The sequence below is a fragment of the Manis javanica genome, chromosome 12 (genome assembly GCF_040802235.1).
Source record: "Manis javanica isolate MJ-LG chromosome 12, MJ_LKY, whole genome shotgun sequence".
In the NCBI taxonomy this organism is placed as follows: Eukaryota; Metazoa; Chordata; class Mammalia; order Pholidota; family Manidae; genus Manis; species Manis javanica.
In genome coordinates this window covers 16,171,089-16,315,267 of record NC_133167.1, presented here as the reverse complement: position 1 = coordinate 16,315,267, position 144,179 = coordinate 16,171,089, and the positions used below count along the sequence as shown (strand labels likewise).

At 43.1% G+C, this 144,179-nt stretch overlaps 1 protein-coding gene and 1 long non-coding RNA gene across 5 annotated transcripts; one reads left to right on the top strand and one right to left on the bottom strand.

Annotated features, from left to right (window-relative positions):
* Positions 1-535: 535 nt before the first annotated feature.
* Positions 536-2,151, bottom strand: LOC108392945 (uncharacterized). Its single transcript, XR_001852159.3, has 3 exons — positions 1,766-2,151; positions 1,000-1,068; positions 536-904 (listed from the first exon to the last, which is right to left on the bottom strand). It is a non-coding gene; the product is annotated as an uncharacterized lncRNA (long non-coding RNA).
* A 25,957-nt stretch (positions 2,152-28,108) lies between these two features.
* LOC140844937 (uncharacterized) lies at positions 28,109-139,793 on the top strand. Of its 4 annotated transcripts, none has more exons than XM_073218066.1 (3): positions 28,109-29,342; positions 31,193-31,305; positions 139,547-139,793. In XM_073218066.1, the coding sequence occupies exons 1-3, from the start codon at positions 28,782-28,784 to the stop codon at positions 139,671-139,673; spliced, it is 801 nt and encodes a 266-aa protein (XP_073074167.1). In that variant the 5' UTR covers positions 28,109-28,781; the 3' UTR covers positions 139,674-139,793. The 4 variants fall into 4 exon arrangements, with proteins under 4 accessions (XP_073074167.1, XP_073074169.1, XP_073074168.1 ...); XM_073218068.1 differs by lacking the exon at positions 139,547-139,793 and adding an exon at positions 58,120-58,753; XM_073218067.1 differs by lacking the exon at positions 139,547-139,793 and adding an exon at positions 46,449-48,292.
* The last annotated feature ends 4,386 nt before the right edge of the window (positions 139,794-144,179 follow it).

Genomic DNA, 144,179 nt, shown 5'->3' with positions numbered 1-144,179 from the left:
TTCCATATTTCATAGTTGAGGACCAAGAGAGTTAACTCACCTGCCCAAGGTCACACAGCAGTTGAGTGGCAGAGCCTGGGTTTAGCCTGGATCTGTGTGATGCCAATGCTTTTCCCACTGTCCTCACTACACTTGCTCCTTGAGAATCTTCATCACAGTTGGGCAGCAGGAGCAGGAGATAAGACTGTAAAAATGGGAGAGAACTGAAGACCAAGGCTCCCAGGGCTCTTGCTTCCCTTCCCAGAAAACCCCACCTCAGGTACAGGCTTCAGATCCAGGGCTGGGGCCGCTGCAGGTCCTCTACACTCTAAGGCCCGTTGGGCTCCCCTGGCCACAGGGGACCTTCTGTCTGGCTGTCCTTCCCCTCTGCCGTCTCCATCCCTGTTCTTTGGTTGCCCCTCACATCTTCTAGCAGAGCGTCTGGGTACCTGCCCCCGCATCCCTCCCACACTTGTTTTCCTTTTTCCATTCTCACTGCTGCCATTACCCTTTCTCTCTTCCATCTCAGCCACCCGCAGAGGAAGGAAAGGAGCAGAATTGACCAGACTGCTTGGTGGGTAGTGCACAAGCTCTGGAGGAATGGCCAGGCTGGTCCCATCACTCAGTGAGCTGGGCATCCAGTGACTGAAGATTAACCCTGGTAACCAGGGCTGCTGGGACACATGCTGCTGATTGTGAGCCACGCTTATGACTTAACAAAACAGGTTATCAACAAACAACATTGGGCTAAAAATACCACGTTTATTTTTGAAATAACTTGTTTTGGCAGTTATAAATACTCCATGATGCCAGCTTAAAATGTAGTCTAGCAGTTCTCAGACAACTGAATAATATTTCGGATGCATACTTTATTTTCTATGCAGAATCCAACAGGCAGTTAGTTTCCAGCCAGTTCTTCTCTCGCCTGAGGAATGGAGGAGAGATTGGGTATGGATAAAACCAGCCAAGAGTCAACTTAGCGGAGGGTTACAGGCTAGGTTTCCAAACTGAGAGTCTTACCTTTAGAGTAGATGCTACTGGAAGAAATGTTCAGGGCAGTTTTCTTTGCCTGCCAGGTACTCCTTTGCCCTTGGGAAGCAGAGAATGAAGTGAGCTGTTGTAATTCCCTCCCTCTCCTTCCTTGTCTCTCTGTCTCTTTCTTCTTTCTTCATCCATCCATTCTTCAAACAATTATTGCACCTGACACGTTGCTGGGTGCTGAGGATAGTGATAAACTAAACCAGCTGAGTCTACTTGCCCCTCGTCCCCAACGGGGAGGTTAGGAAGTGATGGTAATTAACAAGTGAAGGTGATTAACAAGGAATAATTGGTTACAAAATGTGACCCATGCTCTTATGTAATAACTAAGAGGGAGGGAGAGAGACTGAGGGGGCATCTCTTTAGGGCAGACAGGCTGCTTCTCTGAGGGGGCACATTTTAGCTGCGTCTGGAGGGATGGAAAACCCATCTAAGGGTGGTTGGGGGCATGTGCTAAGCAGAGGAACCAGCTGCAGGTGGGAAGGTCTGAGAACGTGACTGGTTTGAGAAACTAGCTGGATTCATTTTTTATTTGTAAAATTTCTACAAGAGCCCAAGGTGGTCTGCTTGCCTGGCACTCCGAGAGCTTGGCAATGATCCTTCTGCTCTCCTCTTTCCTCCCCTCTCTCTCCTCTCCCTGTCGGGGGGATCTCTCTCCTCTGCTGAGAACACCGCTCTGACTGTCACCTCCCCTCCCCACTGTCACTGTGCCCACTGTATCTTCCACCCCCTCGCCTCAGACACTCACCTGGTATGATGATGAGAAGGCAGTGCTGGCTTCCCCTCACTCCTCTTTGCAGCCAGCCTGGTGGCTTCCCTGTCAGCACCATGCTCGTCGTGGCTGCAGTGATGCGCAGTCACGGGGCCTGCTGCCAACCTCCCCAGTCATCGTCCGCGTTGTCCCTGTACCCCTCCGGCTGTTCTTGCTCCTCTTCCTCCCCTTTCCTGTCACATGTGACCATTCTCTTCTTTCTCCTCCCACTGGCACTGCAAAGGCACCCCTGCTCTGCCTGGCCCCAGGGGAATCCCCAGACCGAGCAGAGCCTGACCACCCACAGCGTGCTATGGCAAAGGGACACAGACTTTGGAGTCAGACCTGGATTAGCTGAAGGGACTTGGGAAGGTCCCTAACCTCTGGTTTGTATGGCTGGTCCATGATTATTATGAGTATCTCAGAAATAATGCATGTCAACATGTCTGCCACTTACTAGGTGCTTATGAAGGGGCAGTTTCTTCTTCTCTCCTCCTCTATGAACAGTGGTGAGTCACATGCAAGAAGTGAGGCGACACCTTGTTGTCTGTGCCCAACTCAGCTTGCGGCACCTCCACTTCTGAGGGCTTGTTTTGGAAACAACTTGAGGAACCCTCCCGAGTGCTATTTAAAATTTTTTGGTTAAGGATGCTTAATATTTTTTAAAATTACACAAGTGGTACATTAAGATAGTCTTGTAAAAACACAACAGATAAAAGGGAAAATTCTCCCCAACCATTCCCACCCTTTCATTTTCCAATCCCAGTTTCTTCTTTAGTAGTAACGGCTGTTGTCAGGTTAGAGTATAACCTTCAGCGCTTTAAAAAATACATTTACATAGGTGTGCCTGTGGTTTTGTGTTTTTATTCTTTAAATAACTGATACCACAATATAATATGTGTCATAGTGTAACATTATACTACAACCTTGATGTTTCATTTAATATATCCTTTTCTTGACAGTACACAAGAGAACCATATCTTTTGTTTAGAAGTCGATACTTTATTTTTAGTAATTTGTTATGGAAAATTTTAAATACATGCAAAAATAGACAGAATAATATAATGACGTTTTATATACCTGCTACCCAGCCTCAACAATTGAAAACTCATTCAATCTGAAACATTATTTTCTGGAACTTACTTTCTCCTCCTTTATTGTATTAAAGCAAATCCCAGGTTTAGCATGCCAACCGTAAGTATTTCATTATGTATCTCTAAAAGATAGATAATGGCTATTAAAAATCATAAGCACAATATCATTGTCACACTTAAAAAATTAACAATTCCCTTAATATCAAGATTTATCTAGTTTAAAAAATTATTTGTTTGAATCAGGGTCTTATTAAGAGCTACACATTGCGTTTGGTTAATATATCTCCTAAGTCCCTTATACCCTGTAGGTTCCCTCTCTGTTTCTTAATCTCTCTCTCTCCTTGCAATGTATTTGTTGAAAATATCAAACTTCTTACCTGCTATGTAGTATTTCGCAGTAGGGATCTATCATGGTTTACCATTCTCTTATTGATGAGCCTCAAACTTCTATTGTCCCACATATGTTCCAGTGAACATCTTTGTGTAAGATCTTTGTGCAAATGTGCCAATATTTCTCCAGGGGAGCTACAAAGAAGCGGCTATGCAAAGCTGAAGGGTGTGCACTTGTATTAAGCAGAACCATATAACATTTTTATAGGTCTAAGATGATTGAATATTGGCAATTTCATATGGTTTGACCTAATATATTTTAACTGAAATTGGCAAAATGCCTTTCAACACATTGTGTCAATTTACCCTCCTCCTAACAGTTTATAATTTTATCCATTTCCCTATATCCTCTGTTAAAATGGTCAGTGTTTTAAATGTCCTGTGAATCTGATGGGTGAAGAACAGCTTTTACTGTGCTTGTCATTGACTCTTAAGAGCCATGTGGCATATGCAGTCTAAGGATCTTTTTCCTATGGAAGCCAGATTCCCTGGGTACAAACCCACACAAGATGGGTGGTATTGCTGCTGGGCTGTGCCCAGATACAGTGAGTGATCCATTGGGTGGGTGAGATGTAGGCAGAGAGAGGGGGTTGGCTACGTTTTCATGTGGAGTCTCCTGCACTGAACTGTGACCCCCTAAAGGAGGCTTATATCTTGAAATATGAAACCATTCAGTTAAAGCCAGCTGGCTCAAAGCTTGAGGCTACATAGCCCATTAAGGCACTTGCCTCAACTGGTGAAGAGAGGTAATGGGCTGAAGGCTTGAAGTAATATCTGGGCATTGAAAAAGATGGGTTCCTGTTGTACCCCCAGCTCTGCCCATTCAGCTCCCAAAAGGTTTCTGGCACCTGCTTCCCTATTTCAAAGATATAGTGGGGGAGGCAAGGGGGGTTTGCAGGCATGGGTGAGGGAGGATGCTTGCTGGTGGAAGGAATTCTGGACTAAAAGGAGACCCAGGTAGACCATTTGGTTCATTAGAGCACTGTGACTGGGCCATTCTCTTCAGCCTATGTCACAGCTGTCCCTTCTGGAAAATGGCGACATGAGGGCCTGCCATACCTAACTCCATCTCCTCGCAGTGTTATCACAGTGACAAAGTCTGTGAAGGCATCGTGCCCGTGTCTGCAACTCTGTCAGAGCAGCACCCAGTGGGCAAAACCTACAGACTCTGCAAACTAGAGAAACGCCCCCTTCCCTGGTAATTCTTCAGTTATTATTCACATAAGAAGGGTTTCATTGTTATGGCTCATATATCTGTCACAGCTGATGGCCTTTTAATAGTGGCACTGAGTTTGTATACAGAAAGGTTATTCATTTTAAGATTTCTGGGCCTTAATTGTTATTTGTTTTGCTTGGTTCCAGTGCACTATAAATTAGCGATATCCACGGAGCATATTTGTCTTGGCACCACGGCGTATTGTCTGCAGTGAGCGCTGCTTGGCTGGCACCCGCCTGGATTTCCCCATCTGTTTCTCATGTTTACATTGTTAAAGATACAATAGACACATAGGACATGGCCACATGCAGAGAGGGAACTTTTTCCCACTCTAGTGCATCAAACAAGGTCTGAGCCTGTAATAAGCACAGCTCTAAATTACACTTGAGCTTGTGAGAGGCCGGCGCAGCCTGGTGACGGGGGATTGACTGCTGGGGCCTGGGGTATTCGCTCCCAGGAATGCTTCTAGGCATCAAAGACTCAGTCTGCAGAAACCCATCTTCACCTTGTCTTTGAAAGGAAAACCACACAAACTGCTTTCCAAATGGTACTCCTGAGTGGGCTCCCAAAAACCACAGATGGGAAGGATGAGGCGATCAGTCCCAGGAGAATTCCAGTGCCGTGTCCTGGGTGCAAATCTATCCTGGAGGCCAGGGCCCGGCGGAACACTGGTGCTTTGTCAGCTCTGTGGAATGGCTGGTCCCCATCCCCAAGCAGTTCTCCCACCCGGTCACCCCCAGTCTGCTAGAGGGGAGCGGGGACATCTTTTTGGAAGGAGATCTTAAATTTTCCTCACTGTGTGAGAGGCTACAGGAAGGGAAGAGAGGGGGAGAGTGGTGAGGTAGGCTGGGCTGGGAGGGGCATGTGGCGTATGTTGCGAGCTAAGGCTTTGAGGAGGGCGGGGAAGGCAACAGTGCTGTCTTTGAGCTCCCTAAATGAGTGTGTGAGTGGATGGGGTGGGGAGGGACAGTGAGCTCCAGGCCATTGTGGGTACCGGGGCCATTGGTGATGGAGGCGGCTGGCAGCCTTCAGGTGAGCTGCGGGCAAGGCTTTGACATCGGCTGTCACACCATTTTCAGCCTGGAGGTCCGTCCTCTGTACTGACTTCAAGTGTGACCCTTGGCTCAGAGCAAACCTGCCTGCTCCTGCTAAACCATATCCCCTTTCAGTGGCTCGAAAGGAAGGAGCCCAGAGGTTGGCTGAGTTAGTTTTTCCCGTGTATCCACGAGGACACTGAGGTCCTGGGTCTTCGGAACTCAGAGAGGAGAAAATGTCTTCACATCCTCAGCTTCTGTTGGAGTGGAAACCCTATCTCCTTTCCCCCTGGCCTTCCATATTTATCTGCGCCTAGTTTGGGGCGCTATTTGGGTAGCTCTAGCTCCCTGTGGAGGAGAATAGGGTGGCAGATTATGTGGACTGATTTAATGTCACAGGCATGCTCAAATATCTGCTCCCTGCCTACAGAAAGATGCTTCTATTCCCTTAAATCCAGGCCCTCCTTCTCGTGCCAGATGCTCTGTCTCCTAAACAGCCCCATCCCTATTTGATTCCTCTCTCCAATACGTTCTTACTGAAGCCAAGACGGACTTTCTGGAACATTTGTGGGAGGATGATATATTGAGATCTTTGTTGGTGTTCTGTTCCTGCTCTCTCTTCCCCATCACTGTGACTCCCACCTGTGCCTACCTCTGAAGAAGGTCCCCAGGCTCTGCTCAAGCCCAGGTCTGTGTTTCCTGGGCAGGAAGTGGGAGTTACCAGCAGAGAAGCAAACCCTCTTCTGAGATTTGTTTTCCAAAAACTTGAACTTCTTGAGGGGATTATGCCAGGAAGGCTCTTGGGTTGGGGGAGGAGGAGGAGGAGGAAGGGAGGGCCACCAAGGGTCTAGCCTGCTCCCAGCCTCTATACGTTCTGTCCTGCCCTCTCCTCCCCCGGGAAACACTCACCCAACCCCCATCCCCAACATTTTCAAAACTCAGCTCAGGTGTGACCCTGGGGTCTCATCCCTGACTCCTTCCTGGAGTCATCGCACCGGGTTTGAAGTTTCTGTGAATATGCTTCCCCCTCCAGGGCCAGTGACTTATTCATCTTTGATGCACGGCACCTGGTGAGGCACTGGGCACAGGCAGTCGGGCCGTGTTTGCTGAGTGGCCGGGTGCTCTCTGAGGAGCGCTTTCTGAGGTGTCCTCTGGGCCGCCGTTGTGCTCCTGCTCATTTGCTCTGTGGCGTCAGGGAAGATCTCTTCATTGCCCTGTCAAGTGATGGGGTGGGGCTGGGTCATCTCCCAAATCCTCCCAGGGCTGACATCCCCAAGGGAGGAGGAGGGCATGTCAGTGGGATCAGCTAGAGATGGCCACACTAACTTCCTTAACTTCACCCTCCTCCCCACTGCAGCCATGACCTCTGCTGGGGCATACAGTCAAGGAAGGGCATTCAAGGAATGATAACCCAGGGATCCGGAACCTTCCCTTCTTAATTGGGGTTCCTCCAGCACTTTTTTGCTCTCAGTGAATGGTGTTACCATCCATCCTGTTCTGCAAGCCAGAAACCCAAGAGCCATCCAGGGACACCTTGCTTGTCTTCACCAGTGTCCCCTTCTAATCTATTCCCTGGAACTAGATAGCTACAAAATCTCTCTGAAATCCAACTACTTCTCTCTGTTCACCTCCATCCCAGCCTGACCACCAGCACTCTGCCGACATTCTCCCTCCCCTCTCTCTTGCTTCTGTCATCTTACACCTGGGACACTGCGAACATACCTAAAAGGTCTCTGCACATTACCTTGCTTCCACTCTCCCATTTAGACTCCACGCTGCAGCCAGAGCAATCTCAAAATTAACATCTGACCCTGTCACTCTCCCTCTTAAAATGCTTCACTGGTTTCCCATTGTTCTTAGGAGAAAGAACTCCAGTCCTGGCCTACTGACCCTTACCTGCCTCTTCAGCCTCTTCTGATACCAGGTCTCTGCTCAGGCTTATTTTTCTAGTCATTCTAGCTTTTGGTCCTTTAACTGCATGCTCTAGGATATCCCCTGTCACAGGGCCTTTGCACAAACTTATTTTTTATAGTTGTGATTTTACATTTGTGAGTATAGTTATTTGATTAATATCTGTTTCTTTTACACTGTTAGACCAGAAGGCAGGACCATCTCTGTTTTTGTTCACTATTATATTTCTATCTCTAGCATGGTACCTGACAATAAACATTTGTTAAATAAATGAAGGAAGGAGGGTAAGACAGCACAACCTGGTTAGTGTTTCTATACTTACTTTATTAGAACATATCCAGTTTGTCATATTTATTGGATATTTAGTAACTACTAAATTTAATAAAAGGCAGTTTTACTTGGGCATCCCTGTTCTCTGCATTTTATTAATCAAAATCTTAATATTCTAGAGAGAATAAAGATTTGCTCCATTGTAAAAGGTTCCATATGGCCTTAAGAATTAGTTCTAATAAAATGATGAATGGCTCTTCACTCCATTAACAAATAATCATTAATTTTAATTCATATGTCTGACATCTGTTCCTGATCTTTGTCCTTTCAACTGTAATTAAAATAATTGTAAATATGCAACCCATCACTGAAAGTTATAGGTGGTTGTACTATGCTGCATCTATTCTCCAGCCAGTGAGAGTGTATTTCCTTGAGGGTGGGGTCCATTCCAGCTGGGTGCTCAATCAGCATGGGGGAAATGAGTAGTGTTTTAAGGGAGCAGAGATGGAGTTGATCTGTGGGGGAGGCAACCATTTAAAGAGATGGCTTGAAAATGGATTTCTCTCTGCTGTGATTCTGAACCAGTCGTCCAAATAGCAACTCTGCTTCTGTGGTCTTTTTTGCTTTTGGGGCCATGCTTGTTTTACGTATCCACACAGAAAATAGTGAGATTTCAAGGAGTTGGAAAAATCTTCCTTCTCACTCCCTCTCCAAAAAAGTCCAATCATATGCCTGAGATTCCTCTAAGGAACAAAATATTCTTGCTCACAATCAGAAGGGTTGTAAATTAAAATGCTTTGGGAAGAGGAGATGTTTGAATTCCCTCTAAAGTGTGAATGACTGACAGACATGAGGTCATTTCCTGAGAGGAAGTTTTGTTATGGAAAGGGTCCTGAGTGCCTAGAGTAGGAAAAAGAACCCAGAAAGGGGAGGCTTAACAATATTCTGTTGCGTGGACATTTCCAGAACTCTTCAGTTTCATACCTTACTAGGCCTTTATCAGAGTAACAGGGGACCAACACCTGGAGCAGGCAGCATGTGGAAGAGGGGTCAGAAATTTGCACAAGGCTGTCCCTAGGCTTTGTTCTAGGATCAGGATGGGAAACCCCTAAAGGGTAACCTTGTCCAGGTCTGCAGCACTCCCTGGTCCCTGGCATGCGGGGAAAAACTGGCCCCTGTAAACTGAGGCAGAAACCACTGCAAAGTCACTCCCTTATTAAACCTCATATCTCTTTCTGGGAGAAAAGGGCTTTACCGTGGATGAAATAAAAATTTTAATACACTTGGGAAAAACTGTGCCAGTGAAGTGTTTTCCATATACCTGGGTCTAAATCGTTACAGGGAAATTTTATTGTAATAGGGCCCATGATCTCAGAAACCAGGTTTTTATCCGGAGGCTATTCTACTTTTATAACCACATCAAATCGGTGAAACATATGAGCTGATGGCGATTTTGTTTCTTAGATCTGTCATGTTTGTGAAACCAATTTCTGCTCTTGACGCAGGTCAGTCCTGATGTTGTATTTGGGGGACAGAAAACATGCCTTCCTCCTTCCTTTCCCTCTTCCCTTCCTCTCTCTCTCTCTCTCAACTTCTCTCTCTCTGTCTCTCATAAGACCTCTAACCAAAGGAAGGATTTTAGGGTTTTCTGGAAATCTGTTCTTTCCTTTAAACCTAGGACCGTGGGTATGGTGATGCTGATTCTGGGAACAGAGAGGAGAAAACTGAATGTCTATCTCATCTTCCATTCTCCCCAGCTTTTGGAGGGTGGTGGTGGGGGGTAGGTGAGAGAAATTGCTCCCCTGGTTACAACTTACAAGTAAGCAGAGGAGTGGCTGTGATGTTATAATAATCATGGAGGAGGAGGTGGCTTCAAGGATGGGAGATAAGATGGCAGAGCATCTTTTCTGTTTTCTCCTGGGGCTTCCTTCTCTGTTTACTACAGTGAGGCTGGAACTTTCCTTGACTAAAACTAGCTCTTCCCAAGGTAATGCCTTAGTGGTAACATTCTTCCGTGATATGACTTTCTCCATAAATTACCTTGCAAATCTTTAAATGTTTAAAATACTACTTTTGGACCCCAGTAGGCATGCTGCATTTGACAGAAAGGGTCAATTATTTCTGGCCTTAAAATTGGCTGTATCTGAGTGGGTACTGGAATTCTCCTGCAATGCCAACACTTTTTAATATTCTTCTTGACTTTGTTCCTTTGCATGTTATCTTTACATTTTTCAGAAATCATCTCATATTACACAAACTAATGTCTTATTAGCTGCTTGTTTCACTTACCAGCATTCTCTGGATATGTTTCCAAAACGATATATAAAAATCTACAACCCCTATTTTTTTTTAAATTTTGCTATTACTAATGTACAAATTACATGAGCAATATTATGGTTACTAGACTCCCCCTATTATCAAGTCCCCACCACATACCCCATTACAGTCACTGTCCATCAGTGTAGTAAGATGCTATAGAATCACTACTTGTCTTCTCTGTGTTATACTACCTTCCCCATATTTCCTCCCCCTGCTCTCTGCTACATATGTATGCTAATTGTAATATCCCTTTTCCCCCTTCTCCCTCCATTCCCACCCATCTTCCCCAGTTCCTTTTCCTTTGGTAACTGTTAGTCCACTCTTGGGTTCTGTGAGTCTGCTGCTGTTTTGTTCCTTCAGTTTTGCTTTGTTCTTATACTCTACAGATGAGTGAAATCATTTGATAGTTGTCTTTCTCTGCCTGGCTTATTTCATTGAGCATAATACCCTCTAGCTCCATCCATGTTGTTGCAAATGGTAGGATTTGTTTTCTTCTTATGGCTGAAGAATATTCCATTGTGTATATGTACCACATCTTCTTTATCCATTCATCTACTGATGGACACTTAGGTTGCTTCCATTTCTTGGCTATTGTAAATAGTGCTGTGATAAACATAGGGGTGCATATGTCTTTTTCAAACTGGGCTGCTGCATTTGTAGGGTAAATTCCTAGGAGTAGAATTCCTGGGTAAAATGGTATTTCTATTTTGAGTTTTTTGAGGAACCTCCATACTGCTTTCCACAATGGTTGAACTAGTTTACATTCCCACGAGCAGTGTAGGAGGGTTCCCCTTTCTCCACATCCTCTCCAACATTTATTGTTGTTTGTCTTTTGGATGGCAGCCATCCTAACTGGTGTGAGGTGATATCTCATTGTAGTTTTAATTTGCATTTCTCTGAATGACTAGCAACGTGGAGCATCTTTTCATGTGCCTGTTGGCATGTGAATTTCTTCTTTGGAGAAGTGTCTGTTCAGATCCTCTGCTCATTTTTTAATTGGATTATTTGCTTTCTGATTGTTGAGGTGTGTGAGCTCTTTATGTAATATGGATGTCAACCCTTTATTTGATATGTCATTTGTGAATATATTCTCCCATACTGTAGGATGCCTTTTTGTTCTATTGATGGTGTCCTTTGCTGTACAGAAGCTTTTTAGTTTGATATAGTCCTACTTGTTTATTTTTGCTTTTGTTTCCCTTGCCTGGGGAGATATGTTCATGAAGAAGTTGCTCATATTTATGTCCAAGAGATTTTTGCCTATGTTTTTTTCTAAGAGTTTTATGGTTTCATGACTTACATTCAGGTTTTTGATCCCTTTTGAGTTTACTTTTTTGTATGGGGTTAGACAATAATCCAGTTTCATTCTCTTACATGTAGCTGTCCAGTTTTGCCAATGCTAGCTGTTGAAGAGGCTGTCATTTCCCCATTATATATCCATGGCTCCTTTATTGTATATTAATTGACCATATATGCTTGGGTTTATATCTGGGCTCTCTATTCTGTTCCACTGGTCTATGGGTCTGTTCTTGTGCCAGTACCAAATTGTCTTGATTACTGTGGCTTTGTAGTAGAGCTTGAAGTTGGGAAGCGAGAGCCCTCTTGCTTTATTCTTCCTTTCAGGATTGCTTTGGCTATTTGGGGTCTTTTGTCATTCCATATGAATTTTAGAACTATTTGCTCTAGTTCATTGAAGAATGCCGTTGGTATTTTGATAGGGATTGCATTGAATCTGTAGATTGCTTTAGGCAGGATGGCCATTTTGACAATATTAATTCTTCCTCGCCAAGAGCATGCGATGAATTTCCATTTATTAGTGTCCTACATCCCCCATTTTTTAAATGGCTACATGATGTTTAGTTGTTTGGATGCGCACTAATTACTTAACGTGTTCTCTATGGAGGCACATTGAGGTTGTTTCCTATTTTTTGGTGTTATTAGTAACTCAGGGCTAAACATCATCTTTACATCTTTTAAATATTTGGCTGGTTTTCATGGGATGGATCTTAGTATCTGGGTCAAAGATCTCCACCTGGAAACATGAATATATGCCTATAATAAAAATGAGAATAAAATGCTCCTCCAGCCCCAGGCTTCCTCCTCATAGTGTGATATATTTGCATGTGTTTTGTTAGGCTGTGGTTTACTAAAGATCAGTGAAATGCAGGGAGGGTAACTTCCCATTAAAAAATAGCAACTACGAACTCCTATTTGTGTTTTTTCTTCTGATTCCTCTTCTTCTGCTTCCCCACTCCTTCCCTCTGGTGTTACTTGCCACTCCCGTCAGCCTACTTTACCCCAATTTATGGTGCAGAGAATATTTTTTCCTCCATTTGGAATGTAAGTACCAACCTGTCCTTCAATTATTCAACAAATACTCATGAAGTACTGCCCAAGACCTGTCTTGTTCTGAGCCTTGGGTGTTCAGAAGGCAGCCAAAGAGACGTCATACTCCTCTAAAGCCATCCAGAGAGAGAGGAGAGGCAGAGAGAAGAAACCAGCTATGTGAACAAAGTAGATATTGAGATTTATTTGTTTATTCTGGGACCTCTGCTACACTGTTTTGCTTAGTGTAGCTTTAGAGTATGTTTTAGTGTGGGTGGCACATGACCCTTAGTACTGTTTTTAAGGGGATCAGTTAAAGAGAGATACAGGGCAAACATGAAGGGAAAAGGGGAACCTGGAGGGGCTAGGAAGCCCCCTTGTGATTGGTAAAGATTTTGTTGCCCAGGGAATTTTTCCAACTTCCTGGAGGGAGCTATCCTGACTGCACATATAGGAAACCTGAGGATTTCCTAAAGCAATTTGGGGTTAGTCCTGAAGTTCAGTCCCAGCAATGTGCTCTCCTCTCATGTCTAAAAAGAACTGGTTGACAACAGCAATGTCCATATGACTGAAAAAAGTCCCTGGAATGGAGCAATGACTTTAGCCAGGGTACTAATCAAATTGGGTGTAGCATCCTCAGTGCAATCCACTGATGCAGAGTTGATCACGCAAAGGAAAAAATCATCAAATTGCTCAGGCCCTCGCTAACCTGCTTTCCTTGAATGTAACCCAAGTATGAAATACTCACATTTCTTAAGCAGCCTTTTATTTTGTTTCCTAACAAGTTCTATTTCCTCTTAAAATTGATATAAATATTGACTTTTCATTGTTGTTGATGAATAATTTGTGATGTGGAGTCTTCCCATTTTTGAGTTTGAACCTACTACTGTACTTCCTAGCCTAAGTGGAAATTGATTTTGGGAAGTGAAAGGATATAATTCTGTTGAACGGTTTTCATTTTACAATGATAGCATGGTAGTAAATGAGGACATTAGAATAAACATCATGAGGTCCTGGCTGTGAGCATCAATAGTGTTTTTTTAATAGCTCTTAGGGTTATTGAGTTTTCCATTTTATAATACCATTTGTGATTATGTTGAAATGAACATAAAAGAGGAGGCACTGGTAATATGGATTATTTCTTGATGCATTAAGGAGGCATATTTGATTCAGAATCCAAGATTTTGGTTTTAGATCTACCCCAACTAGCTGTGTTCCTCAGTATGCCGTTCCTCTTCCGCAAGTCTCAGTAGTATTGTCTATAAAATAAGGAAAAGAAGACTTGCTTTACTCATATTTCAGGTTGTTGGATGGACTGAAAAAGATAATGCATGGAAGCCACTTACTAAAAGGGAAAGCATAATCGACCTTAAGATACTGCTTAGGGGTTTATTTCTATAAAATGCCAAGCAATTACCTAAAGGACACAAAACATTGGTCAAATTCCCTGTGAGTGGTATTTTGTAAATAACTTATTAAACGTATTAAATTCATTTTCAGAACTGACTAAAAGAGTCCAAATCATTCTATTTTATCATTTGTAGTAATGGTCACGTCATGAGCAAACCCAGGCTCTTCTCTGGGTTTGTTTGTTTTTCCCAGCAACAACCAATTGCCCTTAGGTACCTGGGCATGGAGGGCCTGATAGCACAGATGAGTGGTTCCAAAACCTGAATCTGCATCCAACTCATAGGGTATTTTTAGAAAATGCTGATCCAGAGTTCTTACTCCAGACCTATTGAATCGGAATCCTCAGAGGCTGGGGCCCCCAAATCTGTTTCTACTCAGCTCCCCAGTGCTTCAGATGCATAGCTAGATTTAGGGCTAAGCCTGATATAGGAACCACAAGATTCTAGTGAGTCTCTTTGGTCCTCACTTTGATCATAAATAAAATGTCTGTGTTTTTAAACTGCGATCAAAATCAAGAGCAGAGAAGCTCCAGATACTTCAGATCTGTAAACAATGAAGCATTTCAAGCCAATCCTAAGATTTCCACTATCCCGAGAACTCCTCACTGCTTTTGTTTGATATTCAGGATTCTGAAAGCTTTCGTCTGAAATGACTTCCATAGTTACAGGAGTTTGGAACCCACTAAGAATCTATAACCTCTACACTGCCTTCTAGCTCTGACAATCTTTGGTGATATAGCCACAGTTAAATTTTCTCAGAGAAGGTGGTATAAAACCTCTTCCTTTTGTTTCATGTTCTGGTTATTAAAAGTCAGCACAAATCTCCTTCTACTTTGAGAGACCCGCTTTGAGTATAATTTGGATCTTCAAAGAACACTCCTCTGTCTCCTTGAAAAAGTTGTGTTAAAGCAATTAAATGTTATTTGTTAGAAAGAAAAAGCGCAGGCTGACTACTGAATAACAGGAATAGTGTTAAAAAAACAAAACAGTCCTCACCCTGGGATCAAAGCCAGGGAGAGGCAGTGATCATATGCAGGGGATGAAGGGGGAGGGGAAGAAAGGGAGGCATTAGAATGGCTTCGGCTCAATTAAAGATGCGATGTGCAATTTGAGGATAGTCGTCTGAATTCAGAACAATAGCTGGCAACAAAAACATGAATGGCCCCATGAGAACTCACAGAGCGAGAAACACTGGATTATGCATCTCTCTTCAGACAAGGGGCAAAATAAAGGAACAAAACAAACAAGTGGACATAATTGTTTGCCATTCAAGACAGACACAGACTGCTCGGCATATGGCGTGTGGAGATTCTGGAATGCACGGGAGATCTCATTTGGAACGACTATTTTTGTTCCAGAGACCTGGGAGCCAGATGAGAATGGGTCTGACTGAAAGATGAGGTGAATTATCCTCTCCATTTTTTGATGCAGAACAGTATTTCTCAGCTTCATCACTCAAGTTATTCCCCAGACTTGGCTGCAGTAGACATTTATTGTTTCCAAAACTCAACTCTCTCCCACAAAGGACCAAGATTTGCCATTACTGAAGGTATTTTGAAAATACACTATAGACAGGAGAGAATCCCCAAAAAGGAGATGCTGAAATCTTTGAAGTAACACTGGGAATGAGAGCATGGACTCCTTACGTACAAGTGGTGGGTGTGTGATGCCTTGTGCTTTTGCTGGCCTGTTTGTAGAGCTTTCAGACAATGGGGAGAATTGAGCTGTGCACATGGGCCTGTGAGAGGGAGCCTCATCATAGCCTGTAGGACTTTCTGGCTTAGATACAAAAATTCACAGAGCACCACATTCTCTGGGTGCAGGGAGGAGAAACAGGACATAGACCTTAGCAAACCTAACTCTCCAAGTCTGTGTGTTTTGAGGGAGTTAGTTCATTGGGTTTGGGCCATGTTGCAAGGGGCAGACAGAGAAGTTCTTTAGGCCAAATACATCTGGGAAATAGCTGAAATAAAACAGGCTCTTTCTTTCTTTTTTTTTAATTGCAGGACTTTTCATAACCTTTGGTCTTTTAGGAAAGGGATATTGTATGCAGCATTTTCCAAGTGTTCTTGCTCATGGAAACATTTGTTTGCATGGTATCTCGTGGGACTAATGTTCTGTGGAATATACAACACAAAGAAAAGAAACTGGGCCAAAGAATCTTAGGGACCTTAGTGTCTGTTTCCGCTTCTTAAAAATAAGATTATAGATCCTGGGAGAGAAAAGGATTTTCCCAGGACTATACAGATAGTTTTTGGCTCATGTTGGATTAGAAATCAGGATATCATGTAGAAAAGAACAGGTCTTAGGAATTCAGATAGATCTTTCTGCTGTGTCGCAGTGTACTGTCATTGCCCCTTTGTATAAAGGTTCAATGCTATTCTATAGTAAAGCTGAGATTAGGAAGGGCAGGTAATCAGGGGCCATCTTCTGGAGGGCTTTGAATGCCAGATACTTTTGGATTTCACCTTGTCATGTTATGTTTTCATCTTGGCACTTATCATACCACATCATCCTTGTCTCCAGTGATGGATTATATTATTTTGTTGACACTTCTTGCTTCTTTTCCCACCTTTGCTATGGTGAGTGTAATCTACTTCCCTGTCCTATTGATGTTGGGCTTGGCCATGTGTTGTGGACTGAATTGTCTCTTTCTAAAATTCATATACCACAGGACCTCAGAATGTGACTCTATTTGGCACTAGGGTCTTTAAAGAGGTAATTTAAGTTAAAATGATGTCATTAAGGTAGGTACTAATCCAGTATGGTTGGTGTCCTTATAAGAAGAGGAGATCTGGACACAGACATGCACAGAAGGAAGACCATGTGAAGACACAGGGAGAAGGCGGCCATCTATAAGCCGAGGAGGGAGGCCTCAGGAGAAACAGCAACTCTGTCTATACCTTGATCTTGGACTTCTAGCCTCCAGAACTGTGAGACAATAGATTGCTGTTGTCTAAGCCACCCATTTTGTGGTACTTTGTCATAGCCCCCCTTGTAAACAAATACAATGTTTGTCTGAGACAGTGTTCCTGATTGGTAGGTGGCTGTCGTTCAAGGAGTCATCAGGAGTCCAGGCCTTTCCCATCTTGTGGCTCTTTCATCTTCAATACATGGCTTCCAATGTCACTGTGCTTGTCTACAGGAAGGTAGTAGGGAAGAGCATGGAGGAACACACTTTATTATGGGCTACATTTGGAAGCAGCATACACCACTAAGACTCACATCCCATTGATTAGAACAGTCACATGGGCCCACCGAACACTAAGGATGCTGGGAACTGTAGTCTGGCTATGCACCAGGAAGAAGAGGAAATAGATTTGGAGATTACTCAGCCAGTCTCAGCCCTATCTCTTAACCATCCCATGTAATAGGTTGGATGAGAAAATGGAAATAATATGTCTTAGATCATACAACTAGAAAGTTGGCTTATACTTTATACTTTTATAAAAGAAACTTGTGCTTGTAAAAAAAAAAACATATAGAAGTGTGAATGTAAGAAGTAACAACTCCATATATTCCTCCTCTCTCAAAGCCAGGCCTCAGAGGGGACCAGAGCTCCAGCCCCATGGCCGCATGTGCAGTACCGTCCCATGTGCCAAGGTGGTGTGGCTGAGCTGAGTGAGGTGAGGCTTCCTGCTGGCACTCAGATGAACAAGGGCACAGAGAGGGCGTCTCCTTCCTAATACAAAAGTCACTTTCCCTGCCCTATGGGGGCCCAGGTTGGGACATCGCACTGGTTTCTACACACAGACAACCTAATGAGTCTTCCATTTTTGACCAGTATTTATTTGACTCGATAAGTCAGAAAAGCACGAGATCTTTCTGGCTGAAATGATATTAGCTGGAGGAAAAACTAGACACACACTCAGAAACAGTGATTACTATTATTTTTAATGTTAGTGGCCTGGTTTAATTTTCTTTGCAAAATAAAAACATGATTTTGATAGTAGCTCCAACTTTGATATGACAGTGGTTTTTGACTCCTTTACTTTTCTCATACTGGAAAATGTTGATTCTAACTCAGCCCTGGGGCAGTCTGGGGCAGCTTAAGGTTTTATTTTCTCATTTTAGTCAAAGAAGTGAATTTAGATGGATTATCATCAAGTCATCTCTTATGGGGAGCATTTGTTCTAAGCACAGGAACACCCCTCTGGTTTTGCTCTCTCTGACATTTGGAACACTCACCTTTGTTTTTTTGCTGTTTGATTCTCCTGGGTGTCTCTTATCTCCCAGGAACACTTGCCTTGCTCAAGTGCTGTTGCATTGTTAGAAAATAGGTTTTAATTCTCTTAAGGTGAAACACTTCCCTCATTTACTTTTCATTCATTCAACCAACATTTATCATAGGCCTTATAGTGCCAGGTCCCCAGAGTGCCAACATGAATAGGACAGTCCCTGCCTTCCAAAACCCAATGTTTAGTAGGGTTGGTCCCATTGTCAGAGGAACTTGTATTGTGTATTGTGGGAAGCCTGGTTATCTTATCCTATGCTTCAGGGGCAGTTTAATGCATTGAATGAAAAGACTGAACATAATCTTGATATTCTTAAAATTCTGAAACATGTCTTCCTGGACATATACATAAATATAAATAATTTCCCTTATTATTGTAAAGGAGTTGGACAAGATGTAAAGATGATATTTCTGGAAAACAGAACATTACTCAAAGATGACATGGAGTGAATCATTGACTTTTACTTTATTAGATAGCAGCTCTCCATTAAATAAATTACTGAATATGTCAGGGAAGTGCCTGATGGGAAATAGACTATTTTCTGCCTTTTCCTTCTGTCCTTCCTTCCTTGCTCCCACCCTCCCTCCCTTCCTTTCTTTTTTCTTTAATTTAATATTTTTTGAAAACTTGGTGATTCTAGGTCCAGTATTTTCCAGTATAGACCCCACTTCACATAATTTTATTCTTTTAAAATAATATGCTTTATTTAATATTTAACTAAATTGATTTGATTTCTATATCCTTGTTAAACTTTTCACAAAAAAGAACCCACAACATAGAAAGAAGTAATTCTTGGTAGGCCTTGGGCTTCTCTTTTTGGCTTGGATAATATGGCCCCTGGCTGTGTTTAAGGTTCAGGGAAAGGCCACTATGGGATGGTTTAGGGACACACAGGTGAAATAGGGCTCAGTTTTTGTTATAATCGAACAGGACAGGTAAGGTGGCAATCTAAATCTTCGTCACAAAGGCACAATTTGGTGAGTGCATGTCACATCCCTCATCAACTTGAGCCAATCTTTCAGGAAATATGTAAATAGTGAGAACTTACTTCATCCTCCTGATTTTATCCCTGCAATTTATATTCAAAACAACCCCTCTACACAATATTTCCCAAGAACTGGCTTTTTGTTGATTTGATAAAATCCAAGTCACTCAACTCACTGGAGTTTCTGACTTCCTCTGTTGTATATTGTGGGGGTCAGGAAACTATGGCCACCTACTTTTTAGGGCTCAAGGGCTAAGAATGGATTTTACATTTTTAAATGGTTGAAAAAAATATCAAAAGAAGAATATTTCATGACTTGAGAAAATTACATGAAACTCAAATTTCTGTGTCCATAAATAAAGTTTTATTGGAACATAGCCATGCTCATTAATTTATGTACCATTCATGCCTGCTTTTGCTACAATGGCAGAGTTGAGTATTTGTGATAGAGGCCATATGGCCCAGAAATAAAGCTGGAAATATTTATTATCTGGTCCTTTAAGGCAGCTTGCTAACCCCATGATCTGTTGTTTGATGTGCTAGTGGAGAAAAATTTTAGGAAGGCATATGAACACCTGGCTCTGAAATCTCTCCTAAAGAAGGAATTGTCTTTGGAAAAGTCTTCCAATGAACCGTCACCCCAGGGTAGGTTGGGATAGTACCCAGCTACTTTGCATAAAAATGGAGGAACATCTGCTAGTGGGAATGTAAACTAGTTCAATCATTGTGGAAAGCAGTATGGAGGTTCCTCAAAAAACTCAAAATAGAAATACCATTTGACCCAGTAATTCCACTCCTAGGAATTAACCCTAAGAATGCAGCAGCCCAGTTTGAAAAAGACATATGCACCCCTATGTTTATCACAGCACTATTTACAATAGCCAAGAAATGGAATCAACCTAAGTGTCCATCAGTAGATGAATGGATAAAGAAGGTGTGGTACATATACACAATGGAGTATTATTCAGCCATAAGAAGGAAACAAATCCTACCATTTGCAACAACATGGATGGAGCTAGAGGGTATTATGCTCAGTGAAATAAGCCAGGTGGAGAAAGACAACTATCAAATGATTTCACTCTTCTGTGGAGTATAAGAACAAAGCAAAAACTGAAGGAACAAAACAACAGCAGACTCACAGAACCCAAGAATGGACTAACAGTTGCCAAAGGGAAAGGGACTGGGGGGTCGGGTGGGAAGGGAGGGATAAGGGGAATAAGGGACATTATGATTAGCACACATAAGGTAGCGGGGGGCGGCACGGGGAAGGCTGTACAACACAGAGAAGACAAGTGGTGATTCTATAGCATCTTACTATGCTGATGGACAGTGACTGTAATGGGGGTGGGGGGCCTTGATAATGGGGGGAATCTAGTAATCACAATGTTGCTCATGTAATTGTATATTAAGATACCAAAAAAAAAAGGACTTCCTACTCAAAATGGAGGAACATGCCCCTGTCCATATACCTCCTTGTCCAGCTAGAAATAAGATGGTCCTTGCAAAGTGTATTCAGGTTTAAATCCCAGCTCTCTGTAACTTTGGGCTATTCACTTAACCCTCCTGAGCTTCAGGTTCTTTATTTATAATAGTGGAACAATCATCAAATTTGCCTCTCAGGTTTGTGTGAGGATACAACGAATTAATGTATGTAAAGCACTTAACATATAGCCAGGCACATAGCGAGATTGTAATTTCTTCTAGAGATAATTTAGGATGATTGTTATGTTCGTAGGACATAGGAAAACCAAATGAAATAATGTATGTGAAGTGCCAGGGAAACCCCTTTTACAGTCTAATGGAAGACATGATGTTCAATCCTTCTTGGACGGAGGTCTGTAATCCAGTCTGATCTACAATGTCAGAGATTTGCAGATGTACGTCTGAAGCCAGAGCTGGCAACCAAGCTCCCTGAAGGGACTCAGGTAGTGTGGCACTTGGATGGGAAGGGTGAGCATGCTTAATAACAGGTTTCAGCACAAGCTGTGACCTTACACAGAGCTGGCAGCGATTAGTGGAGAGGGATCCTGGCTCCTCAGATGTTTGGACAGGAAGAAATGACTTAATGGTGCCATGTGAGGTATATTTAGAAAGAATCTAGTGATAGTGATGGCTGTTTGATTGATTCTGAGAAAATAAGCAATTCCCAGGAGATGAGACTATTTAGCCTCACATAGCAGAAGCCAGGGAACACTAAGGGATGTTTTTTGATGATGATGAGTAGTTTTGACCTTTTATCCTTAGCAAAGGTTGTCCACTGATTATTAATTTATAACAAACACTATTGATGGCCTCCAAGCTGCTTTTGAGTCCCTTGTTAAATGAGTGTGCACCATTATGCATATGAGGAATTGTTCTGAGCTTGGGCTAGAACCAGAATGATATGCCAGATTCAAACCTTGGCTCTGCCATTTATTAACCATGACCCTGGTCAAGTGACTTCACCTGTCTGTGTGTTAATTGAGTCTTCTGTAAATCAGAGATCATAACACCTATTTGTGGTAGCAGCTGGCCCCAGTGATCCCACCCACTGGCACTCACACCCTTGCACAGACCTCTCTAACGCTGAACCAGGGTTGTCGTGTGGCCAGGAGAATACACCAGCAGCAACAGTGTAGCTTTGACATAGGTTAGAAAAGACATTGTAGCTTCAACCTTATTCCCTGTCTTTCTTCTCTGTCTCCACCTCTCTATGCCTCTCCTTTTCTTGGATTACTTGCTGGGTGAAGTAAGCCAGATGCCATGACATCTGTAGAGAGGCCCATGTGGGGGGAAACTGAGGCTGGCCAATACCCAGTTGAGTGAATTTGGAAGTGGATCCTCTGGCCCCAGATGATGGCAGCTCTGGCCAATGGTTCAGTCCTTGTGAGAGACCCTGAACCACAATACCTGCCACACAGTAAACACCACGTAAGTGTCTGTCAAATACATAAATTTACTCATAAAATACATCCCAAACTGGGGGATTAGGGTCAGGGAAGTACCCTTCTGGTTGGCCAAAACCCAGATAGTCAAGTCTTGGCTGTTTCAAAATCAAAGGCTCTGCTTTCTTTAAGGCAATCTTGCCTGTTTTTATAACTATCTGAAATAAGGAGGAGACCCTGATTTATATTTCCCACAGAAGAGAAGAGAGATTGAAATGGTAAGTGCCAAAGAAATTAAAAGTCATTTCGGTTTTTCAATTCATTACTTCTGGAAAGAAACCTCGAGCCCAGCTTCATTACTAGTGCTCCATTTTAGTGCTGATGATAATTGCAAAGGCAGTATTTTAAATTAGAATGTATAAGACCACATGTAATTAACCTGTACAGAAGGGCTGAGACTTCATATTAGACTATTAAATCTATCCCAGCAGAATCACTAATGCTGAGCAATTGATGTGAAAATACTGTATGGGCAGAGTAAAGAAGCTGGATGCTAATTACCATCCACGAAAATTTAGCACACTCCTCGGATGTAGTTAAGAGTGGCAGACTGTTTCCTCTGGCCCTTAACCCACTCAAAGCTGAGAATGCAAATCAGCTCAGATTGAATATTTTACACAACTTGGAGTTTCAGGCAAGAGGGGGTTCTTCTGCCACTGTGTGAAGATCAGGGGACCCTCAGACTGTTTGGGTGCTGTGACGGTTGGTAGGTATAGCTTGTGAGCATGTTTGGGGGGCCTGAACACCCCAGGAAAAGCCTGGTCATACCACCTCCTAACACAGTGGGCATGTGCTGCTCCTCTACAGCTTGCATTTTGGGTACCATCCTTTTACACATTCTTCTCTCAGCTCATCTCTATTTTTACTTCTTCTTGCTTTTGCCCTGCAGTGTCCATTTTCTTTCCCCTTTTCACTGAGACATTCAAGTGGCCCGCAAACACCTACCCGTTTACACAACAAAAAGTAACAAAAAATTGTTAGCAATGAGTTACGTTTATTTATTCTCTGGGGCTGAGAAGGCAAGCTGGTGATCAGAATCCAATCTCTGCTTAGGGTAATGTGGGTGTAACCAGACACAAGGCTAAATTACATTTCCCAGACTCCCTTGCAGTGAGTTATGGCCAAGTCCCTCCACAGCACTGTGAGGGGAAGTGATGTGTGCTGCTTCCAGGCTGAGCCCTTTAAAAGAACAGGTGTGTAACCTTCCCGACCACCCTCCTCCCTTTGCTGGCTGAATACAGATGATGATATGGCCCTAGATCCACAAAATGGCATGAGTCTGGGTCCCTGAATCACCATGAAAAGGCCAAGGCCGGTCAGGTTCATACTCCCGGATCTCTCATGTGAACAAGAAATATTTTATGTTCGAAGCATTTTAAGTTCTATTTGTTGTATCCATTTAGCTTACCCCTACCAATTTTTACATGCATTATCTCATGTAATTCCCTTTACAGCTTTACTAAGGTTATTATTCACTTTACAGAAGAAGAAACAAGTGCTCAGAAATTAAACAATTTGTCCAAGGACACCAGGATAGTAAATGATAGACCCGGGATTATTTCAACTGGACACTGGGGAATTGATAAAAAAGTTTAAGATGTTGCCTCTGAGTTCTAGTAACCTTCTTGTTATAGAGGCCATGTTCTTTGTGACTAAGAGGAATCAGAGAACCATGGGATTCTTATAGTTTATAGCTGCCATCCATTCCAATTGGTTGTTTACAGCTGCCATCCATTCCAATTGGTTGTTTATAGCTGCCATCCATTCCAGTTGGTTGTTTACAGCTGCCATCCATTCCAACTGGTTGTTTACAGCTGCCATCCATTCCAGTTGGTTGTTTACAGCTGCCATCCATTCCAATTGGTTGTTTACAGCTGCCATCCATTCCAGTTGGTTGTTTACAGCTGCCATCCATTCCAATTGGTTGTTTACTCTCTTGTGGCTATTGAGATTCTTTGGGGCCCCAGAAGTGAAGAGGACCCTAACTGTGAAAAGCTATTCTAGTTCTTTCAATGTGCATAATGGGACTGGACCAACGCTTGTGGGCGTTTTTGTTGCAGTGAAGCAAATTTGAGTCTTGTTTTTTTTTTGGGGGATGAGGTGAAGGTGGAAGTAGAGGGGATAGTCAGGGTCAGCCTCATGTTGCTTGATTTAAGGTATTTTGGTCTAACTTGGTTAAAATCAAACTGAGAAATGAATATTGGCACTTTCTTCAGGTCTCAGGTTGGGTTCCTTCATGTGTGTTTGTATGAAGTAACTTATTAAGGATGTTCTCCCAGGCAGACAAGTAAGGGAGTGGGGGAAGCAGGATAGGGGAGGAGAGGAAGCTAAGCAGGGGGTGAGATTTCAGGTGATGTTCTAGCCTGAGCCTAGCCTGGGAGGGGGACCTGGTGGCCAGTCACCCCCCAGAATTCACCCTCAGTGCAGGAGCACTGGGCTCTCCTACGTCTTCCCTGGGCAGGCCTTGGCTCCCCTGGAAACTCCCAGGCACTTCCTGGCCTCCAGGCGTGTGGCCCATGTAGCTGTAGTTTCCTGTCCTCTGCATGTGGCCAAGCAAAGCACGGGGTGGGGAGGCTCACACAGAACCTAAGAAGGATCTGAGGGGATGTGGGTGGACATTGGCAGGAGCTGCTGCACCTCAGGAGAGGGCCCTTGTACTCGTGGCCCGCCGCACTCCTCTTTCTTGCCTAGACTTCCCCTCCTCCCTGTGCTAGTCTGTGCCTCCAGCAAAAGGCCCCTCTCTGCCATTGCTTGACTCTGTCTTCCTTTCCATGCTGTTATACCTTCCTTCCCTTGGCTGGGAACAACTCCTCTCTCCTCTCAGTAACTCGAATGGAAGGCACTCCCAGTGCCCATTCAGAGGCCGCCTCGCATGCAGCCTTTCCTCAGCTCTTCAGTCTGAGGCATCTGCCCACGTGCCTCTGCCAGCACTTTGTACATTCTGGTGGCATCAGTGCTGGCTGCAGAGGGGCGGTCACACACTCTCCATCCTTCCTCTCACCATTCACACAGCAGTAAGTTTGACAGGAAGTGAGGAATCAGAGAGCGTATGCCAGTGGGAGCTAGGAAAGAGATGAGCACCTCGGGCCGCTAGTCTAAGCAGCACCTGGCGCCAATCAGGTAAAACAGCCTCTCTGGGTGGACACAGCCCGAGCAATGTACGTGACTAGGCAATGGTGCACACCTTGGCTCGTCCCTCTCTGCTGAGTACAGCTCACATGCTCTTTCCTATGTTGGGCCCTGAGGGGGGTGGTTAGGGATATAATTGGTTGAATCATAGGGGAAAGGAACTGTTGTCTGGATTCTCAGAGGACAGCCAGGAAATTGTTAGGCAGCGTAGCATATACGAGGAAGGATGGCATTGCTTGAGGGAGATGTGGCCTAGGCCAGCTCTGCCCTTGGCATGGGACAGTCACTTCTGACGGTACTGTGGCAGGTTTAAAAACTTGCCACAAATTCCTTGATGCAATTGAGAGGTGGAACAAATTCCCTGTGGATCTTAGTGCCCTCAGTGACCCACCTGCAACCAGGAGAATGCAATGGAAATGACACTGCATGACTTCCGGCGCCAGGTGAGAAGAAGCTGTGTACTTTCTACTTTTGTGTCTGGAACCCTTACGTTGGATGTTCTGTCTCAGAACCCCGCTGCCATGCTGTGCGAAGTCCGAATACATGGAGCAGCCACGTGGAGGCGCTTCCTTCAAGGAATTGCCCCGCTGAGCTCCAGCTCATAAGAGTGTCAACTGCCAGTCACTGTGGACGTCCAGCCCGTTGGGCCTTCAGATGACAGCAGCCCCAGCTCCTACCTGAGTGCACCTGCATGAGAGGCCACCCAGTTACTTCTTTTCCCAATTCCCGACCCACTAAATCATGAACAAAATAAAATGGCTCTTTCTAACCACTAAAAATTGTTTTAGGGTGATTTGTTTGCAGAGTAGGGGCATAAGATTGCTTCTACATCCCCTCGTGTCAGTAAGTTAAAATCTGAGCCTTGGTTGAAGATTTTAGAGGGGATACAGAGAATCCTTTTTGATTGGAGGTTACTAAGCTCCAATCAAATTAGTTTAATTAGTTTAGAAAATGATGGCCCCACATGTGGAGTTTAGGGTCACAGACTTTGTGTTGAGGTCTGGGTGGAGAGAATAGACATTTTTAGTGGAACTCCCTGGAGTTGCCTCACTGATTACCCTGTGTTTTAGCTCATATTTTTGGTGATATTTCACACATATCTGAGGCTGGGAAGGCTCAGATGTCAATGGGATAAGTTCAGAGGCTGCTGTTGCTTGCGTTGTCAGTAAGGAAAGCAGAGCTCTACTAGTAAGATTTAAAACGCGTTTTAGTTTTTTGCAGTTGGTTAGATCCACCTGAGGAATGTTGTATACCTATGCACATTAAAGGAGAAAAAGTGAGAACAGAGAAGGAAAAAAATCCCTAAACTCTTTAGGAGAGTCTGACATTACTGTTTTTAAAAATTCTTAGCCAACACTCCACTGAGTTGTGCTCTACGGAGTCTGTGCCATATTTGGTTTATCTTCCAGAAACCTTTCAGGGAGCTTGGAAATGTGGAGGAAGACAAATGAGAATCCCACGTGAAACCTTCAGTGAGCCCAAAGTTGCCAAGATATTTGGGGTTCAAAGTTGCATAATTTCCTTTTCTTCTTTCATTTGTCTGGGATTGAAAAAATAAAAATGGGATTTAGGGATTCAAAGAGATTATCACATGAACGGAATTTATGTTCAGTTTTGTATAAACAAGCACACTTCAGGAAATTAATGAAACCCATTGAGCTTTAATATTCTATGGGCCCAAACTTAATGTACTTTATTTGACATTTATTTGGAATGGTTCTCATGTTGGAGGCGTAGTTATTCCTATGTCCTAACTGGCTGCTCAGTTAGATAGCCAGGTCATGGTTGGCTGATTTAACAGTGTCCTCTGAGGGGAAGGGTCACTGCAGATCTAGTATTCGGGCTTAGTCCATGACTTGGGGGTTGTCTCAGATTGATTTATTGAGCTCTGTTCTTCAATTTCCAGGTTACACTGTGGTCCTAAAACACCAATCTTCCAGCATATTAGTCCAAGTGGGGGACAAAAGCAGGGCATGTGTGAATGGAGCAGTGCAGTGGGGAGGGGAATGCAGAGCTCCAGTTTTACTGTTGTTCCTTAGCTCCCCAGGGCAGCAGGGGATACAGGAACCATCCTGGGCAGCGGGCAAATTCAGTCAAGTTTGTCTTCTAACCACTTCAAGAAATTATTGCTGTTTTTTTTCTTCCAATCTTTCATGTTTTCTTTCCTTCTTCCTGTCCCTCTGGGTTTGTCTAACAGAGGTCTGGCATTAAGAATGGACGCTTAAGATACTTCTGGTGCAAATTACACTTTTACAGCTTTGAGTTTAAGTGATAGAGGTCGCAGCAAAAGACATGAGCTGAAATCAGGTTGTACTCCGGCATGAGAGAGGAGCTCGGATGGTGGCTATGGTGACCAGCCTGCTCAGGTGGACATCCTACAAATTGTCAGAAGCCCTGAAACTGAACTTTCATAGATTCCTAGGCTCTCATCCATATTTTCTAGAATTCATAGAATTTCCCCTGAAACTCCAGGCTTATGATTTGGTTGCAACAATTGCCATTAATAAACTATGCTACCTGGGATTTATGATTATGGTTTTGGGTACAAGGTCATACCATATTAAGAGTGCCATATTTTGGCATTAACCACAGGCTATGTTATAAATAGGAATCAAATGTTTGGTCTATGGGCATGCTCATTTACTTGACATAAAGCCAGGATTAAACCCAGCATGCCTGTCTTACTATGCTGATGGACAGTGACTTCAATGGGGTATGGGGGGGACTCGATAAAATGGGTGAATGTAGTAACCACAATGTTTTTCATGTGAAACCTTCATAAGAGTGTATATCAGTGATAACTTAATAAAAAAAATGAAAAGACTATATAAAAAAAACCCCAAAAACCCAGCATGCCTGTTGGTAAGACAGCACACTGCCTAACCTCCTAACTCTGGTCAATACCTCTAAAGAAGAGTCTATTGGTTAATGAAGGAGTGAATGAATTTGACAATTGTGGATAAAGTGAAGGTTGCTGTGGCCAGGATTCTCACCTGGCCCTGGTTGGCTGGCTCACTACACACGTGCGCGAAACACATTGTTATTGACGCTATATAAAGAGCTCCGCCCAGTGCTCTGGGTTGCTGCACAGCTGCAGGAGAGCAGACGCTGGCGTGGTGGCAGCACTGAGGACAGTGACTGAGACGGCTGTGAGTAGAGAGCTGGGGGCAGAGAGGCCCAGAGGCAGAGACCAGCTTGCTGCAGGCCGACTCACTCTGAAAGGATGGGATTCTAGTGCTTGACCTGCCCCTGTGGGAATAAAGTTGGGTATAAACCTTTTTACCCCAAGACTGTACCATTGTCATTCCTTGGTCTCATTAAATCCATAGTGAACTTGCCTGGGGGCTGCAACCCATTGGCAAGACAATTGGTGACAGTCAGCAGGGTTCATTGTTGACCAAGGAAAAGAACAGGCTGCCCTCATGGGAGGGGTGCTTCAGCGGGCTGCCCCTATGGACGGGGAGATATTCAGCGTTCCCTAGTGGACGTGTGGTCTGCCATGGCTCGCCTCCCAGAGGACTGGGCCCCACCCCAGGACGGGGAAGGGGTGGAGGCAACATGTGAGGCAGTAAAGTTGGCCCTCGGCAAAACAGGGAATTTGTTAGAGAAACAGAGTGCCCGTGGGGCTGCAGGAATGGTGGGGAGCTTTTTCCTCACAATATTGAGAAAAGCCGAAAGGGAGAAAGAGACCCTCCTGCAGGAAGCACAAGAAGAGGCAGCCCAGGAACGTGAGCTGTGAGGTGCTGTTGAGGTAAAGAATTTGTTGGTGACTGAAATGGCGTCACTACGAGGTGCTGTGGAAATGGTAAAGGATGTCACGGTGGCCCGAGAGGAAGCAGCACGAGAAGCAGCAGCACAAGAGCGCAGGCTGCCAGGTGTCCTGGGGCAGGTGAAGGATGTAGTGGTGCCGTCAGCCCCAGGAATGGAGGAGTGGAGGGCCTGTGGTGCTGGAGGCATCAGCTCCTCCTCTGCTGAAAGCTGGTGGAGAGCCCAAAAGAAAATAAAGATCTGGCAACTGCGGATTCCTCCAGGAGAGGTGCAGCCCCCTCCCCAGGTCGTGGAGCACTCTATGCTCTGCTCCCATCCTCAGGCTCAAGCATTGGAAGCACAAATGGAAATAGCAGTCTGCTATTTGAAGCAAGAATTTAAAGTGCCCCGTGAAGGTCACGAGAACCCAGAGTGGGTTGATTTGATAAACGCAGGAGAGGACGGAAAGTCAAACAGAATCTTACTGGAGCAGTGGTTCTGGCCACTGGGGACGAAGCAGAAGCCAGAGACAAAGCAACACGATCAGCCTGTGTATCTGCAAGACTTTCTGCTGGAGAGGCTGGAGAAGGTGGGTATTGTAAGGCCCACCCATGGTCCTTTAAGTTAACTCCTTTGAGTAGAACTGGTTTGAATACAGCCAGGATGACCACTTGGTGGCAGTGGATCTTCTCAGGCTTGAGGGTTATTATAATTTGTTGTAATTTTGGTTATTTGTATATTGTCATAGCCTCTTGTTATGTTATGGAATTTGGTTACAGTGTTCCAGTTTCCTTGCACAGGGACCATTGCAGAAGATTAAGGGCACAAAGATTGAGAGGCGAGAATCCTGGAGGGGTGGAGTGTGGAAAAAGTGGGGGTTCCTATGGCCAGGATTCTCACCTGGCCCTGGTTGGCTTGCTCACTACACACGTGTGGGAAATATGTTGTTATTGACTCTATGTAGAGCTCTGCCCTGTGCTCTGGGTGACATGGTGGCATGGACCCCCTATGGCTGCAGGGCTGCAAGACTGCAGGAGAGCAGAGGCTAGAGTGGTGGCAGCGCCGAGGACAGGGACTGAGATGGCTGTGGAGGCAGAGAGGCCCACAGGCAGAGACGGGCTTGAGGGATGCAGACTTGTTCTGAGTGGATGGGATTCTAGTTATTGTGCAGCCACAGTGGGAATAAAGTTGGGTAAACCCTTTCACCCTAAGAATGTTCCATTGTTACTCCTTGGTCTCACTGAATCATAGTGAACTTGCCTGGGGCTGAAACCCACTGCCAGGACAAAAATATTCGTAAAGAACCTGTTAAGGCCCAGGCACTATGCTAGGCATGGGCATAGGTCAGATGAACAAATGAGCCTCTTTCCTCAGGGAGTTTAGAGTTGAATGGGGGAGATAGAAACTCACTCGAGACATAACCCCAGCACAGAAGGGGGTCATGAAGGACATACACAGGGAACCATGATCACCACACCCAGGAGGGACAGGTCAGGGTGGCTAGGGAAGGCCTCTCTGAGGGGGTGGCATTTTCCTCATCCTGAAGGATAAGAAGGTACTATCCTTGAGAAAGAGTAGTCAAGGGAGTGGGGGAAAGGGGCTGACGATCTCAGTGAGGAGAGGTTTGCACTTCCCAGGGAATGTTTTGAGGGTGATTTATTCCAGCCCTCTGATGTATTGACTATCTGAGCCTCAGCTCTCGTGGGGAATTTCCCTACTCAGTGGATGGGGTGAAGGTATTTATTCGGGAGCTGAGGGCCCTTGCTGGCCACACCTGCTTTCACCTTTACTGGCAGGTTTAACTTAAAGGGATCTCCTGGGAGTTCTTGGATGTAGCCTAGGCCCTGCCCCCAGCTCACTCCCACTCCCCTCTTGAAGGCTGTTTCCTGCTCTTTGGATAAAGGCATCAAGAAGCGTTGGGGGTAGAGGGTCTGTGCACGACACCATTTTTCCAGGCCAAAGTGGGAGGGGGCTGGGCCTGGGCTATTCACCCGGCCCAGAGCTTGGGGGAAGTGGCCTCGGCCCCCAAGTGTGTGCAGAAAAGCTGGGGAAGCAGTGCTCAACTGCCCCGTGGGCTCTGGCCCCACTGAAATCACTCCTCTTTCTTGGGTCACACACCTAAAGGTGGGGCAATTCCATGCACCACCGAAGAGGCGTGACCCACTCGCACATACATGTATGACGAAGTCACGCACATGTGCGAGCACATCATTCTAGCGGAGATGGGGCAGAGTTTCCACAGGTTTTCCAAGCTCATTAAAAATTTTAAGAAAATGTCTCAAAGCCTCCATTTACCTTTTAGAAGGTCAGTTTCTTTCAGAGGCCTTCTACATCAAGGTTATTTACATAGATTTTGCTGGAGGGAAGGGTATTGCTTATCCAACAGAAAGTAAATCCACTTTTCTCCTGGTTTTTTTTTTCTTCTTCATTTCTTAAGAGAGTTTGAGTTACTCAGCATCCGTCTTTCTGGAATCCGACTCAGACCCAGTGCTTCATGTCCCTGATCACATGGCCTCTAACCTGTGGCTCACCCAAATCCCTCACGTCTCGAGGTAAGCACGTTTTCACTTGTTAGTGTATCTGTGGGAGACTCATAGGGCATTTTATTGTACGTAACGTCAGATGAGATTTAGGGAGAGTTTCGCCAACCGTAAATCAATGCCTTGAGGCTTTGGGAGTATCCCTTCTTGTCTTTTCTTTTGGAATTATGCAGTTTAGTCCTTCTGGATATAGTTTAGCAAAATCTCAAACTGGAAACTAATTGAAAGTAATCCCCAATACAACTCCAAACTTTTCTTGAGCCTCTCTGTCAGCAAAAAGAATGAAGTCCACTTTTCTCCCTACCAATAAATGCACATCCCTCCGGTTCATCTTCGCCTGCCCTGATTTGGGGGACAATGCAGTGTTACAACCCTAGGTCGGGGTCAGCTCAATGTGTCTCTAAAATGTCCCTAAGTCATCACTGAATGCCCAGAACTGAAGTGCCTGCTGTGCCATGGCCTGTGCTTGGTGCTGGTGATGTAATGCTGTTCTGGAGACAGCCTCCACCTTGGGGAAAGTTAGGCCTGCCCCAGGAGAGGGACAGAGAATTAACCATAGAATGAAATGACAAGGACCATATATATATATATATATATATATATATATAGTATGTGTGTGTGTGTATATACACATAGACACACATAATATGATTCAGAGGTGGAAAAGAAAATCCTTCTGCAGTGGAGTGGAGGAGGCAGTGGGGTGATTTGTGCCCTGGGGAGATTTGACAATGTCTGGAGACATTTTTAATTGTCCAGATTGGGTATTGGGGTTGCCACTGATGCCTAGTTGGTAAAGGCCAGGGATGCTGCTAAACACCCTGTGCTGTGCAGGACAGCCTGATGCATGAAGGAATTATCTGACCCCAGACATCAAAGAGTGTCAAAGGTGAGAAACAATCTGATAGGATGGTTGAGCCGGGCCTTAAAAGATGACTGGAGCCTACTAGAAAGCCACTAGGGAAGGCCATTCTGCTCAAAGCCTTCACTCTACCACTAGCTCTGGGGACCCGAGAAGGGGCAGGATGGACAAGAGATGAGGCTCTGGGTTTGGCGGGGGGCTGGAGGGGGGTGTTCTGAGTGAGTTCAGATCTGATTCTAGGTGGTTCCTGTAACCACTGTGATGCAAGTCAGGGGTGGTGGGCAGGAGAATGATTTTGCCTTTTGATGTCAGCTTAAAAGGGAGAATTGAGGAATTTGTCCTTTTGGCCCCAAAAGGGTGGGTATCCAGTTCGCTAGGAAAGATACACGGGAGAAAGCAAGAGCAGGAAGACACCTCTACGATAAATGATAACTTGGGCCTGTGGTTTGCAACAGTAGGTGAGGCCGCCAGTCCATTGCACGTGAACACTTAGAGCAAGAGACTTAGGTGCTGTTAAACTGGCCGTACCTCGTAATCTGGATGAAGGACTGAGCTGTACCATTGACTCTGGGAAGTGTCTTTGGATTGATGCCAGAAAGATGTTAAATGAAGTGAAACAGTATTGTCTGAATGGACCCCCCTGGAAACTCGGCAAGGCTGGCCAAAAAAGGTAGTAAAATATTAAGTATAATAATACAATGAAAGAAATTGAGACTTGGAGCAGTTTGAGTTGCTGCTTTGCCTGGAGTGCTGCTGACTGGGAAAGTGGGGAGTCCAGGGTCTGGTCTGGCTGGTAGACCAAGGCTGAGCTGTTTGCTGGAATTTTCCATAGTCCTTGAATTGCTCTACCGTTTATCCATCTGACTTGGGCTGTTGCCTGTGCTAGCCTTTGCTTGTTCTGTTTCCCCCACCACAATAAGAACATTCCAAGATATAGGGAGAATGGGATCTTCCACAGTACCTCACCCTAAGATAATTGGTTTTGTTTCCTGTCATTATCCATAAGTTGCAAAAATAATATAATTGCTATTAAGTTCTTTTGGACATATAGTGTGTTCATGTTCTCATATAGTCCATGAATCATTTTAATGAACCCAGGTTATTCCATCAAGGTAAAGTACTATCATTTACCTGTCAGCTTCTGTTTTTGGTCATTTCAGAGACTTTCAGAGTTTCAGTATCACAAATAATATCGTAGTATCTTTGTGTAAACAGATCTTTTGCGTCCTTTCAGAGATTTCTTTAGGATACATTTCCAGCAGTTGGATTAATGTGTCACAGGGTATGAATATCTTCATGGATCCTGATATATATTGTCCATTTACTTTCTAGAAGTTTAGCAATTTATATACCTGACATGAATAACTCAATATAGCAGGTTGGAAAAATAGTGCCAGCTTTGAATATTATTATTTTATTTTCATACTTTTTGCTGGTTTAATAAATGTAAAAGGATCCCATCTGAATTTATGTGATATGCCTAGCATTGTGCTTGGCACATGGTAGTTGTTTTTGCTAATGTTTCCTTGAAGGTTATGATGCCTGCTTTGCTCCTTGGACTATAGCCTTGACCTTAGGTCTGTCCTATACATCCTTTTGCCTGAGCTTGGCTGCTATCAATCTCCAGCAAGAGTCTGGCCTTGGCATGGCCCAGATTCACATAAATGTCAGCCATTAATGATCACACTGAGCATCTCTATTGAGCCTACACGTAACAGTGGTTAAAAGACTGCTCGCATCCATCTCTTGACTCCTCAGTTTGTCACCTCTGCCTTTGATAAGTCACCTAATGTCTCTAAGCCCAAGGTTGAGATAATGTACATTAAGCATGCAACACTATGCCTGATGTAGAGAAAGTAAGGGTTAATAATAATCATAATCTATTTTAATAGATCATGTCAATCTTCAGGATAGGTGACATTATTCTCATTTTAAAGATAAGATATTGAGGCTCTGTGTGCTTCGAGTACTTTGTCCAGTATGGGCAGCCTAATGCAGTGTGACCTGTGGCCCTTCCCCTTTGTGGCATGGGGAGTGGGCTTGGTGTGGGGGAGGAGTGTTCATGAAAGCCTTTCTATCCAGGACAGCCAGCACTAACTTACCTGTGCATGGAGCCCTCCAAACCCCAACTAAATGAATCACACACTGCCCTTTGGATACCAAAAATACCAGTGGCCTCTCCAGTGTTACCAAATCTGAGGGGAAGTATGGTGGAGGAAAAGCTAGAAAGGAAAGCGCTATTAATTGTAACCAATTGTTAAAATGTCTTCTGAAAAATTTACAGCAATGTATGACCATGTGAATTTATCTCTTGGGGCCTTGGAAAGGGCCAGGCTACGTGAGGGGTCCTGAAGCTAAAGCCTCATTAGCTTCATGGTAAATCGGCCACTGGCCCGATTTCTTGACTAACAGTTAAGCAGGAATAGTATGGGCTAGTTACTTTTGATGGCTTGTCCCGTTTCTCTGAATTAAAACTGTCATTAGCATAGTTTCAGTCTGAGAGTTACTGCCAGGGTGGAATTAGTCTAATTAAGAGGAAAAGAAAAATATGTTGCTAGTCATTAATTTTTCTTGCTTAGAAGGTGGCCCAGTTTGAGGTTAAGCGAGGAGGACTGAGGTAGTAATTTAGCACTCGGGGGGGTTTGTGGAGGTTCTTGTGAGCTGGAGAAGCAACAGCGGGATCTAAGACTGCCTTCTGATTCGAATTCAAAGCTCCTTGTAAATAGATGTGCAAGAGACCTTCAGGAATGGCATGCTAATTTTTAGAATTAACAACAGCAGGAATAGGGTTGGAGGCATAGGTTTGTACACTGAGTGCTACTGATGGTGCATCTATGTCCTAAATAAGTGTTCAGAAGCTTTTTCTGTATTAAATATTAAAATATTTTCATATTTTCTTGATTTGGGGATCCAGCCCTTGACCTGTCAAATTCTGGAATAGCAGGAAACTGCTGTTAGCATATGCCCATGACAATGAATATACGTTAGAATATTTCAGCTCTCTGGCTTAATAAAGTGCACAGAGTTTTGAGGTTTCTGTGGTGAGAGCAAAGCATCACTGAGGGCAAAGAGCACGGACCTGGAGCAGGAGGCCCAGGTGCGAGTTCTGCTTGTGCCATTCACTAGCCCTGTGACTCAAAAAGTTAATCTTTTTGAATTCTCTGAATTTACCTCTGCATTTACAAACCTAGTTTGAGGAATCAAGTGAGATAATTAAACATAAGGGATAACAGTGTGAAGTACAATTGCTGTGATGGTCTCACTGAGTCCTCAGATCACTGACAAGTTGGGACTTCAAAGAGACATCTTTGGGAAGGAGAGAGAAGCTTCCGAGTTACATTTTAAGGGTGGAACTGTAGGAGTTAGAAGAGGTGGAAGCTTTGAGAAAAGGCTGCCTAGGTCCCCGGGGACTGCACACCTTCCCTTTTCATCTGCCAAGGCTCCCTTGGTTCTGGAGAGAGTGCACATTTTGGAAAGATGTAACTTTATAATTTTTTTATGGTTTATGGCCAAGCTTAGAGAAGGGGTGGCAGCTTGTGAAGTTTTTATTTATGACGTGGTTTTCAGAATGCAGTGTTTGCAAATACTGGCAAGGCTGAATTTATGAAAGTGGAGGCTATTTTAATACATTATCCACGCAGTTTAAAATGCCGCCTCTGTTGGAGACGTTAGAATTTGGCTGCAGTGAATGGCATCCTGGGAGCTGCTGGTCCTCAATTGGCACCTTCCTGAAATTGTTACGACTTGCAGTTGAAAAGCTAAATGCCATGAATTCAACTTGTAACTCACATATAAATTTCAGTTTCACTGAAGAAAGTTTTGTTTTCCTGGGTCTTCTTAATTAGTAATTCGATTCAGGTTTAATTAACTTTGCCTTGTGATTGTTTTTGCCTCCTTAGCATTCTTTAACCTATTAAGCTTTGAAATTTGAAGTAGCTGTCTCAAGTGGATAAAGAATAATCTCTTCTCCTAAAGACAATTTCTTGCATGGGGAAGATGATAATTCACAGTTATTTGCAATTGGTATCAACTGCTGGAACAGGGACCGGGGGTTGGAGCAGAAGCTGTGGGGGTGGGGGTAGAGGTGCATCTGCACGAGTCCCCTGAGACCTCTGCCTACTGGTGTAAATGCAGCATTGGACTGACTCATAGAGCAAAGTCTTGATCTAGTGGGTGAACATAAACATGTTCCTGGCATATTTTTAAACTTGAGCTGCCCTGTGCAAAGGAGGTCTTCCATTTATTTTTTTAAGGGAAAGGCTGAGTATTCGAGGAATGGAATGATGGATCATTTCAGAGAGATTCTGTGTGACGAGAGAAAAAAACAGTAATAAATTTAGCTGCAGTTTTTTAAAGCTTTCCAGTATGTGTAGAGAAACCCAAGGATAGAAACAATCAATAGTTCCTAGAATGGGAACTGGTGTTCTTGAAAATGGAGAGTATTCAAGAACAGGAACCTCGGAAAAAAATTCATTAGCTTGATTGTGAATTTCCCAAAATATGACCCATAGTCTAGCAAGGGTGTTGGAGGAAAAGCAATTCTTAAGTTGAAGCTAACAGGCTGTCCCAGTTGTCCAAAGCCTCTTAGGGGACATCTCAGAGGCCTTTCTTCAGGAAGCAAAGGACAATATGTTCTTGAACCTGGACCCAACAAGATGCTTCATCAGTGATCGTCTGTGTTCTGGTCGGTCTGATAATTTAGTGAAGAGCTCAGGTCTGGTAGAATCCTGGCTTCACCACCTCCTAATCATAGGATCTTGGATATGTCGCTTAACCTCTCTAAATCTGTAAAATGGGGATAACAATCATGCATAACTAAGTGGTTGTGAGGATTAAATGACTGAATGCATGTTAAATGCACCAGACTGTAGCCTTTGATTTCCTCCTACTACCTTCAGCCACCTGGAGCACAAGCCAACCTGTTTTAGAGAAGAGAGGTCATTCTCAAGAAAGAGGATAAATCAGCCTGTCTGGAAGAACCCCATTGTTACCTTGAAGACGTTTGTCCTGGAAAGGCTGCTCTGTTTTCCTTTCAGCAGAGCATGGCATCTTGTGACTCTAAAGAGAGGCTTGGGCTTTGTGTACTGACTTGGCCTCTCCCCCATGTGTGGCAGACAAATACTCATGGTTCCCTAGGGCCGAGGAGACAAACTGAGGAAGGGGAAATGCTGAGACTGGAAGGGCACAGTGGCAGGCAGGGTTGCAGAGCAGCTCTCTGTGTTAGGGACGTAACCTGGCTTCATCTGGGTTCTGCTTCTGCACCGGAGCCAGGTGGAGGGCATTCCGTGTCTCACTGAGCTATTCATCTCGTTTCCCCATTCTGATGCAGGGATCAGGGGCCGCCTTTCCAAGGCTTCAGAACTCTCCCTGTGGAGGCTGATCGATTTGTCCTAGCCTACCGGCACTGTAGGGGGTGGTGGGTGCTGCGTCTTGCCTTGTAGTGGGTAACACGACAGCCATTGAGGTGCTAAGGCATGAGCAGCAAAGAAAAAGAGTCAGAGATTTAAAGGCTTAATTTTAAATCATTTTTAAAGGCAAGAATAGATGATTATATGTGTACCCTTGAGTTCTGGTTTGATTTCCTTCTGTGCTCTTTGTTCTTCTGTAAGTGGGGGCAATGTTTTGAGGCCCTTTCCGCTTTTTTCTGATTTCATCTCCCTATGTGTTTAGTGTTCTTTCTGATGTTCCCTCAGTTTCACAGTTCAGGATTTCCCTTGCAAATCCTCACATGTCTGAGGTGGGGTATGGTCAGATGGTGTGTGTTTGGGGTTCTATATGTGCCTTTCCTTCCCCACAAAATGGGTGAAAATAATCCTGTACCCAGGTTTTATTATAAACACCAGGAATGGCAAACAGAAGGAAAGACCAAAAGCTTGGTCATCATGTTCTTACCTTTCTACCTTTGCTAAAAAACTTAGTTTTGTCCTTTGAGAGTGGGAAGTGGCTTCAAGAGAAATCACATTTTTGCCAGGGTCAGACTGGAGAGCCTGCAGTCTTAACAAAACTTTAGAATTTTAGAGTTGAATGGATTTGCCTAGTTTCATTTTTCAAAGGAGTGGGAGCCCGGGGAAATTCATGTCTTCCTTCATGTCCTGCAGCACCTACCTTGTGCTAATCTGCCTTTGAGGGACTGGAGATACAGTGAGGATATGACGTGTGAATGCAAAGAATTCAAAGCAGGCAGGCCCAGAATGAGAACTCATTGTTCCTTTTACAAGGAGGTGATTATTATTATTTTACTTACATGTCATCTTACTTGTGGGAAAAGATTTTAGAAACTAAGTTTGATCATTTGCTGAATATTCATTACGTAATTAGTGGAGAAGATCAATACGTGTGTGATAGACACTCAGGGGCTGTGCATGGGGAAGGGTGAATGGGGCTGGGAATGGGGAATGGGGAATGGGGAAGGGTCGGAAGCCCAGGTGGAGTTTCGGATGTGGGGTTAGGCAGACGTGCTTGCTTCTTGGTCTCTAAACCCTCATTTGTACTATGAAGGGTTGGACTGGATCATTTCTAAATTATATTTTAACACTAAAGTTCTGGAACTTTAAGAGTGTACAAGCACTATTAGTTAAGGACATAGTTTCCGCTGAGTATAAAAGAAATAAAAAATAACATTAATTTACACAAGATAGACCTGTTTGTATTTCTCAGGTAAATGGTGGAAGGAAGAGGAGGGTGAGAGTCCCTTCCTTTCATGAGTATTTCTCACAAGTTGCTCTTAGCCCTCAAAGCCCGTTGGCCAGAACTTAGTCAAACGGCCATACCCAGATGCCAGGGAGGCTAAGACATGTCATCTTTATTCTGGCTGGCCATCTGCCTAAACACAAGTTCCAATTTTACAGGAGAAGCAGCAGCAGCTATTGGGCTAGCTCAGTCTTTGTCATGTGAGCCGTGCTTGAGATGCTATAGAACGCAGGATCGGTTGCTGCCTCCCTCACTGCTCAGTGCCAGGAGAGGGTGGTGTCTGGTAGCTATGACAGAAGGCCAACTCGGAGTAATAACGGTGGGTTGCAGAGAACCTGCTGCTGAACTTACTATTCAAATAAGTAGGTAATGGTTGGAAACTCCGTTTAGGGAGTCTGCCCCATTTGCTGTTCCCCTTTCTCTAAGCTTTACTTCTTGTTTTCCCACATGGAGGGTGAGGGCAGCCTTGTTTGTACCAAATGTTGTCCTGCCCATCAGTGGCCACAGACTGAAACAGGTATGCCTGACCTGTGTGGGGCCATCCTCATGTCTGGGGTCCTGGGTATTCAGACCTGTGGCTAAGAGAGTCACATTAATTTGGGGCTGTTTGCTTGAACTTGAGTGTTTTATAAGTCAAAAATGGTTGTATAACTCAAAGTGTTTTATAGCTCAAAAGTGGTGGGCTGACATATTCTGTCATGAGCGTGGGGAATCAGAGAAAGCTAGTCCTTAGACACAGAAGGATGAAGCAGGTGTTCAGAGAGAGCAACCCTCACTGTGGGGCCTGAGAGAGAAACTGGGAGGGGGCTGCTGGTTCCTGATGGCTCTACAGACAGGTATGCAGCTTGCATAAGGCCGAGATGCATTCATTCCTGTTAAATTGATTAAAACCCTTTTAAAATATATATAATGTATATATGTAGAGAGAGCTTTTTTAAAAAGAATTTCTAATTAACCAGTTGTTTTTCTTTTTCTTTTTTAAACAAATCTTAAAATTTCATGTACCATCTTAACAACTAATGGCTTGTAAATTTCAATTTTCTGCTTGTTACTAAGAGAGGCAATTCAGAGGAGCCTACACAAATTGATTGACCTAGCCAAACTTATTCAAAGTGGGGAAGCTAAATAGATCAGTCAGTGGAAACCAAAACCACAACGTCTTTCCCCAAATAAAACAGCAAGAAACCCACATAGGCAGGCATAAAATGCAATGCAATTGTTCAGAAGCGAGATTGAAAACAGCTCATCTTTATTTTTAAATATCTTCCTCTGACTTCAAAGAATATGTGAATTTGAAAAAGATCCTAAGTTGGTATTAGAGGGTAGAACTCACTACACATTTATAACTTCAAAGGAAAAAAAATAGACAAGTCATCAACTTGCTTAAATAAAATTTAAGAGTGGATATTCTGTTGAGAAATAGTCTATGCTGTGAAAGTCCCCATATGAAATATGAAATCCATTTAAATATATTGGAGGAAGACTTCAGTTAAGTGGAACCTAATTAATCAGAGCTTTCAATTATTATTTTAAACTACCTAAATCAGAGACATAATAAAAAAATCAAATTGTTAGGAGTTTCCAGCTTTAGGCTTAAATTTTTTTAAAATTTAATTTTCTAACCTCTAATACTTATCTAGAGCCATAGAATTGGTCAAATAACTGGGTTTTAGAGCTAATTAAGACCTTAAAGGCCATCAAGTGCATTGATTTTCAACCTTAGCTGCACATTGTAATCACCTGGGGAACTTTAAAACATCCTAATGCCCAGACTCTGCCCCATACCAATTATACTAGAATCTCTGGGCTGTTTTTTCAGATGATCCCAATGTGTAGTCATGTTGGAAGACCAGGGATCTGCTTCTATAGCTGTCCCAAGAAGTGAAGTGACTGACTGGCCAATGGGTTTCAGCCTGGGACAAGTTCACTATGGATTCAATGAGACCAAAGAATGACAATGGAACATTCTTGGGGTTTATATCCAACTTTATTCCCATGGTGGCAGGTTAATCACTAGAATCCTGTTCACTCAGAGTGAGTCTGCATGCAGCAAGCCGGTCTCTGCTTCTGGGCCTCTGTCCCTGCAGCTGTCTCAGTCTTTGTCCTCGGTGCTGCCACCACTCCAGTCCCATCTCTGCTCTCCTGCTGCCTTGCAGTCCTACCACTGTGTCACCCAGAGCACTGGGTGGAACTCTTTAGATAGTTAATAACGATGTATTGCCCACATGTATGTAGTGAGCAAGCTGACTAGGACCAGGTGAGAATCCTGGCCATAGGAACCTTCACTTTATCCACACTGACCCAAATTGCCAGCGGGTATAAAGACCAAGACTGTAATCTCGGACTTTCCAAACTATTCATCCTCTGTCCCCTTATGCTGTCCAGGCTCGCAGCTCACAGGGCCACTCTGTGCCACCCCATGCCAACCACTAAGCTAGCGTTCCTCCAGTTTCGATGTGCTTCCCAGTCACCAGGAGATGTTATTAAATGCAGCTGCTGATGAATAGGTCTTGGGTGGGGCTGAGAACCTGCATTTCTACCACGTTCCAGGTGGTGCTGGTGCTCTGGGCACTTTGAGAACTGCTCTGCAAGCTACTGTAGAACATCCCCTTCACCCACAAGCACACCTGCTGTGTGCCCACGTGATAGATTTGAACTTTTCTCATTCTTGTTCCAAGACACGGCTGCTGCATGTGTTGGTATCTCCTTGTTTCTCCAAAAGCATATGAAGCTCTTCTGTTCACTCAGAACATAAGAACCATCCACAGATGAAGTGTCTTCATGGCAAGGGAGTCTGCAGCCATTATTCTTGCTTGGATTGCAATATTTGGCTGCATCATTCCAGGGCAGGTTTTTTTTTTTTTTTTTTTAAAGCTTATCCCTGAGAGAGAGAAAGATGTGCTTCATAATGGGCAACACCAAGGAGGTTAAAGTTCATTGACAAGGACCATTCGTTAGGCAGGATGAGTGTCTGAGCTCTGCTTATCAGCGTGCACATGTGGCCAGAGAGGAAAAAACTGACAGGCAGTAGAATGAGGCGGGCACCTGCGGAAATCCAGGCCTAATCCCTTCCCATAAAACAAAGTAGAAGATAAGTGAAAACGGTTGAAACCTGAACACAGATGGCTGAGTTTTTCCACATTGGACTGTAAAGGGGGACCTTCACGACAGAGTATTTATGGGTTTACAGAAACCTGACAAGGTGTTGCTGTAAATGCCAAGAAATACACAGAGCAGAGATTTTGTTATTTGAATACATCTCCTGATGACTGCAGCTTAGTGAGGCTGGGGAAAGATGGTTGCTCGTATGTGTGTGCGCGAGTGTACGTACACAAGTGTGCTTTAGGTTAGCTTACACTGCTCTGAGCAAGACCAACCTGGTGGCTGGGGAAGAGGGCTGCCTGCAAACGCTCAGTCAGGGACAAGCTGACCATTTGGTCACAGAGGGGCTCTATATGGGGATTTGGGAATGGGGCTAAGGAGTTTGGGCTCATAGATTTAGTGTTCTCCTTAAAGAGATGCCCCAAACAAAACTGGGTCAAAAGCCACTGACTAAAGCAGATATATCCTTGGCCATCCCTGTTCCAGGCCATTCCACTAGTCACGATCACTTGCATTATGCGTCTTGTTTCAGTTCTTAGTGCAATGCTGCCTTCTCTGCACAGGTATCAAGTATCTCACTGGTCAGAGGATTATTCCTAGCTTCTGTCTTTGCTTGTGGCCTGATTCATAGAATACTTCTGATAGATAAAAAGAATTCCTTAACATGCAAAGGAGTAGCTAACCAGAACCTTGAAAGCTTTCTCTCCAAGAAAAAGTACATGTATTATTTAGAAATTCATTTTTAAAGTCTAAAGAGCCCTTGCAAATTGCAGCCCTAAAACAATCCCGCAGAACTGTGTGTTTGGAGGGAGCCGGTGGCCCTTTTGTTTCCAGTTCTGAAGGACACGTGCTCTCTGTTTCAGAGCGGGTGAATCAAGTAGGAAGATTTTCAATTGTAGTTTAAAACCAAGTAGACTCTTCGGATTTTCCTGGAGCTTGTTGGAATTCTATTTCTGGGAAACTGCATTGTGGTAGAGAGGGACAAGGAGGGGGAGAGAGGAATCAGAATGAGAAGCATGCAAAGGGAAACCAGATGTCTTGAAGTCGCATGCAGGACCCCTCATCTGCAGCGTTCTGGTAAACAGGGCCGTCTGGAGAAGGTAACAGTAAACGTAAAATAGAAGGAGCCAGTGACCTTCGAGCCATACAGTGGGGCTGTTCCACACCAGCCAAATCCGAGGCTTGAGACAGCAACTGAAAGGTTGCCCTCCTGAAGGAAAGGAGTGAAGGCCCCTCACTTCCCACCGTGTTCTTTCTGCCCTCCAGGGTTTGCTGGCCTGGGCTGGTCCTCCAGTGGACCAGGCCACTGCTGGGAAAGGCACCTCCCCACAGGCTACCTTTCCTGTTTCCACTGTGGAAATTTGCAGCTTCTGTGCACTATCCCTTCAAGGTCTACTCCGTGCCGAAAACCAGAAGCCAGTTCAGTGAAACTAGTGGTGTCTCAGTGCAGGCCAGTGGTTCTCAGCAAGTGGTCACTGGGCCAGGAGCACAGCATTATCTGGGAACTTGTAGAAATGCAAATTCCTGGGTGCCCGTCCCAGATCTGCTGAGTCAGACACTGGGGGTGTGTGTGGGGAGGGCTCATTATCTCAGGCCCTCCAGATGATTCATACAGAAGCTTAGGAACCACTGACACAGTCTTTGAAGAGCAGTAGTTGGCATCAGAGCAGGGATCATCTGTGGATAAAGCTGAATTTCCTGGTGTGAATTTGGGGTCACTGTGGCAAGTCGGAGGAGGTAAAATTTAGGGAGCAGAGGCTCCTTTTTAGGCCTCTAGATGACTCCCCGTTTTGGCCATGTGTGAGATGCACCCTGGAGTCATTTTAGTTAAGTTGGCCTTGTGTAGGTGATGTCGCCATTGAGAACACGGTTATTATTATTTCCTTGAGAAGGTCCCTGAAGGAGCAGGTTTACAGCCACTGCTAACACCCCCTTCCTATCATTCCTCTTTTTTTCTCTAGCACTGTTTGAATACATCTTCTCTTCTTTAGAGTTATTTGCACTCCTCCCCCATATGCCCCCCAAATCATAAACACACACACACCCAAGTCAAGGACACAGAGGGCATCCCTGAATGCTTTTCCTTTCTTCTCTCCTGGGAAATGAGCCCAAGAGAGGCAGGCAGCAGAGTTTCTTTGATGAAAACTGTAAAATATTGCTTACAGAGCTGCTTTCCACATGTTTTGGCTGTAGAATTTCCAATTGTGGATTACATAGTGCATGTGTCTACTTAAATTAACTCCTCCTTGCCCTCAGTCCTGAGTCGACAGTACTGTGTCACTGACCCCCTTGCTTGCTGTCTGAATGCTGATGCTGAGTTAGGGCATGTTCAGCCGAGTCTCTGGCTGGAACTGTCCAGCCCAGGTGATCTCTCCCTCCCTGGGACCCAGGATTGGAGTTTGGCTTTTGGTTCCAAGGGCCAAACTTCTCTTGGGTCATCCACACATTCTAGACCTTCTTATGAATATGACTAGAGGATGCTGACGACACCTTCTCCATCCCCAGTCCCTCTCCCTGGCAAGAAAACAAAATTTAATCCTGACCTTTCTGGAATGATCTATCATGGTAACCAAGGGGCAACTATTGAAAGCAAAGACTCTTTTTCTCTTGATTTTGGCTCCCAAGATGGAGCTGTGAAGAAGCCATGCTACATTTCTCTTTGGATGATGCTGGAAAAAGATTGTTATTAAGAACTGTCACTGGTCTTCTATGTTATCATTCCCTTTCGCAATTTTTCCAGCTCTTCGGTAAAGAACTCCTAAATACCTGCCCAAGCTGGTGTAGAAGTTTTTGGGAGACCAGATGGACAGAGTGTAAAGGGCTGGGGGGCTGCCCCACTCCACCTCCTTGGGGACTTCAGTGGGCATCTTAATGTTGAGTGGTTGAGTGACTTACATTTAGCTGCTCAGTTGGTGGCTCACTGAGTTCCTGGGAGGAATTGAAGAAAGACAATACAGGTGGGGAGGACAGCTGGGTGGGAAGCTCAAGAAAAGCAGTCAAGGTGGCTTATGTATCCTGGACATCTTGATACTTAAGGGAACAATTGCATAGGAATCCAGACATAGCCAGAAAGTCAGCCTCAAGAAGAGCAGGCTGGAGACTGGACTGGGAGCACCAAAGCCAACTTAAACAAAAAAGTTTATGACCTTGGCAATGGATGGAACCATGCTTTGTCATTTCAGGGCCTCTGCTCCCCCCTGCTTGCTACTCCTTTAGTTGTTTTCTCTACTGACCTTTTCCCCACCATCCATTCTGGATAGCTTCCAGATCTGCCTTTCACCCTTCTCTACCCTGCTTTGTGCCCTGGGAGGCTGAACTGTGTAAAACAAAGACCATTAATGCTAAAACATAGAAACTGTTTATTAACTTGCCAGGCAAATGAACACGTACCAGTGAATAAATCCCCTAAGTTGCTCTTGGAGCAGGAAAAGTCAGGGTTCTTGAAAAAAGACTTAACAGGGTTTCTGGATGGTAGTGCTGATTGAGGATTGAAAGCACTCCCTGCAGATCTGAGTCCAACTGGATGAATCAAGTCTCATCGTTCACTGGTGAGGCAGGAGCCTGCAGTAAGAGCCCAGGGAGGGCCTGACCTTCCTGAGTCACTAATTCACAGTTGGTCAAGAATTCCAGCTTGTCAGAACCAGCTGTGACACAATACACATTTAGTTTTGGTATCTTTTGGGGCAAAGTTTGTTGCAAGGAGAAACTTTCTCTCTGTACCTATATGGATTGCCCACTGGCTGTGGTTTGGTTTGGCCAATTGAGGCAGTGCAGGAGAAGAGAGGGCAGGAAGAGGGTGAAGTTGAGATTTATTACCCCAGCTCCTTTCCTTCCAGTGGCTGTGGGCTGGCTGCAACCTCTGCTCAAGGCAGCCTCCTCAGTCAGCTACCCTCTCCTGGCCTGATGACATAGGGCCTTGGAGTACTTAACAGCCCCCACTGCTGGTGGCTCTTAGGTACTGCATCATCCTGTGTTAATTTCCCTAAACTCTGTCCCCAACTTTGAGTATAGTCTCTTTACATATAACCTTTCTCAAATTACTCAGTTTGAGGGTACAGTGCTTTTCCTGCCCAGCACCTTATAGGTAGATTGACAGAACCTGTACTGCCTAATTTTTTTCTTGCCTTCTTACTCATAGCTTGTATGACCTCCCAGTTTTAGCTTGCACATGGTCTATCTTGGTGCTATTCTCTACGTTACAGCTTTTCAGCTTTAGCTCCCACTGGTAAGGGCTTCCGTTGGCTAACATTTCTGAGCAAGTTTCAGATGGGCTCAGAGACTGTTCTTATACCTGGGCCACATCATATGTGCCTGGAACACCTATAAATCGGTTCGCTTGTTCAAATACTCGGTGCCATTTCCCATGGCTAAGGGCGGCGGGACCCACATAGTAGTACAAAGTGCGCAGGGTGGGGGCCGGTGGGGGTGCTCCCTTAGCAGATGCTGTAATTGACATGTAACTTTTAATCCCCTTCTGTCTCTTCTCCTTCCTTCCTTGTAGGCTCCTTGGGGGCCAGGATCATGTCTTAACTGCCCTGTATCTGCCCCAGTGTCCAGCCCAGCCCTTTGCTGTGCCTGCTCTGTGAGTCTGGATGAGGGAGGAGCTTCCAGAGACCCTTCACTTCCTGAGAATCAGCAGACTGTCCAGTTCAGTTATAAGAGACGAGGAATGGCTTTGAAAACTGCCGATTCACATTACCTTTCCAGTGTCTGAAATGCCTCCATCACGTTTCCTGGGGTTGGATCCAATTTCTCCACCCCCCCCCGATTCTTTCCCTGCTCAGCCCTGTGGTGGCAGGCAGGTGCGCTGCCAGGGCTAGAGTGCGCTGGGCAGCTTTTCTTCCTCACTGTGTCCAGGTGCCCTCCTGCCAGACTTGACAGGGTTGGGGATAGGGTTCATGATTTCTCTGTGCCAGGCTCAGTCCCCTGCCAAAGACTTCCTCATGAAAAGAGGGAAGTAGCTGGCATTTACTCAGTACCTAATTGGTTTTATGCACTTTCCTAGCAGTTCACATGTTTTTTGTTTACTCTTCTGCAAAACCCTATGATATAGGTATTTTTCTCCCCATTTTACAGAGGGGGAAACTGAGGCTTATATAAATTCCTTGCTCAAATTCAGTGGCACAGCCAGGACTTGTACCTTCATTTCTGGACTTGGACTCTAAACCTTTTCCATTTCCGCTCAGCCACGTTTACAAACACTTGAGGTGTGAATGGTAACATAGGCTTGCCGATGATTCTCCTCCTATAAAGGGGTTACCAGCTGTCTCTCCTTCACCGGGAGGCTGGGTAGTGTGGAGCAATGTGAGGGAGGGACCTGTCTTAGGCATTCTTTTCTCCTACTTACTCTGCAGTGCTTAACACATAGTAGGCTCTCATAAACCCACAATAAATTGAGTTGAAAATGATTAGGTAATTTCTTTGATTAGGTAAGGTCTTTTCAAGGGGGGGCCAGGGTGGAAGAGAATTGGCTATAAAATAATTTACCCTGGCTGTCATCCCCACATTGGTTTCTCCCTTCTCATCTCTTTGTTGAGACCTTGTATGAGTAGACATTTGTTGGCCCCATAGGTTAGAGCCCAATCAAAGCACCACAAAACTCAGCCCTTTGATATCCTCTCTCAGCAGACTATAATTTTGAGAATTGCTTTCTTGATTGGCTATAGTAGATAGGTAAGGAGAGGCTGGTGCTCAGGTAGGGTGGTAGAAATGCTGCTGAAATTCCAATGGAGGTCTGCCTTGGATGCTTTCTACTTATTCATGAAAACTCTGCACAGAATCACACTTCCCTCACAGATGAAAATATTTATATGATGGTATTCATGCAATTTGAAAAAAAATTGCAGCCTACAATGCTTCCGTTTCCTCTGTGCCCCAGCATCTCAGAGTATTTTCTTTCCTCCCCCAAAAATTAATGAAAAAGAAATCAAACTTTTGCAGGCTTCACTTAGTTCCTGACTTTCAATCAGATAAATCTGTGACCTGAATATTTCCTCCTCCTCTTTCAGTATTCACGAAGGATCACTTGTGGCTGGGCTGGTGGATTTAAGCATTTGTCTTGTTCAGGAAAGACAGATTTATTCCTCGGGAGCTGTACTGTAACTTACAACCTACATATTTCTTGCCCCTCCCCTCCTTTGCCTGTCCTTTTTTCTGTTTTTAAATTTAGAGGACATCATTTTTTTTTCTCCTGGTTTATTGTTAGTGTGAAGTTAAGGAGTTTGGGCTTAAAATATTGATCTAGCTTCTCCCACAGAGACCTTGGTCTCTGACGTTTTTGCAGCTTGGTATGCCTGATTGAAAGTGGTCTGGGCTGAATTTGCTTAATAGGACATTACATTTCTCTTCTGGGTCAATTTTTATCCACTTTATCAAGTTACTTATTGATTACAACTCTTGTCACATGCACATTAGTTTGCTGAGAAACTTAAAGATATATTTTGTTTCTCGCTTACAGTGGGCTTGGAATGTTGTGGACTCTAGTTCACTACGGACCCCAGATACCCTTTATTTTTAAAACTGGCACCATTCTCAGGTACTCAGTTTAGCTTATGAAAATGATGTTGGTTGTCTAGAATAGCAAAACAAGACAAATCAGAAGCCCCTCCAACTCATCCCCCTTCCCCCTCCCCCTCTCTGTTTTCTTCTCTGGGAATACATAGAGGCAATCTCATTGTGAATAAAGGGAATAAAAGAAAATACTGGGATGGAAACTTAAGATTGGAGGGGAGGAGTAGAACAGATGCAAGTCAAGCTAACTGCTCAAGTCCAAGAGAGGATGGGCCGGATATTTTCATGCCTAAGAAAAAATGATTTGGGAAAAGGAAAGAGAACATGCTTTATGCTTCTGTTCCTTGAACCTGGCCAGCTTTTCAATATATTTGCTTCCTTTAATTTGCAGTCAGATTTAGAAAAGTTCGTCATGAAGACAACTCTAATGAGCTTGATTCTGAAGATTTGGAACCCCTCAGCAGGTCATAGATTACCCCAATTACTGGGATTATAGCTGCCAGGGGAACAAAGAACACCTATGAACACACTTAAAAATGGAAACATTAATATTTCTATTGATCTCAGCTATATATGTGCAAATGGTCATTTCTAGGGCTAAGCCCAAGTGGAATTGTGAAACTGTCTTCAGTGCCAACTACTTCTATTTTTTAACAACCTAACTCAAAGTAGTGAATTATGTAACCCAGAACAGCTAGAATTTGACACTTATTTAAATTAAACTGAGGTAAGATTATTTAATATGTTACTTGTATTTTCTTTATCAAAGTGCCAACAACCTAGAAGGCAGGCTTTGTGCCTAGGAGGTGTTTGCAGTGGACATTAACAGTTGTGGGCTGCTTAGTCTTTTAACACCTTTCCTTGGTTTTGAGAAGCCCAAATATGGTAGCCAGCAATCCCTGCTTCCCGTCATCATGCCCTGTGTCATCCCCTCCCACATTGTATTCGAGTTGGTCTGTGTGACCACCAGCATACAGCACATGTGATTATGATGCTGGGTCATAAAACACGTGGCAGATTCTGCTTTGCTCTCCCTTGGAGCCTTTGCTTTGGGGGAAGCTGGCTGCCATGTTATGAGCATACTCAAGCAGCTTGATGGGGAGGTCTATGTGGTGAGGAACTGGCCTTCCAGAAACTTCCAATAACTAGCGCTGTGTGAGCGAGCCACTTTGAAAGTGCATCCTTCAGCTTGTCATTCTTCTATACCATAACCCTGGGCAACATCTTATCTGCAACTCTCAGAAACTGTGTAAGGTAACACATATTTATTGTTTCAAGCTGCCAAGTTGTGGGATGGTTTGTTACACAGCAGTAGATAACTAGTACACAAAAATGTCCCATTTCTCACAATGGAAGTCAGAGTGGGGCCAAAATTTCCTCCCCAGATTCTTGGCAGTATGTGCTTGAGCATGTGACCTCAGCTGAGACAATCCCATGCTTATCTGTAGGCTTGGAACCTACCCTGGGTCAATCAGAAAGATGCTTGTATCTAAGACCTTGAATACAAAGAGAGTTACAATAAAGCAGAGTTCATTCTGGAATTCCTTTAACAGCAGCAATAGCAGCAAATGGTATCTTTTGTTGATAACAATGAGAATAAGCAGTATGCTTCTGTAACTTGGGCCTGGCCAACTTGGTGAGCCACATTCAGGGATGGGTTGGCCACTCTTGGGAGGATATGTAGTGTTTGTAGCTTGATTTTTGCTGACATGATTTTGGATGTCATTCTGCCTGCCTGTACTTGACTGGTTTCTTCCTGTTTTCAAAGCTGCACTCTCTAGTCTTCTTAGTAATTCCTCCAATCTGATATTCTTCCAATGAACTCTTTTTCTATTCTAGTTAAACTAAATTAGTTTATATTTTGTGCAGCCAGGAACCCTGACTAGAACAGCACTCAAATACATTTTTATAATGATGGTGGTCTCTTCATTTCAAATATGTCTGTTACTTTGAGTATTGGCCAAATACAAAGCAGGTGATGAGTAGATCTTCCTGGATTGGAGAACTAATTAGTGAACATCTTTTCTGATATGGCTCTATGCTCTATTCGCAGCTCTGTGGAAATGGCAGTGTTAGGGGTAGTACCTGTCATCAAGGAGTTTATAATCTGGACTAGAGGCAAACCATCCCCCCTTTGCACCCCTGTAGCTGTCATATCCAGTAATATCAGATGGGAAGAGGTTTAAGGCTGAACCACTCCACCTGTTAGTCATGTAACCTAGGACAGTTTTTTGAAATTGTGTTGGAAGCTTATTTATCTCAGTGATAAAATCACAGCCCTACTCTCCTGAATTGCTGTGAGGTTAGACTGATAGCATGTGAAAAGAGGTCATCACATGTGGGGGCATCGGAAGATCACTACTGAGCACTCAACTGCTCAAGCTCTGGCTCAGGGCTGCTGGGTGGCTCAGTTCTGACTGGCAAACTGGGGGGATCTTGGCCAGTCACTCACCTTTACTTTGTCTTGGTTTCTTCATCTGAAAAATGGGTAGGTTGGATTAGAGATGCGAATTTCAAACCTTTTTTTTCTTCTTCTGGAAATCTAAAAAATATAATCACACATAGACTTCAACATAAAATCAATAGTGTTTTATGAGCATGGATTTATTTTATAGATTTGCCTATTATAAACTCAGTTATTGATGGAGCTATTCTGATGAATAGAAACATTTGAAATCAGGGTTATAGGTAATATTTGCCATCCAAGTTTAAATATCAAATTTAATTCATATGATTTTCAGTGTACATATACATAAGTAATTGCAAATGGTAATTGGTCTTGGTAGTGTATCTTGCAGTCTCAGATTTTTAGTTAAACAGAGAAGCTTTGGTGTGAGGACTGCATGAACACGAGCTCCTTGAAGTACAAGTTAAGGTGCAATGAGTTTAAATGCAGCTTCTGTCACATTTGGGGGTACCTGAGGAACTCCATGGAAAGCAAACTATAGACTCCCCAAGTAGATGATGCTATGGTTCCTTTTAGCTCACATGTTCAGCGGCTCTATGGATTCACACAGGGGTAATGTCTGCATAACATTAATCCATTTGCAAAAGTGATACAGGAACATATGCCCCGTGTAAAAAATTCAAACAACCTGGAAGCCTGCAGAATGAAAAGTAGGAGTTGCCATTCAGCCGTCTCTCCTTAGGGCTGTTTTCCCCTTCCTTTCTCCTGGGGGACCACCATCAGCACTTGAGTCTTTCCTGTTGCTCTGCATTTACGTATATCCACATGTAGGTCACTTCTGTTTTCACGTAAATGAGGTCACCCTGTACGCATCATTCTGTGACTTTCTTTCTCGTTGTGCCTTAACATATCTTGATAGGCTTTCTCTAAGTATACAGCTCTACCTTATCCTTTTAAACTCTTAATATTTTATGTCATAACTATCCATAATTCATTAACTTTTCCTCTACTTAATGAACCGTTATTCTATCTCCGTGTTTTCCATTATTACAAACAGTGTTATAATGATCACTCTTATACAGGTACCGTTGCTGGCCTTTTAGCAGGATAGGTCCTGAGAATTGAAATCGCCTCATCAAAGTGGTAACTATTGATAGATACTGCCCAATTGCCCTTTCAGAACTCTAAGCCAGTTTATACCCCACCAATGATATTTATTATTTTAATTTACACTTCTCTGTTACTACTGAGGTTGAGCATCTTTGCATGCTTATAGGCCACTTCTTTTTATATTTTGATACATCGCCCCTATTCCCATTCTTTGCATTGGGTTATAATCCTTTTTTTTCTTTCCTAACTGGTGTCTCACATCTTTCAAGCAGTATTGGATATGAAACCATTCCAGAGTGCCAACAAACCCAAATGGATTTCTTGGAACTTGTTGCAATAGCAATGATTCATACAAGTAAATGTTTCTGTCCATTTATTCATTTACTCAATAAGCATTCAAAAAGTATGATTATGTGTCAGGTATTAGAAGTACAAAAATACATAAGACATGCTCCTTATACTCAAGGTGCCCAGAAATTACTTGGGAAAACATACATAAACAGTTATAGTACTCAGTGATAAGTGCTCTAAGATGGGACCTGGTGAGAGCAACAGGTCTACCAGGTATGGGTTTTATCTACAGGGTATGCTTGTCAGGAGCGTCCTACCCTATTGACTTTGAAACTGAGTGGTGGAGGTAATCAGGACTACATTTTAGAAAGCTGGAATTTCAAGAGGTGTTTGAAAAACTAGAGGGGATTACCAAGTTTAGGACAAAAAAGGAAAATGGCATCAGAGAAAGCTTTGAGTCTATGATGGGGAAATTACTTGAGTAAGGGAGTGAGTAGGAGAGATTAGGATGAAGGAGTAAAGGACAAGGAGAGACAAGAAGCGTAGTGCTTGAAGTTAAGAGTATTTTAAATTAGACATCCGTGGAGTTTGGGGACAAGGAATCATAATGTCAAACAAGTCAGGAAAGACTCCACTTTCACTTAAGATTTGCTAATATAGCTTTTGTAGGAGGAGGATGAGACCCTGAAGGGAATTAGATGAGCTCTCTTGGGAGCTAATCAAGAACTTGGCTCAAGAATTGGGTTTCAGAGTGAGGGAGAAATAAATGCATGCACGTGTGCACACACACACATTTTTTTGAGGTGAGGCAGGGCAACATTTGCTGTTGGAAGGTGGTAGAAAAGCATTAAGGTAGGAGTCAAGATAATGGAAGTCTCAGTCTAGAGTTCTCTAGAGTTTTCTAGAATTCTCTAGAAAGCAGAACCTTAGACAAGGGTTAAAGTGCTGACACTATCTGGAGGTGTGACCTTGGAGCAATGAGAGTGAGGAAAAGTGGAAGTGAGGCAAAGAAATATGTGAAACACTGGAATGCAGTGTGTGATCACACTGGTCGTCACGTCCCAGTGGGAACCTGAATGGAACACAGCAGGTGTCTCAGCAGGTGCGTTTGCTTGGCATGTGGGACTTCCTAGGAAGGACTGGAAAGAAACACCACACCTCAGAATTGTCCACAGAAGAGGTAATGGATGAGAATTTAATGCCAGTCCCCATCTTTCTCCCATGTTTCACTGGTCAAATTTCACTCCTTGGGGAGCTGCCTGACCTGCACTCCCTTCTGCTGAGAAGAGGCAGCTTCCTTTGTGCGCAGTGAAGGATCCTGACTGACCTCTGCTGGGAGACCCACAGAGTCCCTGTCTCCTGGCTTGCCTCTCGCCACACTTGACTCGACCTGTGGTTGCTGGGATGATGGTGTCCTTAGGAAATTCACTCAGCTCTGGTGATTCACCATCAGCTTGTCACTCTTCCAGCCACTTGCCTTCTGAGCACAGGCTCTGCTTCTGGTAACTTCATTTTTATCTCTCTTACCAAGTCTCCATCCTGTATCCCACGGCAGTAACTGCTTCTGTGTCTTCATCCCTATACGTCCTTCCTTATAACCTGGGTGGGATTTACAAGGAAGTAGATTTGAAATTAATATAATTGTAATTCAACCCCAAACTGGGCCTCATATGGCCCAGCCTTGGCAGAGAATTGTACTCTGAGGAATACAGTCCAGCAACCAAAAGCAATAAAATTAAATTAAAATTTTACCTGTATCTCTGGGAAGAACGTCAAGGGAAGTAAGTATATTTTTAATGTACAGAAGACGTTGAACTTTTTCCCATCTCTGGTATTCTCTGTATCATCTGCTCTCTGCCCCACCCAACTCCTCTTTCCTTCACTTGGATTCTAAACCAAGGCTTTTCCTCATCACCTGCCTTGGTGAGTTCCTTATCTTCTTCTTCTTTGCCTTTTCCTTCTGCCTCTAATGCTTCTGTGCCAGTTTTGGACACATAGATCCCATTTTGGCATTTCCAGTTCTGTCTGTCTTTTTCTCCCAGTTGCCCCAGAAGTGAGCTTGCAGACAGAATTGTCCTTAATAAAAATAAGGGAGGAGGACATTCTCACATGAATCATTCCAATTTTCATCATTTGAGAAGGGATTTGCTAATAATCAGAGCTGTTCAGGGAGGGAATAGACTGCTTCACGAGGCAGTGATTCTCCTGTCACAGGGGTAATTCAAACAAAGGCTGGATAATCAATGCTCAGGGGTAGTGGGAGGGAGTTCTGGTTCTGGGCGGTGTTGGGCCAGATGATTTGTAAGCTTCCACCATGTCTAGGATCCTAGGTTTAGATTTGCATCCCCTGAACTCTGCCATAATACCAGGGTTGAATCCTGTTAGCTTTTTCCCCTCTTTAAAAATCACTATACCAGGATGGGACCCCTTGGACCCTGAGTTTGATCTAACTCTTGTCTTGGTTTTAATTTCTTTGAGACCACCTGTCTAAATCATTATTTCAGCATCTCGGCCTTTCCTGCTACAGTCAACGAGGCTAATTATGTATACTCTCAAATGGCTCAGATTTCCTACTAATGTGTCAACTGTACAGTTGAACTGTGCCAGGCCCTTGCGTGATGTCTATTTGTTTTGCTCTGTAACAGCCTTTACAGGGGATGAGTGGGCACAACAGATGTGGGGTTGGTGGGAAGCAGCTGCCAGGAGTGCCGGTTTCCTTGGTAAGGGAGTGGGGTCAGGATGGCTGGCTCGCCAGGCCCTCCATGTTCTAGGGAAGCAGTGTGGTATGGGGGGAGGCATGCACTTTGCGGGTAGATGGCCTGGTCTGAATCACTTGCCCACACACCAGAAATGTTATTATGGACTCATTGAGTTGTAAGTGACAATTCAAACTGGCTTGAGAATCTAAAAAGGGTGGTGGGGGTGGGAGCTACTGGCTCCCCAAACTGCATGTGTAGCTCCAGCTGTACCAACAGCTCCAGAGACGGGTGAAGACTTGCCTCTTACTCAGTCTCTGCTTCCCCACCCTTAGATCCTCCTTTTTCTATGTTACTTCATTTTCTACCTCGGTGGAAAAAAAATCCTCTTTCTGAATATTTTGAACTGAATTCTCAGAGTTGAAGCTATTTGGCCTGGATGGGATTGTGTTTGCCTCTGAGTTAGTCTTGGTGGCCAAGGGGTAGAGTATACTAATTGCTGGGAGAGTGTTTTCCCAAAGAGAGAGTGAGGCTTAGGTATCAAGGAAGAGGCTATGGATGCCAGCCCCCAGAAGCAGCTCACATCCACTGTAATACCACTGTAGCAGGGACATTATTTCTCTGAGCCCAGTTTCTTCAAGTGCAAAATTCCTACTCCATAGAGCTATTGTGAAGACTGTAAGTAATAAATGCATAGCACCTGTCACATAGCAGGCCTTCAATAATTGGTATTAATAATAATTAGAATTAATTCAATAATTCTTGTTAGGTCCAGTGAGTCAGTTGGTGAGAGGGAGGAGTCTGCCCACGGGCGTAGGCCAGGGGTGTGTGTGTGTGCACGCGTTCCTGTACTGGCGGTCAGGGGGGCCCGGGCTAGTGACACTTGGTTCCTTTCTCTCCTTTTCTTCCCTCTTTGCTCTCTGACTCACTCTTTGTTTTTCCATACTTCTTCCTTTCCCTTCTCTCCTCCTCTCACTGGCCACATATATGCATATATTATAAAAATGCAGTATTTTCTTACCAGTTGTGACATGAATTGAATGTACGTATGTGTTTTTTTTACATTCTGACTTAAAAAAATGATTTGAGATACCTCACCTAAGTACATGCCACAGAATAATATGAGGAAATTTGAGTGGAGGGAATAAAGAGAAACAATCAAATTTGACGAAGCCTCCATTATCTGACCTAATTGCTAGAGGTGGGATCTACCTTCTGAAAATAAAGTTTTACATTCCCTATTTATAGTTTAAAAACCAAGCAAGTCAAAAGTTTTCTTTTCCCCCAAATCAGCCAAACAGTGAAGTTAGCCAAACATGATTGTTATGTGTGGTCCTTGATCTCATCCATGGAGTGGTGGCTTTTGATAGTGAAAAGTTTCACCCTTTCATAGGGACCAGAGAGGGTATTAAAGACAAACTGGGGCGGGGGGCTGACAGGCCACCCAGTGGATAGGAGAAGGGGGAGAGCAAATCTCTCCTCCAAGGTCCATCAGTACAGTGGAGACTCACCCTTTCTGGAATGAAAGTGTAAATAAAGATGAAATGGAAAATCTGCCTTGTTAAAATGCAGCCCCTCAAATAATTAGACTCATAGGTTTGCCTCTGTGCTGGGACCATGTGTAGCCACCAGGTTGGGCAGTTTCTGGCTGATCCTTTTTGGGAATGTGATTGTTGCTGAGAAAGGTGGTTGCCTGTCAGAGCAGTCAACGGGAGTGGCTGTCTGGACAACTTGATAGAAACCATTGTACTGCTTTAATGCCACCTACAAATATGACTACATGTCATTTCTTGTTCAAAGGGTCACCAGCAAAACTGGAAGATGAGAATAGGAAAAGTCATTGAGGGAGAGATGGGGAATTTTGCCTTGCTTCATGCATCAAGTGGAAAAGGGCAGGTGATACTAGTTGAGAAAGTTGCACGTGAACTGTGGTATTGTCTCACGGGGAGGACACAAACAGATGGGAGATGTGGGCGTACAGAGCTGTAAAGTTTTCAGATTGCAAGTCACCTTAGCCTCACTCTGGAGATGGTGCCCGAGTTGAGAGTACACGAGGATGTGTTACGTGTACATGAGGATGTGTGGACACGAGGATTGTGACGTGTACATGAGGATGTGTGACGTGTACACGAGGATGTGTGATGTGTACATGAGGATGTGTGGCATGTACACGAGGATGTGTGGACAGGATTGTGACGTGTACATGAGGATGTGTGACGTGTACACGAGGATGTGTGATGTGTACATGAGGATATGTGACGTGTACATGAGATGTGCTGTTATCCGTGATGTCTCATCACAGAGGACAAAGGAGCTCATCCGACCCCTCCCTCCTGGCTGACTCTGAGGGGACCATGGGCTTTGCCCCCCTCTTCTGAGTGGAAACGCTAGTCCTTGCCTCATGTCCTTCCTGGGCCCATTGCAGGGATTCCCTCATTGGAAAGAATTGAACTGAGCTCCGGACCACACATTCAGCTTCGGGTTGGACACTTGGGGGAATAGGGAGCAAGGTTAATTCTCAGCTTATCCTAAAAGAGCTAACAGATGTGAAAAGCTTTATGAGCCATAAGGGGGCTTTGTTGATGAGTTAGGCAGCCTGTCCGGCCAGGCCTTGAGCTTAGTCCTGCTCTGCCCTTCCTGACTGGGATGGGGTACTCCTCATCCGGGCCTCACCTACAAAATGAGGGGTGGGAGTAGGTGCCATAGGGGATCTCTTCTGCTCTGGCTCACATGAATCTCCTGCTCACTCAGATGTTTTGCTTGTGAGGCCCAGGGTGGGAACCAGGGAGGATGCACAGGAGGAGCCAGGTTTTTACTTACGGCAAAGCCAGATTGTCTCCCCAGCGCCCATGTTCGGCAGAGAATAGATATGAGTGGGTAGAGGGAGAATAAAGGCCAGCAAAGCCCCCTAAAAGGGACTGAAGGAGTTAACCAGATAAAACTAGAGAGCCAGAAAGGACTCAGAGTTAATGAGTTGGAGCTCCAAAGGTCAGGAGCAACTCTGAATGTCGGGATAATCCCCAGATAAAGAGAAGTATCTGGGCACAGCCCATGTTTTCATTGTATCAATTAGATCATGCCATTGTAAAATTTATGTCAGCCTGCTCAAAGGACCAGCTTATTCTTTAATTTAACCTTTATGCTGTTTTTACCTCCAGCCCCTAATCAGTAACTTTGTAACCAGGACAGAAGACAGACCTCGAAGTGTAAATAAACCCATGTGGACAAAGAATGCTGAAGTCCCAAACCAACATAATCACCTAAATAATCCTACTCTTAAAACAAGACTGCAACGGAATTATGAATCACCTGTATACTCACGCCTCATGCTGACCCTTACCGAAAAAAGCACTGTAAAGTCCCAAACCCTTAATGCTCCTCCTTTCTGAAGTTGCCCACACTCGCCTTTCTTTGAGTGTCTCCCTCTCTGTCCTACTTCAGATAACTAGCGAGGGGCTACCGACAGCTCTGATTTGGGCCTGCAGGTTCCTGCTCCCTGGGTGACCTGGATGGAACTGCAGCTCCTTAGTAACCTGTCTGAAAATCTCCCTTCTTTGCCTTTGAGAAGTTCTCAGAACAGAATCTCCCTCCATCCAGTGCTCTGTGGCTCCTCCAAATCCTGGGGTGGTGGGGGCTTAGTTCCTATGCCATGTAGATCCAAGTGGACCCTGGATGCCAGGTCACCCTGGCTTTAGGAGTTGGCAAGGGATTTTGCCCTATGCTGAGCAACAGTTCCATGAGCTTCCCTTTCCTCCCTCTGTTTTTCCTTCCTCTCTGCTTTATTCAAGTAAGCCTGCCTTTGTCTACCTTGTCTCTGGCCCTCTCCTCCCTTGGGGTGCATTTGCATAAAACTACTGCTTCACTATTGTGTCTCTGCCCTTCAGTTCTTTGTTGCTGCAGGGATAAGAACTAAGGAAAAGAAACTCAACCCCACAGCACCTAGAGAAACAGTTCTGCAAAGAGCCATGACCTTCCAAGTTTGAGCTGCAAGAAAGAAGCCAGGTCATTCTGAGCAGGGGTCATGTGCCTGGGAGGGCGCTGGGTCCACGGGCCTGCCCTGGTAGGTGAGAGGTGTAGCCCAGCCTCCTGGCTTTGCTGCAGGACAGGCGAGCTGGTTAGTGTTCCTCCCTCGTCATGGGGAAGGGGTGTCTCCATGGGTACATATGCCCTCTGTATGGACACAGACTTCATTTTTTTTTCTCTTTAAGTGTCCTATCAAGGCAGTTTTAGACTCTCAGAGCTTTTCCATGGCCAAATGGTTTTCTTGTTCTCTTGGCTAGACCCCTGATGCTGTCATTCTTAGTTGCCTTGGGCAGGCTCATATTTTAGGAGCATTCTGTTAACTGTGTGTCTTCTCCAAAGGCCTTCTGAGTGGATGGTCAAGGCCGTTTGGCAAACTGGAGTTCACATTGCCGCTGATCCACAAGCCAGAGGCAAATTCCTGCACCTAGCCTTCTGACAACTTTTGCAGTCTGGCTAAAACATAATATCCCCATGCTTCCCCATTTTAAGACAGTGTAAAGAAAACCAGGTGCCCACTGGTCTAGTCACATTCCCTATAAAACAGCTGGAGTCTCTACATTTTGTGAGAAAATAGCAGAGGGGGTTGGACTAATTAGTTTCCTCCCAGGAATCTGATTATAGGAAGGCTGAGCAGTGTGGGAAAGAAAACTGTACCGCCATCTAGAACTGTCCCCAGTGACTGCCTAGCCATTTGTAAGCTGAATAGGCTGCCTGGAGGCAGAGGGAGCTTCATGGCTCAGGAGGTGTTCAGTCGGGCGCTGGTGGCCATTCTGCAGAAGGACGTCCATGAAGATGACTGATGACCTTGGCGGAGGTTGGTGTAGAGGATCCTGACAGTTTGGGGCGACTGGAAAATGGCCTTGTAAAGCTGAAATACAGGAGAGGACATCATTAAGTGCCTCTACTCCATTTATATTTTTTTGGACATTTAAAAAATTGTGATAAAATACACATAACATACATTTTGCTATTTTAATCATTTTAAAGTGTATAGTGGCACTAAGTATATTCACATTGATGAGCAACCATCACCACCGTCCATCTGCAGAACTTCTTTATCTTCCCAAATGGAACCTCTACACCCATTAAGCAGTGACTCCACATTCCCTCTCTCCCAGCCCCTGGAAACCATCATTCTCCTTCTCTATGAATTTGACTATTGCATGAATCATACACTATTTGTCCTTTTGTGACTGGCTTGTTTCCCTTAGCAGTATCTTCAAGGTTCATCCATTTTGTAGCATGTGTCAGAATTTCTTTCCTTTTTAAGGCTAATATGCCATCGTATGTATATAATACATTGTGATTATCCATTCCTCCATCGATGGAAATTTGGGTGGTTTTTACCTTTTGGCTGTTGCAAATAATGGTGCCATGAACATGGGTGTAGAAATGTCTTTTGGAGTCCCACTTTTAATTCTTTTGAATTTATACCTGAAATTCAAATTGCTGGATCGTGTGGTAATTCTGTGTTTGGTTTTGAGGTTACCATGAGGTTACCATGAGGTTGTACCATTTTATATTCTCACCAGCAATGCACGAGAGTTCCATACCTCTGCTCTTCAGGAGTCATTTCATTTCGGTCTCCGAGCACCCAGAGGAAGTGTGGGCAGGAGAAGTGCCACTGTGCCCACCGGCCTGAGCTATCAGTGAGGAAAGGAGGTCAGGAAGCCAGGAATGGCAATAACCCCGGCAGCTGCCAATTCTAAGTAGCTAGACTGAATCAAGTATTTAATGAGAAGGATCCAGGCACCATTACGAAGGCAGAAGAGTGGAGATGTGGATCGTTGTTCCTGTTTTAAATATAAAGATTGAAGGAATGTTGGCAATTTGAGGCAACGTTTATTCATTTCACTAATCTCTCTGGAGCAGGTTGTATTTCTCTCTTCTCTCTTCCAGGCCCTAAGAGCCAATTGCATCCTCTGGACCCAACACACTCACTACATGCCCCATGTTACCAACTTTCTGTTCATTTGCTGATTAGTCTTCAAGTCCATTACCTTCTGGGATGCTTATGTCCTGAGAATCACCAAATTCAAAAACGACCACTGTAGTTTACCTCCCTCCTCCACAAAGTGCGGCAGAGCAGACCCAAATTTCGAGTGAGCACTAGGGCCTTTAATGAGAGTTTCTGGGAAGGAGCTAATAGGGGAACAATAAATTTCTGTGAAGAGTTGGAGGCTGAGCCTAGGTTCTGTGTGACCTAGGCTCTGTGCCTTTTATTTTTCTGCTTAACGAATCTTCACTGATTACCTTGCTTCTGCAGCGACTCAAGGCTATGTCATCGGTCCTTTCCTAGCCTGGGTGTCTGCCTGATTGTTGACTCAAGACAAAGGTGTAAGCAGTGAGTTTATTCTCATTCCCCTCTGAGTGAGGAAGGGGCCCTGAAGGGAGGAGGGTCTCTGGTGTCTGGACAGACACACCCACACCTGGCACCCACGTGGCTTAGTGGGTGTGTTCCCATGTTCTTGCTTCCTTGTCAGCCCTCACCTCCATCCTTTCTTTGACTAGGTCTCCCAAGGGCCCCTGAAACCTAGCCACTGAAACATCTTGCCCTGCTCCATGCCCATGGCTATCAGGGCATCCTGGCCTCCCAAGCATTCAACCCTGGAGTCACCTTTGACTGCTTTCTCTCTTGCTCTCTGCCTCTGGCAATTCTCTCTCTGGGATCTGACCTTCTCCAGACATTGACACAGAAGAGCCTCCCTGGGCTCCAGGCTCTGACAGCCTCACATGCTGATTTCTGCCATAGCCTCCTCCTTAGCGGGCCTTTTCCACCTGCAGCCTCACCCCTCCCAGTACATTCTATACCTGACAGCTAGGCTAATTTTCTCAGAGGCTATTTTGATTTTGTCACTTGTCCATTCAGAAGTCGGCAGGAGCTCCCATTTGCTTCCCACCTTTAATCTAAACTTCCCGGCATGTGTTTTAAGACCTTTGCAAACTCACACTTAACTGCTCTTGTCTCCTGCAACCCCCTGACTTCTCATCTTTCCTCTGGCCTGACACAGCCCACATAAATCATTAGCTTTGGGACATGGCTCTGCCCTTGCTCTTCAGATTCCTGCCTGTTCCTACTAAGGCACAACAAAGATGGATGAGAAGGGCCTCCCCAGGCTTTGTTGACATTATAGCTCTACTTCCTGTGCTATGCCTGTCGCAGAGTAGGTGCTCAATAAATATCAGTAAATATTTGCTGAATGAATGAATGTCAAAGACTTCTCTTCTTGAATAACACGACTTGGGTTTATCAGCACACATATAAAGGACTTTGTGCTGTGTGTTTAGGACACAAAATGAGTGAGTTTCTGCTTTAGGGACTCAGTCTAGTCTAGACCTATAAACAAAAACCACATTTCCTTGATTATATGATAGACTGTAAGATGCAATGTTAACTTAAAAACAGCTTTTGGGTATAAAAGAAATGTGACCCCATTAATTATACACAATGTGCATTGAGGTTTAACTTTAGAAACTTGGAAATGTGAAAAAATGAAGAAAATAAAGTATTGCAACGGGTGTTAGGTGTTGTAGTAGAGGGATGTACAAAATGTAATGGAAGCATGTTAGTGACTGTCTGAGCTGAGTCCTGATTAGTTTTCCAGGTAGGGAGGTAAATATCAGTTGACTTTGAAAACTGACATGTCTGGTCCTTCAAACTGTGGTTGCCACAAATGACTTAATCTCCTTCAGCCAAGTTTCGCCTCTGAAACAGAGATGACAACAGGCCAGACCTAGTCATTTGGAGACCATGTACTAAGTATTTACTAGGTACTCAGCCTGGACGAAGTGTTAAAAATACATTATTTAATCTTCAGCTGTAGGTGTTGTTAATCCAATCCTAGGTACATAGTAAACACTCAACAAATGCATTTATTTGGTGGGTACCAGTTGTGGTGGTGGTTGATGTAGCGTCTGCTTGTTCAGCGCTCACTTGGGTAGCAGCACTCAGAATTCCCCCCGGGGCACATCTCTCCCCTTCTCAGTCTATATTGGTGCACCTGCTCTGTCTGCCCCCACCCTTGGGACCCTGGGGTAGGCATATGGCCCAGGCTTCACAAATGAGACCACTAAGTCCCCTGGTGGTTGTGACTGGTTCAGAGGTGGCACCTGACCCCAGCCTGCTGGAACTATGAAGAGAACCCCTCCCTCTGCTGGGGCTGCTAGATGGCTGGGATGTGGGCTTGCAACAGCAAGTGGGTGTCTTGCTGAAGCGTCCTGAGCACCTATCTGGGAGCAGGGCCAGCAGGGGGAAGACAGACCCTGTTCACCCCAAGGCTTTTCAGCACTGCCAAACATTTCAGTTACTGGAGCCAAGACATTCCCTTAAAAATTTTTTTTGGCCTAAGCTGGATTTGGTTGGAATTCTGCATTTTGCAGTGAAAAGTCTTCTCTGACTCAAACAGAAGTTGTGATTATAATGATCCTTAGTGTGTCCTAGGATGGTGAGAAAGAAGCTCAGTGTAGATGGAGGCAAAAGGGTATGTGTGTGTGTAGTTGAGCCCACATCAGGCACTTGGATATCTAACTGCATGAGACTGAAAACACATGTTAAAATAGTGGGGCATGGAAGGTGCTGGAGGACTTCATTGGAGGGAGGGAGCTTGTTGGGTGTGGCTTGAGGGCTTAAGCCTGCTGGGGAGACTGGCCAGCATGGAGGAGGCGGATGGTGCTGTGATAATGTGCACAGAGGCCAGCGCAAAGTGTAAGCAGGACAAAGGGAATAGATCAGTCTGGCTGCTTCACTGAGGAAGAGAGAACTCAGAACAGACAAACTGGCCTGGGAGCTGATACCAAGGGCTTTCGGTTCCAGACCCAGAGGGTGGGGTCAGTACCTTCATCCCCACCAGCCCATTACTGAAGCACCACATGTCACTCTGTGGAGTAGGAGTCCCAAGCAGCTGTGTATATGTTTCCTTAGGTCTTCCAATGTGTCCTTCACTTTGCTTCATTAGAACGTGAACGCCTTCCTGGCAGGAAGCAGTCTTGTGCCATTTTAGCTTGGTGGTTACATGCTCAGCCTGTGGGCAGTCTGCCTAGGTTTGAATCCTGGCCCAGCACTTACCATCCATGACCCCTTGGGCAAATCACTCAGTCTCTTCGGGTCTCAGTTTGCTCATATGTAAAATGGGAATAATAGTGGTATCTACCTCAGAGGGCTGCTGGGAAGGAGAAGCCGGTCAGTGATTGTACAGTGATGAGAAGAGTGCCTGACACCGAGTAAGTGTAAGGAACTTATTATCATTATTGTCATTCGCCCCTCTCCAGTGCTTCTTTAATGGCAAGTGCGGCCCAGAGTGGGTACACGGTGGCTAGTTTTCAACATGAATGAGGCCAGGCCCACTGTGGTGTGTCGTGCCTCAGGCCTGAACTGACTGGCATGTGGTAGCGGCTGCAGGGGACCCTCAGCAGCTCTAACCAACCCAGCTTGCGGGTATGTTGGGATTTAGTTGTTTTTTCTTCACCCTCCTGCCCATGTGCTCTTTTGGGGGTTTTATCACTGGCCTCATCTCTCTTGGGGCCTCTTCCCTGGCAGAGGCCCTGACTGGCGTAGCCATGAAATTCCTCACTGGCGTGGCCTTGTCTTGAGTTTTCTTTGTTACTCAGGCTGCTTTTATTTTGATTCCAGGAGCATCTGCTTGCAGGATTTCTGACTCTCCTGGGCTCTCAGAGCTATGGGGTCTTGCTAGCGTAGGGTCCCTCTGTTACTACATCGAAAGACGATTTACCTAACAGATGGGATCTTTTGAATATTTATGTCTGGACACATCTGTTCTGGACTTGAAAGTATAATAAAGCTTTTCATTTTCTGAAGCGCTGGTGAAACCTGTCTGTGGTAAGCTGACAGCCCCGTGGGGTCAGCTCTTCAGCAGTGACTCTGGGGCACGGGGGTATGGCTCGGGACACCCCATTTGGCAGGCAGCCACGCTCTGCAAATCCCTCTTCCCCCTTCCTGCTGCACCAAAGAGAATGGCCAAGGGGCCAGGGGCAGGCGGCGGGGTGCTAATTGGATATATTTACAGAGAGGAAAGTAGCAATAATTATTTGCAGAGGGGAAAAATGTTTTATCATTCTTCCTTGGGGAAGATGGGTACCCTGATTTGGGAAGGATGCAGCAGCCTGGCCTTGTCTGGGTCTTTGCCCCCACAGCACAATGGGGCTCTTGGGGGAGTCTAGAGGGATGTGTAGGAGGGGGCGTCAACAACAGTATTTTCAAAGCTGGGCATGGGGGGAGTTTGTCTTGAACACCTTCAGCATCTCAGTTCTTGTTGCCCATTCCCTCCTCTTTTGACTTTGGTGGCATTCCATAATGCCCACCCCCTTAGGCTCTGTTCCAGTCCAAACAGGTTCCCAAGAAAGAATTAACGGCAGTAACAGTAACATGCAGTGCAGACATGCATTGAGTCTCCACATGTGCCAAGCTCCGTACATGTGTTGCACCTGTTGGCTTTGTAGCCATGCCTGATTATCCCCACAAGTTAGGAACTCTTATTACCACCATTTTATAGATAAAGAAACTGAGGTTCAGAAAGTTTAATTGACTTTGGCAACACTGCACAATTACTAATCAGGGAGCCAGGATTAGGACCCAGTCCATCTTACCACCTGAGCCCAAGCTATCAATGCTCTATTGCCTTCTGATTGGAATCTGTTGGCCAGTGACGTGCAATGATCAAATAACTCCAGATGCAGTTCCCACAGGCTAATTTAAGATATGCTGCAACTTCTTAAAGGCTTTGAGGAATCCTCAGTGAAGAAACTTTGTGTAAGTCTGTGCGTACCACATTTCTTTAAAAACAACAACAAAAACCTCCTTTTCTTTTATACCAATTAACAACCATCTCATAGATCTGATATACTGCAAGCCACTTTGGGAAACACTATTAAAAATGAGTGTGGGCTTAAAATATTGCCTCTCCCAGAAATACTTGCATGTTTAACAAAGTTCAAAGTTTTAAGTCTCAGTCAGAAGAGGGTGGGGATGGGTAGAAACCATACTGATGGGATTATAGGCATCATTAGGTAGAGAGGGCTTTCTTAAGGGGGAACTTCAAAAAGCACTTGATTACTGGCTGTATGAATTTTCTAAAAACTATTTTATTTTAAAACTGTTTCAAATGTACAGACATTTGTAAAAATAGTACAAAGAACTGTATACCTTTTAGCCTGAGATCTCACTCAGGTTTTGCCGGTGTTCCCATAACATCCTTTACAGTGCTGGATCCAATCCAGGGTCACATGGAACACCCGCTTGTCATGTTCCTCTTGGTTCTTTCAGTTAGAATAGTTCCTCCTTTTTTCTTTGATTTTCATGACTTGGAAAATTTTGAAGTGTATAGGTCAGTTATTTTGTAGAATGTCCCTCAATTTGTGTTTGTCCACTTTTTCCTCCCTGTTAGACCCAGGTTATGTATTTTTAGCCAGAATATCATAAATGCTGTGTTCTTTTCATGAGAACCTATTGGGTAGTAGATGCATTATGTCTGTTTGTCTTGTTACTGGTGGTTGTAACTTTAATCACTTTCCACTGAAAGTGATCGTATCTCTATGTATTTAATAAATGTTTGGTGGGTGGGGGGATCTCTGACACTGTGTAAAATCCCATTCCTTACTCCATCTTCACCCATTAGTAGCATTTTTTGGTGTTTTGCACCTGTATTAATTATTACTATGGTGTTGCCAAATGGTGAATCCCTAACACCATGACTCTCTGTTTAGTAGTTGCCTTTCAGCTGTAAGGAAGAAAGCTTTTCTTTTCTCCACTTATTTGCCCGTTTAAAATTTTGTATCTGTGTGTAGATTTATGGGTTCCTATTTTATTCAGTGGCTATACTCTGTTCCTGTCATAGTTTATTTTGATGCTCTGATTTTTTCCAGATTTGACCAGTGTGAACCCATTCAAGCTGGCTTCTATATCTTTTTGACATATTTCCATTATTCTTTAAGCACTTTCTTCCTTTTGGCAGCACAAGGCGTTCCAGGCACATCTTCTCTTTCCCCTGCTCTTGCCCTAGAGAACCAGCCATTTCTCCAAGAAGCTCTGGTTCCTTTTAGTGGAAAATAGTATTTCAAAACCAAGTTTTGGGCAATAGGGGTGTACTCAGTGCTAATGGGATGTCGCTGCTCTCAGGCTCTTACAATGGACAGAGCTAGGAAATTGCATATTACATAATACACACACATTTACATGTATATTTATTGAAGGCTATGAATTTATAGCGACGCCTGTAATTCTGATTCAGCATCACATAGTATATTTTAGATCTTTCCCTTTCCATATTTGCACCTCCCTTTTGATTGTGAAAAACGTGACTTCTACCTCAGTCCCCCTCTATATAGTCGCTCTCTGGCCCTCTGACTTCTGTTTTTTGCGTGTGTACCTTGACATCAGCTTGGGCCTGCCTCCCCCAGGTCTCCTGTGTCACTTGGGCCTCCCTAATGGTATTTTGGTGAAGGAAGTCAAAAGGAAGGAGGGTGGGAGGGAGGCAGGGAAAGAGGAAAGGAGGAAGAAGCCAATAAATATTTTTTAAAGCAGGGCGAGAAAGGGAAAGGGATAGGGAAGGCCATATGGATTTTGCAACTTTTAAAAAAATACTCCAGCAGAAAAATATTTGGGCTTGTGGTAAACTCAGTATCATTTGATCCTCTGAGATATTTCTTTTATTTTTGGTTTTAAAGAATATGGTGGCAGATTTCAGCTCACTATAAAATCTTTTTCTCCAGTCAGAGATGCTCGACATAGAATGGTCTTGGTTGCCAAGGAGTGAGCTCCCTGTCAATAGGGGAGTTTGTTTAGACTGTAGGAACACTAGTTGAGTGACAGTGAAAAGATTTCTTGAATTGGAGAAATGGGGTGAAATGCCTGCAGAGTTTATCACTGACTTGGTGGTAGTGGCCTAGCTAGAGGCCAGAATTCGATCATGCTTCTCAAGGAGCAGTGACACCAAATTCCCCCATCCGTGGCTGCAGAGGCAGGCAGGGCTCCAGAGGAGACTTTTCCCTTTTTCCTGCTGGAGTGAGCAGCAGGAAGTGTCTCCGGACGTCTGTGAGGATGGAGCTCTGGAGCCGTGTAGCACAGAGCCGCACCAGCGTGAGAGAGCTCTAGGTGTATTTGCATGACTAATTTGCATCTCAAGATAAAACATAGCTCCAGATTGAGACAGCCTCTCGTTCCAGTGCCAGCGATTGAATGTTGGCTTCAAAGGAGAAACTAAAAATGTTCTTCTTGGAACTGATTCTGGCCCTTGTAGTTCCTTTATTGTTCCCAAACAGACCACATACTGGAGAGCTTTTGTGATTGCCCTAACAGCAGTTACCTGTCAAACACAAGCCAAATCCTAATCCTAAAAGTGTTTCTTCTCGAGAAGGAGCAAATTTGAATGTCAGATGTTTCCATACTCCGATCTCTTAATTTTTTCAGCCTCTACCCAACCAATCTACCTATAGCTCTACCATAAAGAAACTTGAGTTTTACCATCTTTTTACATGTTGAAACAAACTTAAGACTTAAAATGATACAGAATACCACCAAGCTTGCCTCCAATTGCCTGGGGCTGGCATCAGTTCAACAAATATTAGTTGACTGCTTCTTTGTGTCAGCAACTGTGCTAGCTCTGAACCCCACCACCACTAGACAAGGTTTCCAGGATCCCGTTTCACAGACGAGAAGACTGAGGCAGAGTAGGTCAAAAACTTTATCATGAGCAATGACAACCTTCAGTGTCAAGCTCTATCTTCCCTTCCTGCTTCCCAGGGCAAAGGGGCTACCTTGTTACTAGGGAGGAATGGAGAGGAGCTCACCCACCTTCCCCTAAGCAAATGGCAGCGTTCATGACTGTTTTGTTTTCCTAACGAAGGTGCTATAAATCAGAACCATTTGGGGCTAGGGGTCAAATCCTGATGGGTTCTGCATCTGGACATCTCTTTAACATGTTCACAAAAACCTGATGCTTGCTAGTTGGTTTGCATTCTGTGTAAATGCTTATATGTACAGGTATATTTTTTAACACGGTGTATCTGTACTTTGGGTGTGTCTTTGGTAGGTGGCCACCCACTCTGGTGGCTGTGAATCCTGAAGAATGAGCTGTTCCACCAGGGAAGAATGATAATAGTGACTGTTAAGAGACCAGATTGCCTATGTGCTGGGCCTATATGCATATCAGCTCCTTAGAGCTTTCCAACAGCAGAGTGAGGGAAATCAATTTACAGAGAGCACAGGGAGGCGCAGAAGGTTGTCACGTGTTCCATCCAAAGCCCTGTAGCTAGAAAGTGGGAGAGTCACGTTTTCAACTGAGACTTGTCTGGCTCCAGAGGGGCAATGCCTTCCATGCCACAATTCCCTCCATAGAGCATTGCCCCCAGGCCAGGTGGGCAAACATTCGTGGCATTATGACAGGTGGCAATGGGCCATAAAGGGGCTAGAAGAAATAGGTTATATAAGGGTTACAAAAAATCCTACCAGGGAGGTTTTTCATGTGTCTTTTGCAAAGGCCAGAATTTAGATTTATAATAGTATATTCATTAGTTGCTGCAGTGTATCGTACTAGGGAGAAAAGTTTCTTGTGACAGAAATTAACCTTAAGGCAAGAGTTTCTCTTCTGAATTAAGCTTTATATATGACAGATGTAATCAAGGCAATCATACAACCCCCTTGGGAGACTGTGGATTTACTTCTTAAAATGGTATTTAATGATTTGGAACATGGCCACGTCTATTTTTATCCATCCATCTATCCGTCCGTCCGTCCGTCCGTCTGTCCATCCATCCATCCATCCATCTATCCATCCATCCTTTATCTGCTATTTTTATAAACCTATTGGGGGCCTGTAGTGGTGTACCGAACCAAAACCAAACCAAATCCTCATAAGTGACTTTCAGCCAAGCTGTGGATAGATAAATGCGTGCAAGAATAGATAGACGATAGGGCAGGCGTCTGAGTATCAAAATGGTAGTCCAGATCCTGGTGTTTTCCAGGCACCTAAAAGAGGGAGGTCTTTGGAGATGTGGTATGGCTGTTCTGGCCATTTTGGTTGCCTTCAGGGACCACTGTGGCACCCACAAGACTGCCAGGAGTCCAGTTAGTTCTGGTCTTAATACAGGCTGAGCTGAAAAATTGGATATATGGTCTACCCACCGCTGAGATACAGTTTGGGTCTCTTTAACTCTCTGTTTGAAAGTGAGATGCCACCTTTAATCTTAAATACCAGTGTGATGTTCCTGCAGGCTTGAAAGAAGATGAGACAAGCAGCGATTCATTTGAGGAAGGATGGTTCCTCTTTACTCCCCAGCTTCACTGTTAAAATATGATGAGAGTTTGTTTGTATGTCCAAAGCCAGAAAAACCATCTACAAAACCAGCTCTCCAGCAGCAGACTGCTCTGTTTTTTTATGACCTCAAGGGCTGCAAGGCTGACAGTAGGGGACCCAGACAGCTGAAGGGGCCTTGAATGTGAGGTGCAGACATTTGTGACATAATTAGGTAGTCTTTCTGAGGAGAGCAGAGAGAAGTCATTAGGACTGCTGTTTAACAAAGGGAGACTTCCTGCTCCTACCCCTCTATTAAAGAACTGCTTTTCAACTGTGTTGCACTTCTTTGATCCCTGAAGGCCCCTGATGTTTCATTCACATCCTGTCATGAGATTTAATGATGCCTCACATGTGCACCAGGAGTGCGGCCCAACTTAGCATCGTTTGGGAAAAGGCACTGTAGCATGACACGTTTTTGATGTGGTTCCTTGCATGGCAAGGTTAGCGAGGCAGCTATGTGGCTGCAAGTGGGGGCCCTCATTCCGCTGGGCAGTGGAAGCGCTTGAAAGGAATGATCAAGAGACAAAATATTGCCAAGTTCTTTTGCAGAGACTTTGTTTATTTTGGGGTCTGTAATATCAGCTGGTGCAATGCTCCGGAGAGGAAAGAAGAATTTGGTCTTGGACGGTCTTCTTTCAAAAGGCTGGGGAATGTGTTCGAGGGATGGATCTTCTTCCAACCTATGGTTCCCTGTGATCACACATCCCAGCAGCTGCTGCGAGGAAGATTAATAGGCCCTTAGGGACCATCCAGCTATACCACATATATGAATCCTTCTACAAAAATTCCTGGTAGGCAGTTTTCCCCTGTCTGCCTAAATGTTCCTGGAGATGAGGACCTGTCTGTCTCTGGGCAGCCCTGTGCACTGTGCTGCTACTATTTCTATCCCAGTTCTGCTACTATTCCTCCTCTAGGCCCTCATTTTCATACCCTCATATCTGATGGTCCTTTTTGGAATGTTCTGGCAGGACACATTACCAGCCTTGGTTGCAAAATGCTGACTATGTTTGCATTGGCTTCTTAGTAGTTGTCCAAGTCTCTGAAATGGAGCCATAATCTCAACATACCAGGGCCATAATTGGGGTTTCCCATGACATTCTTAAATGGGTCCCAGTTCATATTCCAAATGTTGGCTGCCCACCCTGGCTATCTGGAGTAAAATTATGTCATGAGCCTACTGCTTGGGTCTTTCTCTGTGGTGATTTTACCCAGAGGACCATCTGCATGTTCCACACATGGATGCCAGTGGGATTGCAGGGAACCATTCCCTGCTGCCTCTTAGTGGAGATGCCTCTTGATCCATGTTCTTCTGTCCATTTGCATTGCCACCACCCTGTCCAAGCCCTGTCATTTCCCTCCTGGTTTATAGCCACAGCCTCCAAATGATATCCCTTCATTTAGTCCTATCCCTATAAACACCAATTGCTAAAAACTTTCAGCAGCTTTCCACTGCACATTAAAAAAAACCCCAGACATGTATCATGACCGTCAAAGCCCTCCAAGGTCTGACTACTGACTGCTTCTCCAGGATTATCTTGTACTTCTCTTCCCTCCCAACCCGATGCTCCATCTATACTGGCCACCTTTCAGTTCCTTGGACACATTGGCTTCTTTCATCCACCCAGGGTTTTTATGTGTGGTTTCCTCTGCCTAGAATGCCCTTCTGCCTTGTTCTTTGCTTGGCAGGCTCCTTTCTATCTTAAGATCTTAACTATTATAGGCTTATAGTATTTCCTAAATATTGTATCTTTAACATCTTAAATATTATACTACCTCCATGGGGAGCACTTGCATATCTCAGATTCCATTACCACTGTCTGATCCTACACTACTTACTTTATAGAACTTATCACAATTTGCAATTATATATTTGTTTACTTGCTTATGTCTGTCTCCCCTTGCCTCCCCACCTCCTGGTCCTCCATCAGGCCAGGTCTTATCTTCTCTCTTCTCCAAATATATCCTCAGCCCCAAGCTTAGGTCTGGTGCATGATGAGGGTTGGACATGTACTTGTTGAATGAATAAGGGAATGGATGAATGAATGCAGTGACATATTTGTCTCGAGCTGTCCATCAATTTGAATACAGGATTCATTCTTGAATTATAACCTTCAAGTTTCAGGAGAAACTTTTGAAGATAGGACATCTTGCTGAAGCAAGCATCCCTTTCGCTGGCTTTATTCTCCATGTCCCAACAAGGAGAAGCTTCTAGAATCTCATCACAATGTAAATACAGGCCCCGATTGTCCTGGTCAAATTATAGATCCTCCACTTAGATTTCTATTGCTTTTATTTTTGACAGGCTGAGAATATTTTTAAAATAGCCCTTTCTTACATGTTTCAGTGCCTTATCTAGATGAACAAAGGAAAGAAAAAGAATTTGAAATTTTGAGCACCATTCCCTACTCTCACCTCAAAACAGAGGATTCATATATTTTCATATGTTGATGTAAATTTAATTTCCCTGCAACTAACCTCAAATCATGGAATAGAGAGGGCAGATTCTAATCGCACCAATGCTTTCAGGTGTAAACTCTTAACTGAAAAATCTGTATTAGTTTCTTAGGGCTTCCATAATAAAGTACCAAAGACTGGTAGCTTAAAACAATAGAAATTTATTTTCTCACAGTGTTGGAGGCTGGAAACCTGAAATCAAGGTGTTGGCAGTGTTGATTCCTTCTAGAGGCTCTGAGGGAGAATCTGTGCCTTGCCACCGTCCCAGCTCTGGAGGCTCCTGGCAGTCCTTGGTGTTCCCGGTTGGAAAATGCATCACTCCTGTCTCTGCCTGTCTTCACATAGCTTTCTTCTCTCTGTGTCTCTGTATCCATGCCTCGTCTCCTTCTCCTTTCCCTGAGAAGGATGCCAGACATTGGACTTAGGGCATTCTAAGTCCAGGATGAGCTCACCCTGAGAGCCTTGATTACATCTACAAAGACTGCATTGCCAAATATGGTCACATCCCCAGGTATCAGGGATTAGGACTGGGACATATCTTTTACAGGACACAAGACTGGGCAGTTAGGTCCAGGGAGGCAAGGTGACTTGCCGCAGACATACAGCTACTGGTTGATGAAATCAGAACTACAACTCAGATCTTTTGGCCCTACACAAATGCTCTTTGCACTCTGCTCTACTGTCTCTCAAAAGAATGGACTCTTAGCTTCTAAGGCATCGGTTACAATGACCTTTTTTTCTGTATTAGAGCCCCTTTTATGACTTGACAGTTGACTATGCAGGCTTCCACTAGCTCAAACCATATTCATTCAGTCCAGTCCAAATAATTATCACACTGATTTGTGCAGGTGATGCGTGTTTCAGTTTGGAAAAGAAGATAAAGGGTTGCAAAATATATATTATTATGTATCTGCAAAATAAAATTATATGTATCTGGCATAACTGTGTTTGTTGATGTTCAGTGGCAGCCATTCAAGCTATAATAAATTAAAATAATTTCCCCAACTTTGTCTTTAGCTGCTTGGGCTAAAAGCCTTTGGTGGAGCTCAGTGGGTAGCTGTCCAGGTCAGAATGGTCAGTTGACCACAGGCCATAGCAGTGATCTTTGCTCACATTCTGCCTTGACAGATACCTGAGATTATGGTCATATGCGGGGTCATATGCCAGTGAGTACACCTAGGTTTTAACAGAATCCAAACCATAACACAATTAGCACCACAATGATTTCCTTTCTCTCATTTTCTTTTCTTTTTGTGGGGGAGGGGCATGAGGGAACTTGATATTCATGAAAGCGTTTTACAAGCATGTGAGTAATAAAATCCATCTTTTAAAGATGTAATGCATTTTACAGGCTTTCTTAATCTATCCTTGTCTTCCTTCTTCCTTATAAAAAATTTAGCAATGATTAAATTAAAAAGAAAACGGAAGTCGTAATAAAATAAAAACTCCAAAGCACCATGGTAATTTGTAATTGCTCCAAGTGTTAATGGTACATCCCTGAGACTTGCTACCCCTTGGCCTAGATAGGACAGGGTGTGAGTATCTGCAAGTTCCTTTTATCTAGCTGCTATACCATCCCTTCTCTACTCAAGAGCGCATTTGGAAGGCAGGTGACTGGGTAGATTAACTACATGAAATCCGTTCTTGAACTATAAAGCTAAAGCTCATAATTATATGACTTTGAACCCAACTTGAAATTCCTCTAATACTAAGGATTCACCAACCTTGGCACATTAACTTGGTCCTCAGACCAGTGTCCCTCATGGCCGTAAGATGGCTGCTGTAGCTCTGTGCGTGGAGCATCTGGGCATGAGGCTGTCCAGCAGGGGAAGAAAAATCTTGTGCCTTTATTTCCTAAAGTAAAAAGACCCCAAAAGACCTTTCTTCCCCTTTGATTGGCAAATTTAGGTCCCAGGTGCACCCTCACCCAGTCCCTGGTAAAGAAATGTGACAACCACTATTAGTTTCGCTAATCACGTAGCTTTAGTAGGAGTATATATTACCCAAACAAAATTGGGATTTCTGTGCTAAAGGAACAATGGGGTATAATAGGATGATTTTCATTTATAAGTGTCAGGACATCCAAATAAATATGGCCTAAACAATAATGAAAATTTCATGAGTGTAACAAGACCAGTAGTAAGTAGTTCCTGAGTTGGTGAATTCAGCAGCTCAGGGGTGTTGGTCTCTCCGTGATTCTCTTGGCTTTATCGATATGATTGGCTGCAGAGTGGCTGCCACAGCTCAAAGCACTGCCCGTATCCAAGTGCAGGAAGAGGGTAAAGTCCCTGGCTAATGTCCCTCCCCATCACCCGGCCCCCCCACTCCCCACAAATGTTCTCAGCATTTCTTCTTTGGGCCAGGAGCAGGGGAATGGGAATCCTTTAGGAAACTAAGAGTTACTGAGGTGAGCTGCTAGTGAGCGCTCCCTGGTGGAACACAGGTGTCCTCCTCCAGCCTAGCTCCCTGATTTCCAGGAAGGAAGGGAGACTCATTCTTACACCCCCATGCTGCCAGTACAGAGGCCTTTCCTCTCCTGTTCCCTCTCAGTTGTCCAGAAATGGGACCTACAGGTCTTCTCCCTTCTTCATTTTTCCATAAGACACCACTGAAAAGTAGCCAGGGAAAGATATTGTTGCTAATATCTTTAAATCAGAATATCAAAGACAGTTGTATACTTTCTCTCTTCCTGGGCTCAAATCTTGAAGGCACAATGAATGTCCATTCATCCATCAAATTTGACTCAATCTCAGCTCCTAGATTTTTACCTTCAGCAGTCAGACCTGGCTTAGCTCCCCAGCCTTGTCACTGGCTGCCCTGCATGCAGAAGTAGGGCAAAGCTTTGTCACTGAGGAGTGGCAGGGTCCTGAGTAAGTCTTCTTATAATTATGAGGCCTAGCATCTTCACTTCTAAAATTGGATAATTATTCTCACCTTAAAAGAGCAGCATGCTCTATACAATGGAAGGCATCTTGCTGTGCAAGAGTCTCCTTTTCCTTTCCTTCCTCTGAAACTCTGCTCTTTCTTCTTTGTATTTTATAATTTGCTTGTTTGTTTGTTTATTCATGGTAGTGAAAGCTGGGCCCCTTTACCTGATGGCTGGGGTTCAAAAACAACTCCTCTGGACTCATCCTTCATTAATATTCACCCAGTGTCATGCAGATGGCTCTGGAGGCCTCTCCTTCATGGGATGCTTTAATGTGGCAGTTATGAAAGCAGCTCAGACCCAGCTCGATTAGCATAATAATGAAGATTCGGCTGCAGTGTTATCATCCTCAAAGGAAATAGCTCGAGTGGTCACAGAGCCTTTAACAAGTACTGCTTTAGGATGAAAAAGGACAGGGTGGGAAATGATAGATGGCCACTGTGGAATATTGGAGGGGAGACCAGCAGGGGTGGAAGCCAGGGGGCAAAGCGGGAAGGGAGCTTGTGTATGGTTCTTCATCTTGTTCTGAAGAGGCATCCTCTGCAGCTACAAACTTCCTTGGGTAGGGGCCCTTTAGAAGTTCACTGATATTTTTGTTTCCAGAAAAATTTAACAGTAGTGTCTCTTCTGGCTACAGGAGGAAAAAACACCCCAATCCACAATGGTAGCTACCTCTTTCAGATATTTGATAACCCCTGAAAAAATAGTGTGGGTGGGCATATCATCTCCCTTCCACAGTGACTGCCCCTCCATCCGTCTGTCCATCTACCTGTCCACCATCTTCTCTCTTGCCCCCGATGTGATTTAAGGCAGTTGCTTGATGAAGTCTTCGAAGTTCCATGCTAGGAAGAGGCAGCCTGCAGGTTTGAACTCAGATCTGCTGTCACGCTGTGCTCCAGACAATCATTCTCTGCAATCACTTAACAGTTCAAACCAAGGACAATGTGTTCTACTCCTGCAAGTAATTGTCAAGGAACAGCTTTAGCTAGATTTTTGTGTACAGGATCTTTGTGATCCACATTTACTCCACTGAGGGATCTGCAGTGTGTGCCTATAGAGCCACTGACCCAACGTAATAACTTTAATTTGCACATTTACATGATTAACTATTTTGGTGGATTTTTTTAAAAAAACAGGGATCAGCTGTTCCTTCATTACACAGACATGGAAAACTGAAGCACACCCAGGCTTTCTCTAGCCATGGAATGTCAAGCACTAAGGGGAAGGAACAGTTTGGATAATTCTAGAAAAATCTCCTCAGGTCCTTTCTTCTCCTTCACTAGCATATAGAGCAGGAAAAAAGAAAATCTCTATTGAAAATGAGAACCAGCCACAACTGCTTGGCCATCCTAAGCCAGTGGCATATTTCACATTAGGAGAGATGGGCCTTTGTTCAGAAAACTACCCTAATGGCCTCTGTGCTGGGAAAGGTGAAGCCTCCCTGGCCTCCCCAGAGGAGGATTTAGAGAGGAGATACAAAAGGAGCTCAGAATTACTGTGCCTAATAAGGTGAGAGAACACAGTAAAGTGAAAGAATAGGGGAAGGGATGCAGAGGCAGGAGCCATTGGGTGGGCAGGGTGTGAGACGCTGAGGAAGACATCTGTCTAGCAAGGGAGACCCTGGGATGGAAATGGCCCAGGAGTTCTAGTTTCAATGTTTGTGATGCTGTGATATAATGCCCTCTGGAATCCCCACCCTTTAGTTAAAAAAAGAAGTCCATTTGCAACATGCAGCAACTTTAGTGTGGGTGGTGCTTTAGCGATTTAGCAGGAGAAGGACTGTGCCTCCCATCTGTCCTGGTGCTGGACAGAAAAGGAGAGTGTCCACAGAAGAGGGGACGTGACAGTTTGAGAGCTCACTGGGAGCAGGGGGACCTGTGTGAGGGGTGCCTGCAAGACCCCTGGGAGTCAACTGAAAGTCTTTTGATGCGTAGAATGGGGCTAAAGTCAGATTTTCTCCCAGATTTAAAAGAAGCAGAGCTCAGATATTTACCTAGGCAGAATGTATTTGCTCCATTTTCTTGAAGTTTTGATGGAAGTCTGAATGAGCAATTCAGCGATTACGATTATTGCTTCAGATCTCTACATCTTTTTGCAGAGTTTGCCACCCAAGATCAATTGCTGGAGATGTCACACTCACATAATTCTTTATAGTTGATAAGCACTTTGCAGTATTTCACTTAATTTTCGTAACTGCTGTGGGAGGGAAGCTGAAAGCCCACATTGCCCTGGGAGCATTGATCTATTGCCATTAACTTTTTGTTTGCTCTTACAAAATAACTAAACTAGTTATATTTGCAAACACAATACTCGGCCAGGTGTCTGTATAGGGAAGAACACACGAGCATTGCCGGGCTTTTAGCTGGTGGAGGTGGGGATAAGGGGTAGAGTGTGTAGCTAGAGAGCAGTTTTTCTTCCAGTTGCTTTTTAAGTTTTAAGGTCAAGCTAAGAAGGATTAGCACACGCATTCCTACTGAAGATGTGACCACATGTGGTCCAGTCTCAGAGTCATAGTCGAAGACATAGTCCAGGAACCAAAAAGGCAATCTTGTAGTATCTCTAATTTTTCTAATTTTTTAACCATCATGAATTTGATACAAAGTTCACAGCAATATTTCTTAAAATTTGCCTTTTCTATTTGATTAATTCTCTTATAATCCCCTGATTATCCAGAGTGGTTCTCCTCTCCTCTAAACTTTCTGAAAAATCACTCCTTTCAGGTCTAGCCTTTGTGGTGTGCCTGTTCCTTCTATCCCTTGTTATCCACCATCTCCCCTATCCCTAACGCCCCTCTCTCCCCAATTCTGCTTCACAAAAGTTTCATAGAACAAACCTGGCAATGGTAGAGCCCTCCTCGAAAGGAGAGGAGGGGAAGAAACTAAATTGGGGAAGCTGGAGTATGTTTTTGTGGTAGGGGGAGAAAAAGGCTAAAAATACATTTGCATAAACATTTCAGGGTTGCAACAAATACATGTTAAAAGTTAATCTGGCAAAATGCATGATTATTGTTTTGCTGTATATTAATTAGGCAATAAATGGTTATGGTTTATGCAAATGAGTGCTTATTATTTATTTTTAACTTAGAAACTGTATTTCTATAGTTGTTGTTATTTGGCTTTGAAAGTTCTTCAGTGTTTTTAAATAATGGCTATCCTGTTGTCTCTTTGCCTGACACCATGGATATAGTTTCATTCTCATTGGAGGGACCCCAAATCAAACATCACTCACTGACACAGACTTGTCAGAAGACAGATACTTAAATCTGATGCCTTAGAAATACTGGTTCCAATAATTTTTCTCTTAATCCCTTATGGCTTAAGGCTGTAGATTCTTGAGCAAACGTTTTTTTTTTCCCGGAGTATCTTAAAATAATTAAAGCTGGCTTGTCTTCAAGATCAGCCTGATGGTGACCCGCAAGCGTAATGTGATTTTGGGGGCAAAAAGAAGGTCCTCCTGTTGCCTGCATCATTACTCCCTATTTGCTAAAATTCACTATTAGCTAAAATTATTTTGCTATTCTGAGCATTCCATTTGCTGAGCTCAAGGAGAGAGAGCACTTTGAAGGCATTGTCACATCTCCAAATAGAAGCTGAGTGGGGAGGTGTTTTAGTGCTAAAGGGCTGAGAAGGATGCTCCTGCTTTCTAGGAACCAGAATCCAAGCTTTTGCTGGTTCTGGAAAATAGGCATGAAAGGACCTGCCACACTGGGCTGTGTCCATGGTTGGCTCAAGGTGGGCAGTGAAGGGGAGCAGAATATGCACCCCAGAACATGCCTCTTTGGCATAAGGATTACCGTGAGCTAGTTATTTTTAAGAAATGGACACAGGAGAAGCTCTGAAAACCTAATAGATGTTACCCCTTTGTAAGAGATACTTAGATTTACAAGGGAAAATCTCCATTCGTAAAGGTGTCTCCCTTGCTTGACCTGGAAGATGACTAATCTCTAGAAATGCTCATCAAAGGAGACAGCAACTAAGGAAATCTGAATAACAGCCATACCCTTGTTTACTGTGCTTTGTCTGATAACCTCCCAAAACTGGCAACTCTCTCTTCTGACCTCCTGACCCCCAACACCCTTTTTTTTTTTTTTTTAGCTGGAGTTGGTATTGAAGGTGGTGGCTTGGGACATTTCAGACAGTTGCTCAGCTTTCCTGGGTCTCTCCTAAGTATACAGGAGGTATACATGTTATTAAACTTCTGTTTATTTTTCTCCTCTTAATCTGTCTGTTTTATTACAAGGGGGTTTCAACCAAAAACCTAGAAGAGGGAAAATTATTTTTCTTCCCTTACAGCAGGTCAGGGGAGGGAATTTGGGTCGTGTTTTCTATAGCTTGTAAGAGACTCTGCCAAGGCATTCAGAGGCTGACTGCGGGGTCTCGCAGGCCTCGATGACCGCTCTTTTCCAGAGCTGTAGGAGGAGAGCTTGCAGTCTCCTCCCAGGAAAGAGGTGTTACCATTTACCATGATATTGTGGGGCTTTGCATCCCATAATTTTCCACTGCCTGAAGACAAAAGAGAAGGACAAGTTGAAATCGTACCCAAGACCCTGACTGTGATTTTCTTCTTTTCTTTTCTATCTTTAGCTCTTCTTTCTTCTCTGCAGGTAATCCAAGGCTGACTTTTCTCCCCATATCTTCCTCTCGCACGTTGTTATTTACAGTCCAAGGGCTTCCGGACACCTCCTCTCTGCCTCGGAGCTGAAGGGAAGGCAGGCAGGGGTCATGGGGCGGGTGCTCACTGTCATTCTTTCCGACAAGGTGGGGCAGGTGCTCTCCTTGCAATCCTCAGAGCTGGCACTGAGAAGCAGCGGCGCCAACTGCTTTCTGTCAGAATGGCCATGGTCCTCTCTGGAGTGAAACACCTGCCCCTTTGTGGGCAGCAAGCAGAGGAGGAATGGGACGGGGAAGCTGCTGCAGGTTGCACTAGTCAATTAATTAACACCATGTAGCCAAGGAGAGGAGGCGTTCTTGAACTTGATGTGCAAACTCATGCAAAATCATATGTAAATTACACTGGGTTTAGAATTAAGAGTTCCGGAGGTCTGGCATTTTTCTTAAATAGGAATCAGTACTGCTAAATCATATGGAGAATAAGAAACAGAAGTATTTTGAGTTAAACAGATGAGTCCTTCATAATTTGCTTCTATGATAATAACCACCATTTACAATTAGTTGAATATAGGTAAATTTTACTCCACCTACCTGTTCAGCTGTATCACTCTATTTTCCAGAAGTTTTGATCCTGAGGGCTCCAACTGACTCATCAAGGCTGGACCAGTACATTCAGTGGACCCTGTTCATTCACATGCATGTCCATCTCTGAGTTTGGCTTAAACTTTTATGATGTATCAAATAGCTATGCAATGTGCTAAGGGGATGTGGGTTTCAGAGCTTGACTTAGGTTTGAATTCTGACTCTGTGCAACATTACAAAACCTTAATGAACTTAGGTTTCTACTCCTGCAAAATGGAGACAATAAACTGAGTGCATTGTGGCTTTTGGGACTATTAAATGAGATATTGTATTTGAATCACATAGCATGTTGTGCGTAGTGAGCTCTGATTATTATCCAAATTTGATGCAAATTTTAAGGCCCAGCTTGAGACCTGCTTCCTTCATGAAAGTTTTCATTTCCACCACAGCTTGAAGTAATCCCTATGTACTCTTGAGATATTTATTAGCTGTGCAATTCATATGGAAATTAAAAATGCATTGCTTCATGACTTGTCCTTTGTTGTTATTTCATTAATTAACCTGTGTGGTTATTTAATTAACTGTTCATATCTTTATTTTTTGTCTTCCCAACTTGACTTTAAGGTCTTTGAGGATAGAAGCTATGTCTTATGTATTATAGCCTCCTGAGATGTCTGGAATAGTGTTTCACAACAAATGCTTGAGCATTTTCCTCTCCATAGATTAAGAACCAGGAATAAAACACATCATTAAGTACTCATAAGGGTTCCCCTGGACCAGGAAATGTGTTTCTTCCCACAAGGAGCTTATTCTCTAACAAAATAAGCCCTGTTGTACTCATATGTTTTCTATCTTGCATGCTGTCTCACGAGAGGTTTCCAGCTCTGGGTAAGTTCACTCTGGATTCGATGAGACCAAATAACGACAATGGAATGTTGCGGGTAAAAGGGTTTATACCAGGCTTTATTCTCATGGTAGCAGGTTGAGCACTAGAATCATGTTTACATCTGGCAAGTCTGCAATCCTTCTTCATCTCTGCCTTCAGGCAGAACTCTTTATATGGTGATACTGACAATAATGGCTCACTGCCAAAAGGTGTGTAAGTATTAGCCTAGCAGTAGGCCAATTACATCATTGCACGTGCACAATGGGAAAGTAGATTAGGGTCAGGTGAGTATCCTGGTCATGGAAACTTCCATTTTCCCTCTACATAATCTTTCTATTTTAATGAGGGACAGTAAAGCCCAATGTTACCCCATAGTTCTTAGCAGAAGTTAATAGCAGTAGACACAAAACTTTTGGAAAAACAGATGAAGAGGTGGAAGGTGTCCTTAATTAGATTCTGCTTGTTGAAAAGAGTGGCATTGGAAGTAGGACTTAGCACACCTTACACCTCTTCACTTCATCTTATCAAGCCTTGAGAAAACCAGCTGTGACTTCACTTACTGTAGCCACATTCTTAGCTCCAGTCTCCTATGCTTTGGTGTTGGAGCACACTGTCTTACAGAATTCTTACTTTTTCCTGGACCTAACTACTGTGTTGCCAATGGGTTTCAGCCCCAGGCAAGTTTGCTATGGATTCAATGTGACCAAAGAAATTGACAGCAAAACATTCTTGGGGTGAAAGGGTTATACCCAACTGTATTTCCAGGTGGCAGGTCAGTCACTGGAATCCCATTCACTCAGAGTGAGTCTGCATGCAGCAAGCTGGTCTCTGCTTCTGGGCTCCTCTGTCTGCACAGCTGTCCTCTGGGCCCCTCTGTCTTTGGTGCTGCTGCCCCTCCAGCCTCTCCTCTGCTCTGCTCTCCTGCAGCCTTGCAGCACTGCCATTTGTGTTGTGCCCAGACCACTGGGTGGAGCTCTTTATATAGTGTGAACAACCATGTGTTGCCCACAGGTGTGCAGTGAGCTAGTCAACCAGGGCCAGGTGAGAATCCTGGCCACAGGAACTCCCATTTTATCCACACTACCTTATTTTGATGGTGAAGATAACAAAGTCATTTATCCAGGGAAGTACCTTGATATTCTGCTTAGAGCTCTGCAGAAATCTTATGAAACAGATGAGAAGGTCATTCAGTGTTTTAAAATACACAAACACACAGAGACAGACACAGACGTACACACACACAACTTTCCCCTTTAGCCACACTATAATAAACAGGGTTATCTTGTGGATAAAGCAATACACTCTACATTTGGGGTCTTATTTATTGGATAGGGTCTTTTATTTTCCATACAAGTTCCAGCGTGTTTTCAGAAAAGGTGAACAATTATGAGTTTCATATTTCTCCTAGGGTCATTGTGAGGGTGGGTAAAATCTGCCAGAACTTTAGTTTTATATTCTTGGTGAAACACAAAAATTGCTGAATGCAAAAATATGTTCAGAAAACATTGGGTTTTCCTTTCAAGTGGCATTACTACTAAATACTCCATGCATATTTGTTGTATTTGTATATAAATATGGGTTTGTCTGAGGTTTTGGGTACTCACAAGAATCCTGACCAAATCCCAGTCATGTGGATAAACCTGTGTCTTCTCTACCTCGTCCCTGGGTGAGCTGGGCTGTGTCCTTCCCTCCCCCTTTGGGCAGGTCATTGGCTGCTTCTCAGGTTGCTGCCCAATGGGTTTGTTTTCTCTCTTTGCTCCTTTTACTCTTTTTTACTCCTTTTACTCTCTCTCTTTGTCTATTTCATCTTTTTCCCTCCAGCAATTTTTATGTCTCTTCCTTCCTTGACCTTTTTTTCCCTCATTAAAACACCATTAAGTTATATATTAAATAAGTGATACCTGTCAGGCTCCATGTTATTAAAAAGAACTCCCCGAGTTTAAATAAATAGGTTTCAAATAGAACAGAGTTCTTGTTAAAAAATTAAAGTGAAAACAACCATGACATCGAGAAACAAACTACACACACATTTCTCCTTGAGTAGAATTGTGAAAAGGAGTATGTTTTGGAGGGATCAAAGCTGTATGGTGGGCAGTCTAAGACTTTCACATAGGGCAGGTAGGGAAGGCACTGATTCAGTTTTTTGACCTTTTCTGATGGCTGAACTCAGGGAAGAGCTGAGGAAGAGGAAACATTGGGTCTGGGTTCTGCAGAAGATGTCAAAGATCCGTGGGGTCTTTTTCCTGTTGTGCAAGTGGATGGTTCAGTTTTTCTGATTAATCATGGTGAAAATGTTGGTCTGAAACAACCTAGCTTGTCATTTTCAGAAATGGAGCTCTAATATGCATATGCTGTTACCTCAGTTATCCCTCACAACGCTACAAGGAAGTAGTAGAAGCTTCTTTCTACAGGTGAGGATGAGGACAGTGCTCAGGGAGGGCCAGGTAAATTGCTACAGTTGCTTAATTAGGAAGTGGCCGGGCTGGGAGTTGAACTTGGGTAGACCGACTTGAGAACCCCTTCTTAACTTGTTAAAAACACACTGCCACTGAACAGAGTAATAACAAAGTTTATTTATTTCACCTGCTTTAATATTCACTTTTTCCCCTTATCAATACCAATATTATCCTATCCATGATGTCTGAATTGTGTTTATTGTTCAGGACTAAACCAAGGCCAGATACAATTTTTAATAATCAGACTTTCTTTTTCAATGTGTTCTTTTCTTCCTCCCTTCTTTCTTTCCTTTCTTCCTCCCTCCCTTCTTCCCTCCTTTCTTTCCAAGATTCAGTTGTTTCGGTTATGGGGGTATAAATCAGATATATCTAGTTTTGGGGGCTAGCTTTATTTAAAATAGGAAAACATTGTTCCAGGCCTCCTTCCCAGTTTCTCATGGAAGTCTGGATCCCTACCCCGTATTTCTGCAAATTCCCAAAAGGTTTTATGTTCCTGTGGTTGCCTCTCCCTCTGATTTCCTATTCCTGCTGAAAATCTTGCTCTGATGCATGTCTCTTTCCTGTATCTCTTTTCTCTGTCCTACATCATCTTGAATACTGTATGTAGCCCCCACTCCTTTTCCCAAAGTTCCTCCGACCCGAGGCTCTTGTATAGCAGATAGTACCAAAGGTTCAGGATCACATTCAGAACTGCAGATGTCTTACTGAGTACATCCCTGTCCCCAAATTTCCGGGTCCTTTCGAAAATGGGAATTTCTCTCTAACCTTCCTCCTTAGATTCCAGGACTCCCTCATTCAATTGGTGACCCCTCCTCTCAAGTTTTTTCTCCTTTTCATGTTCCCCAAATCTCTTTCTTCAGTTACCAGTAAGCAGTCTTCAATAAACTCTCAATTCCTGTTACTTAACAAGCTAGAACAATTTCCCTTCTCTTTGTTTAAACCTTTTCCAGGGGCCCCGTCTTCCATAATCAAACATTTTAATGTTTTTCTACCCAAAAGAAAAGTTTTCTAAAAAAAATTCTGAATTCCTTCTCAGTTTCCTGACTCAAAATGCACTGTGCTTGTAATAATGGCACTTTTCTTCTTTCCTGTTCCATCATCTCTGGCCAACCCATGTCCATGTTGTGTTTTTATTGTGTTTTCTGTTGGTTTCTGGAAATCTGGTGATTTAATGGTATACAATTCTCATTTCTATTCAATTGGCATTTAACCTTTATTTGTGCATTATTGTGTTTTTCTTTTAAAAATCAAATGAACTGTTGTACCTTTAACAGGATAAGTGCATACAGTCACTTTTCTCTTGATATTAGGTTAACATTCATACCATCTACTTTAAAGATAACTCCAAGAAGAAACTATGAACTGAAATGATCAGGTTTCATAGCCCTTTTATTTATTTACAGCCCTATATTATGCTTCTCCAAGTGTGGAAGAGATAGCAGATAATTAGTCAATATTATCTGATTCTGAACCCACATGGTGCCTAGAACCTGGGGTACAACATCTCTTTCACCATCAGTTGGATTTTTATTTCATATGGCTTTGTCTTAGATGAACACTTGATGTCTCCTCTCTCTCTAGTCTCCCTGCCTTTCCTTCCTATTTCCCTCATGCCCACTCCCAGGTTCTCTCCCACCCTAGGGTCTTGGTGTCATCTGGGCTTACCAGGCAAACTTCAGGCCTTCGAGGCGCTGTTCCTGGCTGCATCCTGGTGGTTGTGGCTCCCTACAGTCTACCAGGAGGAGGAGAGGAAAGAAGCAAGTCAGTGAAAGGGACAGAAAACCTCCTCCAGGCATGCATTCACGCGTGAGTCATGCGAGTCATTGGTGGGTTCCCACCGGCTTAGAGAAGAGGTGATAAGAAAGCCAAGGTGTGGCCTTCCAGAGACCATATCCTCAGGAGAAGCTCTGAATCTGGTAGGTATTGAGAGCATTTATTTAGGAGATGTGGGGAGTAGTGAACCTGGGCATTTTTTGGGGTATTTGTGTTCATCAAACTCTCCAATTTTTGTAATATCCTAACACATTTCCTCTCTCTTGTTGGTACTTACTGCTTAGGGTTCTAATTTTCCTCAGTGTCCAGACTGGCTTCTCCCCTTGGGCAGTGTCTGTGTTTGCTATTATTGGATGACGCTACACAACCCACTGCTGTTGCCAGATTTCATTATGACCTGGCATCTTTTGTATTAATTTCCCCACTTTGGAGCTGTTTTGAAGCAAGTGAGGCCAATTTCCTTTTCAATAGCACAAATCTGGAGATCCAATTCGAGCTGTGAGCTAAGTGGGTGCATTTGTGCAGCTCTGATTGACTGACAGTGCACTCTTTGTTTCTTTTCTTTTTTTTTTTAATGACAGCTTGATCCTGAGAGGCAGCTGGCATTCACTGGAAGCCAGAGGACCCATCCTTGGAAAACCAAACAATATATTTAAGCAGCTGGTTTTACCCAGAATTGTTTTTAGCTGGGGAATGAGATGCAGGCCTGCAGTTCTCAGACGTAGTGTGCTGCTTTGCGGTGGTCACCCCAGCTGACCCAGGAGACTTCACAGTCTGGTCCTCGAGGAATTTGGAGTTAGAAGGGTGTAGAGGGGTGTCTTGCCACAGGGTTTTAGCCCCAGGCAAGTTCATTCTGGATTTGGTGAGACTGAATAACAATGGAACATTAGGGGTAAAGGGGTTTGTACCAAGCTTCATTCTCATGGTGGCAGGTTGAATGCTAGAATCACATCTGCCTCTGGAGTGTTCATAATTCATCTTCATCTCTCCCTCTAGGCAGAGCACTAGGTGGGGCTCTTTATATAGTAGCACTGACAATGTTGGTTCATTGCCAATGAGTATGTAAGCATGCACCTATGCAGTAGGCCAATTACATCATCAAGTAGTTATGGTCAGGTGAGGATAATGGCCATAGGAACTTCCATTTTCCCTATATTCCACCCCTCCAGGATTCTTGCCTCACAGTCTCTACACCCTCAGTCTTCTGCGATGCTTCATGCTGGAGAAAGCTGGAGCATTGTAACCAGATCCCCCAACAGCAGCAGAAGCTACAACAATACACAGATAACAACAAAATTATGATAATCCTCAAGCCGGAGGAGATTGATTGCCACCAAGTGGTTATTCCAGCTGTATTCAAACCAGTTCCAGCTCACGATTTGCACTTTACATGGGAGGCCAGTAGGGGAACCAGTAGGGAGCTCTGTACATACCCAGTTAGCAGCAGTTTTTGCTAGGGTGTGTGCCCAATCCATGAAGACTCTAGAGGAGGTTGACCTTACAGGTAATAAGACACATGTTTTAATGACAAGAACATTAGAAAATCTTGTCCATCAGGTAGGATGCATACAAGAGAGTTGTCCTGTGATAGGACCCTGGCAGGAAGAGAGTCCTGTCTGGGTCTAGTATACCATACCTTTACCCCTCTTCCTGTGGGGGTTGCCGAGGGTTCTATGTATAGTGCTACAGGAGCTGCATGCACTGGCCATAAAGATAAATCTCCCTGGTAAGATGTTCCTATATTCTGTCTGTTTAGGGTACAGTACTGTGATCTGTGGGGGGCCACTCTGTCATTACTCCAGGAGGCTAGCCTCCGAGCCTTGTCCCCACCAGGTGTCAGGAGGGCCAGTCACCACTGGTCCATGTGTCAAAATGTCCAAGGCCACATCCACTGAACAGAGTCTCTGGGGTTTATTGTAGTTGGGGCTGGCAGTAAGATATTATTCTGGTCGCCAAACCCTGGCTTCAATAATTTCTCCTTGGTTTGTACATGTAGTTGTGTAGGGGAGGTCCCATGTTGCTGTGGGACTTGATGTGAGTCCCTTTTAGAGCACACAGTACACTCCTGCCAGGGTCTGCTGACTTCTTCAAAGGTCAAAGGCAGGCCCCACTGATGGGCTACAGCCCACATTGTCTTCCGCCTCACATGCCAAGATACCTGGGCCAAATCATCTATGTCATCATTTCCTGGGGATGCTAGTGGTAAATGGCCTGTCACATGGACACTATAGCTATTTTAGTATGACCAGAGGCCCTTAAGTCTTGCCACAACTCTTGCCCCCCAAAAGGGTTAGTGGTCAACCAATCAGTTGGCATGGTAGTCATGCCCCAATAATGGACTCCATAACCAGCAGGGTGTGGTATACAGCAGCCAACTGTTTATCTATTAAGGTGTACCATACCTCTGTTCCTTTCCAAAATCCAGTAGGTTGGCAAGTTTGTTCAAGCCACTGCTAGAGGCACCAGGCATAACCATCTTTGGTAATATGAATATCCAGCTCGCAGGGCCTTGACAGGTCAATCACACTCAAGGCCTGCACAGCCTTGATTGTCCGCTTTGCAGTAGCAAAGGCAAATGCACATATTTTATCCCAGTCCCACCTGGCACCCTTTTATACCAAATGATATAAGGGGTTCAGAATTTGTGCCAAGTGCAGGATAAACACTCTCCAATAGCTTAAAAGGACCCAAAAACTCTTGCAATAGTGTTACAGTTGTCTATAAGAGAATCAGAAATAAACATGACATCATATGCAGTATTAGATGCCCTATTCCCAATGGGATTCAGGCTTGTTTCACTCTGATAGCCTTACCCCTGTATCCATCTATAACAGTGGGGGTCCCAGGAAACTTCTCAGGGTTACCATAAAACAGTGAACATTCAGCTGTTATGTCTACCAGAGCCAGGACATGCCGTACTTCACTGGGGACCAACAGATTGATAATTCAACGTGTGGCCTTCAGTCCCCACCTTGTCCCTTAGGGTGGGTACCTTGACGCTCCCCTCGGTCAAACTGTATAGCCCAAATGTCTTCCTGTGCAGGTTCAGGCAAGACTGGTTCACTCTCCGGTGCAAAGTGTTGCAGGTGCACAGGCCAGACTTGTGGCTTTGTCTCTGGCTTCTGTTTCTCGATCCTCAGTGGCTACAAGTGCTGTTCTGGCTTCAACTGTTGCCACAGCTCTGGTTAGATTCTATTTGACTTCCTATTCAGTTTCTCTGTCTGCTCCTGCCCCTATCAAATCAGCCCACATCTGGGTCCTTGTGACCTTCGCAAGGCTCTTTAAATCTTTCCTCCCAGTAGTGGACCACCCTCCCTTCCATGCCCACATCACTTCAGCCTCACCCAAATCTGCTACAGCATAGGTAACCTCATTCATGGGTTGCCTTACGGCAGGGGAAAGAATGGAAAGTAAAGGCCCAGAGAGGGACAAGAGAGCCTTTTGTAGCACTGTGTCCCTCATCCCTGCAGTAAACAGTTCCTTGTTCAGGTTGTATGGGGTTATAAATGGCGTTTTTCACATGCAACTCCTGTAACACCTGTTGGGGCTTGACATACATCTGCTATCTAGTGGGGGAAGATGGTAAGTCGCCGTTACTGGGCCATACGGTGCAAAGGCTGACCATCAGTCATTCCAGAAGGGAATGGGTCCCAGGGATCTGGTGTGCATTCTGCAGTTGCTGCCACAAGGCAGGATGAGTTGCCAGGGAAGACAGCTTTCCCATCTCTGATCCAGATAGAATGATCCCAACCACTCCTACATCCTAAAGGCACAAGAGCCAGGCTGATATGGACTCTAAGGGTTTCTGCTGACACCAGGAGCCCCAGTCCACCAGCCCCGCCTGTGTATAAGGGTGGAACAAAGAGTGCTTCATGACCTGGGGAGGGGGCTGCACCTCTCCTGGAGGAACCCGAGGTTGCTGCGTCTTCATTTCCTTCACTACAGCTGGGCTGGATTTCAGTAGAGGAGGGGCTGGTGCCTCTGGCTCTACCTCCACCTCCCTCCTCTCTGGCTCCTCCAGCATTTCCAGGGCTGATGGTCGCGCTCTCATTCTACAGATTGCCTCCTCTGCTACAGAATCCTCCACAGTACCTCACAGCGACACTGCCCCAGTCCTCAACAACTCTCTCTACGGTCTCAGTACCTCACAGCTGGCATTCTCATGCTGCCTCTTCTCATTCTTCTCACAGGTGTACATCCTTCTCCTTCATGGCCTTTCCCTCTCCCACAGTGCCTTGCAGTGCTGCCATCTCATTCTGAAAATAATTTTTTACCTCCTCCATGGTGCCTCACAACCTGGGCTATTGTGCTGTCTCTTCTTGTGTGTTACCATTACATCCTTTACCATCTCCATGGCACCTCACAGCTATGCCATCTCAATAATCAATGAATGTTTTCCTCCTTCATGACCTTTACCTCTTCTTGGGCTTCTTGTAGGAGCACATTCTTCTCCTTTATGGACCTTCTTAATGCTGTGAGGAATGGCTAGCCCATGGTTCTCACTGCCATGTGGGCACTCTGTTTCTCTATTTTGCAGGATCTTGTCTATTGTCTCAGGCATCACTTCCACCTCCCACCTCCCACCAGTCCTGGGGAGGGGCCCATTCCTCTAGGAGGATTGCCACCTTGGACCATATGCTCTTTGGGGGATACTTGGGTATGTCCCCATCCATAGGGGCAGCCCACCAAAGTACCCTTCCCATGAGGGTGGCTAATTCCATTTTTGGTCTGCAGCAAATCCTCCTGACTATGCCAGATGTCTCGCTGGAGGGTTTCAGCCCCAGGGAAGGTCACTCTGGACTCAGTGAGACCAAATAGCAACAGCAGAACATTGGGGGCAAAAGTGTTTCTACCACGCTTTATTCTCATGGTGGCAGGTCTGGTTGAGTGCTAGAATCACATCTGCTTCTGGCAAGTCCACAATCTGTCTCTGCCTCCAGGCAGAGTACTGAGCAGAGCTCTTTATATAGTAACACTGACAATAATGGCTCATTGCCAACAGGTGTGTAAGCATTGGCCTGTGCAGGTCAATACGTCATCAAGTAGATTAGGGTCAGGTGAGGATCCTGGCCATAGGCACTTCCATTTTCCCTATAGGAGGCATGTGAATAGATTTGCCAGATAAAATACAAGATGCCCAGTTAAATCTGACTTCCAAATAAAAACAAATTATTTCTAGCATAAGTATGTCTCTTTCAATTTCTGGGAAATATTGCATGGAACATACTTATACTAAAGCACATGTCATTGTTTACTTGAAATTCAAATTTAACTGAGCATCCTGTATTTTTTTTTGCCATGTCTGGCAACCTTAGGTAGGTATGAAAAGGTAAATGTGGTCGTGTCTTGCCAGTGGGTTTCAGCCTTGGGCAAATTCACTATGGATTCAATGAGACCGAAAAGTGACAATGGAATGTTCTTGGGGTGAAAGGGTTTATATACAACTTTATTCCCATGGCGGAAGCTCGATCACTAGAATCCCATCCACTCAGAGCAAGTCTGCATGCAGCAAGCTGATCTCTGCCTCTGGGCCTCTCTGCCCCTGCAGCCATCTCAGTCTCTATCCTTGGTATTGCCACCAGTCCAGTCTCAGCTCTTCTGCAGGCATGCAGCAGCCCAGAGACTGGACAAAGCTCTTTATATAGAGTCCGTAACAATGTATTGCCCACACATGTGTAATGAGCTAGCTGACCAGGGCCAGGTGAGAATCCTGGACATAGGAACCTTCACTTTCTCCACAGGGAGATAGGTAAAAGTGCCTTAGAATTTTGTTGCCTTTCTTGAGTTTATTATCCCTTTTAAGATTTACTAAATTTTCTCATTTGGGTGTGACTTTTGGACCTTTAAAAATGTTCCAGTGTCCTGATGCTTAGTGAAAGTGGGATCTGGGGTGTGCCCTGGTGGCAGTAAGGCAGGCTGTGAGAGCAAAGATTTCTTTTGGGCAGGTACAAGAAATGACCAGGCTGTCACTCCTGGTTGGGAGGCCTGTTCCATCTGTAAAAGGGAGACAGTCTTAATCAGAAAGGTGACTGCTTCTGTTCCTACATTTGTCTCCCTGCCTGTTTTGGCTATTTGCTGGTTTGGAAAGAGAACTGACGATGTGGATTCTATAGATCACCATGGGATGCATCCACAGGCCCCAAGAGGCCCCCTTTCTTTTCTATTTTCTGTACAGTCAGAGCTCAGCGAGGAGCCTGGATCCAGCTCTAGGTTCTGCAGCTAACAAGGCCATGTGCAACTTGGACAAGGTCAGAAAAAAAGCCCTAGAGAAGGCTAAAGCATCAGAAATTGAATTTCTGACAAAAGACCAATCTAACTTGGACTATTTCCTCTGGAGAAGAAAAACCTTCAAGGGCTGTTCTGCAGAAGGCTGTGGGTAATCGTTCTGTCTCTGGTGGAGAAACATTTAAGCAGCTACATGGTGAATTTGATTTTCAGAGAAAGAAGAATTTCCTGATACTGAACATAGTCCATCATCGGAAGAGTCTCTGTTAATGTCGCCCCAGCCCCATCCCTGGCACTTCCTGCCCGGGCTGCAGTGATGCTCGTGGATGACCTCCGTCCCCTGGCTGGGGCGTCAGGAGTGGTGCCCCAAGATGTGGAGGAAGGCGTAGTGTCATTCTGGTCAGAGAAAAGGGGCCAGAAGGCATGCCTGTGCTGTCATACTGCTGGCTTATGCCCGGTTCCTACTCCCAACCCGTGGAGTCCTCCCTCTTGCCATTGATCTTAGTTACTCAGGTTTCTTACTTGAAAATACTAAGTTAGCTTAAGCGGGAAAGGAATTGATTAAAAGATCTTAAGCAGTGGGGAGCTGGAGCCGGCTCATAATGGTTCCCAGGAGCCATCTGTTACATTTTCAGGAACCTTGTGAGCGGGTCCACTGTCACATTGGTGGCTTGAAATATGGCGTAGTAGGAGTATTTACACCGCAGAGACTGGCAAACAATACAGTTCAGAGGCCCTGGTCTCATCTTCCCCCTGGAGAGTCAGCTATGCATTTACCAGCACCTGGCTGGATGTTAGGTAGCTTAGCAAATACTTTCTGCACTCGTGTCTCATCTCTTTGGTCCACCTCAGATTTCAGCTATGGCTGTGGCAGCTGGTTCCATGGCACAAAGATTGCATCCCACATCAGTTGTCCTCTGTGTCTCTCCTTTTTTCTGAATCAAGGCTTGCCACAGAGTTCACCCTGCTCTTTCATAGGACAGCCTGGAGGAATGGGAGAATCAGTGCTTCCAGGTGCAACCTCGGTAGATGGGGAAGCTGGGTGCCTCAGACACTCAGCCTTTGAGGAGAGAAAGAACTCTGCAGCACATCTGTTTGACTGCTCAGTGGGTCCCAAGTAGGGGTGAGCCCCAATTACTCATACTGCCTCCTTCTCTGTCTTACTATCCCCTCTCCTTCGCTTCTGATTCTGGGATCAACTCCAAAATTAACTACTTGTACCCATATCCTTGCTTTAGGCTCTGCTTTTGAGGGAACTCAAATAAAGACAGGCAGCTCAGAGTCCCCAGTAGAGTAAGAGAGCCAGGCTGGGAGGCCACAGCCAGAGATGAGATGATGCCTCGAGTCCTCCACGGAGCTGGGTCATTGGCAGTACCACAGCTGCCTCCTCTGGGCCACAGAAATGTCACTGCTGATCCTGGGCACTGGATGTTACTGCTACAAGCTCTGCCAGTACCCCTTGGAAACCAGACATAGTTGCCTCTGCTCGTAACGGAATGCTTCTTCAGATCGCTAACTTCTGAGCAATGCCTGGGGTGAGTGTGTATGTCTCATTGGTGGATCCTAGACCCCATGTTTTCTTTCTAATTGTAAGGAATGTTGGAAAATAAGTGTTTCAGTTACTTACTGCAGTGTAACAAACTAACTCAAAACCTAGTGGCTTAAAACAACTATTTTATTTGCTCATGAGTGTAAACTAGCATATTGGATTGGGCTTCCTTACATTTTTTTTTTTTTTTTAAACCATTCTTGCCCATGATCACTCATGTGGCTTTTCCATCTGACCACTTCCCTGGGCCTGGGTGGTCTGTGATGGATTCACCTGCATTACTGGTGGCCGGGCCTGCTGGCTGGGCGTCTCTTCCTTCTGCATGTTCTTTCACCCTCGAGGAGGCTCTGCCATCCTCATGTGGCAGTATGTGTTCAAGAAGGTGGCAGTGAAATTGCAAGGGTTCTAGAGGAAGAGGCTCCAAAGTGCCGAACATCACTTACATCACATATGCCCAGACTCAAGAGATGGGGAATCAGATTCCAATTCCTATGAGAGGAGCAGCAAAATCACATTGCGAAGGGAAGGGCATACAGGCAATGAGAGCATTGTTGTGGCCCTTTTGCTAACAAGCTGACTCAGAAACTATCTGACTTCTGTAGTAGGAGATGGAGTTTGTTAGGTGGGATATTCCTCAGGGACTGAAGAGGTGTTCAGAGGTGCTCAGTGGCTCAAAGAGTCACAAAATGTTCACTCCAACTGGCTTATTCCTGAGTTGGGTGACTGTGGCCCCCATTTCTATGCCCAGGCACTTCCGGGGCTATTGACCTCCTAGGAGGACTCCTTTCTGTTTCCAGTCTCATGGGTTCATGGCCAGGAGGGGACCGAGCCTGGCCTTGTGACCAAAGTGGCCCTGACTGGAGACACCACAGATACTAGCCAGGACTGAAGTCTGATGCCAGATTTAATTACTGAATAATTAACATGAGGGTTCTTAATAAGGCATTGTTGAGAAGAAATGCACTGATTTGTATAAACATGTCCTGTCTATTAGCATTCATTAATTCAACAAAATTTGGAGTACTGTATAGAATGTGATAAAGGCCTGAACCAGTAATTATTCTTGCTTCAATTATTGATTTTCCTCAAAGGAGAGGATGGGATTAGACAGGAAGAAGAAAGGAAATGAGGGGAGCAGAGGCTCATACTTTTTGAGAAAGTATACAACTAACAAAGACTAAATGAGTGTTTACCTCCAAAACTTCTGATTTTTGTGTCTACTGTGCTTTCCATGCACTAAATATTTTAAAAATTTCAGGGTCTGCCAAAAATTCCCCAAAAGGGTGGTATCGAACACTTATCTGCTTGTGGTTCAAAGCCTTGTGCCATGGGGTCAGAATAGACCTGGCTTTTTGAATCCTGATTCTGCTACTTAGAAACTCTGATCAAAACTAAGGTATTTTACTTTTATTCAACATAGTACTGGAGGTCCTAGCCATGGCAGTCAGACAAAACAAAGAAATAAAAGGCATCCAGATTGGCAAGAAAGAAGTCAAACTGTCCCTGTTTGCAGATGACATGATATTATACATAAAAAACCCTAAAGAATTCACTCCAAAACTACTACATCTAATATCTGAATTCAGCAAAGTTGCGGGATAAAAAATTAATATACAGAAATCTGTTGCATTCCTATCCACTAACGATGAACTAGCAGAAAGAGAAATCAGGAAAACAATTCCATTCACAATTGCATCAAAAAGAATAAAATACCTAGGAATAAACCTAAACAAGGAAGTGAAAGACCTATACCCTGAAAACTACAAGACACTCATGAGAGAAATTAAAGAGGACACTAATAAATGGAAATTCATCCCATACTCTTGGGTAGGAAGAATTAATATTGTCAAAATGGCCATCCTGCATAAAGCAATCTTCAGATTCAATGCAATCCCTATCAAAATACCTACAGCATTCTCCAATGAACTAGAGCAAATAGTTCTAAAATTCATATGACCCCAAATAGCCAAACTAATTCTGAGAAGGAAGAATAAAGCAGGGAGAATTACGCTCCCTGACTTCAAGCTCTACTACAAAGCCACAGTAATCAAGACAATTTGGTACTGGCATAAGAATAGACCCATAGACCAGTGGAACAGGCTATAGAGCCCAGATATAAACCCAAGCTTATATGGTCAGTTAATACACGATAAAGAAGCCATGGATATACAATGGGGAAATGACAGCCTCTTCAACATCTGGTGTTGGCAAAACTGGACAGCTACATGTAAGAGAATAAAACTGGATCATTGTCTAACCCCATATACAAAAGTAAACTCAAAATGGATCAAAGACCTGAATGTAAGTTATGAAACCATAAAACTCTTAGAAGAAAACATAGGCAAAACTCTCTTGAATATAAACACAAACAACTTCTTCATGAACATATCTCCCTGGGCAAGGGAAACAAAAGCAAAAATGAACAAGTGGGACTATATCAAACTAAAAAACTTCTGTACAGCAAAGGACACTATCAGTAGAACAAAAAGACATCTTACAGTATAGGAGAATATATTTATAAATTACATATCTGATAAGGGGTTGACATCCAAATTATATAAAGAGCTCACGTACCTCAATAAACAAAAAGCAAATAAGCCAATAAAAAAATGGGCAGAGGATCTGAACAGGCACTTCTCCAAAGAAGAAATTCACATAGCCAACAGGCACATGAAAAGATGCTCCACATCTCTAGTCATCAGAGAAATGCAAATCAAAACCACAACAAGATATCACTTCAGACCAGTTAGGATGACCAACATCCAAAAGACAAACAACAACAAATGCTGGCGAGGATGTGGAGAAAGGGGAACCCTCCTACACTGCTGGTGGGAATGTAAACTAGTTCAGCCATTGTAGAAAGCAGTATGGAGGTTTCTTACAAAAGTCAAAATAGAAATACCATTTGACCCAGGAATTCCACTCCTAGGAATTAACCCTAAGAATGCAGCAGCCCAGTTTCAAAAAAGACATATGCACCCCTATGTTTATCGCAGCACTATTTACAATAGCCAAGAAATGGAAGCAACCTAAGTGTCCATCAGTAGATGAATGGATAAAGAAGATGTGATACATATACACAATGGAATATTATTCACCCATAAGAAGAAAACAGATCTTGCCATTTGCAACAACATGAATGGAGCTAGAGGGTATTATGCTCAGTGAAGTAAGCCAGGCAGAGAAAGACAAGTACCAAGTGATTTCACTCATATGTGGAGTATTAGAACAAAGAAAAAACTGAAGGAACATTACAGCAGCAGACTCACAGAACCCAAGAATGGACTAAAAGTTACCAAAGGGAAAGGGACTGGGGAGGATGGGTGGGAAGGGAGGGATAAGGGGGAAAATAGGGCATTATGATTAGCACTCATAATGTAGTGAGGGGTGCGGGGGGACACAGGAAAGGCAGTATATACAGAGAAGACAAGTAGTGATTCTATAGCATCTTACTACGCTCATGGACAGTGACTGTAATGGGGTATATGGGGGGATTTGATAATAGGGGGAGTCTAGTAACCACAATGTTCAAGTAATTGTACATTAATGATATAAAAAACACATACACAAAAAAACTAAGGTATTTTATGTCTTAGTTCTCAGTTTTCTCATCTGTAAAATGGGGATAGTAATAGTAACTCTCCAATGTTAATAATATAACTTGTAAATTAAGTACTAATACCAAATTCTTATTGTTAATATCTTCTAGCAATTTGTTTTTATTAGAGAATATGTTTTTTGCTCTGTATTGCTTGGTCAAACTGAGAAAATACTGTGGATTTACTTTTTGGTGTAATTGTAAGTCCTGCTTATGGTACAGTTGATGGGATTACTGCATAGATAGTCTGATTTGATTACTAGGTGCTTAGATTCTTGTTGAAATAAATTGTAAAAAAGCTGAAAGCACTGTTTCAGCTGTTTAATGATATGTTTAGTAGAGAAGTGATAATGACTGAATTGGATTAATTATGGGGTCCTTCAATGGATTGTTTAGTAGTACATTTGCAGATATCTTTATACATAAGTTCCTGTGTTAGATGAATGGTTTGAATTTCAAGTTTACCTGTAGCAGCATGAGGGATGGAACAGGTCATTCTTAAAGAGGGACTATAAAAACAAGTATCTTAGGTCTTGCTACCTACTAAAACTGCAAAGAAAAGAGAAGGGGGAGGGGTCATGCATCACTGATGGACATTTATTTCTGTGTTTGCAAAACTCACACAGGGTCTGTGTGAAAGTGTTATGCTTGATCATAATCGCCAACATCTATTTAACACTTGCTGGTTTCTAGGCACCACGCTAAGTACTTTACATGCATTTTTAAATTTATTCTGTATACTAAACCTATGCTATTAGATATTATTGGTTTACCCATTTCTATACACTAGGAAACTGAGGCTCAGAGAGGCTAAGCAATTTGTTCAAGGACACACAACTGGAAAAGTGACAGGATATATATATAAGCCCAGGTAAACTGACTGTAGAGCCATCCCTCTTAGCCTAACCAAAACTTGTGAATAAAATCCCTGTTGGCAATGAGATTCCTGGTGGCTCTGGAGTATAGAAAGCTATTCAGTGTGCATCAAGCATAATTTAACGTCTACACTTCAAAGTGACTCTTTGCTTCCTTGCTCCTAAGAGAGAAGTGGGAAGCCAGACTCTCTGCTGGATATGAACAAGGAGGCATGTAGCCTGATTGCTTTTGGCAGCCATCCACAAAGTGGAGGAGAGCTGGCCTTAGGCTGAAGTCAATACTATGAATGGTAGACTGGTGAGATGGGAAATTCCTGGGTCTTTGATGACATCACTAGATTGACTAGAAGCCTGCTGTGCTTCTGGACTTTGGCTAATGTAATTGATTTCCTTATCGACTGTGGCAGAAACAGCTAGTTGCCTGCCAATACCATGCTTTCCTGTTTCCTTACTAACCAAACCCCAGTTTTGTTCAGGGTGGTCATTGTCAGTTAAAAACCTGTACTTCTGAGTCTCTCTTGTATGGGGTGGCCATGCATTTTAGTTCTAGCCAATAAGATATAAACAGAGAACCATGCCAGGAATCTCTAGAAAAGTTTTGCTTTTCTGATAAAGGAACCATCCCTTCTTCCTGACACCTGGAATGCTGGTAGCTGGAGCTGCAACACACCCTGGTTGCATAAGAGAAAGACCAAGAAATTTGTGGAGCTCTGGGCTCTGAGCTACTGAAGTAATGCTGGGAGAACTTCCCTCGTTATGTGAGAGAAAACAAAACCCTAATATTCTTAAAGCAGTGTTTCCCAGTCTGTTATTTGCATACAAATGCAATTCCCAACTCAGAAATTGAAATCTTACATTGACATGGATCATTTCTTGGCGTTCTTGTTATCTGTTGCTGCATAACAAGCTATCCCCAAATTTGGTGACTTACAATAACAATTATTATATTTTCTATGTCTGTGGGGCAGTGATTGGGGAGGGCACAGCAGACACAGCTCATCTCTGCTTCAGGATGTTTGGGGCCTCAGATGGGATGACTTGCATGAATGGAGGCTGGGACATCCAAGATGGTTTCTTGACACTTCTAGCTAGCATGTTAGTGATGTCCCCATGAGGCTGCTCTCTCCAGAAGCATGATCTGGTTTTATGCAGTGGCTCAGGGCTCCAAGGGGGAGAAAGCAGAAATTGCCAGCTCTTTAAAAGGCTGTGCCCAGAGCTGATCCACTATAGCTTTTCTCTTGTTCCTTTGGTCAGAGCTGCCCAGACTGAAGGGAGGAGATGTATAGACCCCACTTCCTGATCGGAGGCTGGAAGAATTGATGATGGCCTCCTTTGGAGACATGCTATCATGCCTGGTAAATTGGGAAGGATTTGCGCATTCGTAGGCAACCGCTCCTCTTTTGAAATAAGGGATAGTCTTTGAATTTACCTTGTATCTGAAAAGTGCTTGGTACTTAAATGTGGGTTGTACTCTGTTGTATGGGCTTTTTACATTTTTCATCATCTGGCACAGTTGAAAAATTGCTATTGTATACCTTTGTAAAGTTGGAGAGAAGACTATCATGTGGGAAGGTGGAAGAATGCCAGTGGTGTGTATTGATTAGGGGATGAGGACGGTGGTGAGTGAAGGCAGCTTTTTGCTAAGAAGAAGAGAGATCATTTAGGATCGAGAGTGCTGGAGTGAATTAATGAAGAAAGAACCTACTCATTGGTACTTGAGCTCAGAAATAATGTGGACTTGATTGCCATGTGAGAGATGTCGAATGTAGGAATGTTTACTGGTCACCTACCACCAGCCAGGTACTGTGTCGCTGTGAACAAAGCAACTGTGAGTCCCTTTGCAGGTTCAGTTAAGATGTTTGAGAGGTCAGGGCTTCTTCAAGTAATGGGGATTCTGATATAGTAGAAAATTAAGCAGAGCCAAGACAGAGTTATAAAAGACGTAGCACATTCAATGTTTGCGTTTAACAAATTAATACTTTTTAATATAAAACCCCTTAAAAGAGCCAATAAACTCAAACCAAACTAAGCCAGTGATAGTATGTAGTCATTCCTCATGTGAAGGAAGGATCAAAGTTCCTTTTGGAGGCCCCTGTGATAGGCCTCACATATTCTAGTGGTGTAACTCTCAGGACATAGACAAAGGGATGATGGAACTTCTTTAAAGATTGACTCTGGAACCCAAAGGACATGTAGTGGTAGAAGAAGGCATGGCAGAGGAATGGAGTTGACAAGGATTAGGACATGACCACATTGGCCAGGGAGCAGCCCGGACTCCTTACTCCCATCCCAACCTCCCAATGGGGCTTGGTTGAAATTGATGCAGATGTTACCATCGGCTGAGCATGGGAGACCCTGTGGCAGCCCTGGAGATGACCCTTGTGATTGGGACTGAGTTCCTCTTTATGCTATCTGCCTGTAAAAATTTGATTGCTGCTGCTAGGCACTGGGCAGGAGCCTTTTCCAGCCCATGGTTTAGAGAAGACACTGGGGGTGGGAACCTCTATTAGTTCCTTTGCTGTTAATCAACTCTAAAGGAGAGATTTATTTGCTAGTTTGTTTGCTTATTGGCGGGGGTCTGTTAATGGCATCACCAGTTCTTCAGGTTTAAACTGGAAATGCTAGGCTCATCCACAATACTTCCCTCTTTTCTAATTTTTAATTTTTACAGTCCTCTTAAAGGGAGCAAATGGAGAGATTAATTAATGGGAAGATGCCTGGATGGGTACAGATTGGTCTCTTCCTGGTTGGATGAAGATGCTAGGCTGAGGGTGTAGGCAGATAAATTGATATTAGAGCTACCAGGAAGGATCTGTGCTTCTAAAAGATGGGTCCTGCCTCCATGCCCCAAATCCTTTTGTTAGCTGTGTGTTTTGATCATGTTGAGGCCTGAAGACAACTGACAGGTTCAAACCAAAACAGAGGAGATGGCTGCTGATATTCGTGTCATGAGGAGATGATCTTGAGGCAGTCTCTGCCAGCTTCCGTCTTGCTACCCACTCCAGAGAAGATTGCCATTTACCTAGTAAAAGATGCACAGTATTCTTTTCATATTAAAATTAACCCACATGTAGTTAGGACACAACACACAAAATGTGCATGAGTGCTTAAGATCCGTTTGTGAAGAACCCAGAACACCGGGGATCAAGGTCAGCCTCCTCTGTGGTGAGGGGTATGTATGAACAGGCTTATGTCATTATGAGCTATAATGTTTTGAATTAGTCCTCTCCTGAGAGCAGGGTTTTGTGGAACCTTCCGCAGGCCATGATGGCAGTGGGGCTGTCAGACTGAGAGTTGCCTAGGTGGGAGGAGGATTCTTCCTTTTCCTTTCTTTTGGCATCTGTGGGAAATTTCACTGGCTTCCTTATGATGAGTCCAGACTAGGAACACAGGCTGGTTTTCAAAAACCCAATTCCTGGCAATAACCACTAAATACGTAGATGTACAGTTTGCCTTTTGGTTGGTTCACTACCTTGCTTTTTGTCTTTTCCCTTTAGAATTTCAGGTTGCATTGACCACAGGCCTCCCTTTCCCAGTCTCTTTTTGTGGACTTGGACTCTGGGGCCACTACCTGGGTGTCTGAACTGGACTCATTGGTTCTGGTGTTCGGCACCTCATTGATGCTAATTGTAGGCACTGCTAGAGCCTTGGTTCTGTTTGTTCCACTTTGCTTTTTTAGCTGAAACCTCAGGAGGGCTGATTTTGTCACATTGCTCATTTCCATTTTTCCCTGCTTTTCATTATTTCTGTGGTAGATGCAGAGGCAGGCTGAAAAAAACATGTATTGCTATTTTTAACACAATCTAGGAAATCCAGAAGAAGAGTAGAAGTAAGCATAATTTTTACTGAGACCTATATCATTCTTCACCTACCCTATGGTATTTTTTTTTTTTTAAACAAAGCCTTTGGAGAGTCTTCAAAAATTTAAAAACAAAATGGCCACACCTGCTCAGATATTCTCAGCAAAAGGTGTGAAAACAAAGCAAAGCAGTCACTTATTCCAGCAGATTTCCATACCTTCCTAGACACCATAACTATGTTGCTACAAATATGACTACAGGGAAGAGAGGGGACTTGGGAGCCTTTATGCAAAACAGCAATAAACAATCAGAAACAACTTGACTGGTTGATGAGATGGAAGGTGGAACATTCTAGAATGGAAGTCTGGAGATAGGATGAAATAGGGCAGAGCCATAATGGGCAGTGGCTTCCAGGTTTTGCGAGTTTTCAAGTTATTCCTCTGTTTTTGTGAAGTGCTGTGAAAGGGGAATGCGGGATGCTAACAGCTGGAGAGCATAACCAGAGGTGTTGGTCGGAGGTGACAGTGCGAGGGGAGGGTATAGTTACTCTACCCAGAGATGGCCAGGGCTGCGTGGTGACAGCGTCTGTCACAAGCAAGGACCTTTGTGGTGACCCTGCAGGGGAGCTGAGAATAAACACTTGTTCCCTTTCCCCCTCTTATTTCCTCCCATTGCTGCCTGTATTAGGGTTCTTCAGAGAAACAGAATCCATGGGCTGTGTATATACATACATGCATGTACACAGAGAGAGAGAGAGAGATTTGGAAGAATTGGCCACATGATTGTAGAGACCTGGCAAGTCCTGAATCCTGATGAGGCCAGCAGGCAGAAATTATAGTTTGGGTCGTAAGTAGTCTGCTGACAGAATTCTTTCTTGCTGGGGATGAGGGGGGTAATTAGTCTTTGTGCTATCCAAGCCTTCAACTGATTGGATAAGGCCCACCCACATTATGTAGGGTAAACCGCTTAACTCAAAGTCCACTGTTATTTGATGATGTCATTGGATTGACTAGAAGCCTGCTCTGCTTCTGGACTTTGGATAATGTAATTGATTTCCTTATCGACTGTGGCGGAAACAGCTAGTTGCCATGCCAATATCATGCTTTCCTGTTTCCTTACTAACCAAACTCCAGTTTTGTTCAGGGTGGCCATCGCCAGTTAAAAACCCATACTTCACAGTCCCCCTTGCATGGGGTGGCCATGCATTTTAGCTCTAGCCAATAAGATATAAACAGAGATCCATGCCAGGAAGCCCTAGAAAAGTTTTGCTTTTCTGATGAAGGAACCATCCCTTCTTCCTGACACTTGGAATCCTGGTAGCTGGAGCTGAAATGTCCAAATAAACACCTTCACAGAAATATCTAGAATACTGTTTGACAAAATATCTAGGCACCACGGGCAGCCAAGTTGACACATAAAATTAATTACCACATAGCCAACTGGTCCATCTCCATCAGAAGCCAGAGTTGTGGGAACCTATTGGTGCTGCACAGATGAGTCGGCCTCCCAGGCACACAGTCCGGTGGAGGTTGGGCCTGGTGGGGGCAAACCAGTTACCCCAGTGTGAGGTGGCAAAAAATAAGGTCAGCATTTTGCTTTTACACTTTCACTATTCTGTTTGGATTGAGGTGGGCAGGTCTTTCTGAACTTTAACTATTTCCAGAGACCCTGTATAAGAGAATACCTTCTCCTGGCCCCCAGCAAATGGATACAAGCATCAAGTAGAAATGAAATCTCTTAAAATGCTGCTGGTTTTCCTTTATTCTTTTATTTAATTTTTTTCTTTAAACTATAAGAATAGCAGTATAAACCATGTGTGATTTCAAACAGCAAACACCTGGACAGTCTGGAGAATCAGAAAACTTTAATATCTGTGTTCCTATTTCACTACAGTACTACTCCCGCCCCCCAGCCCCCGCTCACTGGCTGTTCTGTATTTCCAGAGGATGGCACAGAAGGACTTAAGTGAGCTCCAGAGAAATTTAGGTTAGATCTAATAAAAAGCTTCATTATGGAGGCTGTGAATTACCAGGAGGGGTTTCTCTGTTAGGTGGTTCTGAATTTTGGACAGTATTGAAAAGTAAATACACCAGAGTCAAATTTATTTCAAAATAACAAATGTAAAATGCAGACTTGATGAGTTACCTAGCTATTCAAGTAAGAAATGGATCCTAAAAAACTGATAATTGCCTCAGTTCTTCATTTTGTGTGATGCAGTGTGTCTGCTGAGTTCTGAAATGGTGTTCTGCAGGAAGTGACAAGAATCTGAATGTTGTCACGAACAAACAGAAGACAGAGTGCTGTGCTGGAGATACCATAAGGTCTGAATTCATGTGACTTAAGGGTTGGCTTCTAGAAGCAGAAAAACTGTGACAAGCCTCAGTCCTGGTTAGTGGGAATGCAATTGCTGCTTTACTTGGATGAGTCTGTTTCTCTTTCTGGGGTCTTCCTCCCTGAAACAGAGCTGTGTTTCAGTACTGGAGTTACAGATGGGAGCATGCATCACCTCTGTCAGATAACGTAGCTTCTTTCCTGCATCATGTGTGGCTCAGGTCATGAAACAAACTTTTATTGTGGCTACAGCTGATTGGATGAGCAGTGTGCTGAAACCACAGGTAGCCAGGTCTATGTTTGACACAAGAGATGTTGGAAGACTCTGAGGTGCCTGGTAGAAGTCTGCTTAATCAAGGTGCTCATCTGACTGGTGGAAATCTAGCCAAATCAAGTTGTCTTATCTTCAGAGTGAATCCTAAGAAACTAGGTCACTTGAATTTGGTGCCAAAGATGCTGAGTTGGCTCTGAGTCTCCACGAGGTTGCTGTATGTCTCAGAACTGGGAGGCAAAGTTGACGAGGCAACTTCCTGTAACTCTCAATTTTCGCTTATAGCCTTGCAATGACTCCATCCCCACCATCCATGGTGATCTGTGTGCCTCTTCCTTGTCTGCTTAACTAGTCTGATCTGCTTAACTAGTACAATCCCATGTAGGTCAAAGAGTGTCAGATTCCAATTCTGTGAAGCCATATATTGCCAGGAGGCAGGGAATGCAGGGGCCAGGCAATTGGGCTCTGGGGTCAGGTTCCTGGGTGCAGTTTGAGCTCCACCACTGTTAGGTAGGATATGGCTTCAGTTCCTATAACAAAGGGCAAAGTAACAGAGCTTTCAACAAGGAAGGTGGAAGTTTAGTTCATGTTCCATGACAGTGTAGGTGTCAGCAGTTCAGGTCTGGTAAGGCAACCCTGAAATTTGAAGGATCCAGATGCCTCTTATTTCGTTGCTCTTGTCCTTGTGCTTTGAGATGGCTCATCACAACATCTATACTCCAGCCTGAAGGAAGAGGGAAAGGGAGAGGGGTTGGGGAATCAAAGGGAAATTGCTCACATCACTTCAGCTACTGGCTAGAACTTAGTCACATGCCAACACCCAGCTACAAATGAGTTTGGGAAATGTGATCTGTATTAGTTTTCTATTGCTGTGGACACATTACCACAAATGTGATGGCTTGAACAACACAAATTTATGATTTCACAGTTTCTGTGGGTCAGCAGTGCTGGCATCAGTTAGCTGAGCCCTTTGCTCAGGGTCTCATCAGGCTGAACTCACAGTGTCAGCCAGGACTGTGATCTCATCTGAGGCTCAGGGTGCTTTCCTCAGCTCACTGGTTGTTGGCAGAACTCAGTTCCTTGTGGTTGTAGGACTGAGGTCTCACTCTCTTGCTGGTTGTCAGCAGGGCTGTATTCTTAGCTCCTTAGTATCCTTGCCATGTGGTCATTTCCACAACATGGTTTGTCCAAGACCAAATGTCCAAGGAGCATTTCTCAGACTTTAATCCTTCACTTCAGCAAAGGCCTGTCCATTTTAAGCACTCATCTCATTAGGCCAGTCCCACCCAGGATAATCTCCCTTTTGACTGACTCAAGGTCAACTGATTTTGGACTTCTGTTACATCTATAAAACCCCTTTATTCTTGTTGTATAATGTAACCTAATTCAGGGAGCCACCATTCCATCATATTCACAGATCCCACTTACACTTGAGAGAAGATTGTATGGGGCATGTCCACCCAGAGGTGGGAAGCTTGGGGACAATCTTAGAATTTTGCCTACCCTAAATCTTTATTTTGGTGGCATATACAGAGCCAATAGTAATCAATACAACTCTGATTTCTACAGTTCTATGACTAGAGAAGAATGGGAAAAAACATTTTGGGGTTAACTAGCTGTCTCTTCCATAGTAACTTACTAACCATGCTATCTCAGTAAATTAATGTCTCTGTGTGTCAGCTTCTCTTATAAAACAGGGGTCATAATGGTACTTTGCTTCTATTGTTGCAAGGGTTCAAGTCAGTTGCATGCAAAACAGTGACTGGCACATATTAAACTACTCATTAATGGTTAGCAAGTCTTCTTCAAAATCAGGGTTGAAACACAGAAATAAAACATGGGAAAAATTCAAGAGCTATCAAAACATGTAGCCAAATCATTAATGACTAATGAATACAAAAAGAATTTGTTGAAGTCTTTCTAGTTTTTACCTTTTTAAGACAACTGTTAGGACAGAAACCTGCAGTATATTCCTAGCACCTCAGTCTCGCCAGTGCAGAATGATTGCCATCACATAGTAGGGATGCACCTGGGTTACACTGCATCCTTCAAGGAGGAGCTCTTTGGCAAAACCTTGGAACTTGATGTGCATTTTGTCAGGGAAACCAGAGTTGCATGATTTCTACGAACTTGACAGTTAATTGTGCTCAGTATGGACATGAAGTGTGTGTGTGTTTGTGCATATGTGTGTGGTGTGCCTGTGTGTGAAATTAGCCACATACTGATGAAACTCTCCTATATGCTTAAGGGATGGGAACTTTTTGGGAGCCATTGGAGGAAACAAAATGAACTTACCATGTTGCTCGACTCAACAAACTCTGGGATTTAGAAACTAAATCTGAGCCATTAGTGTGGGGCTTTACTTTTTTAATAGGAAAACGTTCCACACAGGTTGAGCAATGTTTGTGTTAGGGTTGTTTAACGCTTTCGTATGCTTCTGAGATATCTAACATGGAGTTTCCTTGAGGAACAAAAAATACAAACAATTACTTCAGACATTTCAGAAATGAAGTGCTACCAGCTTCATTGTGTTCCTCTACTCTGGTGAGTAATGAAAGACATATTCTTAATGTGAAACAAAAGAGGATTGTGAATATTAAAAAAGCAGCCCAGCGAGCTAGAGTTAAACCATTGGGATAAGATATTAACTTAAACCACATGTGAAGTGCAGCTGTTTCTGTTGAAGCTTTCATCAGGCTCAAGTGGAAAGATTGGTGGGTTTTAATATGTGGTTTCCAGCCAAGCCAATAGGAATCTGGGGAAAATGTGTGTGAAATCAGGGCTCTGCCAGGGGGGTCCCAGGCTCTAGGCTGGCTTTTCTTTCTGTTAACATAAACAGTGGTAACCCAATGCTGAGGGCAAGCCTGCCTCCATCCAAAGGTTTAGCTGAAAGTTTGGAGTGACCAGCCCTCTGTGGAATTTTGGGTCTCTTCTACTCCTTTCAGTAGAAATGCCCAGGTCCTGTGGCACTAGGAGTAGGGGTGAAGGAGGAGTCTTCTTGTATCTGTTCCGTACTACTTCGTTTCAGAAACATCTAGATTTCGTTCAGCTTCTAATACCTTTTAGCATTGAGAGGTGCTGTCTCTACGCAGACTCCCTGATAATGCTCTGAGGATTTAAAATTGCTAAAAAAATGGTGGTATGTATGTGATGTACATATCTGTTATACGAACATGAAAATACTAGACGTTTGTCTAAGGAATATCAAAGATATGAGATGAGTGCAAAAATAAGGTTAATTGCACACTATTGCTCTATAAGGCCAGAGTTGGTTAATTGGCTTAAAGGTTGATTGGGGTGCTACCTGATTTTGTCGAGCCTGCTCTTGAGGTCTTAGATTTTTGCAGCGATCTTAGGTTATCCTATCTGGACTGACTTCTGGGTGATGTCAGTCTTCTTCCATGTGCCTCCAGCATCGCAGTATTGCTTTCAGCTTCAGAGACATGTAACAAAGTAATCTTTATGGGCCCACAAATTCAGGAGTTGAAGGAGGAAAATGAAATATCCAAATGATACTGTGATCTTAGTTGAAATATGCCGTTTATATGCCTTGATTCATGTGTTCGACAAACATTTCTTAGGCAGCTACAAGATTCAAGGGACTTTTCAGAGTGCTCTGGGGGATACACAGATGTGCAAGGAGGAAAGGATTGACATTTATTGAGCACATACAATGTGCTAGGCATCATGTGACCCTTCAATTACATTTTCTCATTTAAACCCCAAAACATTGAAAGGGAGAAATTAAAAGACATCATCTTTGCTCTCAAGAGCTTTCAAGTCTGAGATTAACTAGTAGATGAAAAATATATCCAAATACCCATGAAATAAGGTAATTATAATTATATGCCAATAGAGAGGTTTCAGTGGGAGCTGAGAGACCAGAGTGAGGACGTGGGGAGTGAAGGCGAGTGTACTGGAGGAGACCACGTTTGAATTGAGCATTGAAGGTTGGGTGGGATTTAGATTCACAGAGGGATGGTCCAGGTGAAGGAAAGGATGAGCAGAGAGAGAAGAGGACGGACAATACCCATGAGTTAGAACCTCTTGGGGGTAAGTGGAAATCACTTGTAATCAAATTTTCTCTTATTACTTCTTCTTGGGTCCAGAACAAGGTATGGTAGGTGGCTTGACTTTAGGGCCACATTTCATGAAAAATACATATCTTTAAACACTTGGTACATAATCAGTGTGGTGAGATGTTTGAACCATCAGAGGCTGCTCAAATTAAGACCTGCTGAGGGGAGTGCAGAATCTTCTTTCCAATCTCATGCCCAAGGGCGCAGAGTGGGATGGCTGGCAAAGGGGCCAGTACTGTTTGAGTTAGGGTCATCTCTCTGTTGAGTTACACTGGGGCTGGGCTGTTGAATTTCAGAGGTTAACTCCATAGAATTTGGCTCTGAAGATTGAGAGAGACCATGACACAGAGTCAAGCCCAATTTAATTATACCAAAGGCGAGCATGTGCATGTATGTGTTGGTGATGGAATGTAAGAGTAGGGCTAAGCCAGCCTGTCAGGGTCAGAGGGGCAGGGGCAGGGGTTTGGATGCATTTGGGGTGGGGTCTGTGTGACAGTAGGGTCTAAGGAAAGGATTTGGGTAAGCTCATTTCAGTAAGTTGGAGCTATTGAATTGCAGCTGGAAAGCAGGCTTGTATTCTATGAAAAACAGTCACCCAAATCCTACTTTGTCACATTGCTAGAACTTGTTCAATCTGAGTAGAAAGCAAGTACCCTTTCTAAAGCAGCCTCTGGTCCTGATGGAATGTTGAGAGTCACCACGCTTGAGGTCAGATCAATCAAGCCCCAAGGCATGAGGCACAAGGGAGACCACAAAGTTATCTGACAGTTCCTATCCTCAGGCAGTTCCCAGGCCTATGATATGCTCATGAGAAGGTGACCAGGAACATGGTGAGCCAGGTATGTGCAAGCCCAGTGCACCGCTAAGATGTTGCATTCATTTCCTCGGGCTGATATAACAAAGTACTACACATTGGGTGGCTTAAACCAACAGAAATCTTTATTCCCTCCAGTTCTGGAAGCAGAAGTCTTAAATCAAGGTGTCTGTAGGGTCATGCTCCCTACAGACTCTAGGCTCTAGGGATGAATAGTTCTTTGCCCATTCTAGCTTCTGGTAGGTGCCAACAATCCTTGGTATTCCTTGGCTTATGACAGCTTTACTCCAATACCTGCCTCTGTCCTCACTTGGCCTTCTTCCCTGTATGTCTCCTGTCTTCAAATCTCTTCATATAAGGATGCCTGTTATCAGGTTTAAGGCCCACCTTATCCCAGACGGCCTCATCTTAACTTGCTTATATCTGTGGAGACCTTATTCCCAAATAAGGCCACATGCACCAGGTCATGGGGATTAGGATTCCATGTCTTTTGGGGAGACGTGAATCAGCCCACAGCAAGTATCACTGTGTGGGGGTGACTGCAGGAAGGAGAGGAGAGAAAGCTCTGTGGACTGGGACAGTCAGGAATGCATCTTAGCAGTGAGTGGGGTTGTGGTTTTTGGGTGGAGAAGTGGAGGACTGGGCTCCAAGGTAGGTGGAGGGGAAATAAGGGAGGATGATATGGCTGGAAGTGCAGAAGTTGGCATGTGTAAAGCATTTGAGAGGATGACTGGGAGACCATTGTGGCAGGAGCAGAGAAGTTCCCTGGAGAGCTGTGAAGAGAGAGGAACTAGACCAGACGGCAGAGCTGCCCAAGCTTCACGGAAGAATGGCTGGCTGGCCTTGGACCCTGTTTCCCATCTCCTGGAAAACTGCTCAACAGCCCCAAATACGTTCCAAAGATAGACGCATGCGGGAGGGATCTTACATCCAAGATCTAAGATCTTAGATACACTGCTTCTGAAGTGTATCCCCCTTGACAAAAGGTTATGGTGCACCCAGCGAAGTGGGTGCTGTGGATTTAGTCTGAAGAAGATCTGCCAGCTCCCGCAAGGGCATCATGAACTTACCTATACATCGTCAGCAAGGTGGAGCAGCAAGCCAAAGGCCTGGGTTCTTGATTCTTTCTGTCTTTGGGCTGCAGTTTTCCCACTTGTGAAACAATGGCTTTGGCTGTGATGGTGCAGTTTCTTGACTTTATATAATACAGTGGTATAATGTGTATTTGAATAGATTTAAACTAAGTTCAGCTGTAGATATTGCTTCATTTGACATAGCATTTCTGTAAGATGGATCAGCAGATAGATTCAAATTTTCACTCCATTTGGATACATGAGTACGTAGTCTCAAAGGAAGTTCATTGACTTAAGAGGACTCTCAGCTGGTTAATGTCAGAGCCAGAACTTGAACACACATCTTCAGACTATTGGTCTAGTGTTTTCCATTCCACATAAATGCCTTCTATATAATCAGAATCTCTGTTTATTTGTTCATTCATTCGTTTATCCATTCAATCAACAAGAAAATATGTATTGAGGGCCCACTATGTGCCAGGCACTCTGCTAGGCCCTGGAGATATGTGGGTAATTTAGGTAGTGTTCCTCCCCTCAAGAAGTTCACAGTCTACTGATCCATCTTGAGGTTTTTAAATAATGGTGGTGCAGAGACTAGAATCCAGGTGTGTCTTCCTACCACCAAGCCAAGCTCACCATGAGATCAGGGGGCTTTTGGGCATTGTTCTTGCATCGGTTTTGTTTTGTTTTGTTTGCAGTTTATAAATATGGAACAGTTACTGAAGGAAGGTACATCTGACGTTTTGTGTAGTTTATTCAGTACTTACTGTCAGCAACACTTCACATGAAATAAAGAGGACCATCAGCAGGGAACCTCTGAAATTGAGTCAGTGATACGGCTGAAATAGTAGCTAGTGCGAAACAACCCCTACTCATAGTTGCATTGCATTTCCCAGTTGACAAGGCCCTTTAATATGTGACTGGCCCTTTGCTAGGTGTCACAGTTCGAAGCAGCATCTAGTTTAGGATCAGGCAGATCTAAACCCTACCACCTCTGGGTGAGTGACCTTCACAATTGCTCAGATCAGCTAAGCCTCTGTTTCCTCATTTGTAAAGTAAGGAGGGCTGGGAGTGGCACCAACTTCTAGGGTTTTTATGGAAGGAAATGTGTATGAGTTGTCTGGGGCTTGGCAGGACTCGGGGAACGTCAGCTCTTTCCCCAACATTTCAGTGAAGTAACCCAGTGCCCTTTGCTGGCGGGCTTTTCTTTGCATGTGTTTTAAACTCTGTGTTGGCCTTTGAGAGCAGGAGGCATGCTTTTCATTGGCTCTCATCTCTTCCAAGATTTTTGCATAGCCTTCTGTGTAGTAACCAGTAAGGTGGACAAATTGGTGAGATGTAAGCTGGGAAACCTCTTATGGAGTCTACTATTTTTAGTTGCTCTTAATTTGGCCAAATTAGTGTCTGAATGCATAGACTGGTATGTCCGAGGTCACAGTTGCCGACCCTGTGACTCCCAATCCAGAGTTCTTCCCATTAAGCTGCCATTCCCAGATACAGGCCTCAGATGTGGGGCCATCCTCACCGTGTATGAGGAAGGGATTGTTGGGTGCCAGACTGGTGCGTCCTTTTTGCACATTACCCTTTCTCAAAGATCAGCCTGGGGGCAGGGGATAAACACGTGGCTTTATTTTAAAGCTAATATTTTAACTTTATTTGTTCTGTTTGGCTTGTCTGAATTTCAGGTTGTAATGAGTAAGGGTGCTCACCCGCATGCCGGTCCCATCTACCAGGGATAAAAGTGATCCAGAAATACATGGAAACCCTGGGAGCATTTAGATAGATTCCGTAAAAATATGATCCTCCATCAAGTTGCCTTGCTAGGGTTGGAGTGTCATGAGCATAAAAATAAAATTTAGGGTGATGAACTGTTAAAGTCTAAGACACTGTAAGCAACAGGAGCAGGAATTATTCATTCTTACAAATCCTGGCACTGTGTCCAGTGTTTGCTCACCATCTCAAACATCTCAGGAAAAAAAACAAGTAGACTTTGCCACTGGGACGCAGCCGTTCTTGCGTGCACTGGAGCCGATGGAGCTGTTGGAAACACTCTATAAATCTCGTCTCCTGTACCGTGACCTTCAGCCCTTTGGGGACCACACTCACTTTATGTTTATCCTGCAAACCGCTCTAGATGAGACTTGCAGCAAGGCCCAAGGGTCTGTCTCAGCATCTTTGCCAGGTGAACAAAGGGAAAGGAGCCGCTGAGGGCCGAACTGTTGTTAGGAGTTGGGATCGGTTTTCCCAGCCAGAAAGCGAGCTCACATTCCGGCCGCCAGAGAACAGCAAAGCTCTAAGTAAGGTCACTGTGCTCTGAGGGGTAACAATTATATGTCTTTCCTCTGGCACTTAACTTTCAAGACTCAATAGGGAAGCCTGTAGCATCCGTTTTGTCTGCCCTGATAGGAAGTTTGTCCATTACACACTGAAACCAGGTGCGGAGCGAGGCTGAGTTTGGAAGAGGGACCCTCAGTTTTTATTGGCCCTTACATAGAGAGCTTTGGATTTTGTTTTCCAATTTAATACAAGGTGTGCCTTGAGAAAGGCTTGTGTTAATTTGAGACAGGTATAAAACAGTGCCAGGCCCTGTGTATCAAGACTCAGTCTGTCTGATTGCTGTGAGTACTTGGTCTCTGCGTCCGGGCCGGGGCTTAGACCTGATACTGGCTCCCAGGGCAAGAGGGGCTGGAGTGCTGCTGGGAGTGGTCTGGGCTCCTGGGACCAGAATGCCTTGTGCCTCCTACAGGCAGTGTCTGAGACATAATCTGGGACAGAAGACATGGCGGGAAGCATTGCCAAGAGATGTGTAGCAGAGACAACAGCCATGTTGTCAGTGGGTTAGCAGTATTGAAGATGCTCAGAGGGGTCTCTGCTTAAAATTCGTAACTATACTGTACACTTCTGGGTGCGGCTTAGTCCCCACCCTGTTCATGCCTTCTTCCCCGTGGTCACTGTGGGGCTTCCTCTTGTCTCAGAACCTTTGAAGTGCTGAGCAGCACCCAGGACTCATTTTGGCCCTGAACTCCCTTCAGCGACTGCCTGTGAATTTCGTTCTGTCAGGGAGCCTGCAGATTCCTTGGCGGCCCCTTTGTTAGGCTCTTTCATCTCCCTGGCTTTAAGCAGCCACAGGTCCGTCACCCCTCTCCTCGGCAGGTGTTTATCCTGGCCCTTTGGTAATGTTCATCCCACATTCTCAAGGCTAAGCAGACACTCCTGAAGAGGAGTCCAAGGCGTGGAGGAGGAAGCACATCTTTTTGCACCTTACGCTGTCTGGCAGGAGAATGGAATGGCTGGAACAAAGAAGCTTGGTGCCCCTGACCACACAAGAGCCTGGCTGGGCTCCCCGGAGGAAGTGTGTTAGTGGTAGCTGCCCCTTTGTCTCAGTGGGTGTCTTTACATGGCTCTACCCTTGTCTGCTGGGGGTTACTTTCCTGCCACAGGCACCTTTGTCAGGGGAGACCCAGGCTGCAGCATGAGTGTCAAACCTGCTTTCTGACCTTGAGCTCGACTCAGTGGCTGATCTGTCCAAATCAGGTAATAGCTCCACCCTCCAAGCCTCTCATGGTTGCTGAGAGGATCAGGAGATAGGAAGATGTGTGGAATAGATGGTACACTGCACATACAGGAGGTGGTACAGTACAATGGTTAACACACCACACACACAGGGCCAGGCCACATGGTTGGAAGTCCTGATTCTGCATTTACTGGCTGTGCAACCCCAGCACATGAGCGCAATCTGAGAGCTTCAGTTTTCTGCTCTGTCAAACAAGCTTCGTAATGGCGCCGTCCTCGTAGGGTTGTGGTGGGAATGAGGTGATGCATGTCCAGCAGCACTGGCTGTACTGTAAGCACACGGATGTTTGCTAGACCCTTCTCAAGGAAGGTGCTGCCAGGGTGCTGGGGTGCTTCTCTAGCTCCTCTTCCTAGCATTGCTGTATAGCACACATCACATTTTATGAAAGTCGTTGTCTGCTTCATCCTTTGCTAAGCTTAGACTCTCTCTAGGAAAGAAATTGGGTCTCATTCAACTTTATGTCTCTCTGAGTCTCTGAGCGGTGCCTCCATAAAGAAGACCCTCGGTGTGGAGACCTGTTAGTGGGAGGGTGGGTGTCTGTGGTGAGAGGGTGCAGGTCGGCCTTGGCTGAGTGGAAGCCATGTTTATATCTTAGTGAGAACGTGGGCTGCCTGGCTCTGTTTTCTTTTTTATACTGTTTATGTGACGCTGAGCAGTTACTTAGCTGCCTTTCTCTTTAATCTCCTTATCTGTAAAAATGGAGAAAATAATGAATCTAATGCAGAGGGCTGTAATGAAAATTAAATGAGGTGATACCTATTCAGTCTTAGTATGTAACCTGGCTAATTGAAAACTCTCAGTAAATGTTAGCTACTGCTATTGCCACTGTGATAGGTCCTGTGCTAAACATAATGTATTTTTAACTCATCTAAGTCTCATGACATACCCAGTGGTAGATATTCTTACCCATTTCACAGATGAGGAAACTGAGGGGCAGTGGAGTCAAGCTGCATCAAGTATGTGGCTGAGCTGCCCTGAGCGGGGAGGGGCTGGTCAAGCAGCTTTCTGCATCTGCAACTCATGGGGGGACAGAGCAGAGCTGGAGGGTGATACCCTTGAACCAGGTACAGATCCATTCACCCGCTGGCTTGTCCCAGCTGTCTGTGTTCCGACTCACCAGTGAGTAGCCAGTGTGAGGTGGGACAGCTGCCAGCACGAGTGAGGACAGACGGACAGCCCTTAGGGCTTACTTCTCCTCTGTGTTCAGCTCTGAGGCTCTGTCCTGGCTCCTGAGGAGCCTCCGCCAGGTTTCCAGAAACCTTCCCTGGGGACCTTACTATTCTGTGACCATGTGCTTTTGGGCATCTGCAAATCGTTGGGGTGAAGGTGTTCCCAGTACTCTCACTTCCCTGCAATTTGCAGAGTTAACAACAAAACCAAAAAAAAAAAAAAAACAAGCTCAGAAACAGCTGTGCTGGCTGTTCCTCAGCTTTGCCTTTATTATTACCACTGTCCTGGGTGTTGTGAGCCAGTGGCTCTATCGCTGACCCAGAAGCTTCTGAAACACCACAGGGTGCTGTTTTAGCAGACATGGTATATCTGTCTAGCTTCTACTTCAGTTTGATTTCTCTCCTCTATTCCTGTTGATTTCAAATTTAATGATTTTGGGGTAAAGTTGGGGTGGGGGGTACTAGGAAAAGGAGTTTGCATCAGAACCATATTAAAAGATCTGTCTTTGAGGTCACCTGATAGTTGCTTTCTCTCAATAATTGACAGAAGAGCAACATTTTTCTTTGGGTATGTTTGGTGGGGATATAGTGCAAGGGTTGGATTTTGGAGTCAGGCAGATTTGGGTTTGAATCCTTCCTCTGCTACTTATAGGCTATCAAATCTTGGACAAGTACTCCACGGTCTGAGCCTGCCTCTGTCATTGTAAGACGTGTGTGTGGGGCAGCGCCATCCTCCTGTGCTTGTAGTGAGGATCTCAAGGCCCCTTGGAGATGTGCAATAAATGTGACTCTCCCTGCCTTTAATATTTTGGCAGTGAATACAGGTTTCCTTCTTAGCTCTTCAAACTTACCAGTATATCATTCCTATTTTTTAGAACGTAGTCTTCACATTCTCTGGGTTTTCTAATAACTGGAGCTTCTGTAAGAGAAGGAAGGACTTTTCATGACAAAGGACATCATCAACAGCTCTCAGGCTTGCTGGGGCTCTTTGTGCTAAGGGGAATAGATTGCTCATGTATTATTATTATTTTCTGGTGAAATAATAATATAATACCATCAGTAATAATATAATACCATCTAGCTCTTACTTTGTGCGAGAAACTGTTCACTCCTTTGATCCTCGCAAGGAACCCATGAAAGAGGTACCGTTATCTCCATTTTACAGACATGGAAATCAGGCTCAGGGAACTAAAGTAACCTGGCCAAAGTAACCCAGCCCGGACATGGTGGAGCCGGGGTTAACTTCTTATTTTGGAAATACTTCCTTCGAGCTCTTCCACTGTTTTAACTTTTTTAATATTTAATTCTACTTTTACCTGTGCAAAGAAAAGTGTTAATAGTGGAGGACTGGGTACTCACTGGTCAGACAAAAATGAAATGAAACCAAAAGCCAGAAACCTACCCCCCTTACCGGCCCCTCAAGAAAAGCAGCACAACACGGATGCTCACAGCCCAGGTCTCAGCTGTGGAAGGAGCGGAAGGGCGAACAAAGTTGGAGGATCAAAGGCTGTTCTCTGGCCACCCACTGAGTTTCATCCTAAGCATTACAGGGAATTAAGGGGCTCTTCTGGGTCTTTGGACCTTGGCTTTGTGGTCTCTGCTTGGGGCTGCTGGACATAAATTTGAGTTCTCTCTCTTTGTTCATCATGGAGACCAGCTCAGACTTGATTGAGTTCTTTTAGCTACTAATCCAGAAAAATGGAACCAAAGCTGGCTCCTTTTCAATGGCCCGATGATAAGCACCTGCAGGGTTTGTTCCCAAGTCATGGGGACAGTACCGTGCGAACATAAATGAAGAATTTGTATAGGAAGACTCTTTGTAAGCTGTAGATGAATAAGCAAACATGAAGGCTTAGTATTATAAATGTAGTGGGTGTTGAAAGTTGGAGCGGTGAGGGCTTTTAAAATGAAGAGGAACTGTTAGTGTTTTCCCTTAGAAAAAAATAGGTAACTGGATAGAAATAATTTTAAGAAACCAATGTTTAGAGGCATTGCTCCAAATTGGAAATTGTGCAGTTACAGAGGCCCAGCTCTGAGTGGGTGTGATCTTGGGAAACACATAAAGGCCTGAATTATTGGAGGAATGTAGGAAAGGGAGGGTAAGAAAGCACCTGAACATTGTGTTAAAATACAAATACATTAAGGAAGTGTGGGGCGAGATCAGGGAGAAGAGAGTTCTTGGCAGAGACTGCTTCTGTAACTTATCCCAGACCCCTTAATTCCTGCCCACGACCCTGGGAGGAGATTATCACCTTCCCCAGCCAGCACAGTTGGCTGGTACAGAGGTTGTTAACTTGAGAAAATCACCAGAGATAGTACCGGGCAACTTCAAAAGTCCACTGTCTTTTTCAATGAACTTGTTTTGAAAGGTCTTAAACAGACTACTAATAACAGCTAAAGATCTAGCTGCAGGTGGCTGTCTAATTCCAATCAAAATAATTTCCCCCCAGTCTTAGTGGATAAAGGAGGGCAGAATTAAAAAGGCCTGAGTGATTTTTGGCACAGGCACTAAGACCATAGTGGAGGATGACTATTGGTGTTGGCAGAGTTCAGTTAGGTTTTTTCCCAGCAACAAATTTCTCTCCTTCATGGCTTGGAAGGTCTGTACACAAATGCCTTTGTGTCAGTTGTACACAGTTGCACATGCCATGGGGTATTTGCCTTAGTTAATAGTATGGCAATGGAGAGTAGGTTATTGGGTTTTGAAAAATCAGAATTATTATAAACAAATATATTACCCTCTTTCCTAGAAGCTTCCATGATGACTTGGAAATACTCTGAGCATTACAGACTTGTCAAGTAAGATCACCAAATGCTAGGTTAAGCAAAGCTTGCTGAGTATCTTTATTGCAGGATTTTCCAGAGACTTTAATATGCAAATTTGTTTTGAATCTCCTAGAAATGAATAGACGTTTACTACACAAATAATCTGACCCTTTGTGGGAAATACTGCTTTCTCTAAAAGGGCAGGAGTGGCCCCCATGAGAAGCAGGTTGGGCTGGCATTTCCCCCCAGCTGTTCTTGGAGAAGAGGCCTGAATACTCAGCACATGGTGACACATGGCATTGGGGGGTGTGTGCATGTGTGTGTGTGTGTGTGCGTATTTGGGCTGGTGGAAGGAATGGGGACTGTAGAAAGGGGAAGATGGAAGGAGAGATGAGACTCGGCCCTCTCCCTTCAGGGACACCCAGGCTGACAGGTTTCCCAAAGAAGTCTTTTCCTCCTAGGCCTCAAGAGCCAAAGCCTAGTCGTAGGGGAATTGTTATAAAAGCTATTCCCAAGTGGCTCAGTATTTATAGCTTGTCTTTGACGTAAGCAGATTTCTGTGGCTGAAAATAGTGACATCCAGTCATTTGGATCAATTTGTGAATTTTCCTCAGGGACATGTGTTCAGGGAAGTAATTTTATGGCAAGAAGAGAGTCGCTGGAAATTGTTGTTTTCCTGAGAAGTTCTGTCGTTGTAGTTACCCTTAAAAAGGAGACATGACTCTTGAGATGGCTGTCGTCCAGGCACCTGTAGTGCAGTTGGCGAACGGTCCTCCCTGTCTGTGAATTCTCATGCAATCGATCATTTTGGCAATCTTCTCTGTTGTCTAAAAAGGTTTGATTTCTGGGGTTTTAGGGGGTCTGTGAAGGTTTCCACATTTTACATCTAAATCATTTTTGTTTCACTGGACTGCAAGGGAAAAACCACACCATGAGGCCTCTCCCCTTCCTCTCAGACTGCGTGGGCAAACCCAGGGAAGGTGGGGCATGGGCAGAGCCAGAAAAGCCATACAGATGGATGTTTTGAAAAACAATCTGGAAACTGAGCTTCTGTAAAAGGGTTTTTCTAAGCCCTGGCAATGCCAAATGATTTTTCTTTTAGTAATTTAGCAATTGAAGAAGAGAACCTACCCCCCCAACAATTGAAGTCAGCAGCTGTACATGGTCAAAAGACCTTGGGAAGAGTAGGGGATTGTTTAATAATTTTACAGTATCTCTTTCCCAATAAAACCCCCATGCCCTGCCTTGTCCATGTTGCTGTTACATTCAAACCAGGTCTGTTGGTTATTTGTTTATTTAAGATGTTTGTCATGTTTGGAAATTAAACACTTTTTTGGATTTCATCTCCTTGGGCCAATGGCAGGCCTGCCGAGGGTGATCCTGGGAGAATACATTGATAAAAGCCTTAATAGCTAGTGCGATGGGAAAAAGCCAAAATGAATTAGCTTGCTGTGACATGGCTGACATCATTGCGCTTATGTATGTTTCATTAAGTGGGGGCTTGACAGCTTTATGAGGAAACAGTGGGGTCTGCAATGGAGGAAGGTCCTGTAACCCTGCCAAAGCTGATCGCGGCCTGTGCCATGCATGCTCTTTAATAGAATAATATTTGCACAGTGAAAATGTCATTTTAAATGACTGGTTTGATAATCCCTTAAGCTTTTAAATGATCTGCAAAGTCTGGAAACTCTACCCCAGTGTTTAAAATTGATGGGAACATTAATGAACGCAAACATTAAAGAATGGTCCCCAGCTTTGTTTCCTGAGTCAGACATTGCTTACTGGGGTTTCTTCCCTTTTGTCTCTTGCTCCCTTTCTGCAGCACAAGTGTCTTTGCCGAGCAGCTGTGGCAGGCCTTCTCTGCAGGGATGTTCTTTGGGGACAGGGAGCTCAGCCTGCGGTGGCCCTGGGATTACCAGGGTTGCTGCTACCGGAAGTTTCTTCCTGCAGAGCAGAAAAGGCACCCGCCCTGGGAGGGAGCATGCAGAAAGGGCCCCCTCCGGGCAGAGCAATTAACAAAGGGCTTGCTTCTCACCCGCTGATGCATCCTGAGCCAGGGTTTTAGCTTGATGAGCAGAATAGGAGGGATTTAGGTCCCCTGTGGCCTCCTCAAGGCATATCCTGCATAACCATACACAGCACCCCTGGTGAGGTCTAACCTGTTCTGCTCAAACCCTCTTTGGATCAGGTAAAAGCCTCCCTCTTCCCAGATGAATATCCTGTGCAATATGAGATTCTGGGAGGGGCTTTCCTTGAAGGAAAAAAGCTCCACTCACACCTTCCTCCCTTCAACGACTCTGGAACAGGATAGGAACATTGACGTAGAGATTGCCTTCCATGGATTAAGCCATATGATGTGAGGCTTCTCAAACTACAGCCTGGGGCCAAATCTGGCCCACTGCCTGTTTTTATAAATAAAGTTTTACTAGAACACAGTCATCCCATCCATTTATTGTCTATGAAACCTTTCCTGCTGCAGTGGCAGAGTTGAACAGTCATGATGTAGACTGTGTGGTGCACAAAGCTTTAAATATTTGCTGTGTGGCCCTTTATGGAAAAAGTCTACGGATGCTTGCCCCAGAACACTGGGTGAAATGAGGTAGAATCCTTGCCTTGAATCCTGGCTCTTGCAATTCCTGTGTGTCCTTGGACAAGTACTTAATATCTCTGTTCCTCTGTTTCCTCGTAAGTAAAATGGCAATAATAGTTCTGCCCTGTGCACTTTATCCAGCTGTTATGATGATTAAGTGATTGAACAGAAGAGAAAGTACAGTACATGTGTGGGTTATTATCCATCGAAGGTCTCCCATGATCTGGTGTCCTGGAGGATTCTGAAATCCCACTGGGGAAAGCCTGTTGACCTCTTTAGACCTGTGTCCTCATCTGTAAAACAAGAGGGGTGCTCTAGGTTAGCACTTCTAAACTTTAATGTGCATGCAGTCACCTGGAGTTTGGTGAAGTGCAGATTCTGATATGGGAGGTCCAGGGTGGGCCTGAGACTGCATTTCGAACCTACTACCAGGTAAAGTGCTGCTACACCAGGGACCACATGTTGAGTAGCATAGGGCCACATGATTTTGCTGATGTTCCCTGGTGGTGTGATCAAGGAGCTTTCTTGTGAATGCTGTTGTACCCATGCCAGGTACAGCCACTTTCCTAGGCACCCCTCTCCTGCCATATGCCTTGGCAGAGGTGGGAGCTGGGAGTATTCTTCTTGGGTCGCAGGTGGTGGAGAACACATCAGGGGGATTGTTCATCCACAGTTTCCCATCAGGTCAGGGTTCTACGTTAGTCCTGAATACTCTGTGGGCCGTACAAAGTTATGACAGAAATGCCTATGTTTTTATATTCAGACAAACCTGGATTCAAATCCCAACTCACCTCTTATTCCAGTGGCTCTTGGGCAGGATTCTTAAGCTCTCTGAACTTCAGTTTTCTCACAGACTTGTGAAAATTAAATGAAATGATATATGTTTCCCTGTTCAGAATCCTCCAGGACACTGTTTGCATCTCTTCAGCTCCAAATGCCATCTGACCAGGGCTTGGATCTTACTGAGCTCAGACTCTGGCACTAATAGAAATTCAGCAAAAATTCAGTCAGCAAAATCTGAGCTATGAAGACTCTACACATAATATGTTTTTGACAAAAGAAAATAAGACTAAAACATCTGTTTGGTCAATCCACAACATTTTAGTCCTTCTTTCGGCAGGCTCCTCAAAGCCTTTGTGTATGCTTCCTCACCTGCAATAGACACCTGGGCTTGTCTGGTGGGTTAGGAGGAGTGTGTGGGATGATACAGTGAAAGCTTTCCTGCAGCTCTGGCTGGCAGCAAACACAAGCTCTTAGCCCTTCTCATAGTTGTTATTTGAAGACCTCCAGGCATGCTCCATCGCACAGAAAATACTACAGAGCAGGGGTTGTGGGTCCTGCCCAATCATGGCCTGTAAAAACTAGCTGGGGGATCAGGACAGATGCCTTGGAGAATGCTGCTCCCTAAAATGTGGGGAGAGAAAGACTCAAGGCAGACTAGAGCCATTTTGTTCAAGTCAAATGGGCTCAGGATCCATCTTTTTAATCCTTTCCTTTTTGCCCACACACTCTCTCCACTGGTGGTTCTAGGCTTTTGTGGAGAAAGTGAAGTTTCCTTGGACAGGATTCTCACCTGGCCCTGATCGGCTTGCTCACTACACATGTGTGGGCAGTACGTTGTCATTGACTGTACATAAAGGGCTCTGCCCAGTGCTTTGGGTAACACGGCTGCAGGGCTGCACAGCTGCAGGAGAGCAGAGGCTGGAGTGGTGGCAGCACTGAGGACAGAGACAGAGATGGCTGCAGGGGCAGAGAGGCCCAGAGGCAGAGACCGGCTTGCTGCACACAGACTTGGTCTTAGGTGGATGGGATTCTTGTGCTTGACCTGCCATGGTGGGAAAAAAGTTGGGTAAAACTCATTCATCCCAAGAACGTTCTGCTGTCATTTTTTCAGTCTCACTGAATCCATAATGAACTTGTCTGGGGCTGAAACCCACTGGCAAGATACTTTAGAGCTTGTATCTTGAAGTCATCTTTGATCTCTCTTCTTTACCTAGCCTCTCACCAGGAGATTCTGGATTCTTCCTCCACTGTGGTCTGGTCCAGCTACTCCTCCCTGTTTCTATCTACCCCAGCTTGCTTTGGCTTCCTCTGCACTCCCGAATCTGGCCTGCTGCAAAGCTTGAGGTCAGCAGTTTTCAACCCTGACCACACCGAAATCATCTGGTGGAGCTTTCTAAAGAAAGTCAGTCTGAATGCCCTAAGCCCCAAGATTCTGATTCAGCTGGTCAGGGATGGAGCTTCAGACACCTGTGTTTTAAACTCTCCCCAGGTGATTCTCATTTGCAGTCCGGGTAAGAACCTCCATTAGAGGCTTTCCTGCATTCAGCTGCAAAATCAGGAGCCCAACAGCTTTTCTAACCTTTTTTTACTTGCAGAAAGGAGCCAGTACAGTTGGATCACATGCTTCAGCTCTAGCTGGAACCTCTCCCTCTGTGAACAAACAACTATTTCCTTCTGTGATCATGCATTGCCTTCATTGTATTCATTAGAGCGTTTATCTTGTATCCTTCATTAAAGAGTAAACCTGTTGGGAAAGGATCAACAGCTTATTTAACTTTGTACCTCCCATATTTCCAGGGCTTCTCACATAGTAAATATTCAATATATAATCACTGGATTGATTTATAGTGGTTTTGTGTGCCCCACAGGGTCTAGTACAGTTCAGAGAGCATAGTAAACAGTTCGTAAACATTTCTTGATTGGTTAATATATCTACTGAAAACCTACAGAGGAAAGGGAGGATATGGCAACAGTTCCTAGTCTTCTGAGGTCCTTTGCTTCAGGTGTAGGTGCATACAAGAGCCCATGGACACAGAATACACGCCAGTTCTTGGAAATGCAGAAACTGATCATCCACCTAGGTGATCCTATCACTGCCACCAAACCTGAAACATTAAATGTTAGTTTGGGTCTAATTTTGTCATGCTCAACATAATAAGGTAATTTTATATAAAAACACTTTGAAAACTACCACCCATGTGCAAAGTAGTGCAAACAGGTTAAGAGCAAGAATGCTTGGGCCCGTCTTCAGAGCTGCCACCTGCCTGTTAGACAACATTGGCGTTGTCCCTTAACCCCCTGAACCTTCATTTCCTCTTCTGGAAAGCCATGCTTTGGATTAAGTCAATAATTCCTATTTTCCAAAGTGCTTCCCAAAGAAAGTTGGTATCTCAGAATGTGAAAGATGTTAATAGGTGTTCAAAGCCAGGCAACCAACAAACAATTGGAGGAAAAAATAAGTTGTTTGGGAAATTCTGGTCAAGCCAAGTGAAAAAACTCAGGACTTTTTAGAACCTTTATTTTAGTTTACTGTGACTTACTGAGAGGATAGGGACAGATTCCCCAAAACCATTTGGCTCTGAAACAGTATTTTCCCACAGAGTACTTACTAATGGTCTGAGGAGTTTGCAGAGTGGTCCTCAGGAGCAGTGGCTGAGTGTGCCCTGGTAACAATCATTCCATAGGGTGCCTTCAGGCACTGCCTCACTGCAAAGCAAATCTTACCTGTGGTGCTCTTAATTCGGGTTCCCTGGCATTGAAGTCTTTCCTATTGTTCATTAACTCACCTTTTCCAGGAAAACTTCCCGCCTTGCTCCATCCCACAGTGATATCTCCTAGCTTTGAACCTATTAAGACAACAGAGTAAGAAGAGGAACAACTTTGCTGTCAGACAGTAGAGGCTGAGTCCTAGCTCCACCATTTGTGTGGGTACCAGGGCAAGTATCTTAGCCTCTCTGAGTTTCACTGTGCTTATCTGAAAACTGGACAATTCTCCTGTGGACCTTTGTGGTGGGTCCTGTGCAACAGCCATTTGTCCTTCTTCTAGTAAAACTTTAAATGGAATTTACCTATGGAGTTCATGCCAGCCATGCTGTCAGTCCAGGAGTGGTATGTGTCCAGACCCAAGACAAGCAGGGCATCAGATTCCTGTGAACACAGCAATGGGCATGTGAGCCAGTCAGGATCAATGGGACACAAGTATAACTGCTGGTATTTCTAAAGAGGCTCTTACTCTTTTCCACTAGATTTGAAGCATAGGGAAGATAAGGCCTGAGTATGCTCTTGGCATCTTACACTGTGAAGGGAGAGCCTTTCTGAGAACAGAATCAACAAAGTAGGATATAGACTTAATTGGTTGGAATTTCAGCAGCTATCTTGGGGCATGAGGTGATCTTGGGAATGGAAACTACAGAAGATAGATCTAGATCCCTGCCACCATGGAGCACCATTCCAGTTTTGGATTATTTCTAACTTTTTTGAAAGTGAGAAATAAACTTCTCTTACATTTAAACCTTTCTTATTTTCTCCATTATTCACAACCAAACTGAATCCTAACCTATAGCTTGAGTCAGATTTTCTGTTTTCTTTGCTTGTTTGTTTTTTATTTTTTTATATTTTAGTATCATTAATATACAATTACGTGAGCAACATTATGGTTACTTGACTCCTCCTATTATCAAGTCCCCACCACATACTCCATTACAGTCACTGTCCATCAGTATAGAAGATGCTATAGAATTACTACTTATTTTCTTTGTGCTATACTTCCTTCTCCATGCCCCCCCTATATTATGTGTGCTAATCATAATGCCCCTTTTTCCCCCTTATCCTTCCCTTCCCACCCATCCTCCCCAGTCCCTTTCCTTTTGGTAACTGTTAGTCCACTCTTGGGTTCTGTGATTCTGCTGCTGTTGTGTTGCTTCAGATTTTTCTTTGTTCTTATGCTCCACAGATGAGTGAAATCATTTGGTATTTGTCTTTCTCCGCCTGGCTTATTTCACTGAGCATAATACCCTCTAGCTCCATCCATGTTGTTGCAAATGGTAGGATTTGTTTTCTTCTTATGGCTGAATAATATTCCATTGTGTATATGTACCACATCTTCTTTATCCATTCACCTACTGATGGACACTTAGGTTGCTTCCATTTCTTGGCTATTGTAAATAGTGCTGCGATAAACACGGGTGCATATGTCTCTTTGAAACTGGGCTGCTGCATTCTTAGGGTTAATTCCTAGGAGTGGAATTTCTGGGTCAAATGGTATTTCTATTTTTAGTTTTTTGAGAAACCTCCATACTGCTTTCCACAATGGTTGAACTAATTTACATTCCCACCAGCAGTGCAGGAGGGTTCCCCTTTCTCCACATCCTCACCAACATTTGTTGTTCTTTGTCTTTTGGATGTTGGCCATCCTAACTGGTGTGAGGTGGTATCTCATTGTGGTTTTAATTTGCATTTCTCTGATGATTAGCTATGTGGAGCATCTTTTCATGTGCCTGTTGGCCATCTGAATTTCTTCTTTGGAGAAGTATCTGTTCAGCTCCTCTGCCCATTTTTTAATTGGCTTATTTGCTTTTTGTTTGTTGAGGTGCGTGAGTTATTTACATAATTTGGATGTCAACCCCTCATCAGATATGTCATTTATGAATATATTATCCCATACTGTAGGATGCCTTTTTGTTTTACTGATGATATCCTTTGCTGTACAGAAGAAGCTTTTCACTTTGATATAGTCCCACTTGTTCATTTTGTTTGTTTGTTTGTTTCCCTTGCCTGGGGAGATATGTTCATGAAGAAGTTGCTCATGTTTATGTGCAGAGAGATTTTTGCCTATGTTTTTTTCTAAGAGTTTTATGGTTTCATGACTTATATTCAGGTCTTTGTCCATTTTGAGTTTACTTTTGTGTATGGGGTTAAACAATAATCCAGTTTCATTCTCTTACATGTAGCTGTCCATTTTTGCCAACACCAGCTGTTGAAGAGGCTGTCATTTCCTCACTGTATATCCCTGGCTCCTTTATTGTATATTAATTGACCATACATGCTTGGGTTTATATCTGGGCTCTCTAGTCTGTTCCATTGGTGTATGGGTCTGTTTTTGTGCGAGTACCAAATTGTCTTGATTACTGTGGCTTTGTAGTAGAGCTTGAAGTTGGGAAGCGAGATAACCCCTGCTTTATTCTTCCTTCTCAGGATTGCTTTGGCTATTAGGGGTCTTTTGTGGTTCCATATGAATTTTAGAACTATTTGCTCTAGTTTGTTGAATGCTATTGGTATTTCGATAGGGATTGCATTGAATCTGTAAAATGCTTTAGGCAGGATGGCCATTTTGACAATATTAATTCTTCCTATCTATGAGTGCAGGATGTGTTTCCATTTATTGGTATCTTCTTTAATTTCTCTCATGAATGTCTTGTAGTTTTCAGAGTATAGGTCTTTCACTTCCTTGGCTAGGTTTATTTCTAGGTATTTTATTCTTTTTGATGCAATTGTGAATGAAATTGTTTTCCTGATTTCTCTTTCTGCTAGTTCATCGTTAGCTTATAGGAATGCAACAGATTTCTGTGTATTAATTTTGTATCCTGCAACTTTGCTGAATTCAGATATTAGTTCTAGTAGTTTTGGAGTGGATTCTTTAGGGTTTTTTAATGTACAATATCATGTCATCTGCAAACATGGAGAGTTTGACTTCTTTCTTGCCAATCTGGATACCTTTTATTTCTTTGTGTTGTCTGATTGCCATGGCTAGGATCTCCAGTACTATGTTGAATAAGAGTGGGGAGAGTGGACATCTTTGTCTTGTTCTCGATCTTACGGGAAAAGATTTCAGCTTCTTGCTTAAGTATGATGTTGGCTGTGGGTTTGTCATATATGGCCTTTATTATGTTGAGGTACTTGCCCTCTATATCCATTTTGTTGAGAGTTTCTATCAGGAATAGATGTTGAATTTTGTTGAATGCTTTTTCAGCATCTATGGAGATGATCATATGGTTTTTGTCCTTCTTTTTGTTGATATGGTGGTTGATGTCGATGGATTTCGAATGTTATACCATCCTTGCATCCCTGGGATGAATCCCACTTGATCATGATGGATGATCTTTTTGAATTTGGTTTGCTAATATTTTTTTGAGTATTTTTGCATTTGTGTTCATCAGGGATATTGGACAATAATTTTCTTTGTGTCTTTGCCTGGTTTTGGTATTAGAGTGATGTTGGCCTCATAGAATGAGTTTGGGAGTATTCCTTCCTCCTCTACTTTTTGGAAAACTTTAAGGAGGATGTATGGGTATTACGTCTTCACTAAATGTTTGATAAAATTCAGCAGTGAAACCATCTGGTCCAGGAGTTCTTAGGTAGTTTTTGATTACCAATTCAATTTCCTTGCTAGTAATTGGTGTAGTCAGATTTTCTGTTTTTTCCTGGGTCAGCCTTAGAAGGTTGTATTTTTCTAGAAAGTTGTTTGTTTATTCTAGGTTATCCAGTTTGTTAGTATGTAATTTTTCATAGTATTCTCTAATAATTCTTTGTATTTCTGTGGTATCCATTGTGATTTTTCCTTTCTCCTTTCTGATTCTGTTTATGTGTGTAGACTCTCTTTTTTTCTTGACAAGCCTGTCTAGGGGTTTATCTATTTTGTTTATTTTCTCAAAGAACCAGCTCCTGCATTCATTGATTCTTTCTATTGTTTTATTCTTCTCAATTTTATTTATTTCTGCTCTAATCGTAATGTCCCTCCTTTTACTGACTTTGGGCCTCATTTGTTCTTTCTTTTCTAGTTCATTAATTGTGAGTTTAGACCATTCATTTGGGGTTGTTCTTCTTTCCTGAGGTATGCCTGTATTGCAATATGCCTCCTGCTTAGCATGGCCTTTGCTGCGTTCCACAGGTTTTGCGGTGTTGAACTACTGTTGTCATTTGTCTCCATATATTGCTTGATCTGCTTTTATTTGGTCATTGATCCATTGGTTATTTAGGATCATGTTATTAAGCCTCCATGTGTTTGTGGGTTTTTCATTTTCTTTGTGTAATTTATTTATAGTTTCATACCTTTGTGATCTGAGAAGCTGGTTGGTACAATTTCAATCTTTTTCAATTTACTGAGGCTCTTTTTGTGGCCTAGTATATGATCAACTCTTGAAAATGTTCCATGTGCACTTGAGAAGAATGTGTATCCTGTTGCTTTTGGATGAAGTGTTTTGTAGATGTCCATTAGGTCCATCTGTTCTAATACGTTGTTCAGTGCCTCTGTCTCCTTACTTATTTTCTGTCTGGTTGATCTGTCCTTTGGAGTGAGTGGTGTGTTGAAGTCTCCTAAAATGAATGCATTGCATTCTATTTTTCCCTTTAATTCTGTTAGTATTTGTTTTACATATGTAGGTGATCCTGTGTTGGGTGCATAGATTTATAATGTTTATATCCTCTTGTTGGACTGACCCTTTTATCATTATATAATGTCCTTCTTTGTCTCTTGTGACTTTCTTTGTTTTGAAGTTTATTTTGTCTGATACAAGTACTGCAACTCCTGCTTTTTTCTCCCTGTTAATTGCATGAAATATCTTTTTCCATCCGTTTACTTTCAGTCTGTGTATATTTTTGGGTTTGAAGTGAGTCTCTTATAGGCAGCATATAGATGGGGATGGGTGTTGTTTTTTTATCCATTCAGTGACTCTATGTCTTTTGATTGGTACATTCAGACTATTTACATTTAGGGTGAATATCAATAGCTATGTACTTACTGCCATGGCAGGTTTTAGATTTGTGGTTACCAATGGTTCAAGGGTAATTCCCTTACTATCTAATAGTCTAAATTAACTCACTTCATATGCTATTATAAACACAGCCTAAAAATTCTTTTTTTTCCCCTCCTTTTTCATCATCCTTCATTCTTTATATGTTAGGAATCATATTCTATACTCTTTATCTAACCCTTGATTGACTTTGGGGGTAGTTGAGTTGATTTTGCATCTGCTTAGTAATTAATTGTTCTACTTTGCTGTGGTTTTATTTCCCCTGGTGACGTCTATTTAGCTTTAGGAATAGTACCATCTATCGAAGTTTCTCCAAAATGCACTGTAGAGGTGGTTTGTGGGAGGTAAATTCTCTCAGCTTTTGCTTATTTGAAAATTGTTTAATCCCTCCTTCAAATTTAAATGATAACCTTGCTGGGTAGAGTATTCTTCACTTGAGGCCCTTCTGTTCATTGCATTAAATATACCATGCCACTCCCTTCTGGCCTGTAAGGTTTCTGTTGAGAAATCTGATGATAGCCCAATGGGTTTTCCTTTGTATGTGATCTTTTTTCTCTCTCTCTAGGCTTTTAAAAGTCTCTCTTTATCCTTGATCTTTGCCATTTTTATTATTATATGTCTTGATGTTGTCTTCCCTGGGTCCCTTGTGTTGGGAGATCTTTGCACCTCCATATCTTGAGAGACTATCTCCTTCCCCAGACTGGGGAAGTTTTCAGCAATTACCTCCTCAAAGACACTTTCTATCCCTTTTTCTCTCTCTTCTTCTTCTTCTGGTACCCCTATAATGTGAATATTGTTCCATTTGGATTGGTCACACAGTTCTCTCAATATTCTCTCATTCTTGGAGATCCTTTTTTCTCTTTGTGCCTCAGCTTCTTTGTATTCCTCTTCTCTAATTTCTAATCCATTTACCATCTCTTCTACTCTATCTAATCTGCTTTTAAATCCCTCTATTTTATGTTTCATTTCAGATGTGGAATTTCTTAATGATTGAATCTCCATCTTAAATTCATTCCTGAGTTCTAGAATATTTTTCTGTATCTCCATAGGCATGTTTATGATTTTTATTTTGAAGTCTCTTTCAGGAAGATTGGTGAATTCAGTTTCATTTGGCCCTTTTCTGGGGTTTGTGAGATTTTGGTCTGAACCAGGTTCCTTTGACATTTCGTATTTCTATTGGTGCCTTTTAGTGCCCAGAAGCTCTAGTCTCTGGAGCTGCTCAGCCTCTAGAGTGAGGTTGGAGGTCACAGGGGAGTGGGGCTGGTGCCTGGTGGGAGGAATGAACTGTTTCCTGCTTTCTGGCTGCAGTGCCTGTCTCTAGTGTCAGAGCTAGTGGGCCAAGCACAGAGGTGTAAGCCTCTGTGCTTTGTGTCTCTAGCTGTTGTCAGCTGGGCTTCCTTCTGGCTGGCCTGATGCCAGTGCAGTGACCACCAGTTTGCGAGGCTTGTTTGTTTTTTAAACAGAGTCTTATCTGACATATTCTTTCACCTCCATGGTGGGATTATGTTATGGGCTGAATCATGTCCTACAATTCAAATTTGAAGCCCTAGCCCCCACTACCTCAGAATGTAACTGTATTTGGAAATAAGGTCTTTAAAGAGGTAATTAAGTTCCAATGAGGTGTTTAGAGTTGGCCCTAATGCAATATGACTAGTGTCCTTATAAGAAGGGGAGATTTGAGCACAGATATGGTCAGCACAGTGGAAAAATCATGTGAAGACATGGAGAAGATGGCCACCTATAAGCCAAGGAGGGAGACCTCAGAATAAAACCAACTCAGCCAACACCATGATATTGGATTCTAGCCTCTAGACCTGTTAAGGAAATCAATTTTTGTTGTTTAAGGCACCTAGTGCATGATACTTTGTTATGGAAGGCCTAGCAAATGAATACAGATGAACTGCAATGATAATGTATATAGGGCATCTAGCACAGTATTTGTACCCAGGAGGCCCTCAACAAATATTACATCTTTTTCCCTATGTACTAACTCATAGTGTCAGGAAACTGTCTAGGAGGCGATGTGCTCCATTTTCCTAACTAGATCTTTGAAGGCTCTACAGCACCTGACTCAGGACTATTTATGCACATTGGAACACTCAATAAATGCTTATTGATTAATTAGGACTCCTTAGGCCAGCAGAGATGGATTAAGTTGTTTCATAAAGCTTGTCCTAATGCACCAAAATCCTCTGGCAGGCTTTTCCTTTAAAGGGAGAGAAGAAGGAAAGGCAGGTGATTTTACAGCTGGTGGAAATATACTGGAAGTAGCTGTCAGGGGAAATAGTGGTAGAGATGAAATTGACAGTGTGATGGCCAGCCAGCCCTTTGCCATTAGTTTCAAGCTACCAGTTATGTCTGTTTTAATCTGGAGGATATTTTGGTAATGAAGTGAGTGAGTGTGTGAATCTCAATAATGCAAAGTTAATGTTGTTAGCAATTGTGGCCATCATTATTTTTTCCAACAGGGAGCTTTAAAAATTTTTTTTAAATCCTTCTTCGGAGTTGTAATAGGATGGAAATATTCTCACTCGCTGTTATTTTTGAGAACTGTAAGTGAATGTTGGCCCTTCTGCCCCCTAAATCCATAGCAACAAACCTATTCCTTTTAAAATCTAATTTCAAAACGGTGGCTAGACCTAGAAATCCATCCTTTTTAGCTCATGTGTGGCATGGCAGAGGTTATGTCTTCAATCCTGTAATTTTCCTCTGGGGAATGACTAGACCTTCACTAACAAAGTATTGGTTAAATTTCACCTACTGGGAAAAAGAAAACTGACAGAACGTGTAGCATTGCCTGGGTGCAGTGCTGCAGAATGTTTTTCCTCAGTAGCTGGTTACTTGATTGTCTACTCTTCCTTATTAAGTAAAGGGGTGGATAATGTATTTACCTGGATAATTAAGGACCTGTGAAAAATGAAAGCAAAAGCAAACAACTAAAAATATTTTGTCTGAGTTCTCTGAAGCTTTTCTTGAGATGAGATGAAGGAGGAAAGATGAGATGGAATTATTCAGATAATTGCTTTATTTCTCTACTCTGCTTTGTGCAGCGAGGTGGTCTCAATTCTAGAGGTCCAGTCTTTCTTTAGAGTTGGCTATATTATTATCAGAATAAGATTTTTGAGAGTGTCACCTGTAAAACCATGCACTTGTCTTTCAAGGGATGCCATGGAGGGTCTATTAGATGAATAAGTCCTTTTAAGTATATTATAGGACTAATCTTGCATCATTAGGGCTACTGACTGACCTGGAACTTTTTGTTTTCTTAATATCCTTACATATGATTCTGCCAAAAGGAATATTTTTTTAAAAAAATGTTGATTATTAAGTATTCCATTAAATATTTTATGGCTGAGTGGTTTTTCTTACCAATTAAACATCAGATGGCATCAGATGTAAAGGTTCTATTTCAAGAGAAATTTTTGGACAAATTTACCATTATTTCTACATTATTTCTACTCAGCCTTGAGTAATGTGAGGAGACTCTCACAGTTCAATGTTAGTTTTCAGATGTTTAGCTTACTTATTTTTGCTTGTAGTTTACAAAGAGAATATGCATACATTGTGTGTGTGTGTGTGTGTGTGTGTGTGTGTGTGTGTGTGTGTGAATGTGTGTGTTAGAAATAGAGGAGAAGAAGTCCATTTTTGACTCAAAGCTGTTAGTTTACCTGTGGCCAGCAAACCCTGATGGTCAGGGAGAGGTGAAGATCCCTGTGCTCTCTGGCCTGGACAGCATGCACTGGTCATCCTTGGGGCTGACGTACAGGTCTGGTTCTCTTGTTGCTCTTGGGGTCAGGGTTTGTCCAGGCACCTTCAGTAAGGGGCCCCTCTCTCCCCATTATCACCCAGTGGCTGAAAGTCAGATGGCACAATAGGGTTGGGGAAGGTGTTAACATGGAGGTAGCAACAAAGGGAGGGTGGATGACGGATGAGCACCATATGACTAGATAAGTATGTGCTACATTAATGAGCCAAAGATGGTCTCTATATATTGGTCCCAGGCTGTTTATATCTTCACTGCAGACTGAGACCTTTTAGCTCAAAAGCTAGCCTGTGCAAAATCAAATTTTTATATCAAATAATTTTTTGATATTATTTTTATTGAAGTATAGTGGATATACACTATTGCATTGGTTTCAAGTATACAACCTAGTTATATGACAGTTATACACAATATTAAATTCTCACCCCAACTAGTGTAGTTACTATTTGTTAACATAGAAAGCTCTTATAGAACTATTGACTGTATTCTCAGTGCTGTGCTTTAATGTCTGTGACTAATTTATATTATGATTGAGATTTTTGTGCCTCTTTATCCCCTTCACCTATTTCACCCATATACCCCAAACCCTCCCCCATGGTAACCACCAGTCACTTCTCAGTGTTTATGACTCTATTGCTGTTCTGTTCATTTTGTTTTGTTTTGTTTTGTTTTTAGATTCTATGTATAAGTGAAATCATATGGCAGTTGTCTTTCCATGCCTGGCTTCTTTCACTGAGCATAATACCCCTAAGTCCATCCATGTTGTCCCAAATGACAAGATTTATTTCTTTTTTATGGCTAAGTAATATTCCATTGTGTGTGTATACCATGTCATTTTTATCTATTGATCGATTGATGGACACTTTGGTTGCTTCCATACCTTGGCTATTGTAAATAATACAGTAATAAACATAGGGGTGGTTATATCTTTTCAAATCAGGGGTTTTGTTTTCTTCAGGTAAATTCCTAGAAATGGAATTACTGGGTCAAATGGTATTTCTATTTTTAGTATTTTAGGAACCTCCATACTGCTTTCCACAGAGGCTATACCAACATACATTCCCACCAGCAGTGTAGGAGGGTTCCTGTTTCTCCACATCCTCACCAGCACTTGTTATTTCATCTTTTGGATAATGGCCATTCTAACTGGTGTGAGGTGATGTCTTATTGTGGTTTTAATTTACATTTCCCTGATGATTAGTAATGTGGAGCATCTTTTCATGCACTTGTTGGCCATCTGTATTTCTTTGGAGAAGTGTCTGTTTAGATCCTCTGTCCATTTTTTAATCATATAATTTTTTTTTGGTGTTAAGGCATATGAGTTCTTTATATATTTTGGATGTTAACCCCTTATCAGATGAATCATTTATGAATATATTCTCCCATACTGTAGGACACTTTTTTTTCTGTTGATGGTGTCCTTTGCTGTACAGAAGCTTTTTAGTTTGATGTAGTCCCATTTGTTCATTTTTGCTTTTGTTTTTCTTTCCTGAGGAGCTGTATCCAGGAAAAAAATTGCTCATGCTTATGTTAAAAGGGATTTTTGCCTATGTTTCCTTCTAAAAGTTTTATGGTTTCATGTCTTACATTTAGGTCTTTAATCCACTTTGAGTTTACTTTTGTGTATGGAGTTAGACGTAATCTAGTTTCATTCTCTTGCATGTAGCTGTCCAGTTTTCCCAACACTAGTTACTGAAGAGACTGTCTTTTTTCCCACTGTATATTCATGGCTCCTCTTTTATATACTAATTGACCATATATGTATCAGTTTATATCTGGGCTCTCTATTCTGTTCCATCGATCTATGGGTCTGTTCTTCTACCAGTACTGTACTCTTTTTATTAGTGTAGCTTTATAACATAGCTTGGAGCCAAGGAGCATAATACTCCCAGCTTTTTCTTCTTTCTCAGGATTGCTTTGGCTATTTGGGTCTTTTGTGGTTCCATATGAATTTTAGAATTATTTACTCTAGTTCATTGAAAAATGTCATTGGTATTTTGATAGGCATTGAATTAAATCATAAATTGCTTTGGGCAGATGGCCATTTTGAGAATATTAGTTCTTCCTATCCATGAGCACGGAATAGATTTCCATTTATTTGTGTCTTCTTCAGTTTCTTTCATCAGTGTCTTACAGTTTTTAGAGTATAGGTCTTTCACCTCTTTGTTTAGGTTTATTCCTAGGTATTTTATTCTTTTCGACACAAATGTAAATGGAATTGCTTTCTTGATTTCTCTTCTGCTTGTTCATTGTTAGTATGTAGAAATGCAACATATTTCTGTATATTGATTTTGTATTCTGTGGCTTTGGTGAATCTAGTTATTATTTCTAATAGTTTTTTTTGTGGAGTCTTTAGGGTTTTCTATGTATAATGTCATCTGCAAATAGTGACAGTTTAATTTCTTCTTTACCAGTTTGGATGTCTTTTATCTCTTTTTGTTGTCTAATTGCCATGACCTAGGACTTCCAGTACTTTGTTGAGTAAGAATGGGGAGAGTGGACATTCTTGTCTTGGTCCTGATCTTCGAGGAAAAGCTGTCGGCTTTTTGCCATTGAGTATGATGTTAGCTTTGGGTTTGTTGTATATGGTCTTTATTATGTTGAGTTACATTCCCTGTATACCCATTTCACTGAGAGTTTTTATCATCCATTTTATGAATGCATGTTGAATTTTGTCAAATGCTTTTTCAGTATCTATTCACATAATTATGTGGTTTTTATTTTTCTTTTTGTTAAGTGGCTTATCACATTGATTGATTTATGAATATTGTACCACCCTTACATCCCTGGAATAAATTCCACTTGGTTGGGATGGATGATCCTTCCCATGTATTTTTGAATTTGGTTTGCTAATATTTTTTTGAAGATTTTTGCATCTATGTTCATCAGGGAAATTGGTCTGTAGTTTTATTTTTTGTATTGTCTTTGTCTGGTTTGGTAATAGAGAATTCTGGCCTCATGGATGAGTTTGGAAGTATTCTCTTATTTTTTTGGAACTCTTTAAGAAGGCTGCGTAGTAGCTCTTCTTAGAATTCAGCTGTAAAGCCATCTGGTCCCGGAATTTTGTTTGTTGGGAGTTTTTTGATTACCAGTTCAGTTTCATTATTGGTAATTGGTCAGTTTAGATTGTTTATTTCTCAGTCTTGTATGTTTGAAGGAATTTTGTGTGTTTCTAGGAGTCTATTTCTTTTAGGTTGTCTAATATATTGGCATGTAATTTTTCATGGAATTCTCTTAGAATTCTGTGAATTTCAGTGGTGTCAGTTGCAACTTCTTTTTCATTTCAGATTTTGTTTGTGTCTTCTTTCTTTTATTTCTTAATAAGTCTGGCTAGGAGTTTGTTTTGTGTATTTTCTTGAAGAACAAGCTCTTAGTTTCATTGATTTTTTTCTATTGTTTTTTAATTCTCTATTTTACTTATTTCTGCTCTGATGTTTATTATGTTCCTCCTTCTACTAACTTTGGGTTTTGTTCTTTTTCTTCCTTTACTTTTGAGTTGAGATTGTTTATTTGGGATTGTTCTTGTTTCTTGAGGTAGGCTTGTATTGTTATGCACTTCCTTCTTGGAACCACTTTTGCTGCATCCCACATATTTTGCTCTCTTGTGTTTCTGTTTCCATTTGTATTCATGTTATATTTAAACAGCACAAACAAACGTATTTTTAGTCATTTAGGGACTGCCTGATTTGTGTACCATGCAAAACTTCCCCCAGCATCTGTTGGCCTTTGATAAGACATAACCTTGTCATTTTAACACCCTGAGTTGTGAGGGCCTTTTGGAGTTCTCAGACCTAGAGACTCCCTGCCATCCTGCTGAACCTGGATATCACCAATGCATATAAGCATCTCTCTCCTAGGAGATCCTTTGTCCTCCTCCCCGTTAGAGTAGCAGCTTCCTTTACAGAGTCTCATGCTGTGAGGGATGTCCTTTCTTATCCAACCCTGTCCATGGGCATCCCAATATGACTTGTGTGTTATTGCCTCTTGTGATCATATCATTTTCTTTGATCAGCCCCCAAATTCCTTGAACCCTCTCTTGTATGTTATAACCAAGGTCCCATAGCTCTTGGCTAAAAGTCCATGCTGTGTCTCTGAACCAATGAGCTGCTCACAGAAAGTGTATGTTTGACTGCAATGCTTTGTTTTCACCTCTTCTTCTCTAATTGGAAGAATGCTCAGTCTTGCAAATTTTTCCATTCTGAAACATCCACGGAAATAAACCATCTTTCCTACTAAGAGGCAACCACTGACTGGTAATGTTTTCATTGGTTAAGTATGTAGAAAGAAAGTAGATGTTTATTTTATTCTATAAACTGCAGGTGTATTTCAGACTTTTTTATTGATGCATATAAAAAGTATATATATGTACAATGTATATAAATTTTTTTGTATGATGTATATGAAATAAAATGAAAAAAGTCACTTTTTTGTAACAGAAGAGACAAGGGAAAGAGTGGGTTTGTGGTAGAGAAGAAACAAGCAGTAGAAATAAATTAGTATCTGATTGTTTTTTTGGCTTTTTCCATTCTTCTTGCCATAACTAAATTACGTATTTTTGAGAGCATAAATGTCTTATTTGTTTATCATTTGCATTTTAGTACAGTGTTGGATTACTGTCTGTTCTTAATGAATATTGTTGATGAATGAGAATATAGGGAAGAGGAAGGTGGCTCGGAGAGAGAGGAGATAGAGGGAAATAAAGGACAAGGGCTTAGATAGGAAGAGAGAAAACTGTGAAGGGAATGTTAGTCATGTGACCTTTGGCAAATCTTTGAGCTTCAAATTTCCAGCTTATAGAATGGGGATAAGATGGCAGCTGTAACAGTATATGAAAAGTCCTGTGGAAATGGAAGGGCTTGTACTGCAGCAGAGGTGCATTTATGTATTTATCTTTTCCTCTGCTAGCAAACCATGAAGGTATCCCTCAGAGGAGTAGGTGATATACTGGGACCTGGAAACACTTGAAAAGTCTTACAGAGTTAGGAGGAAGATCCCTGGAGCCCACTTTAGAAGAGAGAAGAGCAGCTTCTTTGTGTGGTAGAGATGTTGTCTAGTTAGGTTCTTTGTATTTTTAGGGTTCAGAAGGCGAGGTCCAGACCTCTGGGCTTGGGTCCTAGGGAAGGAGTGGGGCCCTGGGACACTGTGTTGGCAGATCCTTATCCTACCTTTACCTGTCTCTGTGCCCAAGTGGTAGCTGGTGTGGCAGCATCGAGAGCTAAACCTTGGGGCCCACATGGATACTCCCTCAGAGGCGCTGAGCACTGAGGATTTAGGGGATGCTCCTAGGAAGGGCTGCGGTCACCTGCATAGGGGTCTCCATCTTGGAGGAATGTTCTCAGCCAGTTTGGATATCAATGGGTGAGAAGAGCCTCAAAAGAGAGATATTAGACTCCTTGCTGAATGGCATGTGGGGATTTAAGGGATTGATTCGAAAAACAGAAGACAATGGTATTTGCACTTGATATTTGTCGAGCAGTCCTGACCAGTTATGTTATGATTAAACATGCTGCATGCCTCCCACACTTGATGAACCAAATACGTATTCTAGGGCAAGACAGAACAACTATAAAAAGATTTAGGATGAGACCAAGGTTATAGAATGGAAGCATCCATTATTCTAAATTATGTGGCATTATTTGGGCTTTTTCCCTTGTGAAATCATATTTACAGACTATTATGTTCATACTGATTTCTACGGCATGTGGACAAAACCACAGGGTTTAAAAAGTCTTTTAGTTGCAAATCATGGATGGAACCCCATGCAACTGGTTTCAAAATGTCAGAAAAAAAAGAACTTGAAAACTTCTTACAACTGTTAAAGATTTCAGTGCTCTCTAAGAGTAATAGTCCACCTTTTAGCTGCACATTGGAAAAGCAAGCAGTTTCTGCAAGGTTGTAGGGACTCTTCCAAGGTAATTATGTCACCTAGACCTGAAATGAAGAGTACATTTACCTATATAGACCTTCCTCTTTAGCATATTCAATCAGGTAATCCTTTATCCCAGACACTAACATACATTGTATTTTAGAATTTCTAAGTCTCTTTTCTTAAAAAAAAAAAAAAAGAAAAAAACCAGTTCTAATATTGCTATGAGAAATCTGGACAAACTATTTTTAATTTTTTGAAACAAAGTCTCCCACTCTCATTATAGGAAATAGAAAAAATGCTGAAAAGTAGAAAGAATCAGTCTCCCATTATCTTCACATTCTAAGATAATCAAGCTACATTTTGGCATATATACATACATTCATATATGTATATGCATATATAATATAGATAGTTCTTAAATTGTTTACATAATTTGAGATCATATGGAACTGAACAAATGAGTACTTTTTTGCATTTTGGTTTGGTATTTGACATATGCATTTCCCGTTATTACCCAAAACTCTTCATAAACATTTAAAATAAGTGAATAACATTTTCTTTAGAATGCACCATAATTTGCTTATCCAAGCTCCCCTTATGAAGCATTTCAGTTTTTCTCAACTTCTTTGTTATTATAAATAGGTACTGCAATTTAGCATTTTAGTGCATAATTCTTTTTCTCCTGTTCTTAGGCTGGATGGCTTGACTGATAAGAATATTTCTCAAGCTCTTCAGATGCTTTGCCAAAACACTTGTCAAAAAGATTGGATCATTTACAATCCGCGAGCAGTGAGTTTCCTTTTCACTCTACCTCATTAGCAATGGATAAACCTATTTTTAAGAAAATGGACTAATTTTAGAGTGGAAAGGATCCATCCTATTACTTGAACTGTTGCCTGTTTTTCTTTGTTTGCCATTCTATTTTTCCTTGTGACTCGTCCATGCACTCTGTCCACTTATCTGTTGACTGATTTACCAAAGCCCTTTATATATAAAAGATACTCATAATTTTTGTGTGGTATTTATGTAAATATTTTGGGTTTTGGGTCCTGTTTATTTTTAAATGTATAAGTTATAAATGTACTGTTTCCTTTTAAAAAATTCCTTTTAGACAGTCAAAGATTAGAGACTTCCTTTATATGTTCTTATAGTTTTGTTTTAGTCATTACAACTTCCTGTGTTTACGTTTTCAATCTCTACTTTGCTTGATAATATTTCTGAGATGAAGTTTTTAAAAGGACTTTTCTCCTCAAGTGGTTGATTGTCATAGTTTTATTGACTGAACAGATATATCTTCATTTCTCTACTGATTTGTACTGACCCTTTTGTTAGGTACTGAAATTTTACATGTATTAGTGTTTAGTTTAAGGCTAAATATGTCTGTGTTTTATTGTTTTAAAACATGGCAGAGCTATTACTCATCACTTTTTTTTTTACAATGTTTTTAGGTGTTTATTCTTAAAGATGAACTTCAGAATTATTTTGCCGATGTTAAAAAAGTCTTGGAATTTTTTTCAGTATTAGTATAGAAATAAACAAAGACCAATCAAATGAGAATAAGCAAAGTCTATTAGTTCAGAATTTTCTATAGCAAGAGAATTAGCCACCATCACTTGCATTTGGCACAGTCATAAGGCAGGCAGAGGTGTGGGGAAGCTTTATAGTGGTGGAAAGGGAATGCTTCAGGTGTGCCCTGATGGAGGCTATTGGCATGAAGAAGCTGGAGGTGGGCAAACTAGAAGTGTGGCATCTTATGTGATTGGTTAGCGGTATGTATTTGGTTTTCTCTGGTTTGTCCTGAGTTGTACATGGGGAAATAAATTAGGGAAGCTGTCAGTTACTAATTGACTTCTGGTCATTTTGTGCTGATAGTTACAGAAGTTAATTGTATAACTTCCTGGATTGTTACTAGAAATAGTAATCTGACTTCCTATGAGTCTAATTTCCTGGTATCTTACCTGGGGGGGGATTGCGCCTGGGCAAGTTCACTCTGATTTGGTAAGACCAAGTAACAACAATGGAATGTTAGGGGTAAAAGGATTTATTCCAAGCTTTATTCTCAAGGTGGCAGGTCCAGTGCTAGAATCATGTCTGCCTCTGAAACATTTGCAATCTGTCTCTGTCTCTGCCTCAGGCAGAGCACTGGGCAGAGCTCTTTATATAGTAACACCAACAATAATGGCTCATTGCCAATGGGTGTTGTAAACATTACATCATCAAATAGCTTAGGGCCAGGTGAGGATCCTGGCCATAGGAACTTTCATTTTCTCTATACCTGGGCTATACCTTTTAGATAAGGTTTGGTTTCTCTCAGCAGGTAGATGTAGGTGGTGAGTCAGAGTTCTGTTTTTACTTAGGATATGGCACCATTGTCCATTTCAATGTTTAGTCTCTCATATTAAAACTATAAATTAATTGAAGAGTTGGTAGCCTAATACTATTCACAATAAATAAATCTTGATTTGTACACATATTCAAGAAAATTTTGAGTTTACTTCTTATGAATCACTCATGTTGCTTTTACAAGTTATTTGTAGATTGTGTAGTTGTAGATTTTGTGCATGGGCCATTTAACTGTTCTGTATTTTTAATTACTGATAAATGGTACAAAGTAAAGATAATTATTTCTTAAAATATTTTCCTGGTAGTAGTTTGGCAAACTCTTGAATTTCCTAGGCATGTAAGTGTCTCCTCCTTTTAAAATGATTAATACCTCTTGTTTTTGTTTCAGATGTTATATCATTTAGATTTTCCAGAAAATGTTAATTATAATAGTTAGAGTGGGAATTCTTATTTTGGTCTCAATTTTAAATGTGGATGGCTTTAGGAATGGTATTTTGCTATTTAGTATGATTATGGTAAACGTTTGAGGATATTCCTCATCATATTCAGGACAGGAAGCTCTAAGTAAAGGATTCTTTTAGTTTAAAATAAGTTTTTGGATTTAATATTTTTATTGCATGTCTTTTCAACCTCTTGTTAAGATCATGTTTTAAGATATACTGCATTGATAATGTGCTACTATATTACTAGGTTTTTTTCTTTCTATTGCTAGATTTTTAATACCTGTATTAGTAAAGTAAAACTTAGCTTTGGAAAGTTATTAATTTAATGTTCATTAGTACCTTAGATCTCTAACATCTGTATGTAAGGGTTATTGCTTACTATGTTGACCATCCTTAGATTTGTCAATTTGCAAGAAGGACTCACCAGATTCAGCATATAGTCATACTTATGCTATGATTTATTACAGTACAGAGTAAAATCAGCAAAGGGCAAAGTGCTTGGGGTGAGGTCTGAGGACAATCAGGCACAAGCTTCCAAGAGTCCTTCCAAGGATGCACTTAATTCTCTCAGCAACATGTTTCACAGCACATGTGAAATGATATTTACCAGGGAAGCAGGCTTATTAGAAACTCAGTGTTCAGGGTTTTTATTGGAGGCTGATCCTGTAGGCAGCCTCTAATAGGCATATACCAAAATTCTAGACTGTGAGAGGGAAAGCTGGTGTTCAGCATAAAACCTATTGTTTGCATAAATAGTTTATGTACAATGAAGCACTTTTATTAATTAGGGGGTTGAGAACCCTCCTGAATTCCAAGTTGCCAGATGCCAGCTGACAGCCAATCTTGTAAGTAGGTATTTCTAAGAGTTAGCAGTCAGGCCTGCTGTGTTAACTCTTCTCTGCACACCTATATTTGTGTGTATGTATTTGCATGTGTCATTTTGTCAGTGTTTAGTATCACAGTTAAGATAATTTAATGAAATAAGTTATATGACTTCAGAATTTTTGTGGGGAATAATTAAAAATTAACTTTTTGAGTCAGTTCATTATTAGTCAATTCATTATTCCTCACCTACTCATGTCACTGCCAAAGTTATCTACTTCACTGAGATCTGCCAATCTTTTTACACACCTGGTAAATTTTTCGCCTAGAATTTTAAAATCTCTGTATTCATTCATCTATCATCTTTCATTCCTAAATGTATTTATTTATGATTTTACTTTCTGTATTTATTGATTAGCTTATCCAGAGATTTGTTTGTTTTATTGAATTTTCAAAGAAGTAGTTCTTGGTATCATCTATCAGTTTTGCTTTTCTATTTTTTAATTCATTTATGTATTTATTCATCTTCATTATTTTCTTCCCTTGCTTGAGTTACATTTTATAACTTTTTTCTTCGTTTCTTGAGTTGAAAAAACTTTATCTTAGTTTCTTTTAAAATAGTACCAAATGTTTGAAGCTACATATTATCTAAAAGTACAGGTATATGTGTATATGTATATCTATATTTTTATATAATTATCTGCTGTTGTACTTTTTATTTCTACCTTGACCTTATCCTTATTTAGGAGAGATATTTTTCTTCTTAATTCCTAAGGAGTTAGAAAGGTTTCTTTTGGTTTTATTTATTTAAACATTTGTTATTAACTTCTAGTTTTAATGTATTATATTCAGAGAATGTAGCCTAAATAATTTCTGATTTTTAGAATATATTCAAAGTTTTTTAGTACAATGCTTAAAAAGATGTACTCTCTGTAAGGTAGAGAATATATGTATTTGCCAATTTAACCTTATCAATTAAAAAAATCATTTTTCTTTTGTTTTCTGATTATTTGATCTGTCATGGATTGATAATGGTGTGATAAGATCTTCCACTGTAAGTGTTGTGTCAGGAGCATCGTGATGTATTAAGAATTTGGAATCAGAAAGACTTGTTTTTAAATCTTAGATCCATAACTCATTCGCAATACCACTGTCTTAGACTGAATTACCCAGAAGCAGAGCCTGAGATAAGGATTTGAGTACAAGTAGATTATTTGGGAGGTGATGGGAATACTGGTTATGGAGGGCAGAAACAAAGCAGAAAAGGGAACAGAGCAATAGTTTAGTAAAAATAAGTTCCTATAACATTTGGTATTTATTTATTTATTCCCCCCTTTTTAAATTGAGGTGCTCTATATATATATACTATGAAAACCATAGATCATAAGTATACAGTTTAATGAGTTTTCATAAATATATACATTTGTGTAACTAGTATCCCTATTATGATATATAACATTTCTATCACCCCAGAAAACTCCTTTCCAGTCAATCCCATCCAGCTCCATAGGCAATTTTTGTTGTGACTACTATCCCCATATATTAGTCTCACCTACTCTATAACGTTATATAAGTGGAATCCAACAGGGTGTACTCTTTAGTGTACAACTTCTTTCAGTCAGCATAATGTCAGTGAGATTCATCCATGATTTGTCACATTTCAGTAGTTTCTTTTTATTGCTGAATAGTATTGCATTGTGTGAATATACTACAATTT

Bases quoted from the DNA above. Each gene is read 5' to 3' on its own strand.
- LOC140844937 (XM_073218066.1), top strand. From the start codon at position 28,782: ATGGCGTCACTACGAGGTGCTGTGGAAATGGTAAAGGATGTCACGGTG. The intron at 29,343-31,192 runs GTGGGTATTGTA...ATTTCTTAAGAG, and splicing joins TGCTGGAGAGGCTGGAGAAG to AGTTTGAGTTACTCAGCATC. The intron at 31,306-139,546 runs GTAAGCACGTTT...TCCTGTTCTTAG, and splicing joins CAAATCCCTCACGTCTCGAG to GCTGGATGGCTTGACTGATA.